The sequence below is a fragment of the Bactrocera neohumeralis genome, unplaced genomic scaffold (assembly GCF_024586455.1).
Source record: "Bactrocera neohumeralis isolate Rockhampton unplaced genomic scaffold, APGP_CSIRO_Bneo_wtdbg2-racon-allhic-juicebox.fasta_v2 cluster09, whole genome shotgun sequence".
In the NCBI taxonomy this organism is placed as follows: Eukaryota; Metazoa; Arthropoda; class Insecta; order Diptera; family Tephritidae; genus Bactrocera; species Bactrocera neohumeralis.
Window position 1 is genome coordinate 16,034,402 of NW_026089622.1, and position 126,090 is coordinate 16,160,491.

At 36.9% G+C, this 126,090-nt stretch overlaps 4 protein-coding genes across 5 annotated transcripts; 2 read left to right on the plus strand and 2 right to left on the minus strand.

The window, feature by feature from the left end:
• Positions 1 to 10,185: 10,185 nt before the first annotated feature.
• Positions 10,186 to 10,837, minus strand: LOC126764455 (uncharacterized). Its single transcript, XM_050482140.1, has 4 exons — positions 10,813 to 10,837; positions 10,555 to 10,752; positions 10,354 to 10,481; positions 10,186 to 10,289 (listed from the first exon to the last, which is right to left on the minus strand). The coding sequence occupies exons 2-4, from the start codon at positions 10,638 to 10,640 to the stop codon at positions 10,192 to 10,194; spliced, it is 312 nt and encodes a 103-aa protein (XP_050338097.1). The 5' UTR covers positions 10,641 to 10,752; positions 10,813 to 10,837; the 3' UTR covers positions 10,186 to 10,191.
• Positions 10,838 to 22,737: 11,900 nt separating this feature from the next.
• LOC126764456 (uncharacterized) lies at positions 22,738 to 23,655 on the plus strand. The gene is made up of 4 exons (XM_050482141.1): positions 22,738 to 22,785; positions 22,846 to 23,043; positions 23,117 to 23,244; positions 23,309 to 23,655. The coding sequence occupies exons 2-4, from the start codon at positions 22,958 to 22,960 to the stop codon at positions 23,404 to 23,406; spliced, it is 312 nt and encodes a 103-aa protein (XP_050338098.1). The 5' UTR covers positions 22,738 to 22,785; positions 22,846 to 22,957; the 3' UTR covers positions 23,407 to 23,655.
• Positions 23,656 to 31,607: 7,952 nt separating this feature from the next.
• Positions 31,608 to 114,470, plus strand: LOC126764431 (poly [ADP-ribose] polymerase). 2 transcript variants are annotated; one of them, XM_050482114.1, is made up of 7 exons: positions 31,610 to 31,890; positions 34,678 to 34,819; positions 89,958 to 90,300; positions 90,367 to 90,894; positions 100,328 to 100,897; positions 112,763 to 112,919; positions 113,258 to 114,470. In XM_050482114.1, the coding sequence occupies exons 1-7, from the start codon at positions 31,777 to 31,779 to the stop codon at positions 114,386 to 114,388; spliced, it is 2,985 nt and encodes a 994-aa protein (XP_050338071.1). In that variant the 5' UTR covers positions 31,610 to 31,776; the 3' UTR covers positions 114,389 to 114,470. The 2 variants fall into 2 exon arrangements, with proteins under 2 accessions (XP_050338072.1, XP_050338071.1); XM_050482115.1 differs by lacking the exon at positions 100,328 to 100,897 and having other exon boundaries at positions 31,608 to 31,890.
• An 800-nt stretch (positions 114,471 to 115,270) lies between these two features.
• On the minus strand, positions 115,271 to 120,232 carry LOC126764633 (uncharacterized). The gene is made up of 2 exons (XM_050482297.1): positions 118,920 to 120,232; positions 115,271 to 115,400 (listed from the first exon to the last, which is right to left on the minus strand). Exons 1-2 carry the CDS (start codon positions 120,230 to 120,232, stop codon positions 115,271 to 115,273), a joined length of 1,443 nt encoding a protein of 480 aa, XP_050338254.1.
• Between the last annotated feature and the right edge of the window lie 5,858 nt (positions 120,233 to 126,090).

A 126,090-nucleotide genomic window follows, 5' to 3' on the forward strand; every position in this document is an offset into this window, starting at 1 on the left:
AGAGTACTGTTCAGCATTATTTCTAGACGTGGCTCAGGCCTTTGATAAGGTGTGGCATGAAGGCTTTATACATATGTATATCAGATTAAAAACATTCTAGCTTTAGAATTGTATATAAGATTAAAAACATTCTACCTTTAGAATTGTATAAAACATTGGAGTTTTATTTAAATCATAGGCAATTTATGGTGAAAGTAGGAGATTCATATCTGATGAAAGACTGATAAGGGCTGGTGTACCATAGGGCAGTATTTTAGGCCCAACTCTATACATCATATATACAGCAGATCTTCCAACAGCTAACAATGTATTAACATCAACATTTGCGGACGACACAGCTATAGTGAGCCGTAACAATTGCTACATTTTGGCATAAAGAATATTAGCGGAGCATTTAAGTTATGTCGAAGAATGGCTAGCGAATTGGCGTATAAATGTTGTGATGTGTGGGGTACGACCTGTGCAACCAACATTCATTAAATTCAAAGGTTCCAATCTAAAATTCTTAGAACAATTATGGGTACATCGTGGTACATAAGATAAGATTAATAAGTGAGGAATGCACCGCGACCTTAGGTCTATTGTGCCCTCTCCTAAATCACAAGGACTCACTTAGCCCCAGCACATTGATAAAGTCCAATATTCTGCCGGGTACTAGTGAGGCGATGCGATGGATCCAAGAGCCTTAGTCCTGCGTCTACAGACTGCTGTGCAGTCGATTAGCAGGTGTTCTGGTTGTACCCCCCAATTGGCATGTCGCATACCATGCACTCGTTGCCAATGCCTTCCTCTGCCTACTCCTTCTTCCTTGCGGAGCAACTCCGTTAAGGTATAGGGACCCACCCCAGTGAAGGGGTCGGGTCCTACCATGTTGGTGGAGGTTGCGGAGTGGGCGAGCTCGTCAGCTGGTTCGTTACCGGCTATACCTTTGTGACCAGGCACTCAGATTTGGTGCACCTGGTTACGTTCCGCTAGACTGTTCAGCCGTTCTCTACACTCCTGCACTAGTAGCGATTTGATCTCGTAGAATGAGATCGCTTTTAGTGCCGCTTGACTATCGCTAAATATGGTTATCCGCTCATTGCGATAGTTGCGATGGAGGTTTATCTCTATGGGCCGACTTATGGCAGAGACTTCTGCCTGGAGAATGCTCGTAAAACTTCCCATAGGTATAGGGAGCTTGGTGTGCGGATCCGCGATCCCTGCACCGATTCCCTCCGACGTTTTCGATCCGTCAGTGTACCACCTCAACTTACTATTCCTCAGCATCAGCTCGAGAGTGGAGTCGGTCCACTCATCCTTGCTTCCAAGGGTAAATCTTAAACTTCTTCGTGAAGTTAACTGTTTTGGTAATGCTGTCCCTCAGGAGAAGGGCCAATGCTATATTGCCACTTATCTCTTTCATCCTCTCGGACGAGATTAACTTAACTTTGCCACACCTCTCTGCCGTTATTTGCGGAAGTGTATGCTTGGCTATATGACCGATCACTAAATAAAGCGCTGTGAGTTCAAGCAAGACTTCAAGTGCTGCCGTCGGACAAGTGCGCATTGCCCCCGACATGGAGACACAAGCTAGTCGTTGCAACTTCGATAGTTGGAGCCCTACCGAAATCAGCGACGCTATTTAGGCCCAGGCCAACGCCCCGTACGTGATTAATGGTCGCACAATAATGGTGTACAACCACCTATCGATCATTACAGCCCCTGGATTTTCCTGCCAGCCGATTGCACACCATTAATACTTTTGCCGCTTTGACCAAGGTCAGGTTAACATTCTGCTTCCACCGCAAAGTAGAATCCAGCGTGAGACCAAGATATTTGATCTTGTTGGTCATCTCTATCTCTCTAACCCCAAGTGTAAGGTTCCTGAAACCGTGTAAGGACCTACGTCTCGTGAACGGGACTACGGTCGTCTTGGAGGGGTTGATATTCAATTCAACCCAACTACACCACCCTTTTGCCAGGTTTAAACCTCTTAGTATTAGGTCGCAGAGAGTGTCTTCAAGTTCGCCTCTGGCTATAATTACAATGTCGTCTGCATACCCCTGGCAGCGGATCCCATTGTCCGTTAGCAGTGCTAACAGGTCGTTCACTCCATAGCAGGGATGACAGCACACACTGTGACACGGGTTGTCAAATGAACCTTCGATATCCAAGAAGGCGCAATGCATCACTTCCTCTCTCTCCAGAGAACTTTCTATCTCGGAAGTTAACTGGCATAGAGCAGTACTGGTAGATCTGCCCGCTCTGTATGCATGCTGAGTAGCATGCAAGGGTGCACTCTTCAGCGCCTTCGACCTTATTTTTTATAGGAGGCCATTGCCCACTTGATCGAATCCGCAGTATATAATTGCTTAGCGATCATCCAATCCAAGCGGGATGGCTTGTGTTCGATCACGGGTAGACACTGGTCTTCACGAATTGTTTCAGGGAAGTGCGCCCGCAGAAGCTCCGTAGCTCTGTCTTCTGCGCTGGTCGCAAAAGTCCTCTCACTTCTTTTGATTGCTAGTACTGTGTCAGTCTTGCCTCTGGTCAGTGCCTTATGCAGACGACCTGCTTCTGGTGTGGAGGTGACATTTTCACAGAATCTCCTGAAGCTTGCCTGCTTTGCACAACTAATCTCCTTATTACATAAGGTGAGGTTGCTCCTATATTCCTCCCAGACCCCCGTACGTTTCACTTTATTAAATAGCCTCCGTACTTTTTTTCCTGAGATCTGCGAGTTTCCTTGACCACCAGGGACAGTTGGGTTTGTCTGTGGTCACTTTTAGGGGGCAACTGCCATGATACGCGTTTATAATTGACCCATTTAGCGTAGATAACCTGATATCCATTCCTGGGCGTGTAACGCTATTGTAATTCTGCCCCTCTCTGCTCAATTTCTCACTTAGCATCTCCCTGAAGGTATCCCAGTTTGCCCTCCGAGGGTTGCGTCTAGGGGGGAGTTGTCTGACCTTTACTTTTAGCGCGAACCTTATGATTCTGTAATCTGACAAGGAGGGCTCCGTTAAAAACCTCCATTGTGAGACCAATCCGTTCGCAGGCTCGTTGCTAAAGGTGATGTCAAGTATCTCCCTCCTGCTTATTGTGATGAAGGTAGGTTCACACCCCATATTCTCTATAGCTAAGTTCCTGCTTAGTATATACTCTAAAAGAGACTCACCACGTGCGTGGCAGTCCGTACTACCTCATTCCATGTGATGGGCGTTTGCATCACAACCACTGATTAGGGGCAGCACATCACCAGTCCATCCACCGCATCTGGGGGTGCTGTGGATGCGTCCCCTGGAAAATAGGCTGATGCTAGGACGAAGCCTGTGCCTCCAAAGACTCTGGCTTGCACCGCCACCAGATTCTGCGTCAGTAACTCTGAAATGCAGAAAAAGTCAGTATTATTCCTGACTACTACACAAGTTCTAGGTCTCTCGCTAGGGAGATCTTTTATTACCTTGTTGAACTCCGTCTTGAGGCCTTTAACCTCTCCTCTGCAGACACAAGGCTCTTGTATCAGCAGAATGCCCAGTTTTTCCGTTGTGAACCTGCTCGTTATGACAGCCGAAGCTGCCGCCGCGTGATGCAGGTTCACCTGGGCAACGCCAGCAGCTGTACACTCTTATAAAAGCTTGTACCTGCTCTATTAAGTTTTGCAGCCCGAATTATTTTCTCCAGCAGCAGGTTGAAGAAGTCGCACGATAGGGAGTCGCCTTGTCTGAAACCTCGTTTGGTATTGAACGGCTCGGAGAGGTTTTTCCCGATCCTGGCGGACCTTTTCGTGTTGCTCAACGTCAGTTTACGCAGCCGTATTAGTTTTGCGGGGATACCAAATCCAGACATCGCGGCATAAAGGCAGCTCACTTAAATTCCCATCGGTAGGCACGCTTTCGTCCGACCATAGTTTACAAAGAAGCTGATGCGTCCCTCTTCAACTCTCGGTATCTATCCCATCACGCACGTGTTGTGGTCGATCGTAACATTGCGAGGTAGGCAGTCTGTTTTCTCTCCGTTGCGAGACGGCACTACTCGTCGTACCAGCTGTTCTTTTGCACTTTCCGAAAACCAATGGTTTCGCTTGTAGCTGTACGTAAGGAGTTTGAAATGCTGTCCCACAGTATCCTAATACGGAGTTATTGACGAGTGCTCTCAGAGAGCAGGAGTGCAAGCCTAGTAGAAAATCGTTCAGTTGTCTATTGTGATGGCAACTGCTCGACGTCGAACCTGCCTTGTGTTTGTTGACGAGCGTTTTTTGCTGCACAGAAGGTAGTGCGAATCTTGGCTGCAACAAGGTAGTGGTCCTAGTCGATGTTAGGGCTTCGGAGCGTACGCACGTCTAGAACACTAGAGACGTGTCTTCCGTCTATCACAACATGATCGATCTGGTTGGTGGCTTTTCGATCCGGAGACAGCCAGGTAGCTTGATGTATTTTCTTGTGCTGGAATCCAGTACTACAGATAACCATATTTCGGGCCCCGGCGAAGTCGATCAGCCTCAACCCATTTGGGGATGTTTCGTCGTAGAGGCTGAATTTACCGACCGTAGTGCCAAAGGTACATTCTTTGCCCGCCTTGGCGTTGAAATCGCCAATCACGATTTTGACATCGTGGCGGCTCTCAAAAGTGCGCTCGAAGCGCTCATAGAAGGCATCTTTGGTCACATCGTTCTTCTCTTCCGTAGGCGCGTGGACGCAAATCAGCGATATGTTGAAGAACCTCGCTTTGATGCGGATTGTGACTAGACGATCATTCACCGGAGTGAATGACAGTACTTGGCGACGGAGTCTCTTTCCCACCACGAATCCCACATCAAACTTGCGCTCCTTTATATGGCCACTGTAGTAAATGCCACAAGGACCTACTCGTCTCTGTCCTTGTCCCGTCCATCGCATTTCGTGGACGACGGTGATGTCAACCTTTATTTTCACGAGGGCATCAACTAGCTGGGCAGCAGCAACTTCCCAATTAAGGGATCGGTGCATGCCCTCAATTCGTAGTTCTTATTTCGTTTGCCATCAAAAGGGGGTTCTCTCATCCGAGGCTGATTGTTAATTTTCATTGGTTTGATTTTTACGTGGCGGATCCCAAACCCAGCGCACAACCCTATGTAGGGGATGTTTCGCCTTCTCACATTAGCTCGCCTTCGAACGGATGTTCTTAGGCTACCCAGAGGATACTTGGTCAAAGACCGGAAGTCGTGAGCTGCTTGAGCCATATGTAAAATAATCGTTTCTGGCCACTCCCAAGTGAAATCCATTTTTTTATTTCACCATTTTTCTCAACCTTACTGCTGACTACGCGCCAGGCCGGGATACAGAGGCCCAGGTTCTGATTCTTGACCGGTCCTAGAGCAAACTTATACGGCTTGTCTGCGCACCGGGGATGGAACATCGTTATGCTGTGTATGATAGGTAAGTCCTCCGCCCCTCTTGCGCAGAGGACGGGACCCTTCCATTCTTCCAACTTTGGCGCGAACTCCCGCAGCCAGTTGGCGGACGCCTCGTCCTTGCAACCTACCTGCAACATGCCTCCTTTGAAATCCATCCGAAAGAAGGGTGCCGCGTATTCACCCCTCTGAATACCTCTTCCATGAGGAGGTCCTGGAGAACGGTAAGCTCCAGTAAGCAGTACAGCCATGCGGATGCCTTTTACAGCATTCGCATATCTGCGCCGCCCATCCTCCACCCGGGGAGCAACTGGTGCAGAGGTTTGACCTCCGGCTGTCTTCGCTCTATTGCCCTTCAGCCTTTTAAAGCTGGTGGGCTCCTGCGGCGTGATTTGCCCGCTCTTCCGCTTCGCGGTTTGTGCACCCTGCACCAAGGCAAGGCGCCTACCATTCGCAGAGACGTAATGAAAATATCCATAAAGACCTTGATATTCCTATGGTAAAGAAAGAAGTAGAAGACAGCAGACTTAAATATATATCTAAATTCCGAGATTATCCAAATCCTTGGGCTAATGCTTTGGTACATTCTTGCGAACAACCACGCCTTAAAAGAAGAGATATGCCTGCGTACTAAAGAGCAAAGTGTCACCAAAACAGCTCAATCCCTTGCTTAAGACTGTCTAGTTTTTGAATAGATTTAAGATTTTATAACTTATTGTTAGGTTTTAAAAAAAAGCAGATCCAATAAAAATAATTTTGAAAAAAAAAAACTATATTATATTTGTCTAATTCAATACTTCCCATATTCGTGTATTATTTATAAGTTGTAAAAATTTTACATGTCAGATGTGTAAAGTTCTGACATTTAAATTCACCACGAAAATTTCAAAATTTTACTTTCATCTGTCAGAAGTTTTTTTTTTCATGGCACACATGAGAATTTAATTAAAAAATTGCAATTCCTTTATTATTTTAAATTAAATAAATGTATGAAACAGTCTTGTAAAGTGTTAGTGAATAAAAAAGTAAACAATATATATGGAATTAATTATATATGAATAAATTACACACTTTAAGTTGTCGAGTTTATACGTTTTTATATTTTTGTTCTGACAATCACGTTTATCCAACTATACGCATTTTATTCGCGAAATCATGGGAAATTCTAAGGCCTAAATTTCAAAAACAGTATTTAAGCAAGAAAAAAACTATTGTGAAGAATTCAGCAGATATTTTAAAGTGCTGCAGTTTTTAAAAAACAAAAATTGCTTAATTTTTTAATTCTTTTTAATACTTTTTTCTGTGTATAACCAATTTAATACAAAATATATTTTCAAATTGATCAGGCAATCCCATTTCGAAATATTTAATTGTTTTCTAATCCTGGATCGCAGAATAATTAATTGAACGTGTAGCTGTCACCATAGCATTTGATAGCGGCTGTCACACGCTCAATATATATTGTGATATTTGGAATGTGATCCATTTTGGTGATTGATGGATTGCCAGTGAATGTTACACTTTCAATTATTAACAAATTTGTTTTTGATTTCGGGGGTAAAATGGGTATGCACGGATAGGGGAGATCCTCCAGATCAAGAATATATAAAATGCATGTTTCTCCGATTTATAATACATTTTACACTTATCTTTTTAACTAACACTTCACTAATTCGTTTCTAATCATTTATTTTACAATAAATAGTGCAAAAATAACCTTAATTCCTTATCAAATTTTAGTTAAAATACATTTATTCATAAAATAAGAAAATGGTTGTAAACAAGCAACAAATTAGTGTTCCCATATGTTGTAATGGAATAAAAATAAGAAAAAAGAAAGTGTATGACGTCATAACTAAATTCAATATCGTGTGATGAGTAATGTAAAACCTTTCAGAATTGTCATTATCTTGATAAATCCCGGTGTTGGATCGGCCAGGGCTATTTTTTTTTTTTTTTTGAAACGCGGCCGAAGGCCGCCAACGCAAAAAGGAATTCAACGGAAACGAACTGAGCAAGCCCAGGTGTTGGTCCGACCGAGGGTTAGTTTTTTGTAGGGAGTTCAACGCAAAAGAACTGAGCACACCCAGGTGTTGGTCCGACCGAGGTTTATTTTTTTGAAGCGCGGCCGAAGGCGCTCAACGCAAAAAGGAGTTCAACGCAAAAAGGAGTTCAACGCAAAAGAACTGAGCACGCCCAGGTGCTGGTCCGACCGAGGGTTATTTTTTTGAAGCGCCAATGCAGAAAGAAATTATATGCGTAAAACTAATGTGTTACATATTTCCTGTCATCGGGGTATTATTTGTTTTCTTTATTTCTTTTGGTTCTTCTGTAAAATATGAACGTAAAGTAGCATTGATTATTAGTTAGAATGCAACCCTTTTCTTATTGTGTGAACAAAAATAATTGAACAAAAGTTAAATGTTGAATAAAAGTTATTTTTGCATTATCTAATATAAAATAAATGGTTAGAAACGAATTAGTGAAGTGTTGGTGGATATAAAAATTAAATATATAACTATAAAATTCATTATAAATGGGAGAAACACGCATTTAAAATAGTTGAATTTTTGAACTTTGAATGCAAATATCTCCAAAACCATAAGTCAGCGGTAATTATATGTATGTATTTACTTAATCTGGAGGACCTCCTCTATCCATATTTTGTAATAAAAACTTAATAAAATATTATAATTTTGCACGATATTTACGCTATATATGGCACCACTGTTCGAAATTCATTTCGGCACTAGTCATACAAGCAGTGATCGGTTTCGAAATATCGTTAAAGTACGTTTACATATGAAATTAATCTCGTTATAAGCTTGTTCAATAATCTACCCATTTACATAGGCAAGTGAGATTATCAACTGTCAAATTTGTTGTATTTGTAATCTTCTTGGTGAATTGTAAAGTTTCGTGAATCAATATTTTTACTCGTGAACTAAGAAAGAAAATATAATAAAAATTAAAGATATGGAAGCAAAACAAAAGAACGCGATTGTATACTTGATTACAGAAATACGAAAAAGACGAAAACTTAAATTGGAAAAAATATTAACTGAGATAAAAATGCAAAATTCCTTATTGCTTTTTGTAATAAATAACAATAGGCCAAAACGTTTGTGGAAACACGTAAGCAATTACATCATTTTATAAAATTCCCACTTGACGTTGTATTGTAGGAAAGGCACGGTAATTTTTGGGAGCTCGACATTGCTTTCAATAGTGAGCAATTCTTCAAGGAGAGCTTCAGAATGAGTCGGGAATCATTCAAAATTTTATGTAATGAGCTAACAAACATTGGCAAACGTGATACTACATACAGGTAATGTATTCCATTAGAAAAAAGAATAGCTATCGCTTTGTATGCCCTTGGTTCTTCTGCTGAGTACAAAACAGTTGGAAGACTATTCGGGGTTTCCAAAGCGTCTGTATGTTTTAACCTTAAAGACTTTTGGACAGCGCTCTCCAAACATACTAAAACTAAATATTTAGCCAGCTCATTTCTTACGCAAGAAAAAATTACGGAGTGCATTAAAGGATTTAGAAAAATTGCATTTCCCCCACGTCTGGGCGCAGTAGGTAAGTTTATGAATTTGAAATATTTTACCCATAACATGCAAATAAAATTTATTTCAGATGAATTTCATATTGAGATTAGGCCCTCCGCATCTGATGCTGTTGACTATTTCAACTAAAAAGGTTGGTACTCAATGGTTTTACTAGCCCTCGTAGACTACAGGTAAGTTAACAACATACATGTTTTGGAAAATACTTAAAACATTTTTTTTAGATATAGGTTTATTTATGTACATTAATGTGGAGCACCTGGTCGTTGTAATGATTCCCAAATATTTGAAAAATCCGACTTGAAAAGAATTTTGCAAAACCCTCTGCTTAAAGAGAATGCGAAAAAACTTTGTGACATTAATGTCCCAATTGTAGTTCTAGGAGACTCGGCGTTTCGCTTTACTCCGTTTCTAATGAAGCCCTATAATATAACCAAGCCGCTGAGGATCACGAGAATATTTTCAATTACCACTTATCTAAATCTCGAAGGGTTTTGGATAACGCTTTTGGCCACCTGAAGGCAAGGTATAGAAGGATAGGGAAAGGAATTGAGAACGATATTAAAAACGCTATATTAATAAAAAAATTGTTCTTGCGTCTTGCACAATTTTGTAAATGAAATGAATGATAGCATAAATACGAAATGGTTGCAAATGCAAACAAATTTCGAAAGCGCACACCCACGAGAGCAACCTGATCCATTATTCATTTTTGGAACCGACGACCCTAATGCAGAGAACATCAGAAAATCTATAGCTCTATTTCTATGTAAGTTTAAGTGTTTTATTTTATCAGTTCATTTTTTCATTTACAGTCAATTCATTTTTCATATTAATATATCACAATATAACAATATTAATTCATTAACAAAAGAAAATAATTCATAAGAAAAACAAAATAATTAATAAAAACTTAAAATTTATATACATACATAACAATATAAAATAAAAAAAGAAAATCATATACATATACATATACATATATAAAATAAAAAAAATCTTCTCCGGGACTAGATATATGCTTCGTGGTGTCAAACGTAATTCTCACGTTTTCAAGGATATGTTGTTATATGCTTCTAAGAATTTTTCGAGGATGGCATTTCTTTCTCTTTCAATTTCAGGGGCCTCTTTGCCATCCTCTTTAATTGCTTCAATTTCAACCTTAATTTTTCTATTTGAAGCCCGGAATTCCTCCAAAAATTCATTTTGAATATTATTTGAAGTATGTTTTTTTCTTTTTTTCTAGAAAGGTTCCTCGTCTACAAACGGCAATTCTTCCTGGGAATCCAGCGTAATGGAAGAGCTGTTAAGGGGTGATGCACAGTCTACAACTTCGTGAACTGTAATAAATTAGTTTATAAAAATAAATATAAACTTTTCAAATTTCTGTTTTGTTTTACTAACCTGTGCTCTCCTCCACCAATGTTTCCAAATTGAAACTTTTATAGCTCCCTAGGATACTATTTATTTTAGGGTAGAATTCCCATGTCGAAGGGCTGCCGCCAGAGGGACCAATAGATTTCCTCTCATCTCTGTAAATTTTTTTTTGTAATTTTTTGAAAACTTTTATATGAATAAATGCACATGCATATTAAATAAACTTACCTGTATTTATTTGACAAATTATGTATTTTCACACGAATTTCATTAGCGGAATATACATGCCACTTTGTGGCCATTTCTACAGACATATCCTTAAAAACGTGAGAATTACGTTTTACACCACGAAGCTGTGGCAATTTTTCCTCCCACAAGCATAAAAGAAGTTCAACTTTGTCTTTGTTCCACCTTGATCTCTTTTTCCTGAAAAATTAACAAATTTACATATATTTTAAATAATAATTTTATTAAAAATAAGTTTACTAATCTCTTTCCCTCGCTGTCGGCCATTTTTTTTTACTTTGTCATTTGACATTTCTACTCTTTTTCGCAAAAATTATCGATAAAATTAGGAATAACACCGCTAATCTAGTTGTGTAATCTGAGATTAATTTTTAATCTCGGATTAACTAGAGAGGAATTTTGTATGGTAAATCTCGTTTCTTAATTACGGATTATCGAGTTAATCTCGTTAATGGAGATAATCTCGTTATATGTAAACATACTATTATTCGAGACTAAACGAGAATTGATAAAAATAATAGATACATAATAGAGAAATAATAATAATTGGAAAAATAAAAAGAAATTAAAACATCGATACTCGTATTCTCAATATACGAGTCTGAAAAGGAATTGGTTAAAACGAGACATTCATAATAGGAAAATTTATAATTAATTATTACTGCAGAAAGAAGAAGACGTTGGACACAGAAGAAGTATGAACACCGGGGTTTTGGACCGACCAGGGTTATTTTTTTTCCGGTAAAGGTTCAGGAGAGCGGCTTTTCCGAAAACGTGCACCAATTTTCACTGGAAAAGTCTTGAAATACTCGATTTTAATTCTATTTTACGAATATGTGTGGCGCGTGCCTTTAAACAATATTTTCTTTGTTTTAATAAAAAAGCATCGTATTTCCCGAAATTAAAAGTTCACTTTTACACTTAACACGTCTTTAGATGTTAAAAATATATTTTCTATCAATTATATATGTAATACTGTTGATTCATGCACTGATCGTTTTCGAAATATCGATATTCTCGATATTCGAGACTGAACGAGAATTCATAAAAATGAAAAATACATAATAGCAAAATTTATAATTCATTATTATTGCAGAAAGAACGCAACGCAAGAACGCTCGAAAAAAAGGTAAAGGTTCAGGAGAGCGGCTTTTCCGAAAACGTGCACCAATTTTCACGGGAAATGTCTTAAAATTCGTGTTTTTAATTCCAATTTACGAATATATATGGCGCGTTACCTATTTTTTATGTTTTTTGTAATAAAAACAATAAGAAATATTATGATTTTGCACGATATTTCGAGCGCTCGAAAAAAATTAACCCTTGTCGGTCCAACACCCCGTCGTTCATAATTCTTCTGTGTCCAACTTCTTCTTCTTTCTGCAATAATAATTAATTATAAATTAATTTTTCTATTATGTATTTTTCATTTTTATCAATTCTCGTTCAGTCTCGAATATCGAGAATATCGATAATTCGAAAACGATCAGTGCATGAATCAACAGTACCCATTCGAATTTACAACAGTGATGCATAATTTCGAACATATTCCCATTTTCGTTGAAGTGAAGTGATTGTAGATAGATAGATAGATAGACCTCTGCGAATGGTAGGTACCTTGTCGCGGTGCAGGGGCTTAAACTGCAACACAGTACGGCATCTCCCAACCATCAGGGGTGATGCTACATAGCATCTCTCCTGAGGGCTTGCAGAGGCTGCATGTGTGCGGCGACCAAGAGCTACCACCTCCTAATCCAGGGTGTTATGCGACTCCCGTGCCCATTGGATGATTTGCAGATTTTGCACAAGTACCGCAATCAAGAGTGGCCCGGGGGCTAGACAAAAGTTCAGCTTCCTGGATGCTCTGTCGCCGGAAGAACGAGCACTCTTTGAGGAGCACGCGCGCGATGACGACGACAAGCCCTCTTGCAGCGGCACTCAGCGTAGTGCGTCCATCGCGACCACTGCGAACAGCGCGAACGCCGCCCTCACAACCCCGTTGAGCAGGATCGACTGCGGAGAGGAGGGCGGTTTCACAAAAGTGGATTCGAGGGCGAGCGTAAAAGGAGACGGCAACGAGGGAACATCTCATGTACCCCGGAACCAGGACGCCCAGGAGGTCACGACGACCCACGAAGAGCGTGAATGAGTGGGGCCACTCTCAAGTGGTACCTCAGATTCCCTCAGGACGGCATGATACCGGAGACAGCTGAAAAGCGGGCTCTGAGTAGGAGCAGGGGGAGCAACCCCTCTCCTAAAAATGCACAACGCGCAGGTGCCAACGGTTCGTCTGCAACAAAACGCAGGAATCAGAGGCGGCACCGAGCTAAAGCAGCCTTGTCGGAGGGACGAAGCGAAGTTAGGCCGGCACCCCAAGAGGCGCCAAATCGAACGGAAAAGAGGAAAAGCTGCCAAATAACTCCTCAGGAGCCACCCAGGTCCAAGAGAATCCGAGAGGACAAACCACAAGAGGCCAGGGGAAAAAGCTCCAACCCCAACCAGCAGCCGACGAGAGCCGTAAGCCGGAAGTACTCGGAGGCCGTGAGGAGCATCCGGATGGCAGTGTTGCTGTGTGTTAAGAGAGGCGAGGATATACAACAACTGCACAGTATGGCGGTATTCTTCGACAGAAGTGCGGACGAAAATTATGACTTCGCGCTTGGTTTAGTGAAAAACAAAACGTGGGCTTAAGAACCACGGCGTGGAAGGTCGTATCGAGCAGTGCTGTGGTTTCAGGGTGGAACCTCAACATAACAGTAGATGATGAATCCTGTAAATACATCAGACAGAAGGGATTCAAGCTGAACTTCCGCTTCGGCAGGGTAGTAATGAGGCCATGGAGGCCCAGAGCAACGTCAACGACGGACAAAGAACCTGCGACGGGGATGACCGCAGCTCCGGCTCCATCCGTAGCCAGCTCAGCAGTGCAGGAGACGACTGCCGCTGTTGTTGCGGGAGAGCGGCACGAGTTCCCCAACGACCCCATCCTGGCCGAGAAGGCTGTGACCACCGCCGTGGATGAAAGCAGGAGCAACGAGCTCCCCAAAGAGCGAGAAGGCATGCTGCCATCCACCCAAGAGCTCCTGGAAGGGCTGGATATGCAGGTTGGTGAAGAGATCGGGGACGAGGACCTGTCTCTCATCGAACCCATATTATAAGCTATAGCGCCGGCATAGAAGTTGCTCAGGTGAACCTACATCACGCATCGGCAGCCTCGGCTGTCATCGTGAAAAGGTTCGTTTCGGATAACCTGAGCATCCTCTTAATCCAAGAGCCTTGGGTGGTTAGAGGAGAGGTAAGAGGCCTCAACACGAAAGGAAGCAAGGTAATCTGGGATCTCTCTAGCCAGAGACCCCGCTCTTGTGTAGTCGTTAGAGCCGATATAGACTTTTTCTGTATTTCAGAGTTTCTAACGCAAGATCTGGTGGCGGTACAGGTGAAGGACAAGGAGGGTTCGGACTTCGTCCTCTCATCCGCCTACTTCCTGGGGGAGACGGCCATAGCATCCCGCCCATCGATACTCAATCTGGTGGAGTATTGCAGGATCAACAAACTTCCAATGACCCTGGGATGCGATGCCACGGAATGGGGTAGCACGGACTGCAACGTGAGGGGTGAGTCACTTCTAGAATTTATAATCAGTAATAATATGATCATAGAGAATGTGGGCTGTGAGCTCACTTTTGTAACTAGTGTTCGCAGGGAGGTCCTGGATATTACCCTGAGCAATGACGACATGATCGGGCTGATCTCGCAGTGGCGGGTGTCAAAAGAGCCCCCATTGTCAGATCACAGGATCATTCGTTTTGCTCTGAGGGTAGAAGTCGAGGACAAACCTCCGACACGCTACCCTAGAAATACGAACTAGGGTATTTTCAAAGAAACCCTAAGCAAAAACATAAGCAGAGTGAGGCAGGCAGATGGTAGATCCACCACAGTTGGACTGGAGAGCACACTGAGTGCAATAAACCAGTCTATTATGGACGCCTATCATTGTGCCTGTCCACCGAAAGCGACCACCAGTAAACAAACCTGCCCCTGGTGGTCTAGTAAACTCTCAGCTCTTAGACATAAGGTGCGAAGGCTGTTTAATAAAGCCAAGCGCACAGGCAGTTGGGAAGAGTACAAACGGCACCTAACAATCTACAATAAGGAGATCAGGCTTGCCAAGACAAACAGTTTCAGAAAATTCTCTGACAACGTCTCCTCGACCCCGGAGGCAGCTCGGCTGCATAAGGCGTTGTCGAGAGGTAAGACGGACACAGTATTATCCCTAAAACGACAGGACGGGACCTATACGACTAGCGCGGAGGAGAGGGCAGAAACACTCCTACAGGCGCACTTCCCGGAGACAGTTCTAGCTGACCTAACTCCAGCATCGGACAAACGTTGGCCGGACCGCTCAGACAAGCTGACTATGGATACTCTCCTGCAACACCTGCTAAGGCTGATGAGAGACAGCCTGGCGATGTCGTATATCCCTGAGCCATGGAGAATTGCAAAAGTAATCTGCATCCCCAAGGTAAGGAGGAGAGACTATTCGCTAGCCAAATAATTCTGGCCTATAAGTCTCACATCCTTCATGCTAAAAGGGATGGAGAAAGTAATAGATAACCACATTCGATCGGAAGCGCAGATCGCACCACTACATGCCAGGCAACATGCGTACAGAGCGGGTACATCCACAAACACTGCTCTGTACAAACTCATGTCTGAGCTGTAAGATTCGCTGGATAACGGCGAGGTTGCGATCTGCGACTTCCTAGACATTGAGGGTGCCTTTGATAATGCGTTTCACACTAGCGTGATCAAGGCACTTGAGAGAAGGAAAGTTACCACTCCAATATGCAGATGGATAAAAGCTCTTCTGCGTACTAGGGTAGCGGAAACAACGGTGGGGGAAAGCAAGATTCGTCTTGGCCCCACAAGGGGATGCCCACAGGGGGGAGTACTATCCCCTCTGGTACGAACTCCTCGAGTTGCTCTCCAGCAATGGAATCCGCTGTTAAGTGTACGCGGATCGGCAGAAAACACTCTCTGCGACATTGTCCAAAGGGGCTTAAACCTGGCGAAAGGATGGTGCAAAACGGTAGGGCTAAACATCAACCCAGCAAAAACTACCGTAATCCCATTCACTAAGCGGAGATCTCTACAGGGCCTGAGGTCCCTAACAATAGGAGGCACAGAGGTGGAAATGTCGAAGGAGGTCAAATTCCTTGGCTTTACTTTAGACTCCTCACTACGGTGGAGTAGACATTTGGACTTAACGCTGTCCAAAGCAACTAGAGCACTTATGGTATGCAGACGCCTGGCCGGCAGATCATAGGGTTGCAAGCCAAGAATCATTAGATGCCTGTATACCATGTTAGTAACGCCCATTATCACCTATGGAGCGGTTGCATGAGCCACCAAAGCAGCTCAGTCTTCGGTGATCCGGAGACTGCCAAAGCTGCAAAGACTTGCCTGTGTCTGTTTTTTTTTTGTTTTTTTTTTTTTGGTTTCGGAGGGGGAATCTTCAAAGATATCGTCATTTTTCCGGACGATATGCACGTTTCGTGGAGGATGGAGTCATGAGTAGAAGTTCACGCAAATGAAGAAAGTTCTCTGATCGCCATTCACTTGGGAGTGGCCAGAAACGATTCTTTTACACATGGCTCAAGCAGCTCACTACTTCCGGTCTTTGACCAAGTATCCTCTGGGTAGCCTAAGAACATCCGTTCGAAGGCGAGCTAATCGATACCATTCGATACCGTTCGATACCAAACGAGGAGAAAATAGTTCGAGCTGCAGAACTAAACAGAGAAGGTACCATCTTCTATAGGAGTGTACAGCCGCTGGCGTATGCCGACGATATTAATATCATCGGCCTCAACACCCGCGCCGTTAGTTCTGCTTCCTCCAGGCTGGACAAGGAAGCACAGAAAATGGGTCTGGCAGTGAACGAGGGCAAAACGAAATATCTCCTGTCATCAAACAAACAGTCGTCGCACTCGCGACTTGGCTCTCACGTCACTGTTGACAGTCATAACTTTGAAGTTGTAGATAATTTCGTCTATTTAGGAACCAGCATTAACACCACCAACAATGTCAGCCTGGAAATCCAACGCAGGATTGCTCTTGCCAACATGTGCTACTTCGGACTGAGTAGGCAATTGAAAAGTAAAGTCCTCTCTCGACGAACAAAAGCTAAACTCTATAAGTCGCTCATAATTCCCGTCCTGCTATATGGTGCAGAGGCTTGGGCGATGACACCAACCGATGAGTCGACGTTACGAGTTTTCGAGAGAAAAATTCTGCGAAAGATTTATGGTCCTTTGCGCATTGGCCACGGCGAATATCGCAGTCGATGGAACGATGAGCTGTACGAGATATACGACGACATTGACATAGTTCAGCGAATTAAAAGACAGCGGCTACGCTGGCTAGGTCATGTTGTCCGGATGGATGAAAACACTCCAGCTCTGAAAGTATTCGACGCTGTACCCGCCGGGGGAAGCAGAGGAAGAGGAAGACCTCCACGCCGTTGGAAGGACCAAGTGGAGAAGGACTTGGCTTCGCTTGGAATATCCAACTGGCGCCACGTAGCGAAAAGAGGAAACGACTGGCGCGCTGTTGTTAACTCGGCTATAATCGCGTAAACGGTGTATACGCCAATTAAGAAGAAGAAGATGCACGATTCGTATTGGCCGCACGCCCAAGCTGGACTTGCGACACAATACGCCTACGTACTAAACCCTGAACTCCGTCGTCTTTGCTTGTATTTGGCCCACGGAACGGCCGTTAAGCATTACATCGTGGGACCAAGCTTAGCCATTCGGCTCTTCATTCACACATTTTCGGTCTGATTCCGATTAATCCTTCTGTTTTCGCTGCGTTGCCACTCTTCCTTTCTTAACTCTTGCATAGCTATAGCTGCCCACGCTCTCATTCTGTCCCAGACCACCTTCGATGCGATCATGTAAGGCACTATGTTCTCCGGAGTAACGCGATCGTTTATCATATTCTCTATTTCTAGTCTTTCTTTTTCATATTTTGGGCAGGAAAAGAAGATATGTAATGCATTTTCATTGCTGTTGCTGCAGTAGGAGCAGTTTGTTCCATCGTCATGTCCGTATTTGTATAAATATTCTCTATAACATCCATGACCTGTTAAAAACTGCGTAAGGTAAAAATCAGTTTCCCCGTGTTTCCGTTCTATCCATGGTTGTATGCTTCTAATAAGCCTGTGCGTCCATCTCCCCGTAGTTGCTTCGTCCCATCGTTTCTGACATTCGGTTAGGCTCCTTTGTCTTTCCTGCTTCCTCTCTTCATTTGTTAAGCGAGCGCCAGTGCTTTTCGTTTTGTCGAATACTCGCTTCATTTCCATGGGCATTATGTCTGGTGGCATGAGGCCTGATATAACTCCAGCCGCCTGATGTGATACAGTGCGGAAGGCACATGCAACTCTGATTGCATTCAGTCGTACTATTGATTTCGCCTTTTCTGCGTATGTTTTCTGCTGCAGCGCTATCCCCCATATTCGTGCAGCATACATAAGTATTGACTGACTCACTTTGGCCAAGAGGACTCGTCTATTCTGACTTGGTCCACCAATGTTGGCCATTATCCTCGTTAGCGCCGCCGTCACCCTAGATGCTTTTTCACAGGCTTTGTCTATATGCGTCTTGTAACTTAACCTCGAGTCTATCATCACTCCTAGATATCAAAGAGATTGCTGTGTGGTAATGGTATATCCGTCAATATTGAGTGAAGCAACCTCTAATTTCTTCCTGCTTGTGATTAGTACTGCTTCCGTCTTTTGGCCAGCTAGTTGGAGCTTTGTTACCCTAAGCCATTCTTTGATTTTTTCCGCTGCATGATTGCACAAACGCTCTATTTCGTGAATTTCTTTTGCTACCACAGTCACCGCGATGTCATCCGCGTATCCAATTATTTGCACCTGCTTGGGTAATGGGAGGCGCAGCACTCCATCATATAAGATATTCCACAGGAGTGGGCCTAGGACTGAGCCTTGTGGAACTCCTCCCGTCACCATATAGCGTTGTGGTCCTTCGTCTGTCTCGTATAGCAGGACCCTATCCGACAGGTTGGAGACGATATTCAGCAAATAGGGTGGTGTTTTCTTTAATTGGAGAGCTCTTATTATATGCGGCCAGTAGGCTGAATTAAAGGCATTCTTAACATCGAAAGTGACTACCGCGCAGTACTCTTTGGAGCCATACATCCATCGAGTTCCTTCTATAGCTTTACTTGCGACGTCAGTAAGCTTTTTGATTGCGTCTATTGTTGACCTGTGTCTGCGAAATCCGTATTGGTTATCGGCCAGTCCGGGTTGCTCTTTTTCGAGATGTTGCTTCAGGCGCACGCTTATTATTCGATCTAGTATTTTCCCCACCGTGTCTAACATGCACAGTGGTCGGTACGAGTTTGGTTCTCCAGGCGGTTTGTTTGGTTTTAGACTTAGAACCAGACGTTGCATTTTCCAAATTTTTGGAAATAAGCCCTCTCGTAGGCACTTTTCGAACAGTCATGTGAACGGGTCAGTGTAGTGTTTAATGGCTATCTTTAGGGCCCTGTTAGGTATGCCGTCCAGCCCTGATGCCTTGTTATTGGCGAACCTTTCTGCTGCCTCTACAACCTCTTTGTTAGTGACTGGTGTAGGTATTGTTCCGGTTTCTTCTGATCGATATTCTTCTGACGGTTGCGCGGGAAAGAGGGTTTCTACTACAGTCTTTAGTAGTTTGGAACAGGTTGGAGCTTGGCCTTTGTATTCTCGAACTTTTGTCATCACTATCCTGTAGGCATCATCCCTTGGATTTTCGTCGAGTTTATTGCACAGCTCTTTGAAGCAGGAGGCCTTTCTCTTTTTAATAGTTTTTTTGAGGTCGTTTCGCTTCCTCTTAAAACATTCCTGTAGCACTGCGTAATTCGTCGATTGTCGCCCTCTTTGGCACAGGCGCCTTGCTTTGTGACATGCGCTTCGTTGGACTTCAATTTCGTCATTCCACCAGTATGCAGGTTTCCTGTGCGTGCCTTGCCTTTTTCTGCACATAGCGGCGTCACATGCCTTGCTGATGTGTCGTATTAAGTGTTCCACCTGTTGTTCCGTTTCTGCAGCAGCGTTGTTCGGGTTGCTATCCAATATCAACTTGAATACCTCTTCATCAAGGGTGTCGACTTTCCAGCCTCTGGTTTGGGCTTTTCTTGATGGACAGAATCCTTGTAACGGCGTGGGGTTGTCTATTTCTATCAAGAGGCCCAGGTGGTCACTGTGCGTGTATAGGTCGCTTACCTGCCAGGTAATCTTCCGCACCAGGGAGCTACTGGCAAAAGTTATGTCAATTACGGAACCGCGTCCGTTTTTTTCGAAGGTGTTCTTGTTACCAGTATTTAACAGCACAATGTCAAGCGTTGAGAACGCCTTTAGGAGCGCGTCCCCTTTCCTATTTGTGTGGGTGCTGCCCCATTCTATTGCCCACGCATTGAAGTCTCCTGCTACAATGTTCATTGTTGTATTTGCAATGTCTCGTACCAAATTATCTAGAACTCTTTCGTATTCATTTTGTTGAACGCTCGGTGGGATGTAGCAGCTGTAAAAGTTTATACCACAAATTTTTGCACGTGTGTAGTAGGCTTGTCCTGATAATGGCTTGCTTTGGAATGGCTTGTTCCCGCAGGCCCATACAGCAGCTTTTTTTGTTTGATCGGAGCTCTAGTTTTCAGTACCCAGATTTTTGTACTGCTCGCTCCACTTTTTGCTCAAACACCGTTTGCGTGAGTAACTCTTGCGCTGCTTCGCAGTGGTTGAGGTTAAGTTGCAAGACTCTCATGTTTTAGCCTTTTTGCACGCTTCTATGTACATACGACATTTTTTACTCCCAATTTGGTGGTCTGTGCTCTCTCGACCAGTTTTTTTACACGCGTAGCAGGATGGTTTTTTTCGCATGTCTTTGCAAAGTGCCCCTTTTCTCCACATTTAAGGCAGCACTGGCTTCTGTCAGCTGGGTTGCTACAATTCTTCGCTTGTTGGCCATATTCCAAGCACGTAGAACACTTCTTAAGGGTCGGTCTTTCCCTGATCCGGCAAACAACCCATCCTATTTTTATTTTCCTCGCGTCAAGTAGGAATTTCGCCTGGTGAGCAGAGAGCCTTTGCACGGCTGTTTGCGTGCCCGCATATGCCGCTCTGATGCTTTTTATTGATGCTTTATCAATGTCATCTAGCTCCTTTATTTGTGCACGTATAGCACTGCAGATGTCGTCTTCAGAGGTTATTTCGTCTAAGTCCCGAATCCCTATCGTTGTTTCGTGGGTAAGTGCTTTAATTTTTGCCTGATTCCCCAGAACTTTACCTATCTCATTTTTGAATTCGCTTGTATTTTCCTTTTGCGCATTTTCACCCAGCTTCTGGAGAGCAGCTTCTTTCTTAACTGCCCTGAGAATGTCGCTGTACTTCATATTCCTTGTTCGCGCAATTATGATGGCATCAGGCTGTCGCGACTGCTTATATGTCGTCCTCTTCTTCCGTTTTACTTCGGTCCAATCATCCTTTGGAGCACCTATGGCAGGCTTATCTGTTTTCCCCTCTTTGGGCTGCCGTGACTCCTCGGCATGGGTGGGTTTGTTTTTCTTCGTTGGGGTCCGTCGTTTGGCCTGCTTTTCATCACGGGGTCTTTTTGGTGTTACATCCGTGGTCGGGGGCATATTCAGAAAGTTTCTTCTTTCTTTCATTTTTATCTGCTCACGCTGTGCTTTTCCATATAGTACTCCTATGTTACTAAGAAGGTCCCGTATGTTATTATTGATGGTTCGCTGGGGTGGACACATCAATTCCGTTAGCTTCTTAATCTCTTCTCCTAGTTCTCTCATGTAGTCTACACATGAGAGTGCTTGCTTAGCCAGTGGTGTGCTATCTTGCAGGGCTGGTGGTGATGATCTTGCCCTTGTCGGCTTTTCGACACTCAGCGCATTTGTGGGCGATCTACCTAATCTCGGTGCCCGTTTAAAGGGGTCTATATCCGAACTTGGACCTCCCTGAGAGTAGTTTCTATCTAGCTCCGTGCTAATTCCGTTGTTCATTGCTCTAGATCCGCTACTCATCAGAGCGGCATAGATGTTGCTACTGTTATCACTGTTCCTCGTAGCGTTGGTTGTATTGTTTCTCAGTAAGTTATTCATTATCTTCTGTTTTGTTTTACCAGCGCATCGTGTGTAGGGGGGCGGGCCGAAATAGACAGGAACGGGTATACCCTCGGTGTCTATGCTCCTACCCCAGTTCCCTGAGGCCTGTCCTTCGCTTGACCGATCCCGGAAAACACGGACGGACCAGCGCTCGCCCGGGGCAACGCAGGCTACTAATCCTACGCCCAATGCACACTTCTTGACCAGAGCCCGAAGGGGCTGGTTACAGGCAAACAACATGGCTAATCACCCTTTTCACCCTAGCAACAGAGAAGTCGTTGTTAGAGTTTCGAGGGACTCCCAGTGCGCCACGTTGTGTACCGGTCAACTTTAGTTCTTTTAACAGGAGATATGATATATGATTAATATATGATATAGGAGAGGGCACAATAGACCCTAGGTCGCGGTGCATTACCTCATAACAATATCTATCGAAGTGATTGGAAAGATAATTCGAAAACGATCAGTGCATGAGTCAACAGTACCCATTCGAATTTACAACAGTGAAGCATAATTTCGAACATAACCTTCCCATTTTCGTTGAAGTGAAGTGATTGTAAAGTTTTTCATATTTTCATAAAAACAAAATAAAATTAGTAATAATTAATTATAAATTATAAATTATAAATTTTCCTATTATGAATGTCTCGTTTTAACCAATTCCTTTTCAGACTCGTATATTGAGAATACGAGTATCGATGTTTTAATTTCTTTTTATTTTTCCAATTATTATTATTTCTCTATTATGTATCTATTATTTTTATCAATTCTCGTTTAGTCTCGAATAATAGTATGTTTACATATAACGAGATTATCTCCATTAACGAGATTAACTCGATAATCCGTAATTAAGAAACGAGATTTACCATACAAAATTCCTCTCTAGTTAATCCGAGATTAAAAATTAATCTCAGATTACACAACTAGATTAGCGGTGTTATTCCTAATTTTATCGATAATTTTTGCGAAAAAGAGTAGAAATGTCAAATGACAAAGTAAACAAAAATGGCCGACAGCGAGGGAAAGAGATTAGTAAACTTATTTTTAATAAAATTATTATTTAAAATATATGTAAATTTGTTAATTTTTCAGGAAAAAGAGATCAAGGTGGAACAAAGACAAAGTTGAACTTCTTTTATGCTTGTGGGAGGAAAAATTGCCACAGCTTCGTGGTGTAAAACGTAATTCTCACGTTTTTAAGGATATGTCTGTAGAAATGGCCACAAAGTGGCATGTATATTCCGCTAATGAAATTCGTGTGAAAATACATAATTTGTCAAATAAATACAGGTAAGTTTATTTAATATGCATGTGCATTTATTCATATAAAAGTTTTCAAAAAATTACAAAAAAAAATTTACAGAGATGAGAGGAAATCTATTGGTCCTTCTGGCGGCAGCCCTTCGACATGGGAATTCTACCCTAAAATAAATAGTATCCTAGGGAGCTATAAAAGTTTCAATTTGGAAACATTGGTGGAGGAGAGCACAGGTTAGTAAAACAAAACAGAAATTTGAAAAGTTTATATTTATTTTTATAAACTAATTTATTACAGTTCACGAAGTTGTAGACTGTGCATCACCCCTTAACAGCTCTTCCATTACGCTGGATTCCCAGGAAGAATTGCCGTTTGTAGACGAGGAACCTTTCTAGAAAAAGAAAAAAACATACTTCAAATAATATTCAAAATGAATTTTTGGAGGAATTCCGGGCTTCAAATAGAAAAATTAAGGTTGAAATTGAAGCAATTAAAGAGGATGGCAAGGAGGCCCCTGAAATTGAAAGAGAAAGAAATGCCATCCTCGAAAAATTCTTAGAAGCATATAACAACATATCCTTGAAAACGTGAGAATTACGTTTGACACCACGAAGCATATATCTAGTCCAGGAGAAGATTTTTTTTATTTTATATATGTATATGTATATGTATATGATTTTCTTTTTTTATTTTATATTGTTATGTATGTATATAAATTTTAAGTTTTTATTAATTATTTTGTTTTTCTTATGAATTATTTTCTTTTGTTAATGAATTAATATTGTTATATTGTGATATATTAATATGAAAAATGAATTGACTGTAAATGAAAAAATGAACTGATAAAATAAAACACTTAAACTTACATAGAAATAGAGCTATAGATTTTCTGATGTTCTCTGCATTAGGGTCGTCGGTTCCAAAAATGAATAATGGATCAGGTTGCTCTCGTGGGTGTGCGCTTTCGAAATTTGTTTGCATTTGCAACCATTTCGTATTTATGCTATCATTCATTTCATTTACAAAATTGTGCAAGACGCAAGAACAATTTTTTTATTAATATAGCGTTTTTAATATCGTTCTCAATTCCTTTCCCTATCCTTCTATACCTTGCCTTCAGGTGGCCAAAAGCGTTCTCCAAAACCCTTCGAGATTTAGATAAGTGGTAATTGAAAATATTCTCGTGATCCTCAGCGGCTTGGTTATATTATAGGGCTTCATTAGAAACGGAGTAAAGCGAAACGCCGAGTCTCCTAGAACTACAATTGGGACATTAATGTCACAAAGTTTTTTCGCATTCTCTTTAAGCAGAGGGTTTTGCAAAATTCTTTTCAAGTCGGATTTTTCAAATATTTGGGAATCATTACAACGACCAGGTGCTCCACATTAATGTACATAAATAAACCTATATCTAAAAAAAATGTTTTAAGTATTTTCCAAAACATGTATGTTGTTAACTTACCTGTAGTCTACGAGGGCTAGTAAAACCATTGAGTACCAACCTTTTTAGTTGAAATAGTCAACAGCATCAGATGCGGAGGGCCTAATCTCAATATGAAATTCATCTGAAATAAATTTTATTTGCATGTTATGGGTAAAATATTTCAAATTCATAAACTTACCTACTGCGCCCAGACGTGGGGGAAATGCAATTTTTCTAAATCCTTTAATGCACTCCGTAATTTTTTCTTGCGTAAGAAATGAGCTGGCTAAATATTTAGTTTTAGTATGTTTGGAGAGCGGTGTCCAAAAGTCTTTAAGGTTAAAACATACAGACGCTTTGGAAACCCCGAATAGTCTTCCAACTGTTTTGTACTCAGCAGAAGAACCAAGGGCATACAAAGCGATAGCTATTCTTTTTTCTAATGGAATACATTACCTGTATGTAGTATCACGTTTGCCAATGTTTGTTAGCTCATTACATAAAATTTTGAATGATTCCCGACTCATTCTGAAGCTCTCCTTGAAGAATTGCTCACTATTGAAAGCAATGTCGAGCTCCCAAAAATTACCGTGCCTTTCCTACAATACAACGTCAAGTGGGAATTTTATAAAATGATGTAATTGCTTACGTGTTTCCACAAACGTTTTGGCCTATTGTTATTTATTACAAAAAGCAATAAGGAATTTTGCATTTTTATCTCAGTTAATATTTTTTCCAATTTAAGTTGTCGTCTTTTTCGTATTTCTGTAATCAAGTATACAATCGCGTTCTTTTGTTTTGCTTCCATATCTTTAATTTTTATTATATTTTCTTTCTTAGTTCACGAGTAAAAATATTGATTCACGAAACTTTACAATTCACCAAGAAGATTACAAATACAACAAATTTGACAGTTGATAATCTCACTTGCCTATGTAAACGGGTAGATTATTGAACAAGCCAAGGCCTGAATCAAAACGCGATTGTCCGAACAGACTTTGGGCTTTACATATTTCACAGGAAAATGGTAGAAAAAGTCTAACGATTTGATATCACACGATCTTGGTTGTCAATTGACTAGCCAAAAACGTGAAATTATCTGCTCAGCGGAGTGTTCTCTCAATAAATCCATTGATTGATGCGATGTGTAGAAAAAGGTCTCACCAGCATCATTTTTGAAGAAATATAGACCGATATATTTCACCGGCCCACAAACCACACCAACCCGTTGTTTTTTCTAGATGAAATGGCAGTTCTTGAATCTCTTCAGGTTACTCTTCGTCCCAAATGCGGCAATTTTGGCTCGAAACTGTCGAATCTTCTTGGAACTTTTCAGGAGACCATAGAGTGAACCAATGTCAATTGGGAAAGTCGAGCAGTTTCAGTTCTTGCACAAGCTGTATTTTGTACGCTTTCAACATTAAATGCGCCAAATCGTTCCATACATCAGTCCCAGTTGCTGCGAACGTCACCAAATGGACTCTCCATCGTATCTGTGCTATGTTTTTTTACTTCTTGCTGGACTTGGTCTATTTGGTAGAATATTATCCAATAATGAATGCTGACTTTCAAGAAGGATGCAGGTGTTGCGAATCTAGCCAAACGTGTGTTAATTTCTAAAACGAGGTTACGGGTTACAAAATAAAATGGAATATAAAAATAAAAAAAAAGGAAACAAGTAAGAAAGAGATAAGTTCGGGTGCAACCGAACATTTTATACTCTCGCACCTTGCAAGACTCAAAGCCAGAGAAATACTTTAAGGTGTAAAACCACTCATATAGAGTAAAGTCAACCGGATGTTCGAAAAACCTGATATTAGTTATATGGGGGTTAGGCCAAGTTTTCGCTCAAATTTATCTATTATTAACACAAAGATACACTGTTATGAACAAAACAAGCCCTCTTATTTTCATTGGGATAACTCACATATTGATCGATATATGCAGTACAAGTCATCACGAAATTCGAAAATCCCATTTTTGACATACAGACATAAGAGAAGGATTACCTCTTAATTTCAGTTATATAGATACATATGTATATCGCACATTGACCAACATTTTCTATCAAAAGTCAACTTTAGGTACCGGAGTCAAAATATTCGGTACCTAGGGGCTTGAACAGTTTTCTATTGGATTTGAAAAACAACCAATTAAAATTAAAGTGACCCCCAATTTGTGAATAACGTATTCACGTAATCATGTAAATTTTAATATGATCCCTAGACAAAAAGGTAATCTTCCGAGAGGCGAATAATGCCTTTCATGACATCTTCAATGCTTGGAAATCGCACCTGCGGCGCTGCATCGCCACAGAAGGAGCCTATTTTGAAAGTTTTCAAAAGATTAGTTCAATACATTTTTTTAAATCGACTGAGTCCTATTACTTTCCGGACAAATCCTGTACTTTGGTGCCAGAGATTTTGCAAGAAGCTCATAAAAAGGAGGATATTTTTAATCTTCGGAATAAACATATTCACAAAATTCATAATTTAATAATAATTTATATATCCTGATAATTAAAATGCATTGATTTCTACCTTTACCATTTGTAGAATACAATTAAATAAATATAATTTCAAAAAGATGCATACTTCTTATTTTTATATTACTCTACTGCTACCTTAGATTTTGATTTAGCGGGTGGTGAAAGTTTAATAATTCTAATCAGTTGTCCTTATGTAAAATTGTCTTTTAAAAAAATCGACTAATTGTTTAGCAAGTGTTTGGGATCCACGTTGCTATCAAAAATTATTTCTTTCGAAAAAGTGTCCTGAGGTGTTGAAGTTCTCCATTTTGAACTGTTTGCGACTAAACTTGTAAATAAGTGTATTTTTATTGCTCAACAATAAAATGCAATATAGCGCAAACTAGGACGCCTTTTGAGACGAAAATAGGATTTACATCGATTCCTTCAGTTATTCATCGTTCACGAGCCTTAAAACGGCCGTTATATAGTATTAATAGCAATGCAAGGAGCGGATAGGCTGAATCCTTATTAAGAAATAGTTTTTTTTCGCCGCTGTTTATTAATATTTTCTGTCTTAACATTAACATCTCTAAGCCTTTAACAACTAAAATTTCGTTCATTATATTTGTATACTCTTGCAACATGTTGCTTAGGGTGCTTCAAAAAAAAATTTTGAATTTTTTTTTCAACTCTTACCCCCTCAAATGTTAGTGATTGACAAACAAAAAATCCTACCTCAAGCCAGGCGCTGTAGCTTAACTCTAAGGGGTCGCTATTTTTTTTTAGGTTCCCATACATTTGGCATAGGAGTATTCGTTTTTTCATTCATACTAAAATTTCACCAAGTAATTTTCGTTTCTCAAAAATAACCATCACATACTCAGAAAGTTCATTTTCGTGAAAGCTGTAACTTAAGTTAAAATTAATTTAAAAAATTGAAACTTGGTTCACTAGTTTCTTGGTACATAAAAGAGGACGAGTTCGTAGATGGGCTATTAAATGAAAACCTTAAAAGTGCCATAACTAAGCATTAAATTTAGATAAAAAGCCGTAATTTGGCACAGGGTATAGCAAGGACCACATGTGGGTTAAAACTTAAGAGAAAACATGGACGTGGCCTCGTCCTCTAAATGGTTGATTGTATCTCAGAACAAATTCCCATACCTACAAATCGGATGATAATCCCGCCCACTCTTCGTACAAAACTAAAAAATGCTAAAAACTACCAAAAACGCAATAAATAAATAACATAACTAAAAACGCCTGAGACATTAAGTTTTAGCCCCGAGTGGTATGAAAGCGCTTTATCGGAGCTGAGGCAATTGGACAATGAGCGTGGTACCGCTTACTTTTAGGTAAAATCACATATCTCGGAAACTGCTCCACGGATTTCGACCAAATTCAGTATGAGACATTCTACTGATACTGACTAACTGTGTGAAGTCGGACTACAACCACTTCTATTTCGAAAAAAGGGTAAAATAAAGCGAAAATGTTACCAAGCCTTCACATAACTAATATCAGGAGTTTTCAACATCCGGCGGACTTTATTCCAAATATGGTTGGTGATTGTATATGAGGTACCTTACTGAAATCCTGGGAGTCTGTGGCATATTAATTGTATGTAGTATTGCAAAAGTAAATAAAATCGAGTCAATGCTAACCATCATGGTTTTATTTATAATGATTTTAAATAGCAAATAAATAAAATTGAGTCAATCCTAACCATACAAGTTTTATGCCGAATAAGTCAGTCAATGAGTATTATTTATATAAAATTGCTTCAAAATATGCTCCTGAGTATACCTTGATTGTAATTCTTACAAAAGATTTATTATTCTTAAAATATATTCAGGGTTTTCACAAGTCTCATAAATTTATAAGTTATAACGATTCGAAAACATAGCATTGAGAATTGTAAATGTGTAAACTCATTTTTCTATGAAATCCAACAACAACTTTTTTAAACAAGTGTAAAAATTTATAATTTTACGATTTTACGATGCTTTACGACGGGTTGTGAGTACCCCAATTATATTACAAGTACAATTTTAATAGAAATAGCACAAGAATGATAGAAACAAGATTGCGCAATGCGCATGTTTGCTTTCAGTCAGCTGTTCTTGCTGACGTCACAGTTGACTTATTATTATTAGCCCGCGCCTTTGAATGTGAAAGAAATTTGCAATTTGAAATGGGTAATTATAGCATTTTGATTACAATAATTTTACTTTTATAACCAAACACTCTTGCAGGTTTAAGTTCGCGGAGTCTAACGAAGTTGCTACCTAGCGCTTTTCTCACATTAACCAGATTAACTCCTGCAGAGGCTAATGAACGGCAGAAAAGGATGGAGTCTTGTTCAAACCACTGTTTCTTATCCAAATTGTAATAATAATCTTAACTAGCAATTTATTCCATTTATTTAAAAGCATGTATGTATGTTTATTATATTTTTGCAGGCAATATTTTTCAACGTGTGTCAGTTGATCCATTCTGACCCCAATGAAAAAAAATGATGACTTGAAGATTCTCAACAACGACGCGCTTGAAAATTTGGCAAGGTACATCTGCCACAAACTTGGTAAAGACAACCCCGAAATTTGTGCCAATTCAGAAAATTGTTCGTCTTATACTTGGGTGGATCACCTATCTGAAGGAGGTACTGATTCGCATATACATATGTAAAAATTACGTCCAGAAGCACTCAGATTTAAGTAATTTTGTAAATTGTAGCACCAAAGTAAAATAATTGTTTTTCAGAGCTAGAATGTGTTTTAGGATTCGTTCCTTAAATAAAAACTTAATTGAAAATATGTGCAGCAAAAAAAGAAAATTAAATTAGAAAATAAATTGATAGTTGGTCACAAAATATTCAATATTTTTAATTGCATAAATCTGTATAGTTGAAACAAACACAGCAAAGAGACAAAATTAAATAATACAACGAAAATACCATGAAATGAAGGGTCGGCTTTTGTATACCGTCCCAGGATTTCGGGAAAAAACTGGTATGGTCGGATAGGGGAGATTCTCCTGATCACGAATATATATGGTTATAGCCACAGGAAGATTATAGTTTTCGAGATATTTGCAAAATTTGCAATATTTTAATTATATTTTTTCTATATTTACACTATCACATCACTAATTCGTTTGTACACATTTATTTTGTATCATATGTATATTGCAAAAATAGCTTTTATTATACATACATTTAAATTATTGTTGAATTACGACTATTTAATAATAACAAATTAATTTCAAACTGTCAAATGATAAGTGTTACCTTATCGACATCATTTTTAAAAATAAATTTGTCAAATAATTAGTGTTAACGTACTAAAATATTTTACAAACTAAAAAAAAAAACAAATGAAAAGAAATATTATACCCCAAATAAAGGAAACATAATCATTGATAAACAGTAAAAAAATTATAAAAAATAAAAAGAAATATTATACCCTAAATAAAGGAAACATAATCGTTGATAAACATTAAAAAATTTAAGCGGCCTGAAGGCCGCCAATGTAAAAATGAGTTCCACGCGAAAAAATTTGGTACACCCCGGTGTTGGACCGACCAGGGTTATTTTTTTTTTGAAGCGCGGCCAAAGGCCGCCCACGCAAAAAGGAGTTCTACGCGAAAAAAAATCTGAAACATCCCGGTGTTTGTTCGACCAGGGTTATTTTTTTTGAAACGCGGCCGAAGGCCGCCCACGCAAAAAGGAGTTCTACGCGAAAAAAATGTAATACACCCCGGTGTTGGGCCGACTAAGTTCATTTTTTTTTATAGGTTGTTGATTCTCGTAGTTGGGGTATAATCTGTTCACTTTATTACAAATGATGTCTATAAGGTAACACTTATTATTTTACAAATTTATTTTTAAAAATGATGTCGATAAGGTAACACTTATGATTTGACAGTTTGAAATGAATTTGTTATTATTAAATAGTCGTAATCCAACAATAATTTAAATGTATAACAAAAGCTATTTTTGCAATATATGATACAAAATAAATGTGTACAAACGAATTAGTGATGTGTTATGGTATATAAAATTGAAAAATATAAGTGCAAAATTAATTTTAAATACAGAAAAAATGTTATTAAAATATTGCAAATTTGAAATTTTAAACGCGAATATCTCTTAAACTATAAGCTTCCTGCGGCTATAACCATATATATCCTTGATCAGGATAATCTCCTCTATCCGACCATATCCTATTTATCCTTGAAATCCTGGGACGGTATACTAAATTCTTCCCGAAATGAATATGTAGGTAAATGTTCACTATAAAATATTCACTTATATTGATATCTTTTATTAATATTCACTTATATTTAAGTTAACTTTTGATGATATTCATGTTTTTGTATGCCTGCAATACAAAATTGATTCTTATTGCAAAGAAAAACAAGCAACTGAAAATCAGCTGATTGTACGTTGGTCAACCTTGACGTAGATGCGCAGAACGAACAAAATTTGAACTCGTCATTGCGTAATCTTGTTTCTATCATTCTTGGGAATAGCACCGGTTTTAATTTTTTTGTTCCGGGTTACATCGGGAATTTACATGCAAAATGTTAAGGATCTTGATCGTGCCATCCGGGTGTGAAAATAAGTATATAAATAGTTTCCGATTTGGATAGCTATTCTTTAATATTGTAAGCTACACGTTCAATAAATATTGTGATCCTGGTCTCCCGCTAATATATATTGAAACTGTAGCAGTGCATATAGAATGTTTTGCGGCTGTTTTTGAATGAACTAAGCCCGGAAATTTTGTCTCGCTGGGTTAATTCTTTTATTGCGAAATAAAGAAATTTTGAACTATATACACTTGGTATACGTATCAGTTCACTTTGAATATGGATTTGGCTCTACCTTACAAAAGTGAATACGCCAAGAGCGGTAGAGCCTCTTGTAAAATGTGTAAGTGTTCTATCGCTCAAGGAAGTCTTCGATTGGCGGCAATGGTTCAGGTTAGTGAAATTTATTAACTAGTAAAAGATAAAATTTGAGAAAACCAGTGTACCATCCAAGAATTTCGGGCATAAAATGGGCTGCGATTTAGAATAGCATCCCCCGATTTCGGGGTTAAAATGGGTATGTACGCATAGAGGAGGTCCTCCAGATCAAGAATATATGGTTTTTGAGATATTTGCATTTAAAGTTAAAAAAATCAACTATTTAAAATGCGTGTTTCACCGATTTATAATAAATTTTACACTTATCTTTTTAAGTTTTATATCGGGTAACATTTAGATTAGCATCCCCGGATTTCCGGGATAAAATGGGTGTCACTGGAAAGGTGGCGTTCTCCAGATCACGAAAATATATACATTTAGTTGCCGCTGACTTATAGTTTTAAAGATATTTGCATTTAAAGTTGAAAAATTGACAACTTTTACATTGATAATTTGTGTATTGTGAATAACTTTTTCACTTATATTGTGCACTTTTCACTTACTAACACTTCACTATAACGTTTCGGTATATTCATTTTTTTAATATTTGTTGTAAATAAAGCTTTATTTTAATTATTTTATAAAGCGCGGCGCGAAAAAAAAATAACCATGGCAACCCTTTTCTTATTGTGCAAATGCAGAGAATTGTAACTAAAATAAAATAATTAAAATAAAGCTTTATTTACAACAAATATTAAAAAAATAAATATACCGAAACGTTATAGTGAAGTGTTAGTAAGTGAAAAGTGCACAATATAAGTGAAAAAGTTACTCACAATACACAAATTATCAATGTAAAAGTTGTCAATTTTTCAACTTTAAATGCAAATATCTTTAAAACTATAAGTCAGCGGCAACTAAATGTATATATTTTCGTGATCTGGAGAACGCCACCTTTCCAGTGACACCCATTTTATCCCCGAAATCCGGGGATGCTAATCTAAATCCCAGCCTTTATATCCATTAACACTTCACTAATTCGTTTCTAATCATTTATTTTATAATAAATAGTGCAAAAATAACTTTAAATATATGCATATATACCATATCTTGTAATGGAATAAAAATAAGAAAAAAGAAATATTATTACGTCATAACTAAATTCATTATCGTGTGACGAGTAATATAAAATCTTTCAGAATTCTCATTACCTTGATAAATCCTGGTGTTGGATCGGCCAGGGTTACTTTTTTTTAAGCGGGGCCGAAGGCCGGCAACGCAAAAAGGAGTTCAACGCAAAAGAACTGAGCAAGCCCAGGTGTTGGATCGGCCAGGGGTATTTTTTTTAAGCGGGGCCGAAGGCCGCCAACGCAAAAAGGAGTTCAAAGCAAAAAAAAAAACTGAGCACACCCAGATGTTGGTCCGACAGAGGGTTATCTTTTTGAATTTTTCATTATCGTGTGATGAGTAATGTAAAACCTTTCAGAATTCTCATTATCTTGATAAATCCCGATGTTGGACCGCCAACGCATTTACCGATCCAAACGGGGTTAGATCGCCGAAAGAACAGCCCTTGGTCGGAGGAAATCCGAGTCAATTCCGGTGCGTAGAACCGGCTGTCGTGGGAACGGCAACGCAAAAAGGAGTTCAACGCAAAATAACTGAGCACGCCCAGGTGTTAATCCGACCGAGGGTTATTTTTTTGAAGCGCGGCCGAAGGCCGCCAATGCCGAAAGGAATTATATGCGGAAAACTAATGTGTTATATATTTCCTGTCATAGGGGTATTATTTGTTTTCTTTATTTCTTTTGGTTCATCTGTAAAATATGAACGTAAGGTAGCACTGATTATTGAATAAAAGTTATTTTTGCATTATTTAATATAAAATAAATGGTTAGAAACGGATTAGTGAAGTGTTAGTGGATATAAAAGTTAAAAATATTACTATAAAATTCATTATAAATGGGAGAAACACCCATTTGAAATAGTTGAATTTTTTAACTTTAAATGCAAATATACTATATATCTTTTCTTAATCTGGAGCACCTCCTTTATCCGTACATACCCATTTTAACCCTGAAATCGGAGGATGCTGTGGTCATGTAGAGGAGGTTCTTAAAATCAAGAATATATATAGTTTTAAGGCAAAAAGGAGTTTTACGCGAAAAAAATTTGTAACACCCGGATGTTGGCCCGAACAGGGTCATTTTTTTGGGCAATATAACTATTATTTTGGCGCCGCAATTTGATGGTACGGATGGATAGAGGAACATCTCAGGATTAAAAAATGTTTATACATTTACTCACCTCAGACTTATAGTTTTCGATATACATATTTGTATATAAAGTCCAAAATTTGTGAAAGTAATAATCGCTATTTTACTATGTTTAACTTAAATTGCACACATGTTGCAATTAATATATTTTCATTTTAATCTACACATTGAAATATATTTAAATTTTACATTTATTGTGCATTTTTTAAGAAAATAAATATACTTTAAAAACTATTTCACAACTTCATTTGATTTTCATTGTTTTACATTTTTTATAAGTGGTCTTGAACAATGCAACAAATCTTGCCGTTTACATATTTTTTTCGGTAAGATTTCAATGTGGCCATCGCTCATTTCCAATTGCTAAACGCCAAAACCTTCAGAACTCGAACAGCTGATCGGAAAAAATCTTAATAGTGCCTTTTTTTTGCAGCGCAACAGAAGTCTCCCAACAAAAAAAGCGGCTATAACTATATGTATTCTTGATCTGGAGAACTTCTCCTATCCGACCATACCCATTTTATTCCCGAAATCCTGGGACGGTATTCTAAAGCCGACCTTAAAATTTACCAAATTATTTTCGTAGTCTGCGTTTCATGATGGAAAACAGCCGATGTGGTTTCATGAAGATTGTTTTTTTAAAAAGCAACGACCGCAATCTGTGGGAGATATTGAGAACTTTGAAAACATCAGATTTGAGGACCAAGAAAGGATAAAGTTAAAAATTGGTAAGACCTGTTCGCCTTAAAAACACTAAAATTATTATTTTTTACTATAATATGTATTTGTATTCATGTTTTTATCAAATATTCTTAACATTTCGTGATGAAATTTAAAACTGCAAATAATCTTGCAATATGCAACAATCAAAGCCAGGATATACCTTAAATGTAAAACGTCAACCAGAGGAGCAAGCAATTATTTATGTATATGTACAGTGGCTCGCAGCTTTTTTTATGCAGCGCATTTTTCCGATTTTAAGACATTGGAATACGAAAATGATACTAGTATTATTAAAAAGATAAAAAATTTTACTTTCACACTTCATTTATTTTTCTACTTTTGCAACCAGTTGCTATAGAGTATTATAGTTTTGTTCACCTATCGGTTGTACGTATCACCTAAAACTAAGCGAGATAGATATAGGATTATATACATATATGTATATGATCAGAATGACAAGAAAAGTTGGAATCGGGTTGACTGTCTGTCTATCCGCCCGTCCGTGCAAGCTGTAACTTGACTTGTTAACTTGAGTAAAAATTAAGATATTTCGATAAAACTTGGTATGTCGGTTCCTTAGTACAGAGTAAATTCATATGTGGCGTAATAGGACCACTGCTACGTCCACAAATCGCCATTAACCGAAAACATATAAAGTGCCATAACTAAGCATTTATTTAAGATGTAAAGCTGTAATTGTATATATCTTATAAGAACTCCTACTCACCCCCTATATAACGGTACTGTTAAAAACTATTAAAAACGCAATAAATCAAGAAACAGAAACCCTAAATTTTACCACCAAGATAGTATGAGAGAGCTTGGGGAAACTTACCATCTTATACCATCCCACCATTTTAGGGTTAAAAGTGGTATTGTTAGATAGAGGAAATGCTCCAGATTAAGAATACATATTATATAGCCGCCTCAAACTTATAGTTTTCGAGATATTTTCATTTAAAGTTAAAAATCACCACAATTTGAAGTACGCATTTTTATACTCTCGCAACAAAGTTGCTAAGGAGAGTATTATAGTTTTGTTCACATAACGGTTGTTTGTAAGTCCTAAAACTAAAAGAGGCAGATATAGGATTATATATACCAAAGTGATCAGGGTGACGTGTAGAGTTGAAATTCGGATGTCTGTCTGTCCGTCCGTCCGTCTGTCCGTCCGTGCAAGCTGTAACTTGAGTAAAAATTGAGATATCATGATGAAACTTGGTACACGTATCTCTTGGCTTCATAAGAAGGTTAAGTTCGAAGATTGACAAAATCGGCCCACTGCCACGCCCACAAAATGGCGAAAACCGAAAACCTATAAAGTGTCATAACTAAACCATAAATAAAGATATTAAAGTGAAATTTGGCACAAAGGATCGCATTAGGGAGGGGCATATTCACATGTATTTTTTTTTGAAAAGTAGGCGTGGTCCTACTAAGTTTTTTGTACATATCTCGGAAACTACTATAGCTATGTCAACCAAACTCTATATAGTCGTTTCCTTCAGGTATTTCCATATACAGTTCAAAAATGGAGGAAATCGGATAGTAACCACGCCCACCTCCCATACAAAGGTTATGTTGAAAATCACTAAAAGTGCGTTAACCGACTAACAAAAAACGTCAGAAAGACAAAATTTTACGGAAGAAGTGGCAGAAGGAAGCTGCACCCAGGCTTTTTTAAAAATTGAAAATGGGCGTGGCGCCGCCCACTTATGGACCAAAAACCATTTCCATATCTCAGGAACTACTCCACCGATTTCAATGAAATTCGGTATATAATATTTTCTTAACACCCTGATGACATGTACGAAATATGGGTGAAATCGGTTCACAACCACGCCTTCTTCCTATATAACGCTATTTTGAATTCCATCTGATGCCTTCTCTGTATAATATATACATTAGGAACCAATGATGGTAGCGGTAAAACTTTACTCATATACGGTATTTGAAAAATATGTAAATGACGGATAATGAAATCTCGATTATCACTTTATCATGCGAGAGTATAAAATGTTCGGTGACACTCGAACTTAGCCCTTCCTTACTTGTTGAGATTTAAAATTAATTTCACACTTATGTATATTATGTACTTTTATATCCACTAACACTTACTAATTCGTTTATACACATGTATTTTATTGTATATAGTGTAAAAATAGTTTCACTTCAAGATTTAACTCATTGTTCATTTCAAGTTAAATAAAACAACAACTAAAGGGTTTCAGTCTGTCAAATAACACTGTGGAACATTTTTGTGATTATTGTCTGGGGGGTGAGAAATTCCAAGTCAGGGTGATGGTACTAGGTCAGTAAACCCCTCAAAGGGCTTGGCGTTCGTATGTGTTAGTTTTTTTTATGACCTTTTAATTTTTTTCCTTATCTTGATGTTTTTTCGCTTAGTTGTAACATTTTGGCAAAAACGTAGTTTAACATAACTCGCGAACCACTATTATCTATTTTTCCAATCCATTAGACGGTTGTGGCAGCTTTTACACACTATATTTGGTACCCAATTTTCGTTCACTATAACATAAGAAAAAATTTTCATAAAAAAAACTGACACATACGAACGCCAAATCCTTTGAGGGTTTTACTATACTGACCTAGTACCATCACCCTGACTTGGAATTTCTCACCCCCCAGATTAGCTGTTGTACTGTGTAATCTGTGCTACCTTATCCACATCTTTTATAAAAGAACTAAAATCGCAAGAAATCTTTTTATTTCCCGCCATTGGGGTGTGTCAAGTTTTTCTTGGCGTAAAAACCGTGTTTGTGTGGGCGGCCTTCGGCCGCACTTCAAAAAAATAACCGTGGTCGGTCCAACACCGGGGTGTTCCAAGTTTTTTTTCGCGTAAAACTCTTCTTTGGGTTGGCGGTTGTTGTTTTAACGGTTATCAGTCCCCGTTAGGATGGTAAGGGCCATCTGTGTTGTCATCGACGTCATCTAACGGGAGGCCCAGGAAACGTGCTGTTTCGACGGGGTCGGACCAAAGGGAAAAGGGTGTTAGATGAGTGGGGTTGGTAGGACATGCAAAGAGGTGGTCAGCGTCATGCGGAGACTCGTTGCATGCAGGACATATGTTCATTGGGTACGTCTGGGTCAATTCTGGATAAGTACGTGTTTAACTTGCTACAATATCCAGAACGAAGCTGCGCTAGGGTCACTCGCGTTGCTCGCGGCAACTCGAGCTCTTCGTCTGCGATGGATGGTGGTTTGACTCCAAGAACGCCATTCACGGGAAGGTAGTCGGTGAAGATGTTATGGCTCCACTGTGAATAGCGGTCAGTACCAGTCGGAAAGTCAGTTGCGTCCGAAGTCCGGTAGGCGTACTGTACGACGTCGTCGACGTAGTCAAGGAAGGACCTTTTGATGTTCCTAGGAGGCGGTTCCGTTCCAAGCAGATGGCTCCAAGGATGATTTTTACGAAAACATCCCAGCAGGAATTGCTTGGAGAGGAGTTCATTATGCTCCTTAACCGGGAGCATAAGCATCTCACTGTGTAGATGTTCGATAGGAGACATCAAAAGGCATCCCGTCGTGGTCCGGAGTGCAGTATTTTGGCAGGTCTGGAGTTTCCTCATTTGCGTACCACTGCATCCAGGCGACCATATAGGTGTTGCGTAGTTGAGGACCGGCCGGCCGATTGCCTTGTATGTTACCAACAACGTTTCTTTGTCTTTTCCCCATGTGCTGCCGTCTAGCGACTTGAGGATATTGTTGCAGCTCTGTACCTTGGCAATAATCGCGGTCGAAGGAGCATAGACTATCGAAGGTTACACCTAAAATCTTAGGGTTATTTACAGTTGGAATTTTCACGCCATCGACTGCAATATTAAGTTCAAGTCTATACTCCTTCGTCCAGTTCGTATAAATGGTCGCTGAGGATTTGGTGGAGGAAAGTGTGAGGAAACGAGAAAGGTCGGAGAGGTATCTGTTTACTTTCGAACTAGACTTCTGCATGAATGCACCCATATGAATTACTTATTCTTGAAGTAGGCACACTTCTTTTTCTGCACAGTATAATTGAGTGAGAGTGAATAGGGAAATATTGACTGTATTGACAGGCAGTGTTTTCACTCCATAGTTGTACAGCTGTTAATGAGTACAGCAAAATTGGTGTGCAGTTAACGCACTGTACAGTGTTATGGTGTGCAGTTTACTTACTGTACAGTAAGAGAATCTTAATAACTGGTATGTCATATGCAAGAATAAGATAAAAAAACGTTGGTTTTATTTTTTCGGTGAAAATGTATTTATTATAAAACAAAGAGCTATATTAATTATTTTATGCTGCAAATGATTCTATATTTAATTCATTAATATTGGAATGGAGAAACGCTATTTTGTTTACCAAGTCTTCAGTGGTGGCAGGTTTTGAGCGCTTTTCACTGATTAATTTTTTTGCTACAGAAAAACCCCTTTCAGATGCTGCACTGCTCGCCGGAGTTGCTTATATCTTGCAGATAATTTGTTCCTTTTCTAAATCTGTGAATTTTGTCAATTTATTTGTGAGTGGAAATAAAAATAGGGCAATGTTGTGAAATTTGTTTAAATTATCATGAACTATGGAATCTAAATATTTTAAAAATGAAAACTTGTATTTTTGTAAAATTTCGATGTCATTGTCTTGTGGAGTGGATATTTTTTTTAGGTTATTAATATGTGGAATAGTCAAATGCAATGTTGGATAATTGTTACCCTCCAGCTTTTTCGAACAAGCCTCAAACGAAGCAAGAAGTTTCACCAGTCCGCTAATATTATTTAAATTAAAATCTTGAATTCTACATATTTCTTTTTTTCCATCAAAATCTGATAATTTTATTGCAACAAAACTTATATTTTCTTGTGCGTTCATTGCACGAGTGTCGTTTTCCTTACAATCCATGTTTATGCACGTGTTAATAATACTGAACTCATCTGCACAGTTGTATAATAGCACACCCAAACTGTCCTTATAATTTTGCTTGATGTCCCTCGTGTTAAAAAAATACAAATGTAGTATTCATTCACGAAGAGTACAACCATATACTGTCCTCACTCTGAGCGAGAACAATAAAAATGCTGTGCTACCTACTTCTGCCCTAAGAAGTATACTGTACAGTAAAGAATGAGTGTAGTATTTTTAAGAACACTACACTACTGTACAGTTTTGTTAAGCTAGATATGGGTACATTCATGCAGAAGTCTATTTCGAACACATGCCATCGATTCCATTGCCCGACGTCAATATCGTGCAATCATCTGCGTACGAGGTTATGGAAAGCCCCTCTGTTGACTGCGGGAGTTTCGAGATGTAGAAGTTAAACAGTAGCGGGGAGAAGACACCACCCTGCGGAACCCCCTGTTTAATTCTTCTCAGTTTAGAGGTTTCACCTCGAAATAGTACGGATGATTGACGACCGTTCAGGTAGTTCATGGTCCACCTCTTTACCCCTGAATGACACGTGGTTTTCTCAATGTCCTGCAATAGCGTTGTGTGGTTGACTGTGTCAAAAGCTTTTGACAAGTCCAACGCTACGAGGATCGTTCTCTTGCAAGGTGGTTTCTGGTTTAGGCCACGAACTATCGTGAGCGTTTATGACGCTAAGTGCTGTGGTGTGTGTCGCGGTCATTAGCTAAAACAGCTACTTCGGCTGGGAAATTGGGGCGGATTTCCACTATTCTTCCAGCCGGGATGAAGCGAGCGGTAGCTGCTGCGATCACCTTGCGGAATCGACGTTCGCCAACGCATACGTCCGTAGGAATGGGTAGAGCGTTAAAGGTGCTCTCAGTAAATTCTGTGAAGCCGACCCAGTTAGCTTTATTAAAGTTAATGAAGGTGCGGTTGTCCACAGAAACGAAATCGGCAGGTCGCTCGATCGAGATAATTATGGGTAGATGGTCTGATGCGAGAGTTAGCATAGGTCGCCAGGTAATATCGGGTGAGCTGTTACAGGTGCCCATAACTTTGGTGGGGCCTTCGTCATTCATTGTGCAGAATGTCAAATCGTCAATCTGTTCCGCCAGCTCCATCACCCTACGTTCATTTGACAGGCAGGACGCCTAGTACCAAACGGTTTTCACCACGAAGTAGCGCGCCTATATTCGGGTGATGTCATGTAGGGCAACATGTAACTGGGGGGATGTATATATTAAATAATTCGAGCTCGGCATCGCCTGACCGGATAGCTATACCCTGACATTCTAGGGTAGTATCCCTGCGGTCGATGTCTTCATAGATTAGACGATACTGCACGGTGTTGTGCAATATGAAGGCTAGGCCACCACCATTATCTCGCTCGCGATCCTTACGTAAGACGTTGAAACCGGCACAACTCAGAAGATCTGAGCGGCTATTTATCTTGGTTTCTTGGGCCGCAGCTATCGATACGCGTTTCCGGTCAAGTCAGAGTGGGAGCTATGTTGCCTGTTTGAGCTCCTGGGGACCGTGGAGGTTCTCTGTTGGCCACAGCCGTAGAGGCTAGTGTCGCAGTATTGCGTAGGCAACATGGGCCCACGTAACTCGTGGTCTACTCCCTGTGAGTCTTAAGGCCTAAGCAGGCCTTAAAATGCCTCCATCCATTGCATGTATTACACCTGACCGAGGTGGAGTTTGGATGGAGCCTTTTTGCGCAAACGCAGCAGAAAAATTCCTCCGGGCCCGGGTTGGACTCAATGCCAGCACGAGTCAGGAGGATACGGTGCAATCCTGCTGCAAGGCATTGCTCCAATGATGACAAACACAGATTAAAACTCACCGATCCAAACGGGGTTAGATCGCGGAAAAAACAGCCCTTGGGCGAATGAAAGCCGAGTCAATTCCGGTGCGTAGAACCGGCTGTCGTGGGAATTGTTGGGTTGGCGGCTTAGCGGCCGCGCTTCAAAAAAATAACTCTGGTCGGTCCCACACACAACTGTGTAATTATGGTAACACTTATTATTTGTCAACACGGAACACTTGCTTATTTTAAGCAAATATCCAAATAATTAATATAAAATAAATATGTAGAAAGAATGTAGTGAAGTGTAAGTGTATAAACAGTGCATAATATCAAAGAAAGAGTTACTATAAATCAATAAATTGCAAAATAAAATTTGCAAAACGTTCAGCTTTAAATGCAAATATATCGAAAACTAGAAGTTTGCGGCGGCTATAATTATATACAGTCAAATACCATTCGGAAAGTGACAGATATTCAGTAAAAAGTCTAAAATTTACGAAATGGGTCGCTATTCACTAGAAGAAAACTGGGAAATATTGAAAACTTGAAAAAAAAAAACCGAGGATGGTCAATTTTACCGAAAAATCATATATAATTGTCGAGAAGCCAATGCACCCAGTACGAATCACTATGGTGCGGATTTTGGTCTGGTGGAATCATCGGCCCATTTTTCTTCGAAAATAAAGAAGGAACCGCAGTAACCATCAATGGTGAGCGATATCGCGCAATGTTAACCGAATTTTTCTTTAATCAAATTGAAGAGGAAGACTTGGACAACATTTGGTTCCGTGCAGGACGGCGCTACGTGCCATACAGCAAACGCTACACTCAATCTTTTACGCCCTATCTTCGAAAATTGCATAATCAGCCAAAGAGGTTATGTTAATTGGCCTCCCAGAAGTTGCGATTTAACTCCGTTGGACTATTTTCTGTGGGGAGCTGTTAAAGATAAATGCTACGCCAACCATCCAGAAACAATTCAAGATCTAAAGTACGAGATTCAAGCTGCAAATTTAGTACGTGGCATTCTTCTTACATTCTTACTACTGTGATCAAATTGAAAGGTGAACTTTGTCCATTTCATCTCCTTCAAAGTAATCCCCTTCCGCTGCAATACCCTACCAATTGTATAAATTAAAAATTCACCTTCAATTTGATCACAGTAGTATGTCACAGTGTAAAAAATGGAATCATATAACATTATTTTAAATTCCACTTGATTCGTTCAGTTTCCAGTACACAAATCAATATACAATTAATATAACGGGATAAGATTTTGCACGAATAATGTCTTTAGTGTGTGCCACCTTATAAACAAAAATTGTTTACATCCAATAAAAAAATTTCAAGCCCCTAGGTACCAATTTATTGACTTTTGTTGGAAAATTTCGGCCAATGTCTGAGATATACATATAATTGAAATTCAGGATAGTACTTCTAAGACAATGGTCTGTATGTCAAAAATGGGTTGAATCGGACCAATAATTCCTTAGCTCCCGTATAATATAAAAATTTTAGAACTTTGGGATGACCGCATATATCAGGCAATATGAAAAAAGAGAGAGTGTTTTATTCACAACAGTGTATTTGTGCCTAAAATAGATAAAGATTAAGCGAAAACTTGGCTTAGCCCATATATAACTAATATAAGGATTTTCGAACATCCTTAACTCTATATGATTGGTTTTACATCTTAAATTATTTCCCTGGCTTTGATTCCTACAAAATACAAGAGTATAACATGTTTGGTTGAACGCGAACTTAGCCCTTCCTTACTTGTTAAGCTTTATTTGAAAGTTTTCTTAGATGATCGTGATGCGGTGCACTCTGAATTCTTTCCGACCGCCCAAACTGTCAAAAAGAAATACTATTTGCACGTTGTGCGTCGTTTGCACTTAACTATTCGTAAAAAGAGGCCTGAATTATCGGCCGAAAACTCTTGGTTTTTGAACCGTGATAAATCACTGTCTTATACTGCATCGTTCTTCTTCAAATTTTCAATCAATTTAGCTCCATGTGACTTCGGGCTATTCATCAAACTCAAACGACTGCTTCGGGGAAACTGTTTTGAATTAAAGCGGCAAAATTACGATTGAGGAACAAATGTCTTAACTTTAAATAAAAATATTTCAAAAACTATAAGTCTGAGGCGGGTATATGTGCGTACATTTTTTAATCCTGAAGACCGCCCATACCCTCAATTTTCGGCGCCAAACGAATCCTACTCGTTCCATTGAAGCCATTAAACGAGGTTTGCTGTTGTTGTTGTTGTACCAGCAAATTCTGCCGAATTGACAGTCCTTGGCCGGATAAAAATCCGGGTCCGTTCCGGTTACGAAGACGGAATGAGGTTTGCTCATTGGATGTTATTCCGCAAACTGACTTTAAAAACTGTTTCGAGGATTGGAAAAACGTTTTCACAAGTGTGTTTGGACCAAGGGCGATTACTTGGAAGTGAACGAAAAAAAATTTCAAGAATCAATTAACAAAGAATCTTATAATTATGAACAAACTCTTACTATTTTTGTCTCATATAGTTGCCGCAGATTTGTTTTAACTTTAAATGCAAAAATCTCAAAAACCATAACTCAGTGGCAATTAGTGATGATATTGCGTGAATCAAAAGAATTGAACAACATTTAATATTGACATAACCTTATTTTTTCTGTATTTAATATAAATGTTATTGGACAAAAAATTAATAATATACATATAATTCATTATAAATCAAAGAAATTTGCTGTTTAAATTGTTAATTTTTGCTGCTTATTATAATGTTGGATGGACCAGGGTTATAACAGGTGGTGCAAAAATAACCTTCCGATATTTTTTGGAAAATTAAAAACTTTTTTAAAAAATGAAAAACTTTGATTCTGCTTGTTGATTATTTTTATTTGGTCTTTTAAATTTTTTTGCATCAAGTCGAGAATAGGATATCATGTAAATTGCCGCCGCCACAGTTGATTGTCATTTTAGCCCTTTTTTTATGGCATTTTCCGTCCCTTTGGCCAGAACTCCCGGCGATAGGTCCTTACATTTTTGACGGATATTGTCTTTAAGAGCTGCAGGAGTCTGAGGCTTGTTGAAATAAACCAGCGACTTCAAAAAGCCCCACAAAAAAAAGTCTGGAGCGGTCAAATCAGGCGATCTTGCTGGCCAGTGAAAATCGCCAATCGCCCGGGAAATGCATCCTTCAGCATATCGGTTGTGGCACGCAGTGTAGAGTACTATTGTTTATTTACGTGTATTTCGAATGTGTTTATTGTCAATTGTAAAATTTATAGCATCTTCTAACTTTTGCGCCACCCTGTATATTAAAAATATGTACATATTTTTTGTATTTTTTTTAATGTAAGACAGAATTGCTTAGCTGTCAGAATTGGTTTGCAAACCTGATTGGATTTTCGTCTTTTTTAACATACACAAAACCAATATTCGAACCAGCTGTTTACTAATGTGACAAAACTTGCAAGTGTATACATTTGTAAGCAATCCTAATAAAGTTTTTAATACGTTCCGAATTAAGGGAAGATTTTAAGAGATAACATTTATCGAAAGAAAAAAGATGCATTTGGGTGTTAAATTACGTTTATTATGTTTTGTAAATCTAATATCTTTAAATATGCGGATTTTTTCCAAAAACTCAATAGTTATGACATTTCGTGTTTTATACTTATGTTTTTCCTTATAGAAATAAAAATAAATTAATTCGAAATAATAAAATAACATGATTTCTTTACTTACATTTCAAATCTGTGAGCGACTATCTTCTTGCTTTGTTTCTGACAGCAAAACCGATAAAATTGGTTTCCGTGACACCCAAAACCAATAAAAATTCTGTTTCGAATATTAAACCAATAATATCTGAATTCATGACACCTACTACTTTTTTTGATCAGTTTCAATTCTTATTCCGACAACTATCAGATTCCACAACACCCAATATTTTATTTTAGTAGGGACTTAAACATATGCTGACAATTTAATTTTTTGGTATTTGAAATAGGCTAAAAGGTTTATCCCTGATATTTCTGCCACTTTATTAGGATTGCTTAATCTGAAGAACATCTCCTATCCCAACATACCCTTTTTAAATCCCAGCCGTTTATATTAAGGATTGTTTTTCCTTTTTTTATTTGAAGTCCTTTTTATGTTTTTAAAGTAACTGTTATATAGCGAGTGAGTATGCTTAATTAATTATTAAATTGTCTAGTCTGACCGTCCTGTCAGCAATGTTTCATTACCCATTGCGAATCGCTTAATCTTAATAATGTCGATCTATTTCTGGAGCGGATGCTCACTGGGGATAAAGAGTATGCCACGTGCCGATACAAACAGTGACCAAGCAAGACTTGACGGTCAGAAAAGCTTTGCTATATGATTTGCGTGATTTGCATATAATCATGTACTAGGAGCTGCTCCCTTACAACCATCCTCATAGTGGCCTATAATGTCAACTATTATACGGTGTTAAGGAATTATTAGCCCATGGCGGCCAGCTTCGGCAAGTAGGATAAAAATTGACACTCGCCAGAGGTGCAAAGAGCTTGGTTGGAAAATTTCTTTTGTACCCACCTTATAATACGGAACTGTCATTAAGTTATTACTACCTGTCTATTATTTTTTGTTGGGGGAGAATTATGTAGATGAAAAATTCGCACCGAGGAGCTTGTGAAAATTTAAACAAAAATCTTTTTCGAATAGAAATGCGTATTAAGTTAACTATTCACGTTTGTTCAGTTTCTATTGTATCGGGTGATTTTTTAAGAGCTTGATAACTTTTTTTAAAAAAAAAACGCATAAAATTTGCAAAATCTCATCGGTTCTTTATTTGAAACGTTAGATTGGTTCATGACATTTACTTTTTGAAGATAATTTCATTTAAATGTTGACCGCGGCTGCGTCTTAGGTGGTCCATTCGGAAAGTCCAATTTTGGGCAACTTTTTCGAGCATTTCGGCCGGAATAGCCCGAATTTCTTCGGAAATGTTGTCTTCCAAAGCTGGAATAGTTGCTGGCTTATTTCTGTAGACTTTAGACTTGACGTAGCCCCACAAAAAATAGTCTAAAGGCGTTAAGTCGCATGATCTTGGTGGCCAACTTACGGGTCCATTTCTTGAGATGAATTGTTCTCCGAAGTTTTCCCTCAAAAGCGGATTTTCTGCCAACTTTTCTAGGGCCCATTCACTGAAAATTCGACGTTGTGGCAGATCGTTCGGCTTCAGTTCTTGCACGAGCTGTATTTTATACGGTTTTACACCAAGATCTTTGCGTAAAATCTTCCATGTGGTCGAATAACACAAACCCAATTGCTGCGAACGGCGACGAATCGACATTTCACGGTCTTCAGCCACACTCTCAGAAACAGACGCAATATTCTCTTCTGTACGCACTGTACGCATTCGTGTGGTTGGTTTAATGTCCAATAAAGTAAACTGAGTGCGAAACTTGGTCACAATCGCATTAATTGTTTGCTCACTTGGTCGATTATGTAGACCATAAATCGGACGTAAAGCGCGAAACACATTTCGAACCGAACACTGATTTTGGTAATAAAATTCAATGATTTGCAAGCGTTGCTCGTTAGTAAGTCTATTCATGATGAAATGTCAAAGCATACTGAGCATCTTTCTCTTTGACACCATGTCTGAAATCCCACGTGATCTGTCAAATACTAATGCATGAAAATCCTAACCTCAAAAAAATCACCCGATATATACATATTTTTTACATTCCTTCTCTAACATTTATGTACGTTATTATTACTTTTTTTAATGAAATTTATTAAATAAATAAAAATTATATTACATACTGTGAGAAAAATTTTAATTTGTGGTTGATTTACAGTATAGACAAATTTCAACTATGATAGGCTTTCTATCACAAAGAAAATTTACAGCTTTGATAGATTTATAGTCAGCATGGTCATGACTCAGAAAAAGACACGAGTGAGAGCAATATATCGTCACATAAAATGCAAAATAACGTAACAACATTTTCGGAAATTTACAGGGGAAAGAGTGAAACATGATATAAAACAAAACATGAGTGAAACAAAATTTGAATATTGGTGGGTTATATCTGATAGCAGAACCTTAAAATGTTGGACATATGTACTTACTTGTATTTAATTTGAAATAGTGGATCGTAATCAATTTCGAATTTTTGGTCATACGTTGTTTTGCATTTTAGGTGACGATATGTAGGTTCGGGTTTAATATTTATATTCTTGCAACATGTTGCTGCAGAGTATAATAGCTTTGTTCAAAATTGAACATGTTCGTTGCTACCACAGGACGGACAACATTCTATTTTTTATATATTTCACAAATGTTAAATAAGATAATAAAAATCTTACTATTGTAATAAATTATACAGTCCACATATGTATATTAGATAAGACAGAGGAAGTACAAAACGTACATAAATAAACATGCATTTATATGCAATACGCATGGACTCAAGATATATAATAAACATATTTACTTAGGTTTGGGCAATTGATTAAAAATGCACATGGGCACTTGAAAACAACCCAAACCATGCAACATAAATTACATGATAACACACACATGTACTGCATTGTATCGTTGAAAATAACCCCATGTGGTGTGCCGTACATACACATATATTTAATTAGATAAGTAAGACTTCTAAAATAGTATATAAGGTTTACAAATTTAAAAATGAAATTAGAATGAAATAATGGGTTGTCAAAAAAGTCTTGCGGTATTTTTATTGATTTTTTTTTTTTTTATTGAAATTGAAATGAATTTTTGATGACTCATGTCCAGCTCTTGACCGATGCTACGGCTGCTACTATGCCGGTCTCTTTCGACCAATTCAGCGATTTTATCGCAATTTTCGACGACAGGCCTTCCGGAGCGTGGCGCATCTTCGACCACCTGTACACCAGAACGAAAACGTTGAAACCATCGTTGTGCGGTGGAAATGGAAACTGTATCGGATCCATAAACTGCACAAATTTTATTGGCGGCTTGAGATGCATTTTTGCCTTTATCGTAGTAGTACTGTAAAATATGCCGTATTTTCTCTTTATTTTGCTCCATGTTTTCGACGCTATAACTCATGAACGACTTAAAAGAAACGACAATCAATCAAATACGTGTTAGCGCGTGAAAAGGTATAGCTTTCCACAAAGGTAAAGCATGACCCGATGCGACGAATAAAACTAGAACTACGCGCTTTCAGCGCCAACTAGTGAAAAAACCGCGAGACAACCTAATATTTCTCAGCTTGAATTAGGTCTTTGTTTTCCCTCCACCAGTGCACAGTGGTTGCGCCCTTAGGACAAAATTCAAAAAATTCATAACAACAAAAATTTGCGAAAAGTTACCAAATCGTCTCTAAAATGTCCAAGCTTCTTCATGGTACACCGGTTTTTACTGCAAATCTAACGGGACATTCTAAAAATAGAATGCAAAGCGTGATCAACTGTTCAATTTTGCAGCGAAACTGCGCTAAGTTAGCTTTTCGTGAAAACAAAATTGAATTTCAAAGTGGTCAAACGTTTGCTAGAGAGGTCCGAATTTGATTATTTAAAATGAATTTTATTGTTGCAGGTATTTACTTTAATAAATTCATCTTGTGAAATTAATTTTATTGATTTATTATTTGTTGTGGATTTTTGATTGATTATACTTTTTTTGTGTATTTTTTTAACGTAATTTTCATGTTTAAATAGACATTTAGTTATGTTACCCCACGATCCCCCCTTTATGAGTGTTATCAGTGTATTTGTCAATGTTTTAAGGTAATACAAATGTTAGGTGTAGCTGCCGATATTTGCCCATATGTGTATATTCGTGAATAAACTTAAGCTGTCGTCTTACTGTTGCTCAAACTTGTGACGCTATCTGCTGCTCTTCCTTTGTTTTTGCGATGTTTCTTTTGTATTCGTCCTTTGTGATTGTATGCAATGCTACATTTTTTTTTCTAATTTTTATGCTATCTTTTTTTATAGGCGCTTCTTGTAACTGCGTATTTTCGCGCATGCACATTCTTGATCTTTGGTGCACAGTAGAGGGCACAAATGCGAAAAGAACTCGAAGTGTCATTGGTTTGGTAGAACAAAGCATTAAAAAAAAGGCTACGCAGTAGAGATGAGAAAACTTAACGTTTGTATTGGTTACATTTGCAAAATAATTTTTGCTTATTGGACTAAATACAATCGTTGTAAGATTTCAATTGTTCGATATCAATCCCCTTGGTTGAACACTGTCGAAACAATTATAATTGAGCCTGCTTGTGTTCCTGAACAAAGTTTTTTATTCTATTAATGCTAAAAAATTTGAAAGCTATGCATTGGATACTGCTAAGCAGTTGATAAAACTATGTCCATGGTACTATCTTCCAGCAACAGTGCATAAAATTTTAACTCACGGTGCGAAGGTGATAAAGCACGCTTTGTTGTCGATTGGAGAGCTCTCAGAGGAAGCTGCGGAGTCCAACAACAAAGAAATAAAGAAGTGCCGGTTGCAACATACTCGGAAGATGTCTCGCATATTGACAAATACGGATTTAATCAATACACTTCTTTTGCGTTCAGACCTTTTTATAACAGGTCAGAGAAAACTACCAAAGAGGGACAAATCTAAATTTTTGTCATCTACATTTGATTTATTAGAAGCTATTTGTTAACCTTTTTTACATAAAAAAAAAATAAAATTCATTTAAATACATGCCAGTAATGAAATTTTAGCACTGCAACTCTACTGGAAGTATTTTTGGGCACCATCGCCTTATACGCCTTGCTACGGTGCTATGGGAGCTATAAGATATAGTCGTCCGATGCAGCCAATTTTTTTACTATATGTTCAAAATAATTTTTTAGATTTTTAGAGAAAAGTTTATAACGATATCTCAACGGGAAATATTTATGGCCGCGGCTCCATACAAGCCCGACCACTGTGCAGTGGTAAGGATCTAAAGAATCTTATTTAAGTTTTAACGTTTGATCATACAAATCAAATAGTTTGATTCTACAAGTCAAACAGCTTTCTTCACCTAATGCTTGTTTGTATCACCCATGCTAATCGATTAAGTATAAAAAAGGAACAAATTTCGTATGTTTTTTTTGCAAAAATGTGCATTGATAAATGGTTTTCTTAGTTCGACTCTGCTCCGAAATCTGAGTTTTTATACTCTTGTAACCAGTTGCTACAGAGTATTATGGTTTTGCTTACGTAACGGTTGTACGTATCACATAAAACTAAGCGAGATAGATATAAGGTTATGTATATACATATGTATGTATGTATAATTGATCAAGATGACGAGACGAGTGGAAATCTGCACGACTGTGTGTTCGTCCGCCTATGCAATCTGTAATTTGAGTAAAAGTCTAAATTTCTTGACAAAACTTGGTACACATGTTTCTTGGTACCGTAAGAAGGTTGGCTTTGCAGATGGGCGTAATCGGACCATTGCCACTCTCACAAAACTCAAAAAATCAATAACCTATAACTTGCCATAACCCTTTCCGGCCTATAGCAAATCTACTTAATAAAATTTGTTTCTCTTTTCGGTCCTATTACTTTGGCCATTGTAGATAATAACCAATACGTTTGTTTTTGAAATTTTCAGTTTATCCTTTATTTCTAGGATACGCACAATTGTTGCGTTTCGGTCTGATTTCAAATAAAAAAAATGTTCATACATAACTCGAAATGTTCTTTAATTCAATTTTATTTTTATTTTTATTATATTTATTGTTTTTCTGAATGATATTTCATAAAACAATTTTGTCTTTTATTTAAACATAAATAAATTTGTCATTTGGAACAAAATGTGCGTGTCCGAGATCTACAACCAACAAGCCTACAACATCTTGCGGATGACAAATCATGCTCAATTGGCCAGTGGTTGAACCGATCAAGCCTCTTATTGTTGCATGGCTGTGAAGATGGACGATATCTTTTTGCAAAACCTTGAGTTTCTTCTTCCTCTGTGTCGGATTCATACTCAGCATGTGTCCTTTTCTCAATAGCGATCAGTTGTTCAGCTAAAGCTAATTTTAAACTTAGCAGGTCATGAGAATCTTCCCGAGATTGCGAGTTTATTTTGCTATGATCTCTATATTGTAGCCAAGCGTTACAGCAAACAAGATCAATTAAATGTATGAAAACTTTTAGCGCGATATGCCTCCATTAACTGATCACAAATATCCACGCCTCCCATCGATTTGTTGTATTCTCTTACTATCCTTGGGGCTGGAACTTCAACATACCTTTTTTCTTTTTTTTCCCCAGCGTTTAACATTGGAAACCGGTACACAACCATAAGCTGATAATGCCAGTATTACCGCTTTAGAATCTTTCCACTTCACCACGACAATATTGTCTTCGCTATGACAAAATTCTTCCATATCGCCCCTTTTCATTTGTTTTTCCTTGGTAAGGTGGATATTTTTTATTCTGTTTCTCTTTATTGTCCCAGTGGCATAAATACCACGACTTAAAAGCGTCTGAAAAAGCGGTATTGGTATCTGGGAAGGCTTCGACAAGCTGATCTAATAATATCAATCAAAGGTTTTATTTTCCAAAAGACATTGGATTGTTTCTCTTCTTCTGTTACTTCATTGGCGTCCACCACATGGAGACACATGCGCAAAAGAAGGAAACGATCTTTTTAAAAATTCGTCATTGAAATAAGCAGAGAAATAATGTTTAGGACACTCTAAAGTTACGTTAATTTCCGCAGATTGAGCAACACTCTCTTCCAATTGTATATCAAAAGGTCTTTTCCTCCAAATATCACGGCGATTAGCGTTTTCAGTGACATTTTGTGGTGTCTCCGTAGCGTTAATTTCGTGATCATCTTCGTCACTTTGATCGTCTAAAGTTTCATCTCCCACAGAAGGTAGCTCCCAAGTCGCATCCACAAGCTCGTCATCGCTACTAAAATCCTCTAAATCCGACTCCAATAGTGCACTAAGTATTTCGTTTTCAGTGAATTGCTCTAAATGAAAAAAAGATCATATTCATATTTCGTTAAATAAGTCCTGACACGCACAATTGTATCACTTGAAACAAAACCGTCTAAAAAACACTTGTAGTTACAAAATAAATACTGAATGCCACTTTTTAATTAAAACTTGTTCTGTTTTGATTGAGATTACACATTTTTGATAATGATTTTTACTTTTTAAACAAGTCAAATAATTTATCATACTTACTCCTCCGACTCATTTTTGCAAATGATTGAAATGCAATATTAAAATAGCAAAATTCACCAAAACTAACGGACTCCGAAAACGGTCCGTTATGTTTTTTATTAAGCAAACAGCTCACACAATTGTACTATTCAGGTCTCATTATAATAGGTCAGATATTGAAGGAGATAATAAAATTTAAACGCACACGCACAATTGTGCGTACACGGTCGGAAAGGGATAACTAATCCCCGCAATACAAAACATATTTTGTAAAGCGAACGACATTAGGAAAGGTCATCTGTGCTGTTAAAAATTTTGATGAAGTTTGCATGGCCCCGCCACCTAATAAGATTTATATATTTCCCAAACCACTTAAGCGATTATAAATATTTTCGACAACTGTGACAACAGTGTGACCAACGAAAGTGACATCGGATGATAACCCCGACCTTAATTTTGACAGTCCAATGTTACAATGTGAAAATGGACCTCTACCACGCCTACTTCCCATAAAACCAATTTTAAATTCCTTTTGATTTCTTCCACTTTTCAGAAAACAAATATACGAAAATATCTCTAAATTATATTATTGAAATTAGGTTTTTTTTTTGGATAATAGAATACCTTAGTGTCAATAAGTTTGTTTCATAACTGCAAACTATAACTAGCTAGCGAAGTTTCTGCTGGGAAAGCTGTTTTAACCCAAAAACCGGCAGAAGAAAGCACAAAAAACCTGAAAGAGCTGCTAGTTTTTGCTAATGAAATTTCTACTAGCAGAAAATAGCTGCTGCCATATGAAGAACAGCTGTTAAAACACATTTGTAAACAAACGACAATTGACGAATTTTCTCTGTTTATTTTAATTTTTTTGAAATGTGAAAACAAAAAATTATTGATTAATTTGCAAGTTCTAATATGAAATGATTGTTTTCCGTTATTTTTCTCCTCATAGTTAGCAGCTACTAGCAGTTAAGATACAAAGCTAATAATGGGTTAAATCGGGTTGATATTTCCCTTAGCCCCCTTATACTTAATAGCCTTTTCGCACCGGAGTTATAGTACCCCGCCAACCCATTACAAACAGGGACAATTATTCATATAGTTTTACGTTCAGAGTCAAATAAACCAACAATTATTACGATATGTGAATGCAATTTTTTGTATAATATTTATTTGAAATATCATCTTTTCATAAAATTGAGAAAAACTTAAATTTTTTTAGTATTTGGTTGACCAACCTTTGTTTTTATTAACAGCCTTCACTATTTGAGGCATACTATTCAAACAAATATTATCATTATTTTTAAATCTGGATCATTTAGGCACACATCCTTTATGGTATCTTTGAGTGGGGCTATTGTGGGATTTCTTCGGGAATATACTTTCGATTTAAGGAACGTTCAACAGTTTTCGGTGGGGTTTAGGTCGAGTGAATTGCCCGCCTAAGGAAATATATTGATATCCAAGTTGTGAAGGACATCAGTTGTTCATGGGGTGTGTTGCAAGGCACATCAGCGTGCGTATAAGTGTACTGGCTGCTGAAGGGTTCAGTGTTGCGAAATATGGTACAAAACCATCTTGAAGTACATTGGTGTACTGCTCACTAGTCATTGTTCCCTCAAAAAAATAAATTGGTCGAGGACCTTCCACCAATATGCAGCTCTAAATCATTACATTGGAGGGATATTTTACCGTTTTTTGAATGCAGTTCTCCACATAACGTTCACACGGTCTACGTCGCACAAATTGAATGGTTTCTGTCACTGTTTCTAGCCGGCATTCGTCGCTAAAGTTAATCTTTGTTAAGGACGTTCATAACTTTTTATGTTTACCTTGTTTCAATCCACCTTTATGTAGTTCTGATAGAGTTTGACCCTTACTACTTGTTGATTTTTCTTTCGCTTGGTCAATTTTGATTTCTTTGCTGTACAGCGGCTTTTAGGTTTTTTTCTGAAAAGATGCGTTCAACTGTTCTTTGCGATATTTTTACATGGGCATCATTTAGCTTCTTTTAAATTTCTCTAGCTAGTTTGCTGCTCGAGTACAGAGTGAACCTCATTACTTTACGTCGAATGCGCTCAGACATTTTTCCATTTTGGACAGCATTTTGCCGCATATTGTGCGACCAACGGTGTAATATTTGAATGCGTGCACAATTTTCGCTACTCGAGTAACAGCAGCTGCACTCACTCCAATTTTTTTATTTTTTTTTCAGTAGGATGTACATTTATCTTTTAAAAGTCCAGCAACAGCACTTTGGATTTTCATTGAAATGTCCGATTTTTTACCTATTTCCTAAAAATTATATTTTTAATTGTTTGTATTATAAAGCTTCAGAAAACTTCAAAAAATACTAAATACTATCAAAACCATTTTGTGAGTTAGTTCACCCCTGGGGCTTTCAGGAAAGCCCTCAACCTCCCCTCTATCCCTACCAGGGGCGTGGCAATAGCGTTCACAAAAAATGTAACATTTTGGGAAAAATTTCTTTAAAACCTTTTAAAAACGCTCCAGCGGCTAAAGTATTTGACATAGATAAACATACAAACCAATTTGGACATGTAACGAACATGAAAACAGATAAATCAACCGTGCGAAGTGATGGAAACATACCATACCATATCCTTGAATTTTTTTCTGAATTCTATAGACAATAAAATTCTAGGAAGCTACTTGGAAGCGGAAGTCGTTTGCTACACTCTAAATATGTTTAAATAACATTTAAAAACAAAATATGCCTGGCCATACCCGAGGGTCTCGATGAGGGTTAAACACTTATAAAAAAATTCGATTTCTTCCATTACGTCATACAATTTACTTCTGATGAGCTAGAAATCACAAAAACTAATTCCAAGTGAAGTAAGCATTTCAATATGATTTCGTATTTAAGTTCCGCTAATTGTAACGGTATATTTATTTTATATTTGACACTGAGTAACATGTAGGACACAGCCTATTTAATACTTAGGCAGTGGAAAAATTTCAAATTATTTGCCTAGCAAGCTTCCCCAATACTTTATTCGTAAATTTTTATATTTATTTACCATGTTTCTAATGGGTTGGCGGGGTATTGTAATTGATTAATCGGTCTTTGCTTGATTATAGAGCTATTTAACACGATTTTCCACGTATGAATGTTCTTTATTAAGTTTTAATCGAATTCAAATCGAAACATGGGTTTATGAGTTTAACATTCAAACAAGTCAATCATCGAAAAGGAGGGAAAAAAATGAGTCGAAACCAAAAAAACTACACCAAAGCCGCTCAAAAATCAAGGTGATGCTCATTGTTTTTTCAATATTCGTGGTTTGGTGCATCATTAATTTGTTCCGGACGAACAGAAGGTCAATAAAGAGTTCTATTTGGCCGTATTGAGGCGTTTGTGTGAGAACATCCGCCGGAATTGTGGAAATATATTCATGAATTTTACACGATGATAATACACCATCGCATCGAGCCACAATTGTGACCGAATTTAAAACCAAAAATGCAATGAATACTATCGATCAACCACCGTATTCACCGGATTTGGCTCCATGTGATTTTTTCTTGTTCCCAAAACTGAAATTGCCGCTCAGAATCCGTTTTCAGAGGTAAAAGAAAATTCGCTGAAGGAGCTGATGGCCGTCCATGTCCCAGTGCTAATGAAAAGTGTTTTGAGGACTTGAAAGGTCGTTGGCATAAATGTTCGAATAGAAGGGTAAAATTCATCTGCCTGTTTGATCAATTCAACAACTTCAACTTCTCTTAATTCCATTTCTGATATAAAAATGTAACTTCCAGCTGAGGCTATCGTCAACCAACTGAATAAAATTTTAAAACCTCTTAAAAAAAAATCTAATAATGAATAATAATGAAAATAATAATTTTTCAATCTGTAGGTGGGGAGGGGGGCAGCTGCCCACCCCTGCACCTACCTGGCTACGTCCTTGTAAGTTGGCTAAATCTTCCATACAAAATAAGCTAATAGCTTAATTTGCTGGTCAAATAAAACACGCTTATTGATGAATAATTAAATATTTTGAGTTTTGTTTGTAATTACCGGGTACTTTTTATCACAATGTTTATAATCCTATATCTATCTCGACAAGCTTCGATGACACAAACAACTGTTAGGTTCTATATGTATCAACATGTTGCAATAATATAAAGATTTGGAAGAGGCTAATTACCTAGGATGCAGTGACAAAATTAAACCTTTATTTCTTATTTTCCAAATAGATCTCTTAATAAAAAATATAAAAAAATAAATTAAAAAAAAAATAATAAATAACAAGTAAGGAAGAATAAGGTCGGGTGTAACCAAACACATACATACTCTTGTAACGTTGTAGGATTACAGCCTGCTTTTAATGGATTACAATCAAAGTTAAATTATACTCAATTAATTTTATTTATTTTAGTCAATAATACATACTATTAACATGCCACATACGAATTAAATGCTCTCTGGGTTACCTCACACACGGTCACATATCACATATCTATATATGTATTTGTATATTTAATCCGAATTTCAATTATGTTACCTCACACGTGAACCTATGTATATTTTCGGTAAAAAGTCAACTATATTCATATTCGGTTCCTGAGGGCTTGAACAATTTCGGTTAAATTTGGAAAAGTTTTGGTCATAACTTCAAAGGTATTATTCATGCCAAGTTCTCTCCCGTTATTTTAATTGGTGCTATCTTTGTATATTGTAATGTAAAAAAATCTGATGTAGTTTCAAATTGTGTTATATGGCAAGTAGACGTGGTTGTAGTCCGATTTCCCTGATTCGCACTGTAACATGGCAATATTAAAATGTTTTATTTATTTATTTAAATATACATACGCCAATTGGCACTGTACAACTAAAATAAGATATTATAAAAAATGATTATAAGGGGTAGGAGCAACAATTAATTAAGTCGACAGTTCAAAAATATCATTGAACTATGGATATTGTAATAGACGCAATTTGATTCTGGAATAAAGGCGCTGAGCGAACCATTAAGAAGTCCACTTCGTTGTATTGCCCATCTACAGTACCAGACTTCTTATAGTATCAAGAAACATCCGGACCAATTTTTACTCGGGCAGACAGACAGTCACCCGAATTTCAATTAGTCTCGTCATCCTAATCATCTATTCCCCCATTTTTTTTTTTCCTTCCTTTCATAATTTTCCCAATTGACAACGGATTCCGTAAAATATGTTTATGACGTTCGCACTTCCATTAAATTTGAAAGAACTGTAATCGTTTCAAAATTTTTTTAGATACTACAAATAACAATTTTATTAATTTGGCCTAAACGGACCTGCCTTCACTGCTGCAATGCAAGATGTACCTATTCAAGTGACGCAAATTTAAAAACACATTTTTCGAGTTGTTCATTAAAACACCGCATATAAACAAAGTTATGAAAAGTATATTTTTCATTTTCACCACAGTTGTTCAAAAATATAGACGTCTTTAAAACCAGGCTTAAACGGATCTCCTGCGATGTTTAAATGAAGAGATTTCGGCTCGGCTTAAAAATAAAATATACCTATTCAAGTGAGTCGAAGTGTACGTAGTACTGTGGCGAAAATAAATAGAAAGACGTTTTAATCTAAATTTCGTGCAAAAACCCATTCGTCGAAATGTTTTTTTTTTGGTTGGTATGACTGTCAGTGACATCTGTGCCAAATGTCATATCAGGATAATCATGAGTGTTTAGTATACGCTTGTCTTTCCGAAGGACATAAAGTGCATTCGGCAATTTTTACGATAAGTGAAATTATTCAACAGACCAACATCAACGTCAACTGATGATCTTCGTTACTGGCGTAGACACCGCTTACGCGATAATAGCCGACAAATGCGCGCTAGTCGTTCTTTTCGCAAGGTGGAGCCAATTGGAGATTCTAAGCGAAGCCAGGACCTTCCCTACCTCATCCTTCCAACGGAGTGGAGGTCTTCCTCTGTTTCTCCCGGCGAGTATTGCGTCGAATACTTTCAGAGCAGGAGTATTTTCGTCGAATATCTCATACGCTCATCGCTCCATCGATTGCGATAATCGCCGTGGCCAACGCGCAAAGTACCATTAATCTTTCGCAGAACCTTTCTCTCGAAGACTCGCAACTTCGACTCATCAGTTGTTGTCATCGTCCAAGCCTCTGCATAATACAAGTATAGCAGGACGGGAATTATGAGTGGCTTATAGAGATTGGTTTTTGTTCGTCGAGAGAGGACTTTACTTCTCAATTGCCTACTCAGTCTAAAGTACCACCTTTTGGCAAGAGTTATCCTGCGTTGGATTTCGAGGCTGACATTGTTGTTGCTGTTAATACTGGTTCCAAAATAGACGAAATTATCTACAACTTTGAAGTTATGACTGTCAATAGTGACGTGGAAGCATAGTCGCGAGTGCGACGACTGTTTGTTTGATGACAGGATATATTTCGTCTTGCCCTCTTTCACTGCCAGACCTATCTGCTTCGCTTCCTTATCCAGTTTGGAGAAAGCAGAACTAACGGCACGGGTGTTGAGGCCAATGGCATCAATATCATCGGCATACCCCAGCAGATGTACTCTTATAAAATATTGTACCTGCTCGATTAAGTTCTGCAGCTCAAATTATTTTTCCAAAATCCATATTTTATTGAAATTTGATTAAAATTTTTAGTAAACAGTTAGGCTGTTTGCATTTTGTCTTTCCATCTTTTATAAACGTAGGGAAATGTCCAATATTGTCTAACCGTTTATCACGAGACGGTAGCGAGGTACTGTTAGAACGATATCGTTTCGCAGAAATCTGATTTTCAATGTAACCTCTGGCTCTTTTCCTTTGTAACAGGGTTCCACTTCTAATCAAGACTACGACAACTTCGCAAAATAATTCTGGCTCTTCCATCATAAGGTTTGTTTGCGCTGTTCTGGAGTAATTACGTTTATATATCCACGAATTAATCATTTCCATATCAAGCATATGATATATTAATCGGCTGGTCCATTTGCGAAAACTGATGCGGATATGGCTTCGTTCTAATGATGAATCCATAAGATCCACACTGCCCATGTACTTGTTATATTCGTGTAGAACTTCTGAATTTGGGATTTTTTTGGCGCTCTTTGTTCTTTTATTGAACCTCTCAACAGATGTAGAGTGTTCCGGCGTTGCTCCTGCATTGTATTTGTAAATCCATGAGGCTTGAGGCTTTCCAGGAGACAGTGATAGCAGTTGGTTCTTGGAGGAATCGCCAGGCGTTTAAGCGTTAAGAATGTCTATGTAAAAGTGAAAATCAACTATAAAAGGTGATACATTTCGAGGTTCATTACTTTTTTTAAAGAAAAAGCACATAAATTTTAAATTTAATAGGAGAAGTTTATTATGATTCAAATGAAAACTATTTGACATTTATTTTTCGTAGACTATCTCTTTCCAATGTTGGCCGACTTAATTGACTTTAGACTTTACATATTCCCACAAGCAAAGGTTAACTGTGGTCAATTGACCGTCCCAAAACGTGAAAGTATCCTCCGGCTCACAAATCACACCATACCGTTCCTTTTTATGGATCAAAATGACGGCTCTTGAATCTCTTCAGGTTGCTCTTCGTCCCAAATTTAGCAATTTTGCTTGTTTACCCATTCGGCCAGAAAATTTGGCTCGAAAACATGGGATCTTTTTGGAACTTATCAAGGGCGATGTCACTTGGGAAGCTCAAGCGGCTTCAGATCTTGGACAAGAGGTATTTTGCACACTTTCAATTTAATATCTCGACTTTAAATGCGCCAAGTCGTTCCATACCACTATGGTCTGAAATTCAAATTTTTTGGCATAAATCCAAAAATTATTTTTTCTTATTTCATAAAAATAGGTACGCAGTATTAATTGAGACATTTCAGTGGTCTAAAATATACAAACAATTATTTGGATATTGCAACTCTGTTCTAAATATGAGCTGTAAAACATGATGCTTCTGAAGCAACAACAAACTTGTAAACAGTTCAGTAAAATATTGTAAGAAAACAGCTGTTCGATAATGGTTAAAAAGGAAAAAAAGAAATAAATTTATAATGGAAGAATATAAGAAAGGTATCTATTTTTTAACTTAATGGAAAAAAATTTGGATTATTGTGTTATAACTGTATAGTGTGGAGTTTTGTTTGCTAGCTTTTTTAACCGAAAATTTCGTATTAACCTGTGTTCTGTGGAGTGAAAGTTGTGTGTATTGTCCCGTATTGTTCCAGATTTTTATGTTCGGTGGAAGTTTGGGGTATGTTCTTTAAAATCATGTATGTAACATTGACCCGTTTTTGCCCCATTTAAGTATATTTGTAATTTTCAGCAACCTTTAAATTCCAACACGAAGAAATGCTTGGAGTTTGGATAGAGGGCGATCGCAAAACTAATGTTGTTTTGGATTGGGTTTTTAAAAAAATTAATACTAATGAGTTAAGTTTAAAGAAAAAAGATGAAATAAGAAAAAAAATACAAAATTTATTAGCATATGTTAGCCAAAAATTATCAAAATGTAATCGTATGGTTAATAGATTTAAAGAGAAATACCCCCAGTGGGTTTCCGCAACAACTATTATTGAAATTTCTGAGAATGATTTTGAAAAACCCTGTTCAAGTAAAGCAAGACGACCAAAGGTTAGCTACACAGATGCAAAAGATCGGCTTAAGAGGAAGCTGACAAGTGATCCTTCTTGTGAAAACAATGACGATGTTGATTTTTGATTCATGCAGCTACTGTGGCGGCAAAAAAATCAAAACAAAGTGATTTAGCATTTATTTTAAAGAAAACTGCACATCAAGCAGAACAAAGCGAAATAAGAAAAGCTGTTACCTCCAAAAAACCGGAAGCAGATCCATTCACTCCGGAAGAAGCTCTCGAATTTTTACTTGAAAATGATTTAAGCAAAAGACAATATATCAACATGAGGTTGTTAAATAAAGAAAGGAATTGCAATATATACCCAAGCTATGAGGAAGTAATTAAATGAAAGCTACTTTCTGTAACTTCTCTCTCATTTCCGATGTACAGTCAATGTTATTATAAAAATAATTGTTTCAGTAAAAACATATGTATAAATATTTGGATATACGTAATAAAATTATTTGACCACTTTTGCCTATCATATGCAAATTTTTCATTTTATGAAACCAAATTTTTACTATAGGTCCAAGGAAGGTACTCCTAGGGACTGACCGATTTCAAATATTTTTGGTATCGTCGATGCGTATTACAAGAACATATTTACCAATTTTCGTGAAGATATCGCAACTTTTGGAGCTGAAATTCAAAAGTTTTTACTATAGGTCCAAGGGAGGTACCCCTGGAGAATGACCGATTTCATCCATTCTTGGAATTTTTCTTAACTAAGTCATATATAACCTGTATGCGAAATTTCAATTGCCTAGTACCACTCCTTCTATTTTATGCCAAAAAATTTGAATTTCAGACCACAGTGCATACGTCAGACCGAGTTGCTCCGAACGGCGCCGAATCGACTCTCCACGGTCTTCGTGTACACTTACTATGTGCTGGACGTGGTCTATTTTTATTTCAATTTACCACCGTATTGTAAGTGAATTTTTAAATTACTTTAAAATTTAAAACTTTAAAATTAATTATTATTATTTTTAAATTTTTTAAAAATAATTTGCCAGTACCCAGGATAGGGTAAGAGATAGGCGGATTCTATATCTTTGTACTTATATACATATACTTATGTAAATGCTCATATGTACATACAGTATTGGACAAAACTAAAGCACCCCCTACTATGTTTGAGCTCGAACTTAGTGTTTTAAGACAATAAAAATAAAGAAATGTAAAATTTTGACGTTTTTCAATGGGTTGCTTATTAATTATTTATTTTGGAATTAACGATCTTCCATAAGTTCTCGATTGATTTGACATCGAGTGTAACTTCACAATCAAGTTTTTCAATGCCTAGAGTTATGCTTACGATCATTGTCCTGCTGGAACCACCAACAGAACAAATGGTTTTTTCAGCAAAATCAATTTATTAAAGCATGTCGAACGAGTGTTTTAGCTCGTTGGCCGGTATGGCCGCCAGTATGCCGGTGCAAGCCTTTTGAATGGCCTCTACGTTGCATAACGCTTTCCTTTCATGGGCAAATGCATTTTTCCGAAAAGGAAGAAGTCGCACGGTGCCTTATCAGGTGAATACGGGGAGTGGTTAATGGTTAAAATGTGATTTTTGGGAAAATAATGGGTTGCTTATTAATTATTTATTTTGGAATTAACGATCTTCCATAAGTTCTCGATTGATTTGACATCGAGTGTAACTTCAAAATCAAGTTTTTCAATGCCTAGAGTTATGCTTACGATCATTGTCCTGCTGGAACCACCATTTAAGTGGCATATCCTTTTCAGCATTCAGTAGCATCTCGTTTTTTAAAATGTCAGTGTAAAGAAATAGCTCCTTTTTTCCATTTATTATATGAATAGGTCCAGTCCCGTGCCAGGGAAAGAGAGAGACCATAACATTACCACCGCCATATTTAATGGTCGCAATATAATACTTCGGTTTGAGTCTTTGTCCTTTCGGCCTTCTCAGACATCTTATGCCATTCGGTTTTTTAATATTATATTTCGATTCATCTGAGAATAAAATGGTATTCAATTTATGAATGCTCGCAAATATGAGTTTGGCCTTTAAATTTTTTGCTGAAGTAAAGGAGTTTCTAGCTGGACGCCAACAGAACAAGCCGCCCTCAACACCTCGTATTCTAATTGTTCGTGCATTAATTAGTAAAAAAAAGTGTTTCCGTATTTGATTGAAAAGACTGTGGAATAAATTTGGGTAACATTTATGATCTATGAATCGTCTCTTTATGTAAGTTTTTTGTTGTCTTCATCAGCTGTGCCGAGAAAGTACATTGCCAGTTTGCTGAAATTTATTTATTAATCGAGGGCACCACTGATCTATTCACCGAATATTTATAATCTCGCAACAAAGTTGCTAAGGAGAATATTATAGTTTTGTTCACATAACGGTTGTTTGTAAGTCCTAAAACTAAAAGAGTCAGATATACGGTTATATATACCAAAGTGATCAGGGTGACGAGTAGAGTTGAAATCCGGATGTCTGTCTGTCCGTCCGTCCGTCCGTGCAAGCTGTAACTTGATTAAGAATTGAGATATCATGATGAAACTTGGTACACATATTTCTTGGCTCCATAGGAAGGTTAAGTTCGAAGATGGGCAAAATCGGCCCACTGCCACGCCCACAAAATGGCGGAAACCGAAAACCTATAAAGTCATAACTAAGCCATAAATTTGGCACAAAGGATCGCATTAGGGAGGGGCATATTTGGACGTAGTTTTTTTTGGAGAAGTGGGCGTGGCCCCACCGCCTACTAAGTTTTTTGTACATATCTCGGAAACTGCTATAGCTATGTCAACCAAACTCTATAGAGTCGTTTCCTTCAAGCATTTCCATATACAGTTAAAAAATGGAAGAAATCGGATAATAACCACGCCCACCTCCCATACAAAGGTTATGTTGAAAATCACTAAAAGTGCCTTAACCGACTAACAAAACACGTCAGAAACACTAAATTTTACGGAAGAAGTGGCAGAAGGAAGCTGCACCCAGGCTTTTTTTTTAAATTGAAAATGGGCGTGGCGCCGCCCACTTATGGACCAAAAACCATATCTCAGGAACTACTCAACCGATTTCAATGAAATTCGGTACATAATATTTTCTTAACATCCTGATGACATATACGTGAAATCGGTTCACAACTACGCCTTCTTCCAATATAACGCTATTTTCAATTCCATCTGATGCCTTATCTGTATAATATATACATATGTATGTACATTAGGAAATGAAAATACAATTCAATACTCAAAGTACACAAATTGATCTAATCTAATTATTTTACAGCAAAATAAAAAAAATATGTAAATTATTATCACTTTATCATGCGAGAGTATAAAATGTTCGGTGACACCCGAACTTAGCCCTTCCTTACTTGTTTTAACTAATTTTATGTTGAGATAAACCGTTTTGCCAATAACTTATTATTTTATTTGTAAAGTCAGCTGAATAAGTATTTTCCGCCAATTTTGATTCTTAAACTCTATATCGTAACTGAACAATATTTGTAACGGTTTATTGTTAACGTCTTTAACGAATAACATACTTTTAAAGTAGCGTGGTACTATTTGTTATTTATTTATAACAAATATTAGGGGATGCTTTAGTTTTGTCCACTCAAATTTATACTTTTGAAAAGTTTTTTGTTTCAAATTTTGTATCTCGAAAGAATATATAACTCATGTTATATTTTTTATGAATTAATATATGTACATAATTGTAATCTATAATAATTGTCCAACAAGTCCTGTTATATTTTTCAAAAATTTACATAAAAAAAACAGTAGGGGGTGATTTAGTTTTGTCCAATACTGTATGTTAGCACTACGAAAAGAGCGCAAAAACGAAATGAGTGGTGTGCAGGTATGTTCGCAATGGTCTTATGTATGTACATATGTATATTTTTTTCTGTTTTTATTTTATATTTTCAAATATTTGTTTCTCAATTGGTATGCAGTCCTGTTTATTACTTTATACAGCATAAGCGGTACTGCGGGAAATTTGTCATAAGTAAATATTTGAATTTTTGGTTTGTTGGAGTTGGACCAAAGTAAGTACATATGTATATGTATATTTAAGGATATATATTTACATGTATGTATGTGTATATGTATTGATATAGAATATATACAAACATAAGTGAAACTTTAAACGCGTTTTTCTCGAAACTACATTTTTCAAAATTACCGACATCATAACTCAACGAGAAATTTCAAAAAAACTTCAAATTAAAACTGGGTGTAGTTGAATACATTTGCTATACAATTTTTTTTCGTAAAAAAACGATTTTTTTTTTTCAAAAATACGCCATTTTCTTTATTTTTGATATTCTTCAAAGGTCGTAGTTCATTGTATAGAAAACATATTTAAGTTTAATAAACATTTTGAATTTTTTTGTTTCAGCTACTCATTCGACCGGAATCATGCCAGCAGTTGAGGCACTTTTTTTTCGGCACTTCCGCAGACAGCACATAACTCTGTTATTTTTCTATATTTTTGGAAAAAAAAAAATTTAATATAGCTAGAAATATGTATACTTTATTACGACCATAGAACGTCGAAACATTCAATCTAGTACTTTCTTTTAAAAAAATTCACGAAAATCGCCTAATTTTTGATGCGTCACACTGGTATAGCCCCTTATGGGGGGAGCCTTGTTTAGAGGCTTCAAAAAATCGATTTTTTTTTTGAGAAGGAAAGAAATAAGTGATTAAAGCAAAACTTCTAGGGTTTATAGTTATATATTTAAACATCATTCACAAATTTTTTTGGATACAAAATCTTTGATATTACGCCTTTGGGAAGCAATTGCCCGATGCATTTCGCATGTTCATTTGTCCGATGGCGGGCAGGATGCAGATCGCAATTTATATTGGAAACAAAAAATTCAAAGAGCTAAATATTTTTTAAAAATTTATCTTCTAGCTAAACTAAAAAAATTCCAAAAAAAGTGTAAAACTTTAGAAATTTTTTAAAAATTGAAAAAAGTGGTTTTTGGCCAAAAAATTTTACTTTATGTTGTTTAAAAATATGTTCAAACTTGACTTTTCTTAGTTTTTTTTTAGTTTAACTAGAAGATAATTTAATGCCAAAGATAATAAACTTTGTCCCAATTCCATACGACGTTTAGTTTTTTTTTCTATCCTGTCTGCAAATTAAGAAAAATAGTAAAAATGAAAAATCGAGAAATCGCGCGTCAAAGTTTTCGCTTTCTGCCCAATCGCTTATATATGTATGTATGTATGTATCTGCTAGACGCTCGGTCACTATTTTCTTTCTAGCTTCGAAAATATTTCAAATTCTCATCTAAAACTTTGAGGACATATTCTTAGATTATTTTTAAAGAGATTTAAGCAAAAATTAAGCAATTTTTTGAAGCTTATAAATCAGGTTCTCCCCTTAAAAAAAAAACAGAACAAATGGTTTTTTCAGCAAAATCAATTTATTAAAGTATGTCGAACGAGTGTTTTAGCTCGTTGGCCGGTATGGCCGCCAGTATGCCGGTGCAAGCCTTTTGAATGGCCTCAACGTTGCATAACACTTTCCTTTCATGGGCAAATGCATTTTTCCGAAAAGGAAGAAGTCGCACAGTGCCTTATCAGGTGAATACGGGGAGTGGTTAATGGTTAAAATGTGATTTTTGGGAAAATAATCGTGCGGAACAAACCGTGCACACAGCTTTCGTAAGCCCAAACGTGCGGTCAAAATGCGATAAATCGATGTTTTGGAGATGTTCCATTCCATTTCCATGAAATTCAATGATGATTTCAGCTGATTTTTAATGAATTCACGCACAGTGCCTGGCTTTTTGTGCGTATTGTTGTTTGTAGGTATGTTTATGTTTTTATGTTCGCGCCCGGTATATGAGTTTTTTGTGTTTGTAAAATTTTGCATGTTTTGGTTTTGTAAGGTTATGTTTTTGTCAACGCAGCTTTGGTTTTTTTTCCGTTCCACTGCACTTTTTTGATGTGAAACATCTATAGGCGCGGGTAAACATGATTGTCGCCGTGGCGATCGCCACGCTATATTACGTAGTTGTCTATACGTAGTCTATATGTAGCATATATATGTATATATGTATATTTTTACGCGGCTTGCAAAAATCTGTGTCGATATGTATGCAAGCTCATACAGAAACATACATATTTACGCTGGTTTGTTGGAGAGGCTGTTACAGCGGCAAGGGAAGCAGTGGCAATTGGCGATCGTTCGTTTGTGTTTTCGGCACAGCTCGGATTTTCTACCAACAACACAATGTTGTGACGCTTTGCCGTCGCGTCAGTTCTTCGACACATTCACATAAGTGTACACATTTACATAAAAAGTTGTGTGTAGACAAATTTACAAATATTATACGTACGGTCTGTCATATTTGCTTACATGCACACATAATTACATACATACATATGGGCATTTTCACGGTAACGGACGCGACATTCGTACGCTTTTAAGTGCGTCCAAAACAAAGAAGACAAAGGAAAAGTTTATATATATTGACATTGTTTTGAAGGGCTGACGCAGTACTAGATTTTAATATATACGGGAAGGTTCTACTACAAATAAGTACGTAGTTATAAGCAATTATAAAGTGATACGGACGCGACAAAAAATAGAAGTTTTTTTGAGGCGCATGCAGAAATATACAAAATTCAGCAAATTAAGGATATATATATATATATAAATATATATATTAATAAATGCGAACAGATGACTGTTATTCGTAGGTTTATGAAATATGTTAATTTTCCCTTAGTTTTTTTTAATCGAGTATAGAAGAAATACGGACGCGACATAACGGACGCGACAAAATCTTCCAAGAACATAGAAATACAATTTTTTCATTATAACACTTCAATTTTATTGAAAACTAAGCAAAACAATAACGTAAATTAAAAATTCAAGTAACATTTTAGTAAAAATGACTTAAAAAATTAAAAAGAAAGTTATTAGTTTTTAGTATGGTCTATTTTAATTATTTTCTTTAATGAATAGGCGGTCCGAGCAACTTCAATAAATTTACTGTCGAAATATGAAAACCAATGCAAACTCTTAACTCCTTTGATATTTGGAATATTTTGCCATAACTCTGACAGTTGATTACAAAAACTATCAATTTGTGTTCCAGAGATATACAAAATGTTAACTCCATGAATGTTGTTCTTAGCACATTCATAGAAGCATGAAGCATCACTGAGAACAATATTTTTTGCTTTAACGATTTGCCAGACTTTTCGTTTAACTACGGCACCTATTCCGTCTACTGCACCTTTGCCATGTGAAGTGGCAAAAAAATTCCACTCTAAGATTTCGCAATTAAATTCAGCTGCAAGTCTTGGAATACTAGAAAGAATAAATTTATTTTTGAATTGGGAAGTGCTTCCATCAGAAAAAATATAAATGCTGGTAACTCCTTTGTACTGGTTTTGTAATATATTGATAATTTTGGAAATAAAGCAATAAACGTCGAATTTACTGTGGATTAATCTATCACTGATAACAGCAAAAGACTTGGTTTCACCAAGAACCCAAGCTACGCACGTAAACACTGTTACTTGGCTATAACTAAACTAACTACTCTTGCTTTCGTTTTGCTTCTTTCTTCTTGTATTCCTGCCATTTCTCGACGTTTTCTTTCATTTTCTCTCTATACTTCATTGTTATTGCTTTTTTTGTTTCTTTTGCCGTTTTTGCCATCAATAAAATTTTAATTTTATGCAATTTCTACAACTTTATTTAATATTTAAGGTTTACGGTAACGGACGCGACGAATTTCGAACACCAATAAATTTTTTTAATCGTTTTTGCCGAGAGCCAATTATTACTTTTTTTTAAGTGAAATGATGTATCTGCTTTTAGTCTGAAAGCAATTTGCACTTCAACACTTTGTTCACTAATGAGAACAATAAATGCTGTTTTTCGGTAACGGACGCGACATACGAATATAAGCAGAAGCAAACACAAAAAAACTACCGTTATTCGATCTCCACTCAGTCTGTCTGCTTGTTGAACATTATGTTACTATCAGCAGAAGATTTTTAAATTATAAAAACATCATAGTATTACTTTGAATTAGGGAATATAACAAGGAAAAACGTTGGTATATTTGGTCAAAAAAGTCAGATTTTTGTAAATTTTGTGTATTCGTTGTATATTTCGGCTCAAAATTAGAAGAAAATAGAAATTCCTTTATATTTATAAAATAAACACATTTGAGATTTATTATTCATCAACAGAAAGTTTTCAGGAACTGTTTGAATTTTGCACGCGTGGTGGACCTTTTTGTGAAAATGCCCATATGTACGTGAACCGCTTGGTCTTTTAATATGTCATCAAACATATAATGCCCAGCAAATAAATACTTATGTAAATATATAACTTATTAAACCTACATTAATTAAATATTTAGGTAATAATGCATGCAGAATTGAGAATTTTCGGTGTTAAATGAGAAATATGCTAATTTCAATGTGTAGAAATGTAAGCCTACAGATTCGTTTATTTTCTATGCGCAACCGACTCGGCATATTATTTATATACATATGATCGGTATATGTATATGTATTTGGCTTCAAAGCAAAAGCACAAGGTCTGTCGCAAAAGAAACAAAACTTTTTAAATATAACTGTTTCTGGTGGCGCCACCTATTGGTGGGTATATAAAATAGAAAGTTTGATCTCTTGTTGACATTTAGTAAAAATTTTAAGACAATTGGATAACTACAATCGATGTTATCGATCAAAAAGTGGCAGCAGCTTTTGGTCATCGGTCGTAAAATGCATTTTGAACAAAGAGCAAATATTAAATTTTGTTTTAAACTTGAGAAAACGTTTACTGAATCATGGTATTGTACACCGAGAGTTCGTCCCACCTGGCCAAACGATTAATGCTGTGTTGATGTTTTACCTTGGTGTTATGAAGCGTCTTTTGTCACGCATTCGTCGTGCTCGACCACAATACCGTGAGGCAGGGTCCTGGCGCCTATTGCACGATAATGCGCCGTGACATCAGTCGACGCTTGTCACTGATTTTTGACAAAAAACTCAATATTAACCATTAATCACTCACCCTACTCACCTGATCTGGCACCCTGTGATTTTTACCTATTTGGAAAACTTCATTTGCCCATGAAAGGACACTGGTTTCAGGACATTCCAGCTATCCAAAAGGCGACGACCGATATTCTCAGGAACATTCCGAAAAATGACCTTAAACACTCATTTGAAATGCTAATTGACCGGGCTAAATGCTGTATCGAAGCACAAGGAAACTTCTTTGAATAAAAAATATAACTTTTGAAAAATATTAATTTTTTGTTTTTTTTTTAACAGTCCTGTTTCTTTTGCGACAGACCTTGTAAGTATATACAGTTACTCACAAAAATGAGTATACACAGAAGTTCGTAAAATAAATACCCAGGCTATGGAAAATTTAGTGAATATATTTGAATTTTTTTGATGCACATTTAAAGTTTGGACTCTTATCGACTATATTTGAACATAAATTAATTCATTTATGTAACATTAAGCAAAAACTTAAACAAAAAACTATAATTATTGACAAATTCAGGTCACAAAATTGAGTATACACTCCATTGAAACTAACAATTTTATTCAACTAACTTTTTTTTTTTTAATTTATTAGGGTGTGGGTCCACCTGCTGCATCTATTACTGCATCTATTACAGCTTGCATTCGTCTAGGCATCGATTCTACCAGTTTTTTTTTGTAAAATTAGGTGATATTTCTCCCCATATCCTGATCATCTCCTTTTTTAGTTCATCTTTGGTATGGGGTCTGGATTTTTTCATTTCAGATTTCAGTTCTCCCCATAAGTGCTCTATGGGGTTCATATCAGGTGATTGTGGGGGAGTTTTAAGCTGTTTTGGAGCATTATAAAGCAACCATTCTTTAACTATCGTTACTGTGTGTTTTGGATCGTTGTCTTGCTGGAACCAAAACACTGACGGAAGCTTTATGTTCTCCATGCATGGACGTAAATTTGACTTCAATATATTCTAATAAATCTCCTTGGTCATGTTGCATTCAATAAATTGAATGGTGCGCACTCCATTAGCTCCCATAGACCCCCACAGCATAACTGAACTACCGCCATATTTCACTGTCCCAACAAAATATTTACTTTTTAGCTCCGTGTTTGGCTTTCTCCACACAATTTGTCGTCCATCAGATCCCCATATGTTAATCTTTGTTTCATCAGTGAACATTACACTTTCCCAGAACCTTAAGGGCTTATCAACGTGAGCTTTCGCGAATTCAAGCCGTTTTTTCTTATTTACACTCGAGATAAATGGCTTTTTACTTGCTATCCGACCATGCAAATTATTTTTGCGAAGAACACGACGAACTATTTCAGTTGATATTTGTTTATTTATTGTTTTTGACACTTCAACCGTTAATTTAGTAACACTTATCTTTGGGTTTAATTCCACTTTACGTACAATATTACGCTCATCAACCTCAGTCAAAACTTTTTTTCTGTCTCTCCCACCGGAATTTCGCAATGTTCTTTCATATCCCAATTTATTTATAATTTTTTGGACCGTGCAATGAGGTCTACCAATAATTTCAGCAATTTGTCTGTACGATTTACCTTCACAGCACAATTTTATCACTAATTCCCTTATTTCCATAGTTGTCTCCTTCCTAATACCAGCCATGGCGAAAATAATGCACAAAATACAATAAATTGCATATCTAACGATAATGCAAGACAAAAACTTTAAAACGTAAATGTCAGCATGATCACATAACTGTAAAAAGATATCCAGAGATACCACATATAAAATGCAAATGTATACTCAATTTTGAGACCCAATTTTATCAATACATTTAGTTTTTTGTTTAAGAATTTGGTTAATGTTAAAGAAAAAAGTTATTTTATGTAGAATTATAGTTATTAAGATTTCAATTTGCAAATGTGCATCAAAAAAATTTAAATCCATCCACTAAATTTTCCGTAGTTTGTGTATTTATTTTACAAACACCTGTGTATACTCATTTTTGTGAGTAACTGTATATTAAAATTTACCTACATACATACATACATATGTATTTCATGATGAAATCATTAAAAATATATAATAAAGTTTGTATTACTACCCAAATAATTAATATAAGTTTAAGGTAATTAGTTTTAAATTTATGCATTTACATTAAAAGTTTTGATATCATCTGTGTGCATGTAAACAAATATCACAGACCATACGCATAATGTTTTTAAATTTGTCTACATGGAACATACATATGTATGTATACATATGTGTTAGTATGTACATTCAATGCTTCATGCGAAATTTCCGTTGACACGGACAACCAATGGCGAAGCTCACGTTTTGTCAAAGAGTCAATGTGTCGACGGACCGACGCGGCGACAAAGCGTCACAACATTGTATTGTTGATAGAAAATCCGAGCTGTGCCGAAAAACACAAACGAACGATTTTTGCAAGCCGCGTAAAAATATTTTTTACATTCCTTGACAAATACAGTCAATCCCGGTTATGTGCCACAATCAAATATACAGATTTTTGTGGTTTGTTAAAAATAAAAATATAATCTGGCACATAAGCGAGTATGGATACTTAACCCTATTCGTACCACGTGCTTGTGCGGACGTAGAGTACCACGTAGTGACTTAGAGTCACTCGTATAAATAAAACGGCTTAAGTATTATTTAATTGGTTTAATTTCAATGTTTAAAGTAATTCATTACAACAAACATAAAATGCAAAGATATTTAGGGCCAATTTATTCACTCTCTCTAATGGAGCATTAAGTTGTAACGGAGAGTGAATAAATTGGCCCTTACATATATAAAAGAAACGAATTCATAATTAATATTAAACTACTAATTATTTTGCACACAACTCACGCATGTTATAGCCTTTTGCGAGTGTTCATTGCAAACATTTTTGGTGCAAATTTGGCAACATTGCATAGAAACCCTGCATTTTTTGTAGGGGCATAAGTGACATCGACGGCGAACTGTTTTGGATGGAGGCGGTAAACACTTCTTGGGGGATAATGATGTTGATATAGTGTCAGTGATAACTGCTTTATTAGCATTTGACAATCGGCTTAAACTTCTTCTTTCGATGTTTGGCATAATTAATTCCCGGGACAAATCTTTTAAAAATAATTTGCGGCGAGTGCCTTTTTTTGAATCATTCCATTTTGGATATAAGGACAACCAAATTACTTTGGATGCTATACCAGCGGCGTCTATCAAATTGTAAAAATGAGCTACAGGCCATCTGCGAGTTTTTCTTTTGCTTGTAAAAGCATAGCACAATTGATCAAACGTATCTACGCCGCCTTTAGTGGCATTATAATTCAAATTTATTTCCGATTTTTTTGTCTCTGCGTCAATATCGGCAGTGTGGTGCATCGACGAGAGCAAGAGAACAGCTTTATTTTTTTTTTTTGGGACAAAGCTTACTAGAGTCATGTTCTTTCGAAAGCCAAAAAGGTTGCTTCCTGCTTCTCGTTGCCGGGAAGGCAGAGAATTTGAAGGAATGCATGTTTTATTCTTTCGAAGAGTTCCAACACATGTAAGACGCTTTGATAAAAGATCGAGCGATAAATCAAAACTGGTAAAGAAATTGTAACAACAAATTGAAACAAAGTAATGTTTCGATTTGTACCCTCATAGAATTCACAAAGCTATTTGACAACATTCTGTGCCAAATTTGTCTGTCTATTAGTGCCTTCCTTACCCAAATAAGGTATTCCATGCAATGGATAACTCGTCTCACTGTCACATATCCACCAAATTTTCATTCCATACTTGTCTGGCTTTGCAGGCATATATTGTCGAAATGAAACACGACCTTGAAAGGGAACGAGCTGTTCATCGATTGTCAAATTAACACCAGGCATATAATATTTTCTGAAGTTTTTTATAATGATGTCCCAAATATCTCGTATAGCAGCAAATTTATCCCCCGCTCTACGAGAATTTCTTGTTGCTTTTTCATCAGCGCGATAAGTCAGAGGACCTGGTTTTTGACATACAAGCTCGGAAAAGTAATCTTCCATATAAAGGATCCCAAAACTCTTTGTAGTCACTTATTCCATTTTTTCGGATTCCTGAATCAATCAGTAAGCCTATGTAGGCGCGCATCTCAATTTCATCAGTTTGCTTCCATTTTTGTTGCAGCTGTTCAGTAGCATTTATATTTGTGCAATCAACAATAATTTTCAGAACAATCATTGTCAAAAAATAAGGAAAATCCATCCGATGGAGATTGAATGTGTTTGCCTGGCGGAAAAATTACTTTGTTTAAGCTTCCTGTCACTATGTTGTGAGAAGGTGTCTTCCGGGTAATATTTGGAAGTTCACTCCACTCAGTCCCGTCTTTACCAACAAAAACATTTACAAGAGATTCCACTTCTTCAGTATCTGATGCACACATTTCATCATCCACTTCAGAAACAGTTTCGCAGCAGTCCTCTTCGCTATCAGAAGACACTACATCTTCCAAGTCATCAACAATTACTGCACATTCTGCCTCATTATCACTACTCTCATCATCACTATTTGATATAGCTGCGCGAATTTCCATTTCTGCCAATCCTGTCCTCTTTGCCATTTTTCTAAATATTTCAATAATTTTATAACTAAACTACAGACTATAAACAAAATAAGTTTGCAAAACAAACCTTTAGTAATTCAAAATTTCAAGTATGTAACATATAACTGTACCAAATTTTCTTTACATAAACATAAACTGCTCCAAATATTACAACCTGCTGCTACGAAAAACAAATGTAACTGATTTTTCTCTGTTGTGAATGATACAAGAAGAAATTAAATAAATATGTAGTAAAAACATCAGCTTTGCAAATTATGAAGAACTCAACTTTTGCACATGTTGATCCGTTATCTTTATCAAAACAATGCTTTCATACAGTGACTGTAAGTCACTACGAGGTACTTTGCGCAGCTATAAACATAAATTTATTTTAACAAATATCTAAAAAAAACAATTTTATTATGAATTATTTTTTCAAAGGTGAATTATGATTGAACGAATACATAAAATCTTGCCCAAAATTAAAAAATATTACAACAAGTACATCAGTTTAAATTTAAAAAGTGACTCAAAGTCACTACGTGGTATGAATAGGGTTAAGCGAGTGGTACTTAAAACAATAATTTCTATGTATTTCAAAAAACTAACCATGAGATGCAGCAAGATATATGCAGCTAAGACGGATGATTTTCATTAAAGCGGAGTACTACTTAACCGGTAATCACTGTACACATAAATCAGAGGAATATTGAATATTTTTTTTGATACATATCTTGACTTGAAAATCGACAAATAAACTATGGTGTCAATTTTATTCTAATATAATGTATTTTAATACTTATATTTGCGGCGTTGTCACATTTTTCTGCTCATACAAATATCAGAAATTGTTGAAATTATGATTTTTAGCTTTTGCCATCGTCGCGAAAAGACGCTTGTCGGCAAAGGCATGCTCGGGGAGATGTAATGGTGTTTGTTTTTATGAATGAAGCAAGTTCATGAATGAAAATATTGTTGAAACCATTGTTGTTTTTGTAGAACAATATTTGTAATTTTTGCGGGTGACATATCTACATGTGAACGCATATCTGTATGTAAGTTTGTGTACGCATTATTTGTGTGCCAATGTCATGCGAGCATATTTATGTATGTACATACATATTTATGTACATATGAGCAGCGCGCACATGTTATAATTGATAAGTGATAATATGATTTGAATTCGCGAAAGCGAACATAAGCACATATGGTCATCATACATGTGAATATAAGTTTTGAATGATAAAATATACGATATATGTACATTTGTCACTATTGTAATGTATTTAATTTTTTTAATATATGTGACCTGGTCTACGAAAAGGGAGCTAACGTGCGAAAACTAGTTTTCTGGGAAAAGCTGTTAAAAATAATCGTCAGTTTCTCGTTATCTCATTAATTGTTCTCCTTTTTTTTGACACCTAAGCCCCCTTTCCGTAGACCAGGTCACATATTATGATAGTTTGTTATATACATAAATACATATAATGAAGTATACACATAAGCATGAATATATCAAATAGAAGAAATGCACCTGTATTCACAAAAAAAGAATTCATATGAATACACTTGTTTGCATATAAACGTATAAAAATATAAGCAAAAGAGCTAACATTCGTCTGTAACAGCAATATGTAGTTCTGAGCATAATTTTTATTCAATGATCAGCCAGAGAAAGTAAAAACATAGAGAAGGTGCAGGTTCGACAGCGAACATTTGTTAGAATTGTAGTAAGCAATTCACCTCACAACCACAGAATTCATGCTGTGAAATGTTACCATTTTTAACAGTTCTCCACATACTCAAACAGAGAATATGAGGAGAAATAAATATATGTATTTTCGGCATATGATGCCATAGCATGTATGCCCAAGCAGAGAATATTGAAGAAAAATAAGTTCTTTGATATTCCATTTTTAACAGCGAAAAATGTGTACAAATACAGCTCTCTCACATACTCAAGAATATGAAGAAACATAAATATAGTACATAGGTATGCATACTCCTTATGATACTCCCAACAACAGCATTGTGGTATTTTCATGCTTCATGTTAGCTTTCAACCAGAGGATCGCTTGTATGTGATAGATATGCATGTACAGCTGTGTTCACGAAAATAGTAGTGCCGGTGACTACTAACTATTTAACAGTCAAATCACATGATAAGAACAATATTCGATCAAAAAGTTATAAAAAACTTAATTTTTAATTAATGTATGATATATTTACGGTTTTATCTACCAAAAAAATTTTTTAGTTTACATACAGTTATTAAATTAAAATAAAATTGAAAAATTATGCTATTCAAGAAAATAGTAGTGGCTATTAAAAAAGGCGAAAAATCTAAGAATACGAAAGAAACAGTAAATATTTCATATTTAATATGTTTCCTAAGGCTTAATATTTTGTTGTAAATCCGTTATTGTTTATAACGGCTAGGCATCGACGTAGGATGGAATCAATAAGCTCCCTACAACGCTTCACAGAGACTTGAGCCCATACCTCCTTAAACACTTGCCAAAGCTCTGTGCTTCTTGATGGTTTTGCTGTTGCTACGCATCTCTTGACATCGCCTCATAAGTTTTCGATCGGGTTTAGGTCCGGAGATTGTGCTGGCCATGGTATCACGTAGATGTTTTCAGATGCAAACCACTGATTAGCTTGTTTGCTCGTATGTTTAGGATCATTATCCTGCTGAAATGTCCATTTTAAAGACATTTTCCAACTAGCATACGGTAGCATTAAATCTTTCAATGTATTAATGCTCACTGCTTGGTCAATAATGCCAGTCATCAAAGAGATTGGACCATCGCCAGCATACGAGAAACAAGCCCACACCATAGTGTTTAGCTCAACATACTTTACTGTCTTTGTGGTGTACCTTGGGTGGTATGCTGTGTTTGGGAGACAACGAACACACTGCCTGGAGCCTATACCACCAAACAAAACAATTTTGATCTCATCCGTAAATACAATATTGTGCCACTTTTCGGCGGGCCGATACATATGGTCTTTCGAAACTTTTTATTCTTGCAATTGACGTGCTTCTTCGTCAAAAGGGGTACTTTTCTCGGACTCCTTGCATGTAAATTAGCTTCTATTAGCCTTCGGCTAACTGTGACAGCACTGACCATTAGATTCAATTCATTTTTAATTATTTTTGACAACGCCGAAGGCTTCGCTTTGCTGTATCGCAAAACTCGTCGGTCCTCTAGAAATGAAGTCTTGCGCTTACCACCACGAGTTCCCGACTTAATAGTATGATGAATAGCATTAAATATCATCGGAGCAGTGCAACCAATCATTTCTTCGATTTCTTTATATGTCTTGCCTTCATCTCTTAACTTAACTATTAACTCTCGCTTTTTGATTGAGCAATGCTTTTTTTCAACCGACTAAACCAGAAATAAAGAGCGGTTTCAATAAATTTATATCACACAATTACTATATTATTTTAATACACTTACTGATGTCAGTTAAAATTAAAAAAAAAAATAAAATTTTTTCCAACTATTCCCGTCAAGCACTACTATTTTAATGAACAAGAGAGTTTTGGTGCAAATATTGAAATATACCATACAGAAAGCAACGTAAAATAAAAATAACGGCATTTTGGTGTTTTTTTGTTAACAATATTCTGTTCTACGAAAGTATTGTAGAAATGTTTAATTTGCAAGATAGAACATGTCAGAAATAAGATTAGAGTGTTATGTGCTGTCGCACATTTTCGTGAACACAACTGTATGTATGCTTTTGTGTTTTGCCTTCAGCAATTCTATATTGACATGTAAAAATAATTTTGATATGAGATGATATTTTGTATGAATGCATGCTTAATAATATTTATAGTCAATTTGGACTTGCATATTTAATAATTTAATTTGATTTTTACATAATATACTATACTATAAATATTTTTGACTTATTTTTCTTACTAATAGAAATTAGATTTATCACAACAAACAATAATATATACATATGTATGAACATCTTCTGTCATAATAATCTTATGTCTCTGCACATGCTCATATCATAATCTTATTATCTGCTCATATAAATGTATGTAAACGCATGCCTGCATTCAGAAATTCAAATCATGATTTTATCACTTATCAATATATTACATGTGCGCGCATTGATCTGCATGTTCATACATTCATATATACTTACATATGTATATGTAAATATATTGGTACACATTGTTGACTACCATTGATTTTGGCTGGGGATTTCAATGTTAATTTTGCAAAAAATGAATCAATGCCATTAATATCGTTCCTCCAAGAAGAATTTCAGTTGGAAATAAACAACAATCCGAGAGAATGTACTGCAAGATATGTAACAACAATAGATGATTTTGTATCTAAAGAAAATAAATGTTTATTGAGTAAACTATCTGTCATAATTTTCTGAAAAAAATTCATAATATTGTATTCTTTTAATTGTGTACCATATTTAGTTCCTATCATAATCTGTACTTTTTAACCTATTGCTTGTATAAAATAATTTCGATGTTTCACATCTGCCAGCTGTCAACTGACAGCTCACTCTTTTTTTTTGTATATACGTATAAAAACCTATATTTTTTCTACCGTAGTTTTTCACCTAATATATATATATGCATATGTATATATACATAGTATATAGGTATGTTTTTTTCCTGTTTGGCTCACTGCACTTTTTGGTTTGTTCGCCACTCCTTTTCACCTCACTGTACTGAATTTGTTTTTTATTCACCGCATAGATATGTATTTATATGTTTGTTTTGGTTTTTGTTTCTCCACTAGTGCCTTGTGAGGCTTGAAGAAGGACCATGAATAATTTGCTGCCCAAATTTGCACACAAAAGTATCAACCACTTTCACGATTCCTTAATAAAAATGCTCACGGGTTAAAATGTACAATCATTCAATGTAATGTTTATTAAAATAAATTATACTTGGACGACGAAGGTATGTAGGCGTACGGAGCGGGGTGGACGCAAGTTGCATACCGGACCGCTGAGGGATCGCAGGAGGGATATACGAGGCGCCGCGTATGATCGCAATAAAAAAGAACGAACGTATATAGCGAATGTTGGTAGCGAATTGATATTGGTGATCACGTTGTCCATCCTTTTTGTTGAGTGGGCCGGTCAATAGGTGTGGTGAGTGGCATTAGTTTTGTGTTGTGCTGTCAGCGCCTGTGGTGTATCGAGCTGTGTTTAGCTAGGGTGCGCCAGTTTTTCCCGGGTAGAGTGGAGGCTTAACTCATTTAAATATTTAGTAGCAAACCCATTACTCTGAATAACTGCGTTCTTTACCTGCATGGAATAAGTTGTACCAATCAAAAATACTTGCTAGCGACAAAGAATTATCATTCAAGACCTTTTCCAAACTTCTGAACGTTTCGGCACCAGAATTGTGATTTCTTTATGTACTTCAGAAAAACAAGCGTATACTAAATAATAATAATTATTTTGTTGTGACAGTTGGAAAATATGTCACCGAGAGTCATAGTAAAGCCTCCACCCACTCTACCCGGGAAAAACTGGCGCACCCTAACAAAACAGAGCTGTATACACCACAGCCCATGATACTTCAACATAACACCAACAGAACTCACTCCTCCGTACACTAACCCACTCAACAAACCTCAGACTCATTCGATTCCACACTGCGCAGCGTAAACACTAACTTTTGCTTCGTTCGACACCCATCCCTCGCGCTGCAATATATTCATTTGCACAGGGAATGATTATCGGGACATTCGATTTCAAATTGACAACCGTTTCTTTCAACATCAGATACGTTCATATCAAATTATTTTAATTACAACAAACCTTTGTTATAATAAATAAGGAAGGACTAAGTTCGGCTGCAACCGAACATTTTATACTCTTGCAACTTCCAAGAATCAAAGGCAGGGAAATTCTCTAAGGCGTGAGACTAATCATATACAGTAAAGTCAGCCGAATGTTCGAAAATCCGGATATTAGCTATATGGGGGCTAGGTAAAGTTTTCGCTCAAATTTATCTCTTTTAGGCACAAAGACACACTGTTATGAATAAAACGCGCTCTCTCATTTTCATTAGGATAACTCACATATTGGCAAAAGGCGCTCCGAAGTTCGAAAATCCTTTTATTAAGTTAATGGGGATAAAAGAAGTGTTGGTCCGATTCAACCCATATTTGACATACAGACATACCCTTATAAGAGAATGATTGTCTTTAATTTTAGTTATATATGTCACACATTTACCGACATTTGCGATCAGAAGTCAACTATAGGTACAGGGGTCTAAATATTCGGTACCTGGGGGCTTGAAGTGTTTTTATAGGATTTCAACAAGTTTGGTCATAAGGGGGAACATACAAAGACATTATTTGTGCAGAGCTTTATCCCGCTATATTTATTGCTTTTTGATGTCCGTACTGGAAACTAAACGAATCAAGTGGAAAATAAAACTGTTATATGGGAAGTAGGTGTGGTTTTTGTCCGATTTCGTCGATTTTCATAATGTCAGAAGAATGCCACGAACTAAATTTTGTCGAAATCGGTTGAACGGGTCCCGTGATATGGGACTTCACCAAAAAGTGGGTGGTGTCACGCACATCGTCCCATTTTCACACCAGCCCCATAAAGCTCTCTCATACCATTTCGATGGTAAAATGTTATGTCTCTAGCTTATTTAGTTATTGATTTAACGCGCGTTTAGTAGTTTTGAACAGTACCATTATATAGGGAGCAAGCGGTTTATCCTCCGATTTCATCCATTTTCACAATGTCGGTGGAGGTTCTTATAAGATTTGTTGTTGTAGCTTAAGTGATTTAGAAGATATGTACATTAAACTTATTAGAGGGAGACGCCACGCCCACTTTTTCCAACATTTTTGTCCCCCTGTAGTAAAAAAAAATTTAAAAATAAAAATAATAAACCATTTATTCCACTGTCTAAATCTTTTTACAAACTACTTTATGTAGGAATTTAAATTTTTTTCGAATAATACAAAAACCACCGTTAACTTCGTGGTCGCTTTGATTGCAAAAAGCTACATTTGTGTAATGAGCGCGCAGTTGCATGTGGTGAAGTTATTTAATTTTAAAGTGAATAAGAGTTTGTTTATAAACTCAGTCCGATGTTGCACCTGTTGGCAAGAGTTATTCTACGTTGGATTTCGAGCCTGCCATTGTTGTTGGTGTTAATACTGGTGCCAAGATAGACGAATTTATTTATGACTTCGAAGTTATTACTGTCAAAAGTGACGTGGGAACCAACACGCGACTGTTTGTTTGATGGCAGTAGATATTTCGCCTTGCCTTCGTTCACTACCAGACCAATTTGCTTCGCAGAAAATCGCTCGGTTGTCTGTTCTGATAGCTTTTTAAATGAATTTTACTAGGCTTGGATCTAGTACTACAGATAACCATATTTCGGGCCCGGCGAAGTCGATCAGCTTCAACCCATTTGTGGAGGTTTCATCATGGAGGCTGAATTTACTACCGTTGTGCGAAATATACCTTGTTTGCTCACCCTGGAGTCCTCGTCTTCCGTTGGGGCGCGGGCGCAAATCAGCGATATGTTGAAGAACTTCGCTTTGATGCGGATTGCGGCTAGAAATTCATCCACCGGAATGAATGCCAGGACTCGACGACGGAGTCTCTTTCTCACCACGAATACAATCGAATTTGCGCTCCTTTAAATGCCCCAAGGACCTACTCCTCTCAGTTCTATCCATTGCACTTCTTGGACGGCGGTGATGTCAGCTTTCACTTTTACGAGGACATCAACCAGCTGGATAGCAGCACCTTCCCAATTGAGAGACCGGACATTCCAGGTTTAGGCCCGGTGCGTCGCACGTTAGTAGCCGACCGATCGGTTGACGTTGGTGTCATTGTAGTAGCCACGTCCATGTTAATCTGTATAAAGGAGTTGTTTGATTATGGGTGAGATGGGTGATCGTGCCACGATATGTGGCATGAATGGGTGGTCGTAGTGATCGAACTTTTTTTTGTTAGTTTCTTTGTTAATTTTTAACGGTTTGTAATTCGCGTGTTTCTCGTTTTTTTATTTGATTATTTTATTGCCTTGCGGTAATATTAATTGTTGATTATGGAGATCCATATATTCTTTCTATCGGCGGCTGAAATCGTGATGGAGAATTTTTATTCTTTTCCTTCGATATAATAAGGATAGCGACTTCACACCCGTCTCAGGTATGGCCGGAATGGTGGGGATAAGAGGAGCGCATGGTGGGGATAAAAGCTTCCCTGCTCGGTGTGAAGCATTAATATGTGGATGAACGAACTTAAGAGTAATGTGGCAAGTCGAGACCTCTTTGGTATAATTTTGGGATGGCATTAGGCTTGAATTGTCAAGTCGACCATTCGTGTCTAGGAATGGGTTTAGAAGTAAGAGGGAGAGATTTTTTCAATAGGATTTGATTCTGTAAATCGTGATATATTGCGGCTGAAGTAGCGCGAAAACTGGGTAAGTGTCGCCAAGTGGCTGAGTCAAGTATTTGAGATTTGCTTTTGCAACTAGTAAGGGGCTTGTGATCGCGTTGTCGCTTAACATATATAGGGGCACAATATGCCTTCTTAGAGACGTCACAGAAATCGTATAATTTGACTTTGTGTTGAGGGGAATAGTTTTCCCATCGTAGGATTTGTATTTGAAAAATGTCGTTCAGATTGTTTACGAACTGGGACCAATTTTCTAAGCGAAGAGGTTTGTCGCTTGTATCTTGATTGCCGAAAGCCACCCTGCGGGGTCGAAAAGCTTTATCACCGAGGATAAAATCTGTTATGTTTTTGTTATGGCGGATAATGCGGATATGGACTCAGTCGTGTATGAAAACTGTTCAGATATCTCCTTCCATTGGATGTCCAGATCATTTTTATACTCTTGCAACCTGTTGCTACAGAGTATAATAGTTTTGTTCACCTAACGGTTGTATGTATCACCTAAAACTAAGCGAGATAGATATAGGGTTCTATATATATAAGTGATCAGGATGACGAGAAAAGTTGAAATCCAGGTGGTTGTCTATCTATCTGTCCGTCCGTCAGTGCAAGCTGTAATTTGAGTAAAAATTCAGATATCTTGATGACACTGGTATGCAAGTCCGTTAATGTGTAAGATATATAGTATAATTGAAATTTAAAAATAATCTTTTCCTGTCTGTATGTAAAAAATGGGTTGAATCATGTAAATACTTCCCTTACCATATAACTAACACGATTTTTAAACTTCCAGGTGACTTGTAAATGAGAAAGCATATTTTACTGATATATATTTTTGTGTCTAAAATGGATAAAATTGGGGAAATACATGATCTAGCCCCCATATAACGACTATATAACATCCGGGTGACTTTACTCCATATGATTGTGATTGTACCTTAATGAACCTCGGGGAACCATTTAATATTTTTCGTTTAACTTTCATAACTTCAACTCTTGAATTGGCAAGAGAAGTCAATATTCATGTAGTTCAACTGTATATATAACTGTTGGATTCCGATCCTCTGGTTGACGTTTTACATCTTACGAAAAATTAAGGAAGTTTTGGGAATAAGAAGAACTCGTTTCCATATTAATCACAATTCCTGAAGACCAGTATTGTGAGAATTAGGGTGGCTCATTTGGAACAAATACGTCAGTATGCCGATCAAATCCGATCATCAGGGTCTGAGCAAGCCAAAGAGCCTCGTTTGCAGTAAATGCGTCAGCATGCAGCTGAAATCACTGACCAGAGTTTAAAATGTAATACAAGGCAACACTATCTGCAGCTGTTAACCCAAAACCAAGTGGAAGCGTTGAAAGTACGATTTTGAATCCTGTCCAAGGTATAACATAACTTATGTCTACAATACAAAATATGATTCAAAATTTAATCAAAGCTCAAACCAAATGTTGTAAAGTTTTCTGAATAAAAAATTAGCGAACTAAATATTTGTATTTGGAATGCCCATGGTATTCTAATGGCGTTAAATCACAACTTCTTAAGGGCCATTCAAGGTCACAATTTTTTTTAAATAATCGAATCTCCAAACTTTTCTGGCAAAAACTCGTTGTTGCACGTGCTGTGTGGCTCGTTTTGTTGGAACTAGAAGTAGGCAAGATAAATTTCTTCCAATTGGGGCCATAAAAGTTGGTTATCATCGATCTATACCGCTCTCCATTGATAGTAACGGTGTCATCAGCTGCATTTCGAAAGAAGTACGGACCGATGATTCCACCATTCTAAAAACAACACCAAACTGTCCTATTTTAGGTAAATGTAATAGTTGTTTATAAATAATAGGTGGTTTTGACAGTTTTTTTTTATTTACCGCACCACTCAAATGAAAGTCTGTCTCATCGTAGATTATTTTCTTAAAGCTCAAATTCTTTATCAAAATCTGCTAGATTGTGATTGAGACGCTCACAATTATTCAAATTACGTTTCTGTAGATCTGCTGAGAGACGAATGTTCCCACTAATCCTGAGTTGGGCATCGACTGTTTATAAAAAGCAAAATTGTACAGGTGATCATGCAGTGATTTATCTGAGATCTCGCTTAGAGGGCGGTATTCGATTTGACGAAATTGACTGTTTAAAGTTGATACGTAAAATCCCATGAAATAGTGAAGAATTAGATGAAATGATTATATTAAGAAGTAATAATTCGTGAGTGGTCAATATCGCTTATAATATAATATCACTTAGCATCGCAGTTTATACTAAACATGGAAATCATTAAACGCTTTCACATCACTGTTCGAAAATGTTTACACAGCGGAAAATATTTTTTTTTGGGAATTTATTTTTCTTACCTTTCCATATAAGCATATTCCAGATATACGACTGCAACGACATCTATTGACAAAATACGATAAAAATACTTTTTTGACTACCCAATATAAACTTAAAGGCCAATGTTTTTCGACACCTAATGAGGCGGTAGATGCGTGTAGTACGCATATTTTGAAGAAACCTCAATCAGAGTTACAAAAGTGTTTCGAAGATTGGTTCAAACGCATGCAAAAGTATATAGATCTTAATGGAGAATATTTTGAAAAACAATAAAGCGATTTTCAATGATAAGAATTTGTTTATGTTCTCTAATTCTGAAAATTAAAAGACGACTTTACTTCAAAGTTTTCTAGCCGGCTTGCATATGGACGGCTATTATTTGAAATATCTTTGAACTACTCCGAATCGTATCGATGTAAATATACCGACTCCCTTAAGTTTATTTTTAGCCCAAAAACCGCTTTTCTATCAATTGTTTTAACATTCCCATTTTTCAGCCGAATACAACAAATAACACTTGTTTTTTGTGACATGAACAAAACAAAGTGTTTGTTATGGAAAAATTGTCACATATGCAGAAAAAAGCTACAGAGTTCTTCTATCACCTATAGTTTTTTTCTATGAGGATTTTTGTTAAAAGAAAACAGCGATAAATATATTATTGTTATATTATTTTATTAACCTTAAAATATTACTTTCGATGGGTTTCGGCGATATTTTGTTTTTGGAGTATCCCTTAACAATGTCCAGCAGTAATCGTCAAGCAAACTGGCACTCCACTTACCTTGGTACCGTTTCTCCATAGCAGAAATGTCTTGGTTGAACCGTCTCCATGTTCGTCACCTTAGGACCCTAAGTTTCCGGACGGGAGTCCAGAAAGTGAATTTTAAGGACATATTGCAACCCATTTTTTTATTTCAGCTTTTAAATTTCCAAGAAAATGTTTAACAACGCTTTCAAAGACACTCTGCTCGTATTTCAGTTTCATTGAGCATTTTCTCAAATGTTTTATTTTTCATTAGTTCTCTTATTTGGAAATTTTTGTTTCAGATACAAGAACCCTCTTGCATTTATGTCCATTGCCTTAACAAAATTCTTCATTAAACTCAATTTAACAATTCTATGCTAAGGTGTTAGTAATATCTGTTTGGGATCAATTAGAGGTTCACTGGTAACGTTTTTTGTCCCTGAGTGACTGCCTGACGTACTGGCCACTGCTTCTGTACAGTCTCTCTGTCCCATTCGCTAAAGAAAGCAAAAATATTTCGTATATCCTAGTTGCATTCCTAAAAGAAGAAGGGCTATTACTTTTAGGTCTCCACATATTGCCCAACCATAATCATGATAACGGATGTGCTCTAAAAAAACTCTCATATTTTCATATGATTCGGTCATATGAACCGCATGAGCTAAGCGCGCAGATGAATATTTGTTATCGTTATGAACCAATACCGTCTTTAAACTAAGTTTAGAGGAATCAATGAATAGACGCCAATCACGTAGATCATATTTCTGTCCTAGTGCGTTAAACAAAAGGTTAACTTCTGAACAGTATACTAGATTCCCTTTTTGAAGAAAGCAATTGGTTAGGTCTTTCTGCCTTTTTCTGTAAAAAGTAATATTTACATCACTTTGGAAGAGGTTACAATCTTTTAGTCTGGATGCTAAAAGTTTGGACTATGATTTTGAAAGGCTTAGATCTCGAACTAAGTCATTAAGTTCACCCTGTGAAATTAGATGCGGCACTTTTGATCATCCTGTAACATAACGGTTTCTGTAACATCACTTGAAGAGCTAGTTCTTCATCGAGATTCCAAGATTCTGGTGCTTTTGGAATAGGAAGTTGTTCACTGTGTTTGACAGGTCTTAAAGCTGATGGTAAATTACTTTTAATATTCGTGAGACAAAAATATAAGTCTGTAATATGGTCTTTAGATTCTCTCCAAACCATTGGCATTTCAAAGGACATTTTACGATTTGAACCTTTTAATCAAACTGTTGGCACTATTCACGCACTGCCTAGGTATTGTACATAAAAATCTTAAATACGGTAATTTCAAAAACGTAAGAGAATGAACTCAAAAACGCTTTGCTATCCAAACATAGAATACGTAACCGATTCGGACACCGTTAGTCATAAATTTTGTAAAATAAAATGCTCGTAAAATACGCTGTTTACTTCAAACAAGCAGACAGAATCGGTCTAAACCGGATAAATCCCTGATGGTATGAAAATATGAGATGATGCAATATAATGAAATTTTATGTATTGTAAAATCTAAAGCCGCAGGTTACAGAATATCTGTGGGTGATAAAAAAATTTTGTTTTCAGACTTGACTTCAGGAAATCATATCATGGTTTCAGGTCACAAATTATATGTCTACCAGGTAATTACTGCAACTCTGCTTTAATCTCGGCTGCGTTTTTAGATGGGTTTTTTAAACATGGACTTAGGATAGCACGGTCCTCTCTTATGGTAGTGCTTCTTTTTCTTACTGAAGCTCAAACGCAATAACTTCTGGTAGTTCGCCAGTTATAAGATATTATTTTCACAGTGCATAACTCTCTATAATATGTATTTATTCGAAGTGAACATATTTATTGCTGCGCGGTAAAAGAAAAGCACGTATAACTTTTGATCAAGTGAAGGGTTTCTTATTTTTGTTTTTATTTTTGCATACAGTTCTTAATTAATACGAAATAAAAAGTTTAAAGTTTATTTTAGCAAAACACGCTTTGTAATTTTCATAGATATAACTAAAATATTGGCTGATATACAAGGTGCTTTCCAAAGTAAACAGGACTTAAAAAAAACAGAACAAATGGGTTTTCGGCAAAATCAATTTATTTTATTCAAAATAGTCTCCTGCTTCAATACAGCTTTTTTCACGGTCCAAAAGCATGTCGAACGAGTGTTTTAGCTCGTTGGCCGGTATAGCCGCCAGTATGCCGGTGCAAGCCTTTTGAATAGCCTCTACTTCTGCATAACGCTTTCCTTTCATGTGCAAATGCATTTTTGCGAAAAGGAAGAAGTCGCACGGTGCCATATCAGGTGAATACGGGGAGTGGTTAATGGTTAAAATGTGATTTTTGGTAAAATAATCGGTCACAAGCGTCGATCGATGAGACGCAGTTTTTGGTCGTCAGTCAATTTGTGCGGAACAAACCGTGCACACACCTTTCGTAAGCTCAACTGTTCCGTCAAAATGCGATAAATCGATGTTTTGGAGCTGTTCAATTCCCACTCGTGCACTCTGCTACGGGATAGGCAATCATCGTCATAAACTTGTTTCATAAATTGAAACGTTTCAGTAAGAGTTTTACCAATTTTAAAACAAAATTTAATGTTGGTTCTTTGTTCGAAGCTCATTTTTGCACCGATAACACAAACATACTGGCACCTCAAACGCAATAACTTCACTTCCAATCGATGGAATGTCATGAAATTCCCACTGGACAATCGATAAAGATAGCAGATCTAACGCATTAGTCGACATATAGATGGTGCCACCAGGGGGCGTTATAATCAAAAAGTCCTGCTTACTTTGGAACGCACCTTGTATGCAGCATAGAGTCACCCGGCAGTTCGAAAATTTTTATATTATACATATATGTTGGGCTCAGGGAAGTATTTACCCAATTCACCCCATTTTTGATACAAATAGATACTATTGCCAGGTCTATTTTTAGACATATTCATTTGATAATAACCTATTCCTTGCATTAGGGCTTACGCTTACAAATTAAAACGTCACCAATTATTTTTTTCTGATGAGCCAATCAGCTGGATTCGTGGAAGTGAGCCCATTTTTTCAAAGCGGGGGTGTTCACAACGATGTAACTTATGTTACACGCAATATTTTTAGCTTAACATTTATGTATACATCTGAATTCATACATATGCCCGATAAATGAACTGATTTATACATTATTGATTTTGAAAATCGTACAAAATAAACCTGTTACACCCAGTGTGATAAGAGCATAAAACACTACGTCGTATTTGAATTATTCTTTAAAAACCTTGAACTTATAAATGGGTTTATACAATTTATGAAGTATTGGGAAAATTTCTGTATGAACGGGTTTTTCTCTCTGCAGCCCTGTCAAATGTCGAATTTGAGCTGCTTGAAATCTTCAATTTTCAACATTTGTTAATGTTTTTGCTGTGTGTATGTCTAATGATGTTGTAATTGTTAGTTGAATCTTATTTAAAACTACTTTAATGTAATTTTTTTTTCCTTTATTTATATTAAATGTCAATTGTACTTTCAGAAAAATCTTCCGAAGTATCAGCTGGTAGTAGTGCTAAAAAAGGAAAAAAACGCGGTACTGCAGAAGTGAATGCTCTTAAAGATTTTGGAATCGAGTACGCTAAGACAAGTAGGGCAACGTGCCGTGGATGTGAACAAAAAATTTTAAAGGATCAAGTACGGATTAAAAAAACAGTATATGATACAGAAGTTGGAATGAAATATGGAGGTCAGCCTTTGTGGCATCATGTAGAATGCTTTGTTCAGTTACGTAGTGAACTTGGTTGGTTTGGAAGCGGTGACTGTGTACCGGGATTCAAAGGTTTGAAAAGGGATGATCAAACTACTATCCTTAAACTGCTACCGTAAGTAAACAAAGCTTTTTTTTTAGGAAGTTGAAGTATGAAAATATATTTATTTATTTATAATAGGGCTATTGATGCCGGGAGTGCCTGCAATATTAAAAAGGTTAAAATTGAGCCAGATGTCAAAATAGAAGAAGAAATCATGAATAAGCAAATAGAAAATCAGTCAAAACGGTTATTTAAACTTCGTGATCTGGTAGTAAACCAAATGCATAAAAAAGATATTATTTACTTGCTGGAATACAATAATCAAAAACCTGCAAACGGAGATTCGGAAAGAATGTTAAATCAGTTAGCAGATATGTTGACTTTTGGATCATTGTTGCCATGTCCTCAATGTAAGAGTTGTGAGATATTATTTAGCAAATCAGGTTATTTATGCAATGGCCAATTAACGGAATGGACGAAATGTTCGAATATTTTAAAAAACCCAGAACGGAAACCTTGTAAAGTACCAAAGAGCTTAAAGGAAAAGTATGCTTTTTTATCTGAAATTAAGAACAAAACTGAGCATCGCATTGTTAAATATAATCCACCAAGTATTGCTGTTGTTTCAAAAAATAAGAATGGAAAAACGGAAAATGAACCTACCAAGTAAGTATTTCTTACAAATTTAATATTACTCAGGGAAAGGAAATGGGATTTGCAAATTTAAATTAAACATCGGTTATGGTGGTGGTGATTATTGGTCAGTGGTTCACTTTACATAAAAATATTTTATATATTTTATAAAAAAATGATTTCATATTGTTGGAACTGGTATTGAATAAACATGTAATGCAAATATAGTAGTGTGCTTTTTTTAATGAACATTTACGCTTTAGAGTAATCCAAACATCAAACAGAACTAGAAGAATACTTTTCCTACAAATTTCATAATAAAAAAATACAACATTAACCTTATGAAAAAACATATTTTATTTATAAAATTATGAAAATTGAGATCATAAATCAGCCTTTTAATTATAAAAAATAATGTTGGGAAAGTCCTTCGGGTGATATCAATATCATCGGCATACGCCAGGAGTTGTATACTGTTGTAGAAGATGGTACCTTCTCTATTTAGTTCTGCGGCTCGAACTATTTTCTCCAGAAGCAGGTTGAAAAAGTCGCACGATAGGGAATCACCTTGTCTGAAACCTCGTTTGGTATCGAACGGCTCGGAGAGGTCCTTCCCGATTCTGACGGAGCTTTTGGTGTTGCTCAACGTTAGCTTACACAGCCGTATTAGTTTTGCGCGGATAACTAAATTCAGACATCGCTGCATAAAGGCAGCTCCTTTTCGTGCTGTCGAAAGCAGCTTTGAAATCGACGAAGAGGTGGTGTGTGTCGATTCTCCTTTCACGGGTCTTTTCCAAGATTTGACGCATGGTGAATATCTGGTCGGTTGTTGATTTGCCAGGTCTAAATCCACACTGATAAGGTCCAATCAGTTTGTTGACGGAGGGCTTTAATCTTTCACACAATACGCTCGATAAAACCTTATATACGATGTTGAGGAGGCTAATCCCACGGTAGTTGGCGCAGATTGTGGGGTCTCCTTTTTTATGGATTGGGCATAACACACTTAAATTCCAATCGTTGGGCATGCTTTCGTCCGACGACCATATTTTACAAAGAAGCTGATGCATGCACCTTATCAGTTCTTCGCCGCCGTGTTTGAATAGCTCGGCCGGCAATCCGTCGGCCCCTGCCGCTTTGTTGTTCTTCAGGCGCGCAATTGCTATTCGAACTTCTTCATGGTCGGGTAATGGAACGTCTGCTCCATCGTCATCGATTGGGGAATCGGGTTCTCCTTCTCCTGGTGTTGTGCGTTCACTGCCATTCAGCAGGCTGGAGAAGTGTTCCCTCCATAATTTAAGTATGCTCTGGGCATCAGTGACTAGATCACCTTTGGGGGTTCTACAGGAATACGCTCCGGTCTTGAAACCTTCCGTAAGCCGCCGCATTTTTTCGTAGAATTTTCGAGCATTACCCCTGTCGGCCAGCTTATCAAGCTCTTCGTACTCACGCATTTCGGCCTCTTTCTTTTTCTGTCTGCAAATGCGTCTCGCTTCCCTCTTCAACTCTCGGTATCTATCCCATCCCGCACGTGTAGTGGTCGATCGTAACGTTGCGAGGTAGGCAGCCTGTTTTCTCTCCGCTGCGACACGGCACTCTTCGTCGTACCAGCTGTTCTTTTGCACTTTCCGAAAACCAATGGTTTCGGTTGCAGCTGTACGTAAGGAGTTTTAAATGCCGTCCCACAGTTCCCTTACATCGAGTTGTTGACGAGTGCTCTCAGAGAGCAGGAGTGCAAGCCGAGTAGAAAATCGTTTGGCTGTCTGTTGTGATTGCAGCTTCTCGACGTCGAACCTTCCTTGTGTTTGGTGGAGCGCGTTTTTTGCTGCTCAGAGGCGGGTGCGAATCTTGGCTGCAACAAGATAGTGGTCCGAGTCGATGTTAGGACCTCGGAGCGCACGCACATCTAAAACACTGGAGACGTGTCTTCCATCTATCACAACATGATCGATCTGGTTGGTAGTTTTTCGCCCCGGAGACAGCCAGGTAGCTTGATGAATCTTCTTGTGCTGGAATCTAGTACTACAGATAACCATATTTCGGGCCCCGGCGAAGTCAATCAGCCTCAACCCATTCGGGGATGTTTCGTCGTGGAGGCTGAATTTACCGACCGTAGTGCCAAATATACCTTCTTTGCCCACCCTGGCGTTAAAGTCGCCAAGCACGATTTTGACATCGTGGCGGGGGCAGCTCTCATAAGCGCGTCAAGCACTCATAGAAGTCATCTTTGGTCACCTCGTCCTTCTCTTCTGTCGGGGCGTGGGCGCACATTAGCGATATGTTGAAGAACCTCGCTTTGATGCGGTTTGTGGCTAGACGTTCATTCACCGGAGTGAATGATAGTACTCGGCGACGGAGTCTCTCTCCAACACCAAACTTGCGCTCCTTTATATGGCCACTGTAGTAAATGTCACAAGGACCTACTCGTCTCTGTCCTTGTCCCGTCCATCGCATTTCTTGGACGGCGGTGATGTCAGCCTTTATTTTTAGGAAGACATCAACCAGCTGGACAGCGGCACCTTCCCAATTAAGGGACCGGACATTCCAGGAGCATGCCCTCAATTCGTAGTCCTTATTTCGTTTGCCATGGTCGTCATCGAAAGGGGGGTCTCTTATCCGAGGCTGTTGTTGTTTTTTCATTGGAGTGTTTTTTACGTGGCGGGTCCCAAACCCAGCGCACAACCCTATGCAGGGGATGTTTCGCCTTCTCACTTTAGCTCGCCTTCAAACGGATGCTCTTAGGCTACCCAGAGAATACTTGGTCAAAGACCGGAAGTAGTGAGCTGCTTGAGTCATATGTAAAAGAATCGTTTCTGGCCACTCCCGTGAACTTCTACATATGACTCCATCCATTTGATGTGATGTCACATCAAAATAAAGTCCATTCGGTATTTTTTGCGATGAATGAAATTATTAAAAAAGAAGTTCCATTAAATTTTGTGTGCGGAATAAAAGTTTCTGGTGCCGAAAAGTTCAGAATGTTGGGAAAGTCCTTCGGGGATAATCATTTGTCGGAAAGATGTCTTTATAATTGGTATAAATTATTCAAAGAGGGTCGAAAATGCGTTGATGACGAACCACGTCCAGGACAGCCATCAACATCAACTGATGATCAACATATTAAAAAAAAAGAGAAATTGGTGCTTGAGAATCTACGATTTACAGCCAGAGATTTTACTGGAATGATCGGAAGGATCAGAGAAAACCATTTTGAGAGATCATTTCGGCCTAAGAAAGGAGAAAGCACGATTGGTTCCAAAATCACCAAATTTTTTCGAAAAACAGCGTCGCGTTAACGTCTGCGAAAAAATGCATTTCGACTACCAGGATGCCATGAAACGTATTATTACTGGCAATGAGTTTTAGATCTATGCTTACGACCCTTAAAAAGACGGAATCGAAACAAACAGAAAGACGAATATCGTGGCAAATGAGAGCCGAAGCAGGTCAAAAATTAACCTTATGTCGACAATTCTTCGATTATCAAGGTCGGGTGCACTCCGAATTCCTTCCGACCGGCCAAACGTTTCGTAAACGTGGTTTGCACCGTCGCATACTGCAATGTTACTTCGTGAGTTTTTCGTCAAATTTTCAACCAATATTTTGACACAAGCACCGTGCTCGCCTAATTCGCTCCGTGTGGCGTCCGGCTATTCAGCGAGCTCAAACGACCGCTCCGTTTGGAGTTAATTGAAGACATTAAACGTGACTCACTACGCGCGTTAAAGGCTATTCTGGAAATTTACTTTAACAACTATTTTGAGGATTGGAAAAAACGTTGGCACAAGTGTATCGAGGCAAAGAGGGATTACTTTGGGGGGGATGACATAGATTTTGAAGAATAAATTAAAGGTTTTTATGAATTATGATAAAGTCTTACTATTTTTGGCTCTTAGTATGGGGTTTATTATTTGCTTTTTAATATTTGCAGAGCACCCTGGATTTGATGTCAATTCCATTCAATAGCCCATAGAACAGGCACATGGACCAACGTTTTATTTTTCTTTGAACAGAGTATATTTTGCCCTTGTGTCAAACACATCGACTCCTTTCTTAGTTTTATTGTGAAACGTCTACGGTTGTCGCCGCGTCACTGGCCAATCCGAAGAACGTGACTCAAGCATAAATACGCGGGACGTCAAATTTATCCCATAAATATCAACGAAATATGTAAAGAGACGAAACGTATAGAGTGCTGCAGCAATCACTGCAAGTAGAATTCTAGGATTAGTATTAAGATTAATTAGAAAATTTTTAGAATTAAGGCGAAGATCTAAAAAACCATTGTCGTCAAAAGCTCAAATTTTTTTATGATCTAGTATCTTTAACAATCAGATCTTTTTTATGATCTAGTATCTTTTACATCATTCAAGTTCTTTCATGTTTTTCATTAAATTTTTTGACCTCAATGACCTATTTTCAATGAATCTTTTAAATTCAGAGAAAAATATAACAATTATGTCGTTTTTTTTATACATGAATATATAATCATATAAAATCTACAAACTGCTTTTATACTTTCGTTGCCTTGTTTAATACCTGAAACTAGTCGCGATATACTACTGTGATCAAATTGAAAGATGAATGTTGTCCATTTCATCTCCTTCAAAGTAATCCCCTCCCGCTGAAATACACCTATGCCAACGAATTTTCCATTCATCATAGTACTTGGAAAAATCATCCGTCGTGATATCCATCAGAGCCTTCTTCGATTCGGCTTTTATATCCTCAATTGAGTCAAAACGGTGTCCTCGGAGTGGTCAGGTGAATTTGCTGAATAGCCAGAAGTTACACGAAGGTAAATCAGGCGAATGCGGTGGTTGCAGCACGATATTAGATGGAAATGTGGCGAAATGATCACGAATAACCAATGCAGTATGAGATGGTGCATTATCGCACTTCTTTCTTCAATAAATTCAGACATACAAGTTGTGTTCCAAAGTAAACAGGACTTTTTGAATCTAGCGCCCCCTGGTGGCACCATTTATATGTCGACTGGTGCGTTCGGTGTGCTATCTTTATCGATTGTCCAGTGAGAATTTCATGACATTCCATAGATTGAAAGTGAAGTGTGTTATTGGTGCGAAAATGAGCTTCGAACAAAGAGCCAGCATTAAATTTCGTTTAAAAATTGGTAAAACTTTTACCGAAACGTTTCAATTGATGAAACAAGTTTATGGCGATGATTGCCTACTGACGACCAAAAATTGCTCAGAATCGATCAACTCTTGTGACCAATTATTTGACCAAAAATCACTTTTTAACCATTAACCACTCCCCGTATTCACCTGATTTAGCACCGAGCAACTTCTTCCTTTTCGGAAAAATGCATTTGCACATGAAAGGAAAATGTTATGCAGACGTAGAGGCCATTCAATAGGCTTGCACCGGCATACTTGCGGCCATACTGACCAACGAGCTAAAACACTCGTTCGACATGCTTTTGCACCATGAAAAAAGCTGTATTGAAGTAAAAGGAGACTATTTTGAATAAAATAAATTGATTTTGCCGAAAAAACCATATGTTCTGTTTTTTTTAAGGTTCTGATTAGTTTGGAATTCACTTTCTTGTAAAAATCGAAAAAATCACTATTAGAGCCTAAAAAAAAACGCGTATCTCAAAAACTAATGAATATTTTGACGTGAAATTTAGCATAGATGCCACTAACTACTAGCTTAAAGAAAAACCAATTTACCGATTTGTTGGGTGGTGGTACATTCCCTTCAGATGTTAAAAGTTTTATAACTAAAGGGTGATCCATTTTCATATTCCCTACTTTTTTAAAGAAATAACACACAAACTTCAAATTTAATGGGGAATGTCTATTATCATTCGAAAGAACATTCTTTGAAATGTGGATGAAATGACAGACCTTGCTTTCTATTGTCCCTCGTGTTCAAGCAGCCCCATGGTTCTACATGCTTTTCGGAAGAAACATTTTCCTGCCCATCGACGATTTTGAGCGTTTGTTAACTGGTAGGACTGCGGATTATAGTCAGAAGACTTTGAGTGTTTTTGTGTGCGGTATAAATTCCAATAAGGGCATCTGGGGCTTTCATCTCTGGCCAATCGTTGGCCGGTGTGCCCTGCACGTGACGTTTCAATTTTTTGGTGATGCTTTCCATGTGTAATACTTTGGCACTTTTACATAGAGCAACGTCCAAGAAATGTCGTTTTTCGGGAACAGGTGGAAAAATGAGGTGAGGGTAGTAATAGTGAGTGTTGCAACTCGGTCTCACCGGTTTGGGAGGTGCACGGCAAGATGGGTCACAGTTGGGTGTCTTTCATGTACTTACATATCGGCCAATGGTGTGCATAAAACACTGTGCGTTACCGAACACCTGACCTTTAGTGAAGAGAACCACAAGTTTTTGTACCTTTATACGAAATATTCCAGCCAGAAGTTTTAGATAATTTTGTCTATTTAGGAACCATTGTAAACAACACCAACAATGTCAGCCTGGAAATCCAACGCAGGATAACTCTTGCCAACAGGTGCTACTTCGGACTGAGTAGGCAATTGAGAAGTAAAGTCTCCTCTCGACGAACAAAAACCAAACTCTATAAGTCACTCATTATTTCCGTCCTGCTATATGGTGCAGAGGCTTGAACAATGACAACAACGGATGAGTCGACGTTGCGAGTTTTCGAGAGAAAAGTTCTGAGAAAGATTTATGGTCCTTTGCGCGTTGGCCACGGCGAATGTCGCATTCGATGGAACGATGAGCTGTATAAGATATACGACGACATTGACATAGTTTAGCGAATTAAAAGACAGCGGATGCGCTGGCTAGGTCATGCTGTCCGAACAGCCAGCGTAGCCGCTGTCTTGGTCATGTTGTCCGAATGGACGAAAACATCCCAGCTCTGAAAGTAATCGGCTATAATCGCGTAAGCGGGGGAAAAGCCAATAAAGAAGAAGAACTCCAGAAACGATGTAGTGTCGGTTCGTTGGTTTTTGACCGGCCATCAACTCCTTATTTCGGGCCAGGCTGAGTTAAATGTACATACATACGTACATATAAAAATGCGTCTTGAGTATACTCATGCAAATAGCGTGGTTTGTTTACGAATGGCGACGGGAGGATCACTGATTAAAATTTTTTTCGGAACATTATCTGGAATGAGTGAAAGTCAATGCAGGTTAACTTTCTATTTGCGTTGGTTTGAAGGATATTTAATTTATATCCCCCTTTCAGTAAATCAATGAGTACTGTATAGCATCATAATATCGGTGAGTAAAAATATAGAATAAAAAATTTTTATTTTATAATTATGGTGAGAGATTCATGGTAATTCCGCATCACGATATCTGTCGGAACTGTGGGATCAGCGCCCGCAGCGTGGTGCGTTATTCTCGGATCAATATGTTATTATTATGCAGGAATTGTTGAACAGTTGATCGCTCGCTCCTTGATGTTGAGCGCTGCGTTTTCTTCACGCCGAAAAGCTGTCTCTTCAGGTATATATGATGCACGTCGAGAGTTATGCGGATAGCAATTTCCTGACGCATCAGTTTGTTTATAAGTTTCTCTAGCTTTGATTTCTGCCTGAATTGCTGCTTGCTGTGTTCAGCGTGATAAGTACTCAGTAATTTTCAGGTGTCTCTGTGAAAGATGTGATTTACGTTTGCGAGTCTTGGTACTTAGGTACACAAAAAAATGTCAACAATATTCTAGTCCTGGAAATATTTCATATAAATATTAATCTCTAAAAATAGTTATATAACTTGTATCTAAAATATTAACACTACTAATAATCCTATCTAATTCTATTTGAATGACAAAACATATGTACCTACTTACACAAATAACAGTACATTCCACAATAATTATGAAAAAAAATGCTGATTACTTGTTACCAGAACTATATTTAAATAAATTGCCTTTAATCTTATACTACGTATTATTTAACGAATCCCTAAGATCGAATCTTATAAGAGGTTTTATTACTTGACGAACTTCCCACAAACAAAAAAATACAAAGAATGTCCTCTTTGGTTGACACTCGCTAAAGAGAACACAAAAAATTACAAATGCTAAAACTGTAAATTCAAGATTGTTATCTACTATACATTTTCAAGTAGTAACCTTCCGATATAGGGGTTTAAAGTAGATTAAATTATTTTTTTATACCAGTACAGGTCAAATTTTGTCAGATGGTATATGCCTTAAATTAAAACTACATAAGCCTAACTTGCTGAAGACAAAACCTTTCAGTACTATCCACCTTCAGGTGAAATTTGATAATTCGAATTACTAATTTTAACCAAATTTCGGTATAATGTTATTAGTTACGAGTATACTGACATTCTTATGATACATTGTGAAAATGGGCAAAATCGAAAGGCAGCCAAGGCCCATAGCTCACAATTTTAAATTCCATATAATTCATTAACAAATATAGTGGTCTTCTAGATTCCTTATTTATACATATGTATATTGTAAACCTAAATTATAAAATTGAAAAATTGTTTGGCTGCCTATAATAAAACAATATTTTTAAAGAAATGCATTCAGTCCGTTTTTTTTTAATGATTTCCTAGCTTCTTATGCACAGCATGTGCTATACAAATTTTACCTAATATAAAATTTTCAAACATCCGGACGAATATTTATAAAATAGCTTGAGACTACCATATATGTTAAGAAAAACGCAGGATTACTTAGAAAACACCATATTCGAAAAATTTCCCTAATCGTTAATGCAATTTTTTTACGCGAATCCACGAATCCATAAAGTTTGTTCACGAAATTGTTTTCTGCGTACAACTATCACAAAATTTTAGCATTTTTAATATCTATTTACTTGATTTCAAAATCTTTTTAATATAGAATTGAGTTAAGAATGAAAAAAGTTACCCCAAAGAGAATAAATTAAGTTTGCCACGAAGTTTGTAACACCCAGAAGGAAACTGGGAATTAAATGCTTGAATAGAAAACTTTTTTCATTTGACGAGATATCTTCAATAAATTCGGGATGGATTATTGTCTAATGCAATGGTCCAATCTCCGAAGAAAGTGTTCAGATCGGATTAAAACAGCATATATATAGCAGGCTTACAAATTGAACGATCGGAATCAAGTGCCTTTATGGATAACTTTTTCATTTGACGAGATGTGCTCAATATTTTTGCCGTGTATTATCGTCAAAGGCATACGATCTCCGAATTGTTCAGATTAGACCACTATAGCATATATGTAGTTGTCATATAAAATGAACAATTATATCCTAATTCTTGTAAGGAATCTTTTGTATTCATGAGGGGCCTATAGCTTCGATACAACCGAAGTTAAAGTATTTCCTTGTTTTGTACAAAATTTGGCACTAATTGGTATAATTTTTTTATATATCCGTTTTAAAAATTTTAAACAAATTTTAAAGTGATGGGTATTCCCGATAAAGTGCCAAATGACTGATGTTAATAATAAATTAAATTACTCCTTACTACTTATTTTCTTTTAGACCTAAAGTGAAACGGGAAACACCACCTCTATACAATTTAAAGTTTGCTTATGTGGGTCCAAAGGAAGCTGAAAACAAATTGAAAACACAATTGAATAAGCTGGGCGGCGAAATTATATCAAAACTATCTGAAAATATTGTTGCCGTGTTTTCATCAAAACATGAAGTGGAACATATGGGAAGCCGCATGAAAAAGGCGAAAGAACTTGGTATTCATATTATACCAATAGATTACCTAGATTTGGTCGAAAGTAATCCTACAAACGCAATTAATTATATCAGTAGTACTACTCTTTGCGATTGGGGTACTGATCCAAACTCCCGTATAGTGCAAGAAGAAGCCAATACGAAGAAGTCAAAAAGTATTTATACTAAATCTGTTGCGAAATCAATGACGTTAAAGATCAAAGACGGATCGGCCGTAGATCCTGAAAGTGGCTTACAAGACGTCGCTCATGTTTATTTGGATAAAAATTGCAAGTATAGTGTTGTCCTTGGATTAACAGATATTCAACGCAATAAAAATTCTTATTATAAACTGCAACTTTTGGAAAGCGATTCGAAGAACAAGTAAGATACACAGATTTTATTGCTTTAGTTGCTTATCCTATGAATTTAATATAATTTGAAGTAATTGCCCTAATACCTTATCTCACAATGATAGAAGGAAATGATTATTATAGCCACTACAAGCAGTGCACGGTGGTTCCTCCCATACGACAAAAATAAAAAAGTCTATGTTTATATATTGGGCTTGTAGCTAAATAAATAGTTGCATATGCCATCAAATTTATGTATTTTGAGTTTGTTTTGATTATTTCTAACGGAACTTCTTGAGTGAAAGCAACATATGTACGGCCTTGCACAGAAGTAAATAGTTGACAAAAATAAAAGCGAAAGCAACGTGTACATTCAACTGCAAAAGTTTAATTTAAAAAAGTGTCTAAATAAAAATACTGAAAATGGAAATTAAAGTAGATGGTAATAGTATTATTTTTCAGTAATAAAATTTTTTTAAATTGTGCTGTTGTTTTTAGAATAACAAATTTTAATGAAGTGTCTTTTTGATTCAGTTTTGTTGTTCTTTGTTAAATGTATTTGGAGATTTAGTAACTTTGTCAACCGAATGCAGTGACCGGATTAGTGTGTAAATGTTGATACAAGTATATAGTTTAAAATAATATTAAGTTCATGTGCAGGGATTTGCAGGTTTCTAAATAAAGTAGATTAAACTAACCTAACTTTTTAGTTTCAAAGTGTATTTTGTACATCAAATGTGCGTGTTATAGCATTGGTTTTTGCAAGTAATGTCAATAAACAAATGTAGAATTAGTTGTTGTTGTCTCACTCTTTCTCTCTGAGATTTTTATTTTTTAAATTTCTTATCGTAGGAACGTCTCAGCAATGCATATTTTCTCGCTCCTATATTTTTGAAATTTGATGCTCCAAAAATGGATGAAGTACGACGAAAGGTCAGGAAGTTTTTGAAGAAGTTTTTGAAGATATAGTCAGAAAAACAGGTTTTGAAGGTGACGAACACCCATATGATGATATACTGAAATGTGTAAAATATTTATGCAGACGCATTGGGGTGATGTGGAAACAAAACCATCGCGTAAAGTCAGACGTTATAAGAAACTACTCGGATTGGCTCTCTTACAAAGAGGTTGTTACCTTAAGTCTCGAAACTCTCTCTTTGCCATCTGAAAAAGAAGAAGCAAAAGCGAGTAAACGTGGTCGCCCAACTGCTGATTTCTCTGCATGCTCCTAACGGACTAAGCAACGTAGAATAGCAAAATTGGCAGAAATTGATAAAATTGCAAATTAGGTCGGCAGAAGATAAAACTCAATTCATGGAAAAAAAAATTCAGGTTAGAAATAAGTTTAGATCAGAAATGGGTTTTAATAGTGGGCATGCCAAAAACAGGAGGTAGTGGGACGTCAAACGATGGCAACACGGCTAGACACTTTTTTAATAATGCTGGTTTGGCTTCTCAAATAACGGGCGTTGACGAAGAGCTCATACTAAGATGTGCAGCATTATTACAAGCTATGTCATCAGGATATAAAATAAACGCGGACAAATTTAAGCAATTCGCACTTGAAACTGCTAAAGGGCTTGTAGAGAAGTACCCTTGGTTCTATCTTCCACCTTCAGTTCACAAGATCCTAGTGCATCCATTGGAGAACTATCAGAGGAAGCTGCGGTAGCCAAAAACAAGGATATTAGGAGGTATAGGCTTCAACATACGAGGAAAACTTCTCGAATTGCAACAAATACGGATTTAATAAATACATATGTTATTGTTGAGCTTAGATTCATTTATTACAGGTCAACGAAAATTGCCATGCAAAAAGAAAAGCGCATTATTAAAATCTACAATAAAATTGTTGGAAGACTAATTACGTAAAGGAATTTTTTATTGAGGTTTACAACGTCCTTATTTTTCTTCCAAATTAATAAAATTTTTATTTGAACTGTAAAAAATAAATTGTTTAATTTTATAAAATTAAATGGCACATCCGTTTTCCTTTCTATTTATTAATAATAAATCCGGGAATTGGAACAAAATTTATCACATGCTCAGGTATTTTAACGTTAGAATTATATACATATGTAGAATATGAAAAGTGGGCGTTATACAATTGCGATTTTTTCAGAATATCGTACTTGCATGAACAGAAATATGCTGTGTATATATCGCCTGACCGGATAGCTATACCCTGACATTCTAGGGTAGTACGTATCCCTGCGGTCGATGTCTTCATCGATTAGATGATACTGCACGGTGTTGTGCAATGTGAAGGCTAGGCCACCACCGCTATCCGCTCGCGATTCTTACGTAAGACTTTGAAACCTGAACAACTCAGAAGATCTGAGCGGCTATTTATCTTGGTTTCTTGGACCGCAGCTATCGATACGCGTTTTCGGTTTATAAGTGCAAGTATTTTGTCCTGGAGTCTGTTGCAGTTAAATTGCAATATGCGGGTTTGTCGCGGGTGTCCGTGAGTGGTCGTGGGAGTGAGGGAGTGGTTTGTAGGTAATGTTTGTTGCAGCCGTAGAACTCACAGGGGCGGTTGTCACACAGTGGTGTTGTTTTGCGACGCCTGCAGCATGAGGCAACGTACGACTCACTCCACTTACACGTGGTGCGCAGGCCAGAACGTGCCGGGGAGTGACACCAGTCAGTGCAAGAATTGCACTTGACTGATGTGACACTCCGACGTATGAGTTTCTGAGTGGTTTTCGCACGAGGATTAGAGAGGGATGAAGGTTGGGGGGAACAAGTCAGAGTGGGAGCTATGTTGCCTGTTTGAGCTCGTGTGGACCGTGGAGGTCTTCTGTTGGCCATTCGGGGTTAGTGGCGGCGCAGTGCGCGAACTGTGTGCATATTACACAGACGTAGAGGCTAGTATCGCATCCATTGCACGTATTACACCTCACCGCACAATTCCTTCGGGCCCGGAGAATAGGAAGCAACCCTGCTGCAAGGAGTTGCTCTAATAACGACAAACTTAGATTAATATTTCACCGATCCAAACGGGGTTAGATCGCCGAAAAAACAGCCCTTGGCCGGATAAAATCCGGGTCAATTCCGGTTCGTAAAACGTGGGAATTGGAATTATCAATTCACTTCTTATCCTTAACCCTCTCATACCCGACACTGCCTATAGGCAGCATTGCACTTATGCTGTTATAACTCCCGTTGTTCTTAATATTTTCGGTAACGGTTTTTTGTGCAGTAGACTAAGGTTTTGTGTATACATTACGGGGATTGAAAAAAAATTTACTTTTTTTTTCGTTTGGTACTCGGGAAAAATAGGTTCCTAAACACCTCTAAGAAAGCCTCTCCAAGCATGAGTTCTTAATTGTAACGGAAAGGTCCTCCTACATACAGTTTTCTATTTATTCTTGTTATCAGATAGAAAAACTTATATTTCGCTTACAACTACTTGAAAAAATATGTTGTTAATTAGATTTGGTAGGAAATTAAATGCTCTACAAAAATGGTCTCTTAGATTTTTTGCAAACCCAACCGTTTAAAAGATATTAACAGATATTATTGACCAAAAACTAGAAAAATTTATATGCATTGATGTTTGACGATGAATATCTCGTAAACGCTTAACTTAATCGAAAAGTCATAAGAGACCATTTTTATAGAGCAGTAAATTTCCTACAAAACTATGACTTTCATCATTCATAATAATTTTTTTTTCATTGAGTTATAAAATTCATAAGAAATAAAAAATTTGCCCAAAAATAATCAAACTTTAACATACATACATAGTATGTATATTGAAAATAGTAACAAAACACATACATATGTATGAATGTGTTTAGTTAACATTTTAATAATAATTGTTAGCATATGAGCATACATTTCTAGGCACTTAATTTTAAATTGAATTTAGTACCCTCAAACTGGTAAAAACACATTATTCAAAAACTACTAATGGGTTGAACCATTTATATGGTAAATAAGAAATAATTGTTTTCCAAAAACTCATTTGCTCAAACTTTTCTCCTTTATCCTTCTATTAATAAAATATTGTCAACTTCCTCATTAAATTCCTCAATGGCAATGGATTTGATAGTTGGTTAGCAATAGCTGTTAAAAAAACCACGAAGTTATGGATTGATCAACATAAGTCAGTCCAAAACAAGTAAGCAGCTAAGTTCGGGTATCGGGATTAAAGCCAGAAAAGTACTTTCGGGTATATAAGGCTGGTTAGTTATATGGGTTATAGGGCCAAAATCTTTGTATTAGCTATCTGGGAGCTAAATGAAGTATTGACTCGAATAAACCTATTTGATGCACACAGACATCCATCAGGAAAGGATTCTTATTGAATTTCTGTTATATATAATATCTCACACATTGACCAACATTATTTTGGGTAAAAGTCAACCATAGGTACTGGGGCCCAAATATTCAGTACTTAAGGGCTTGAACAGTTTTTGTTGAATTCAGAAATTTTTTGGCCACAAGATGGCAAACTCTAAAATCAGTAATCGTGCAAAGACTTATCCCTATATTTTAAATGCTTCTTGATTTGAACACTCGAAAGGAAAGAATTAGATGGAATTTAAAATTGTGTTGTATGAGGAGAAGGCGTGTTTGACGTCCAATTTCGCTCATTTTCACAATGTATTATACAAATGCCAGAGGAATGCCAAATACCAAATTTGGTTGAAATCCGTCGCACGGGTTTTGAAATATGTGTTTTCACCTAAAAGTGAGCAGAACCACACCCATCGTCCAATTTTTACTTCGGTTGCATTAAATCTAACGGGTAAAATTTAATGTCTCTAGCATATTTAGCTATTGATTTATCGCGCTTTAAAAGAGGGGTTAGGGTTTCAAGGTAAAAAATTGACTTTTTTTGCGAACTTATTTCTGAAATATGGATTGAGTAATTTTATTCGGACCTTTTGTACATTATTGAGCACACTTCTCGCAATTTAGGGTAATTTTCTCATGCAGAAATATTGAAGCATACGCCGGTAACAGAGCTTCCCCGAGAACGTCTTGGAAAAAAAAATTTGTTCACCATAACTCGGCTGGAAGTTATCCGAAAATAATAAACCAAGAAAAATTTGTCAAATTATAATCAAATCTTCCCCCAATAGTCTCTGATAATTTTTTGTTCATTCAAAAATTGTTGGCGGCCGTTTTAAGTGTATACTGTTAATTCCTCCTTTTTGTGGGTAGAAAACCCCCTAATGTGAAAAAAATATTTACTAAACGTTGGGGGCGGTATGTCAAAAATGTGTAAAAAGTTTGAAATGAATCGGTCAAGTAGTTTTAAAATTACAGTGAACACGGACTTTGAAAAAGTAGTTTTGAGAAAAATGCGTCTAAAGTTTATGAACTAAAAAAGTGACGAAATACAAATTACCTTATATAGTCAGAAGTATGCGCAATAATGTACAAAAGATCCGTGAGCGGGTTCACACCCCCTTTGGTTAAATTTTTTGCCTTCAGGTGCCCTTTGCTACTGCTATCCCCTGTACCGAATTTCAGTTCTATATCTTACTTTAGTACTCAGTTACAGCACTTTATAGGTTTTCGGCTAATAGCGTGGAACGATTTACAAACACAATTTCCGAAATTATATAAAGTAGTTTTCAAATACCTAACAAAAGTTGCTCACTTCCATCCGGCCGTTTATGTTCGAAAGCTGGTCAGACAGTGAGCAAACAAAGAAATATAATAAAACTTTAAAGGTTGAATAAAACTTTAAAGGTTGAATAAAATTTTATTTTTGCAAAACCTATGAAAATAATATTGGGGTTTGTAAAAACCAATTAAAATTTGTATCGAGGAATTTTGTATTAAATGAAACAACAGAATTCCATACTTTTTAAATGCTTTAGTAAAAACGTTTAAACTTCAAATATATTTAGGAAGGTTTACTTTAATGATATATTTTCAAAACTTGTTTAAGCATATTTCGTAAACTTATGCAAATAAACAAATGCTTTGCAGTTGTGATATAATAGTCATATTTTCGATGCATCGCATAACATCGATGTCAAGTTTCGATGCATCATATTGACTAAAACGTCGATGTTTTTTAAGGGACATCCCTAGATAACACATTTACAAATTTAGATTACTGAGGAAAATGCAGTTATTTAAGCAATGATTGTTAAGATTTGAAGCAGTAAATCATTTATTTTGCAAAGGAGTGTAAATTTATGGCGCTGGTGCATGAACATATGAGAATGCTCCACAAGTGCAATTGAAGTCACCGATGCAACGAATGACCTATTGTTTTACATGGTTTGATATCATTTACAGCATTATACGTGGTAAACATGATAAGACCGTAACAGTTAACGGTAAACGGGTACAAAATCAAGATTAATAGCTAGAGTTATTTGATAACTTTTATTTATTGCTCACAGAATAATAGTTGTGGAGTGAGTTTTACTTAACCGTTATGCAATAAGAGCTGAAAAGTAATACGCGTCACACAAATATACTTAGCGTGAGAGTATTATTTGTCAAAGCAGTCTTATAGCGTAAAAGTTAAATAAAACTCTGCATAACTATTATTCTGTAAGCAATATACCATTATTTTATAAAAATAAAATAAAAATGTAACGATTATTTTGCGAAGAAAAAATAAACATCATTTATTATTTGTGTATAAGTCAAAAACTTTTAAAATTCTCAAAAAAACAAAAATTTTCGATTTCTTCATCATACATATCCGAGAATGATTTTTTTAATAAAAAAAATTACTCAAAAACTTATTTTCTAACCCTGTTAAGTACTTTTTTGGATAATGTTACGTAGGTTGCCTTTTATATTTCGGAATATGGCAACCCTAGTATTGCAATCTGGCAACTGACAATTTTATCCTAAAGTTTGTCATTTTTGATGATATATGTATATATGCATAACATTTGGTTATACTGCCGCTTCTTGTGTTGTTTACAGTAACTTGAAATACTCATCTCGCACGAAAACGAAATAAATCGCGAACATTTTCGCTCAGTTATGTTTTAGAACTTTCGATGTGGATTAACTCAGCAACAGAGCATCGATGAATTTAATTCAGTTTTTGGCGATAAAACTTCATCAAATATCAGTGCTTATCGATGGTATGGTGAATTCAATGGAGGTCGTACATCACTCCAAGAGGGATTTCATAAAGGTCGTCCAAAATCAGTTGTTTGCTGTGCACAAATTAATATTGTCAGATCGTCATAATCAACCTATGGGGAGATACAACTATAGACATTAGTGAGACCAGCATACATTCAATATTGCATGGACATTTGACTGTAAAAATAATATTTGCTGACGCTGAAGCCCCCATAATTGTCGATCGTTCGAAAAAGACTCGTGTTGATTGGTCGAGAGAAATGCGTATGCGTCCGAAAGTAAAAGGCAGTCAGCTGTATGGGTGTTTCAAGATGAGTGGAATCCAACAAAAGTGGTTCACGCAAAAAGCACTTCCAAGCAAAAGGATTCCGTTTTGTTTGGAACAACTGGATCTATTGCAACCATGCACTAGAAAAACGCAGAACAGTAAATTATATGTGCTACAAGTTAACACATTAGTCTGGCCACTGCATCGTTCTTAAAAAAACTCAACCACCAACCTGCAAATTCTTCGCTACAACAACAGGTTCATATTTCAATTCACAATTTGCCCACACAACGACAACAACCGCCCAATTGGATAAAGTAACGCCACAACAACAACAACAGGTATAACAAATTGTGTCCTATGTAAACAAGACACTGGCAGGGCGACCGATAAAACTAGACGGGAAAAATGTTTATGTTAGGTTTAATAAACATTTTTCCCGTGGTACTGCCGAGATAAATGAAAGGTGTTAGTTAACGTGCTTGGAAAGACTTCTCCTTTTTACTTTTTTTCCGAACTTAAGACCTTTAATGGGATTATTGGGTTTGACTTTTTGAAGGATGTAGACGCAAAAATAATTTAAAAAACAGGAATCTTTCACTATAAGAGTGGTGGGGAGAAATCCAGACCGACCATCAGTCTGTGACCTTCGCTATCTCGGATAAGAATCCAAACACAGAGAAAGTGCTAATTTTCACCTTAATTCCATTATAGACCCGTTAACGATAATCTTGTTGCCAATGCATTTTTTCGGCAGCACATTAGTGCAATAGAGCAGGACTCTCATCTGTTACCATTCATAGTCTCTAACGAAGTTATTCCAAAAGTGGAAAATCCTGTTAATCATTTCCATTCTGAAATCAGATAATTTTTGAAGAAGAAAATATCACTACCAAGAAGACAAGAGTTATTTTCAAGTCAAGGATAAGGCATTAAATTACATTTAAAAATTTTCTGGATCTACTAGAATTGATTGCTGAATGCGTTAATCCTGAGATTGTGAGGGTATTCCCGTCAATAAAATTTCGTTACACATTGAAATAATTAATGCTATTATTAACAAAGACGATAAAAGCGAAATACTGCTAATGGAACACAGTAATGCACATCGTTCTATCCGAGAGAATATTAAACAAGTATTAAACGAATACTATTTTCCGAATATACGGAAGAAATAAAGGAAATTACCACTAACTGCAGAATTTGTAAAGAAGCTAAGTACGAACGGCATCCAACTAAACCAGAGTTAGGAAAGACTCCGATATCATCCCGTCCTGGGAAAATGTTACACATAGACATTTATTCCACTGATAAACACAGCTTTCTAATTTACAAAAATTCACCACAATTATTCCTATCGCATCGAGGGCAATTGTCGACTTAAAATAATTTTGTTAGAAATCCTTTCAAAATACGGGAAATGTTGATTTTGATAACTAAAAGTCACTGTACTCTCACACAAGTCACTTCTTAACCCTTTCAGCCCCAAAGTTGCTTATATGCAACTTTTATGTTTGAGATCGTTTACAAAGTCAAATACACAAATAAAAAAAAAAATACGCATCTTATTGATCAATTTGAATTCGGGGAATACTAAAATAACATTTGATCAATTATGTTATGACTAATTATTAGTGAAGTTGAGCGCGTGGGTCGTACGAAAGTGTTGAAGCATATTATAAAAAAATATTTAAAATACTTAAAATATAAATTAGAAAAAAATATGTACATAGAGAAAGAAAAAAATACAAATATTCTATTGCACCGCTAGATTTTTTAAGTTTGTGCAAGTTGCTATAAGCAACTTTGGGCGTTTAGGTCATACAAATATTAAAATTAGTAAAGAACGAAAAGGGCTGTGTAATGAAGACATACAGAAGATTTTGAACATGTACTGGGCTGACTTAATTATTGAAAAAGTTGATGTGTCCTTATTGAAATGGAGAAAGAGACCAATCGACTTTCAAGACGATATTTGGAAATCGTCAGAAGAAAACATTAACATAGTAAATAAGCCAATTCAATATTTCAACACTTTTTTTTGATGATGCTTTCATCAAATTGATTGTGGAACAGACCAATATTTATTCCCTCCAAGAGTCCGGCAGTGAATTCAATTGCTCAAATGATGACATTCGTCGATTTCTTGCAGTTTTGTTGTACTTGGGCGCAGTCCAGCTGGCGGTTTCCCAAGAATTCAAATTAACAGCACTAACAGATTCGATGCCGAGGAATAAATTTGAGAAAATAAAGAAATTTTTCTGATAAATCGAAACTCCGACCTAGAATTCCTTAAACAAAGATTGCCAACCTGACCGAACATTTGGACATTTTAAGCTTACCTTATTTGCGCAAAACTAATTTAAGGAACCTTGTACACACATTAGTCTGCCCGCTGAGCATGCCTTAAAACTACTCTACGCCAGCCGGTAATAGCGGGAATAGTCCGCATAAGCATTTTCCCACCTACAACAATAGGTTTATATTTTAACGCAGAAACAGCAATACAAAATTTGCTCACACATCAACAACAACCAACAAATTGGATAAACTTACGCTACAACAACAACAACAGCATCAGGTGCAGCTTTCAGCAGCGGCATTAATTCCAAAATTGTGCCAAAGTAGGAAATAACAAGCAGAGCTTATATTAGGCTGTAAAATATCTCCCTTACGCCTTTTTGTCTTTTGGAATTTCACGGCTATGTATAAAGTGCTACAGAGCTTGTGTCTGGCAATACTATACATCTTTGAAAGGTCTTTTGACATAACCTACAAAACGACGCTATGCATGATTAGTTTCGATATTGCGTTCAGCAGTTATAGACGAGTAAAAATGGAATTTACTAACGCCGAAATTCACGCTATTTTAAAGTTTTCCTTCGTTAAAGGCAATTTTGCTAGAGAAACGTTCTGTGAGTTTTATGGTGTTTTTGGGGATGTTACTCACTTCGAACTGTGGAGGTATGGTTTCGACGATTCAGAGCGGTTGAAAATGACACCGTGGATAAGCCAGCCGGCGGAAGACCTGTGACGTCGAATACCGATCAAATCATGGAAAACATTGAGTTAGGACGGCATTTGGCATCTCGTGACATCGCTCAGGGTGGGAGTTAGTCACCAAACCATTTTTAACCTTCCGCAGAAGGCTGGATACACAAAACAGCTTGATGTTTAGGGCCGCATGATTTGAGGCAAATAAAACCTTCTGAACCGAATCAACGCCTGCGATATGCTGCTGAAACGGAACGAACTCGACACATTTTTGAAGTGGATGGTGATTGGCGACGAAAAATGGTTCACATACGACAATATCAAGTGAAAACGGTCGTGGTCGAAGGCGTGGTCGTCCCAAACAGTAACCAAGCCAAGATTGACGGGCAAAAAGGTTTTGCTGTGTGTTTGGTGGGGTTGGAAGGGAATCATCCACTATGAGCTGCTCCCATATGGCCAGACGCTTAATTCTTCCATCTACTGCGAATAACTGGACCGCTTGAAGCAGGCGATCGACCAGAAGCGTCCAGAATTCGCCAACAGGAAGTGTGTAGTGCCCCACTAGGACAACGCCAGACCACACACTTCGTTGATGACTCGTCAGAAGCTACAGGAGCTCGGATGGGAGGTTTTATCGCATTCACCATATGGCCCGGACATAGCGCCAAGTGATTACCACCTGTTCCTGTCCATGGCGAACGCCCTTGTTGGTGTAAAGTTGAACTCAAAAGAGGCTTGTGAAAAGTGGCTGTCCGAGTTCTTCGTAAATAAGGAGGGCGGCTTCTACGACATTATGAAGTTGCCGTCTAGAGGGAAACAGATTATCGAACGAAGCGGTGCATATTTGAGCTAAATCCGATCACTGTAACACATTTTATAAAGAGCAAAAAAGATAAGGAGATATTTGACAAACTAATACCTTTAAGGTTTAGTTCTAGTTTAAATTTTAAATAAAGCTCCAGTCTTTTAATAAGCACATAGTGTTGAAATAATAATTTACCTAATAATTTTTTTTTTGCCAGTTGTCTTTTAAGAAATTATAAAAACCAACCACGATAATGCGAGCTGTCAAACATCGACTGAAACAGTTGCATTTTTGAGCACTTAAAACATCGATTTGATTAGTTAGCTACCGTATAGTCCCGACTTACCCCGATATACTTCTATCTGAGTGGCAAAGTGCTTCGACAATTTCTTTAAGCGCACGCAAAAGTATTTAGATCTTAATGGAGAATAATTGGAGAAACAAAAACTTTTTCAATGATAAACATTTGTTTTTGTTTTTTAATCCTGAAATACAAAAGGCCACCTACGTATAGTTATAATAATACAAACATTCAACATATTTTTAATATTTTATGAATATGTAGCAAATGTGTAAAAGTTTTTACTATGTCATAATAACAATACGCAAAAATATATTGCGGAAAAATGGAAAACGTTTTATTGCCCTCATTGCTATATGACTTGTTTTTCATTGCCTTTATTGCTGCTTAAACAGCTGCACATACATCTAAGCATATGTTAAATGTATATTTTACTCTGTTGCAGATACTGGGTTTTTCGATCCTGGGGCCGAATCGGCACTACTATTGGCGACCAAAAATTGGAAAATTTCGAAAACCTGTACGAAGCCAAACAATCATTTCTTCTTGTTTATCATGATAAAACTGGAAATGATTTTACTAACCGCGAACATTTTATTAAGGTGTGAAACATATTGATAATTTATTTTGAATAATTGTATTAGATTAAGGTACTTTCTGTTTTTTTTTAATACTGTTTAGGGAATAACGAAAAAGGAAATGATAATTAATATGAGCTGATTTATAACTCTTACTTTCGAGTTCAGAAACTATTGGCAAAGTTCTGAAAAACTTAACAGCGAAATAAACTTGACTATTATACATTGTTATATTATTACAATAAATTTCATAAATATCTATTTTATACTATAATATAAATCATTCGATGTAATCCTATTAAAAATGTATAAAACAGCATAACTTGCGCAATAATATTTAAACATCCTTGTTTCTGTTTAAGGTTCCTGGCCGCATGTACCCAATCGAAATCGATTATGAGGAGCAAAAAACTATATATCCGGAAAATTTTAAAATAAAATCAAAGTTAAATACATCAGTTCAAAGTTTAATTAAAATTTTATTTGACGTTGACACTATGAAAAGAACAATGATGATGTTCGATCTAGATATGGAAAAAATGCCGTTAGGCAAATTAAGTGAGAAGCAAATTCAGTCTGCTTATAAAGTGCTTTCTGAGATTTATGATCTTATACAGCAGAATGGGATGACGGTTCAGTTTATTGACGCCACTAATAGGTTTTACACCTTAATTCCTCATAACTTTGGTGTTCAAAATCCTCCAATTCTAGATAATATTGAGCTAGTTGAGAAGCACCGACAAGTCCTAGATTCTCTTTTGGAAATAGAATGTGCTTACGGTATGTTACAAGCAGAAAATAAAGAAGAAAATGTGAATCCTTTAGATAAACATTATGATCAACTGAAAACAAAGCTTGATCCCATTGATAAAAATTCTGAAGAATACAAAATACTTGAAAAATACGTACGAAATACGCATGCCGAAACTCATAAAATGTATAAACTGGAAATCGTTGAGATTTTTAAGGTGGTTCGACAGGGTGAAAATAGACGTTATAAACCCTTCAAAAAACTTGAAAATCGGAAACTACTATGGCATGGTTCTCGTCTTACTAACTTTGCTGGAATTTTGTCACATGGCTTAAAAATCGCACCGCCTGAGGCTCCTGTTACAGGTTATATGTTCGGCAAAGGAATATACTTCGCAGATATGGTTTCAAAATCTGCAAATTATTGTTGTACCACTGCTCAAGACTCTACCGGACTAATGATTCTCTCCGAGGTAGCACTTGGAAACATGTTGGAATGTACTTCATCAAAATACATAACTAAGCTACCATCTAACAAACACAGTACTTTAGGTCGTGGACAGACTATGCCTGACCCAAAGGATTCTTATAAGAGGGAGGATGGCGTAGAGATCCCGCTTGGCAAACCGATTACAGATACCAGCCTCAAGACATCTCTACTTTACAACGAATATATTGTATACGATGTTGCTCAAGTGAACATTCAATATCTTTTCCGTATGAATTTCAAATACAATATCTGAACAGAACGATAGAAAATCTGCTCGTAATTTTTCTTAAATCTGTCATAAACCAATATTTAATAAATACTAATAAATCAGAAAATTTCGTTGATTAATATTTTTAACGATTGTTCGCACAGCAAAACAAAATTTCGATAAAATATTGTTTGTCTAGTCAGCCACTTTTATATTATTCTTGTGCTAAGTCTTTTCAAGTTAAAAGAAGCACTAACATAAAAACAACATGGCTAACAACCGCAATGTTTATTTATTTATTTAACAAATTAACGACAATCGGCAATATACAACAGTTACTTTTATAAGTAAAAGAAAAAAGTGAAAAAATATAATAATAAGGGCAATTGTATTACAGTGATCAAATTAATGGTATGGAAGGAGTTTGTCCTTTATATTATTGATAAATGAACAGAGGGAGCCTCCATAGAAATCGATGTTCTGGTGAAGTGAATTTACATGGTTAGCAATCCTGTTGTGAGGTCCGCGGAAGACGTAGTTTTTCTGTGTCTTAGTTGTTTTAAGTTTCCGTGATTGTCTCAGCGAGAATGCCGTAGGAGCAAACTCAAAACTACCAAGAATCTCTGGGGCATCAATTAGGTGTTTGCAACCTTAAAGTAAAAGACTAGGTCAGCGACTTGATGACGTGTAGCTAGGCTGTTGAATTTATAGCGTTAACGAATATCATCAGTGTAGAGTACCTGCGACCTCAAGGTTATATGAAAGGATAGAGACAGAATTTATTTTGGACCTTCTCCAATCTGTTGATTGAGACATCAGTGTGAGGAGACCAGACTACAGTGCCGTACTCAATTATGGGTAGAACCAGTTGGCGATATAGACATATCAATGTGTAGGGATTGCGAATCTCTTTGCCTGTTCTCGTGATTAATCCTTGAAAGCTTGGAGTGTGATCTTGTCTATATTCTTCGAGTAAGTGAGTTTGTTGTCTATGATGATGCCCAGGTCTTTGATGTCGGGAACTTCTTGCAGGTTGTGACAACTGGTGGCAATATTGCTGTGAGAGCGCAAGTACGAGACTACCGCGCATTTATTTGCGTTAAGGTTAAGTTTGTTTTTAGTACACCAGAACGAGAGTTTGTCAATGTCATCTTGAAGCAGCTGACATAGTTTATCTTCTATTCATTTTTATTGAAAATATTACAAAAATGACAATGAGCTGTTTACGAGAGTTCCAAACTCGTATAGATGTCGTCTGTCACCTACAAATTTGGATCTGGTTAAGTGCGCAGTTATTCCGGATTAACGCTGCCGTCTGTCAAGGCTATAAAAGGCTCTGTGCAAAATGGGGGTCGCGCGATATTACTTTTAACAAAAAACAACGATGAGTTCATTCGGAGCACCATAAACCCAAGGAAGTCGATATGTGACATTGATGTAACATAGGGGGATGTTTACGCAAGCAAATAACCGCACCAATATTGCGACTTTGTTATTTTTCTGAAGATACTCAGCTGATACTTGACATGTTTGCGTCGAAACTGATACCTTGCTATATTGCCGCAATGATTGAGACTCGAACATCCCCAAGGCTCCATCGTTTCACTCCGAATTCGAACTGACAGTCATTCGAGTGGACTGCACACAAAAAAAGCGTGTTGGGCTTCGAATTGCTTACGCATCCATTATATTCTCCAGATCTGGGCCCCAGCGACTATTTCTTGTTCTCAGATGTCGAAGCAATGCTCGCTGGAAAGAAATTTTCGTCGAATGAAGAGGAGATCGCCGAAATAGTACAATTTTCGCTGACGGGAAGTCTTTAATTATGCAAATAACTTTGTCCTAACGAATATCATCGAGATATTAGTATCACTAAAGATACATACAACACTGCACTCAAAATCTGGGAATAATTTAAATAAAAAAGCGATGAGTTTGATATAAGCATACAAAAAGGTTTATTGTTATCCGTTATCATACTTAATATAAGCTATAATATAGTTTTTATAAACAATATATTTAGGTTGACGTATCGTATTGCTTAGCTGTCAGAATTGCAAACCAATTCTGATTTTCATTGGTGTCACAGAATCTGATTGGATTTTCGTCTTTTCGAACATACCAAAAACCAATATTCGAATCAGCTGCGTACTAATGTGACAAAACTTGCAAATGAATACATTTGGTAGCAATCCTATTAAAGTTTTTAACGAGTTTTGAATTAAAGAAAGAGTTTAAGAGATAACATTTATCGAATGAATAAAGACACATTTGGATGTTAAATTACGTTTATTACGTTTTGTAAATCTTTAAGGGGGAACCTGCTTTAAAAGCTTCAAAAAATTAATTTTTTTTTTTTGCTAAATGTCTTTAAAAAATATTTAAATATAAAATAGAATATTTCCCCAAAGTTATAGATTCGAAAAATTGTCGAAGCTAGAAGGGAAATAGTGACCGAGCGTCTAGCAGATACATATGTACATATATGTGTGAGCGCTTGGGCAGAAAGCGAAAACTTTGGCGCCCGATTTCTCGGTTTTTCAGTTCTACGATTTTTCTAAATTAGCGCGCAGGACAGAAAAAAACTAAACGTCGTATGGAATTGGGGCAAATCTTTGGCATTAAATTATCTTCTATTTAAACTAAAAGAACTAAGAAAAGCTAAGTTTGAACATATGTTAAAGTAAATTTTTTTAGTCAAAAATCACTTTTTTTCAAATTTTAGAATTTTTAATTTTTTTTTTTTTGGTTTTTTTGCGGGCGAGGGGGTGGAAAATGCCTTCCGCATCGTCGGTGCTGTCGTCATAGCAGCGGTATGTGCCACTTGCAGGTCACTAAAAACCCCCCCTCTAAGGAACCGTCGCCCACCCTGGGACCGCGTTTGCATTACTTCAGGGTGGCGTTCCATTTTTCTCATTGAGAGATTTACATCTGCGCACCTGCGTCCAGGTCCCGCTTTTTGCTGCGTAGCAAGAGTGCAGCGAATTTCTTGATGATGCCCCAGTTTTCTTCACTTTCCAACATAACGCTGACTAAATTGTCCGCCTTTATTGGGCCAACCAGGTCCTCTACAGCGGTGCGTTCTCCTTGCCAGCGCGCACATTCGAAGAATGTATGTTCAGCGTCGTCTTCTGTCGCATTGTTATATAGGCATGACGGCTCTTCGACTTTTCCCATTCTGTGAAGGTACTTTTTGAAGTACCCGTGACCGGATAACAGCTGGGTTGTGTAAAAATCTACCTCTCCGAATTTTCGGCCTGTCCATGAGTCTAGATCTTTTATTAGCCCGGCCGTCCATCTGCCGCGACTTTCGGTATCCCATCTTTGTTGCCATGTTATTAATGTTTCTTTCTTTATTTGTTCTATTGCGCTTTTGTTACTATCGGATGACTGCTTTAGCTCCCACAGCTTTTTCCTTTCGTGTGTTAGAAGGTCAATTGGGGCATTTCCGCTTATAACTAATATTGCCTCGCCGGACACTGTTCGGTAGGCTGATGCAACTCTGAGGGCTGCTGTGCGGTGCACTCTGGCCGCTACCTTACGCCGGGTTTTCTTTTTAAGTACATCTGCCCATATCTCTGCTCCGTATAATAAAACGCTGATTGTTGTCGACATTAGGAGCTTTCTTTTTTCTTGACTGGGGCCTCCTATGTTGGCCATTAGTCGGCTCAGTTGCGAGGTGATCTTCGCTGCCTTTCCTGCGGCGTGCTGGATTTGTACCCAGAAGGTTAGTCTGGGGTCCAGTCTTACGCCTAGGTAGTTAACTGCTTTTTTTGTCCTAAGAATATCCGTAGTCGTATGCATGGTTACTTCGAGAGGTATGTGCTTATTTGTTAGCAGCAGTAGCTCTGTTTTTTCCGTAGCGAGCTGGAGGCTGTGTGAGTCGAGCCATGCTTGGGTCCGTATCATGACCTGGTTCAGCTTTCTTCGCGCTTCTTCTGTGTCCCTTGCTGTGATTACTGCTGCAATGTCGTCGGCGTAGCCTATTAAATACGATTCATCTGGCATTTCTAGTTTTAATATAGCGTCATAGCTAATGTTCCATAAGTCTGGTCCGAGGATGGATCCTTGTGCTGCTCCTGACGTGACCGCTATCTGTCGTGATCCCTCTTTTGTTTCGTAGAGCAGTTTCCTGTTGCTAAGGTAGCTCCGCACCACGGCCCTGAGGTAGTCGGGTACCTTAAAGCTTTTCTCGAGAGCGTCGATCATATCTACCCATCTAGCGCTGTTGAAGGCGTTTCGGACATCTAGAGTCGCCAGCAACACTATTCTTTTGTACTTATGCCATCTACGTTGTGCGACTTCTACGCTTTCGATGACGCATTTTATTGCTCCTATGGTTGATCTGCCGGGTCTAAAGCCATATTGTCTAGGGGACAGTCCTCCAACTTCGTTGATGGCCGCTTCGAGTCTGGGTTTAAGCAGGGTTTCGTATAGCTTTCCCGCTGTGTCAAGCATACATAGAGGGCGGTATGCTGATGGCGAATTGGGGTCTCCTTTTCCCTTACTGATTAGAACCAGCCGTTGCTTTTTCCAGGGTTCAGGGAATATTCCGGCTTCAAGGCAGGCGTTGTACATGTTCAGTAGTACTCCTGGGCGCTCTGCAGCGATTATTTTGAGAATTTCTGATGGGATCCCGTCCGGTCCGGGGGATTTATTGGCCTTAAGCTTTGCAGTGGCTAGTTGCAGCTCCTCAAGGGTAAACCGGGGGATTTGCGTCGGTCTTAGGATGTGTTCTGGGTCCCTAGCCCTTGTTTCGTGTGTGGGGAATAGTGTGTTCACAATGTTATCCATTTTGGCAGCGGTTAGATCAGGTGGCTTTGCTCGAGCGCCGAGTTTCTTCATCACTATTTTATACCCGAGTCCCCAGGGGTTTCTATTTATATCCTCGCGTAGTTCCTCCCATTTTTTCTTTTTGCTGTCGTCGATGGCTTGCTTTAGCTCCTTCTTTGCTAATTTGTATTGATCGGCTTCTTTAGTTGCGGCTTCTCTACGCCTGGATCTCGTGTAGGATCTGCGAAGGCGGAGGCATGTCCGTCTGAGTTGGGCTATATTTTCAGTCCACCAGTAAACTGTTGCTTTATGTTTGCTGTGGGAGGCCTTGGGCATTGCTTTTTGACAGGCTCTTGTTATATTAAGCATTGTGTGCTCGACAGTTTTTCCTGCGATTATGGGGGAGTTGCTAGATGGGTTTTGGTCGTCTATTGCGGAGATTAATTTCGAAGTATCTAGCTTCGCAATGTTCCACTTTCGTGTTCCAGTTGTTTTCCTCTGCTGGTTAGTGCTTGTTCCCGTGTCGATCATAAATGAGATGTAGTGATGATCGCTGCCAGTGTAATCCTCCAGGACCTTCCAGTTCTTTACTGAGCCTGTCATGCGTTCTGTTGATAGGGTAATGTCTGGTGTGGTTTCCTCGCATCCCGGTCTTCTAAACGTGGTTGCGTTTCCCGTATTGTGCACCACTAGCCCTAGCCGCGCAGCCATTTCTACAATGCGCTTTCCTCTCGAGTCCGTGCTTGGTAGACCCCACTCTACGGCTCTGGAATTTAGGTCTCCGGCGATAATCAATTGACCTTCTATAGACCTGGCTGTATCCTCTATGTTGTCGAGCTTTCCTTGGAATTCCTGTATACTATCGCTTGGCGTCAAGCAGCAGCTGATTACTGTAAAAAGGTCGCTTTTGGCCCAGACGAAGCCGTTGCCGTTCCCACTGTTTACAGTCCTGATATTACTCCCTGGTGGTAGCCATATAGCGGCGGTTGAGCTGCTATCTTCTAGCCAGATACCTCTCTCTTTCTTTTTGTATTGCTCTCTTATGATGATCATCTCGTAGTCGCTCTCCGTCACCATTTGCAAGAGTAGTGCGTCGGCAGTCTTGCATCTATGCATGTTGGCCTGTAGGATATTCATTTGCCTCGGTAATTCCTATATACCGTGCATTTTGCGGAGCCCGGGATGTGGTCTGTGGTCTCTATCCTGGTCCAGCGTTACATATGCCCTTACCTGCTCTCTTGTGTTAGGAGCTGTTATGTTGATCGCCAAGCCTTCGGTGGGGTCCTGTAGCGCTTCTTTGACAGCCCCGGATGTGAAGATTAAAATTTAAAGCAATTCAATATCGGTTGCTAAATGTGTATATACAAGAAAATCGACTTTATACCTAAATAAAAGAATGTGGAATTCTTCCAAATGCACTGCCGTTATGGCTTTATGTCAACTTCAACTTCAGTAAGACGAAGAAGGTTAATTAACTTAAATATGTGAATACTAAAATTTAAAGCAATTCAATATCGATTGCTAAATGTGTATATACAAGAAAATCGACTTTATACCTAAATATAAGATTGTGGAATTCTTCCAAATGCACTGCCGTTATGGCTTTATGTCAACTTCAGTAAGATGAAGAAGGTTAATTAACTTAAATATGTGAAATTGATGATTTGAAGCAATAAAAGAATGTGGAATTCTTCCAAATGCACTGCCGTTATGGCTTTATGTCACCTTCAGTAAGATGAAGAAGGTTAATTAACTTTAATATGTTAAATTAATGATTTGAAGCAAATCAATATCGATTGCTAAATGTGTATATGCAAGAAAATCGACTTTGTAGCTAAATATAAGATTGCGGAATTCTTCCAAACGCACCGCCGTTATGGCTTTATGTGACTTTCAGTAAGATGAAGAAGGTTAATTAACTTAAATATGTGAATATTAAAATTTAAAGCAACTCAATATCAATTGCTTAATGTGTATATACAAGAAAATCGACTTTATACCTAAATATAAGATTGTGGAATTCTTCCAAATGCACTGCCGTTATGGCTTTATGTCAAATTCAGTAAGACGAAGAAGGTTAATTAACTTAAATATGTGAATATTAAAATTTAAGCAATTCAATATCGGTTGCTAAATGTGTATATACAAGAAAATCGACTTTATACCTAATTATAAGATTGTGGAATCCTTCCAAACGCACTGCCGTTACGGCTTTATGTCAACTTCAGTAAGACGAAGAAGGTTAATTAACTTAAATATGTGAAGATTAAAATTTAAAGCAATTCAATATCGGTTGCTCAATGTGTATATACAAGAAAATCGACTTTATACCTAAATAAAAGAATGTGGAATTCTTCCAAATGCACTGCCGTTATGGCTTTATGTCAACTTCAGTAAGACGAAGAAGGTTAATTAACTTAAATGTGTGAAGATTAAAATTTAAAGCAATTCAATATTGGTTGGTTAATGTGTATATACACGAAAATCGACTTTATACCTAAATAAAAGAATGTGGAATTCTTCCAAATGCACTGCCGTTATGGCTTTATGTCAACTTCAGTAAGACGAAGAAGGTTAATTAACTTAAATATGTGAATATTAAAATTTAAAGCAATTCAATATCGTTTGCTAAATGTGTATATACAAGAAAATCGACTTTATACCTAATTATAAGATTGTTGAATCCTTCCAAACGCACTGCCGTTACGGCTTTATGTCAACTTCAGTAAGACGAAGAAGGTTAATTAACTTAAATATGTGAAGATTAAAATTTAAAGCAATTCAATATCGGTTGCTCAATGTGTATATACAAGAAAATCGACTTTATACCTAAATAAAAGAATGTGGAATTCTTCCAAATGCACTGCCGTTATGGCTTTATGTCAACTTCAGTAAGACGAAGAAGGTTAATTAACTTAAATATGTGAAGATTATGATTTAAAGCAATTCAATATCGGTTGCTAAATGTGTATATACAAGAAAACCGAATTTATACCTAAATATAAGATTGTGGAATTCTTCCAAATACACTGCCGTTATGGCTATATATCCACTTCAGTAAGATGGAGAAGGTAATTAACTTAAATATGTGAAGATTAAAATTTAAAGCAAGTCAATATCGATTGCTAAATGTGTATATACAAGAAAATCGACTTTATACCTAAATATAAGATTGTGGAATTCTTCCAAATGCACTGCCGTTATGGCTTTATGTCAACTTCAGTAAGACGAAGAAGGTTAAATAACTTAAATATGTGAAGATTAAAATTTAAAGCAATTCAATATCGATTTTAAATGTGTATATACAAGAAAATCGACTTTATACCTAAATAAAGAATGTGGAATTCTTCCAAATGCACTGCCGTTATGGCTTTATGTCAACTTCAGTAAGACGAAGAAGGTTAATTAACTTAAATATGTGAATATTAAAATTTAAAGCAATTCAATATCGATTGCTAAATGTGTATATACAAGAAAATCGACTTTATACCTAAATATAAGATTGTCGAATTCTTCCAAATGCACTGCCGTTACGGCTTTATGTCAACTTCAGTAAGACGAAGAAGGTTAATTAACTTAAATATGTGAAGATTAAAATTTAAAGCAATTCAATATCGATTGCTAAATGTGTATATACAAGAAAATCGACTTTATACCTAAATAAAAGAATGTGGAATTCTTCCAAATGCACTGCCGTTATGGCTTTATGTCAACTTCAGTAAGACGAAGAAGGTTAATTAACTTAAATATGTGAAGATTAAAATTTAAAGCAATTCAATATCGATTGCTAAATGTGTATATACAAGAATATCGACTTTATACCTAAATATAAGAAGGAGGAATTCTTCCAAATGCACTGCCGTTATGGCTTTATATCCACTTCAGTAAGACGAAGAAGGTTAATTAACTTAAATATGTGAAGATTAAAATTTAAAGCAATTCAATATCGATTGCTAAATGTGTATATACAAGAAAATCGACTTTATACCTAAATAAAAGAATGTGGAATCCTTCCAAACGCACTGCCGTTATGGCTTTATGTCAACTTCAGTAAGACGAAGAAGGTTAATTAACTTAAATATGTGAAGATTAAAATTTAAAGCAATTCAATATCGATTGCTAAATGTGTATATACAAGAAAATCGACTTTATACCTAAATAAAAGAATGTGGAATTCTTCCAAATGCACTGCCGTTATGGCTTTATGTCAACTTCAGTAAGACGAAGAAGGTTAATTAACTTAAATATGTGAAGATTAAAATTTAAAGCAATTCAATATCGGTTGCTAAATGTGTATATACAAGAAAATCGACTTTATACCTAAATAAAAGAATTTGGAATTCTTCCAAATGCACTGCCGTTATGGCTTTATGTCAACTTCAGTAAGACGAAGAAGGTTAAATAACTTAAATATGTGAAGATTAAAATTTAAAGCAATTCAATATCGATTGTTAAATGTGTATATACAAGAAAATCGACTTTATACCTAAATAAAGAATGTGGAATTCTTCCAAATGCACTGCCGTTATGGCTTTATGTCAACTTCAGTAAGACGAAGAAGGTTAATTAACTTAAATATGTGAGAAGAACGAAGGTTAATTTAATTATGTGAAGATTAAATTTAAAGCAAGTCAATTAAAATTCTGTCATCTTCCAAATGCACTGAAGAAGGTTAAAGCAATCAATATCGATTGCTAAATGTGTATATACAAGAAAATCGACTTTATACCTAAATAAAAGAATGTGGAATTCTTCCAAATGCACTGCCGTTATGGCTTTATGTCAACTTCAGTAAGACGAAGAAGGTTAATTAACTTAAATATGTGAAGATTAAAATTTAAAGCAATTCAATATCGTTTGCTTAATGTGTATATACAAGAAAATCGACTTTATACCTAAATATAAGATTGTGGAATTCTTCCAAATGCACTGCCGTTATGGCTTTATGTCCACTTCAGTAAGACGAAGAAGGTTAATTAACTTAAATATGTTAAACTAATGATTTGAAGCAACACAATATCGATTGCTAAATGTGTATATACAAGAAAATCGACTTAATATCTAAATATAAGATTGTGGAATTCTTCCAAATGCACTAGCCGTGAAGAAGGTTAATTAACTTTTAATAAGTGCAAATCGATTTTTTCAATATCGATTGCTAAATGTGATATACAAGAAAATCGAAATATATCAAATATAAGATATATATTTATGCTAAACGCACTGCCGTTATGGCTTTATGTCAACTTCAGTAAGATGAAGAAGGTAAATTAACTTAAATATGTGAAGATTAAAATTTAAAGCAATTCAATATCGGTTGCTCAATGTGTATATACAAGAAAATCGACTTTGTACCTAATTATAAGATTGTGAATCCTTCCAAACGCACTGCCGTTACGGCTTTATGTCAACTTCAGTAAGACGAAGAAGGTTAATTAACTTAAATATGTGAAATATTAAAATTTAAAGCAATTCAATATCGATTGCTAAATGTGTATATTTAAGGAAATCGACTTTATACCTAAATAATATAAGTGGGAATTCTTCCAATTGCCGTTATGTCAATTTGGAACAATTTCACAATCTTATTCCAAATGCACTGAAGAAGGTTAATTAACTTAAATATTTTAAATTAGTGAATTAGGGCAACTCAATACCGACTACTAAATGTGTATATACAAGAAAATCGACTTTATACCTGAATATAAGATTGTCGAATTCTTCCAAATGCACTTCCGTTATGGCTTTATGTCCACTTCAGTAAGATGAAGAAGGTTAATTAACTTAAATATGTGAAATTAAAATTTAAAGCAATCAATATCGATTGCTAAATGTGTATATACAAGAAAATCGACTTTATACCTAAATATAAGATTGTGGAATTCTTCCAAATGCACTGCCGTTATGGCTTTATGTCAACTTCAGTAAGACGAAGAAGGTTAATTAACTTAAATATGTGAATATTAAAATTTAAAGCAATTCAATATCGGTTGCTAAATGTGTATATACAAGAAAATCGACTTTATATCTAATTATAAGATTGTGGAATCCATCCAAACGCACTGCCGTTACGGCTTTATGTCAACTTCAGTAAGACGAAGAAGGTTAATTAACTTAAATATGTGAATATTAAAATTTAAAGAATTCAATATCGGTTGCTAAATGTGTATATACAAGAAAATCGACTTTATACCTAATTATAAGATTGTGGAATCCTTCCAAACGCACTGCCGTTACGGCTTTATGTCAACTTCAGTAAGACGAAGAAGGTTAATTAACTTAAATATGTGAAGATTAAAATTTAAAGCAATTCAATATCGGTTGCTAAATGTGTATATACAAGAAAATCGACTTTATACCTAAATAAAAGAATGTGGAATTCTTCCAAATGCACTGCCGTTATGGCTTTATGTCAACTTCAGTAAGACGAAGAAGGTTAATTAACTTAAATATGTGAAGATTAAAATTTAAAGCAATTCAATATCGATTGCTAAATGTGTATATACAAGAAAATCGACTTTATACCTAAATAAAAGATTGTGGAATTCTTCCAAATACACTGCCGTTAGGGCTTTATGTCAACTTCAGTAAGACGAAGAAGGTTAATTAACTTAAATATGTGAAGATTAAAATTTAAAGCAATTCAATATCGATTGCTAAATGTGTATATACAAGAAAATCGACTTTATACCTAAATAAAAGAATGTGGAATTCTTCCAAATGCACTGCCGTTATGGCTTTATGTCAACTTCAGTAAGACGAAGAAGGTTAATTAACTTAAATATGTGAAGATTAAAATTTAAAGCAATTCAATATCGATTGCTAAATGTGTATATACAAGAAAATCGACTTTATACCTAAATAAAAGAATGTGGAATTCTTCCAAATGCACTGCCGTTATGGCTTTATGTCAACTTCAGTAAGACGAAGAAGGTTAATTAACTTAAATATGTGAAGATTAAAATTTAAAGCAA

Bases quoted from the DNA above. Each gene is read 5' to 3' on its own strand.
- LOC126764633 (XM_050482297.1), bottom strand. From the start codon at position 120,232: ATGCATAGATGCAAGACTGCCGACGCACTACTCTTGCAAATGGTGACG. The intron at 115,401-118,919 runs GTACAACGCCTG...GCGCTCTCACAG, and splicing joins CCAGGAGTACTACTGAACAT to CAATATTGCCACCAGTTGTC.
- LOC126764431 (XM_050482114.1), top strand. From the start codon at position 31,777: ATGGATTTGGCTCTACCTTACAAAAGTGAATACGCCAAGAGCGGTAGA. The intron at 100,898-112,762 runs GTAAGATACACA...ACTCTGTTGCAG, and splicing joins GAAAGCGATTCGAAGAACAA to ATACTGGGTTTTTCGATCCT. The intron at 112,920-113,257 runs GTGTGAAACATA...TTTCTGTTTAAG, and splicing joins ACCGCGAACATTTTATTAAG to GTTCCTGGCCGCATGTACCC.
- LOC126764455 (XM_050482140.1), bottom strand. From the start codon at position 10,640: ATGTCTGTAGAAATGGCCACAAAGTGGCATGTATATTCCGCTAATGAA. The intron at 10,482-10,554 runs GTAAGTTTATTT...AAAAATTTACAG, and splicing joins AATTTGTCAAATAAATACAG to AGATGAGAGGAAATCTATTG. The intron at 10,290-10,353 runs GTTAGTAAAACA...AATTTATTACAG, and splicing joins ATTGGTGGAGGAGAGCACAG to TTCACGAAGTTGTAGACTGT.
- LOC126764456 (XM_050482141.1), top strand. From the start codon at position 22,958: ATGTCTGTAGAAATGGCCACAAAGTGGCATGTATATTCCGCTAATGAA. The intron at 23,044-23,116 runs GTAAGTTTATTT...AAAAATTTACAG, and splicing joins AATTTGTCAAATAAATACAG to AGATGAGAGGAAATCTATTG. The intron at 23,245-23,308 runs GTTAGTAAAACA...AATTTATTACAG, and splicing joins ATTGGTGGAGGAGAGCACAG to TTCACGAAGTTGTAGACTGT.